Raw genomic sequence first — 122,685 nt, 5'->3', positions numbered from 1 at the left:
AATATAACCAACTATGCTACCGCATTGGTCAACTTTCAGCAGGTCTCAGGAATCCTGTATCTGAACTAGACTTGTCCACAGTAGTCCAGGGCACTTCTGATGACTGAAGAGCCCAACCAGGGGTTAGATGTGTGCACATTGGCCTGGAATTCCTCTCATTGGGCTAATGCTGCAAGTCTGATGGGTCGGGTGATCCCCTCTCATCGCTCATGTCAGAGAATAAAATAACCCTTAATTTCCAGGGAAACATCAGTAAAATGGAGACTTCCTATTTCTTCATTAACCGGGCAGGACCGGTTTTACTGAGGGTCACCAAGTGGCAGATTAAATAGGGGCAAACTGAACTGTGAGATTTTCTATAGTGAAGATCAATTCAAAGGTGTCCAAAGAGTCATAGTGTTATACAGCACAGAAACAGGCCCTTCAGCCCATCGTGTCCATGCCGGCCATCAAGCACCTATCTATTCTAATCCCGTTTTCTAGCACTTGGCCCGTAGCCCTGTATGCTACGGCGTTTCAAATGCACATCTAAATACTTTTAAAATGTTGTGAGGGTTCCTGCCTCTACCACCCCCTCAGGCCGTGTGTTCCAGATTCCAACCACCATCTGGGTGAAAAACCTTTTCCTCAAATCCCCTCTAAACCTCTTGCCCCTTACCTTAAATCTATGCCCCCTGGTTATTGTCACCTCCGCTAAGGGGAAAAGTTTCTTCCTATTTACCCTATCTATGCCCCTCATAATTTTGGATACCTCCAACAGGTCCCCCACCAGCCTTCTCTGCTCTAAGGAAAACAACCCTAGCCTATCCAGTCTCTATTCATATCTGAAACTCTCCAGCCCAGGCAACATCCTGGTGAATCTCTTCTGCACCCTCTCCAGTGCAATCACATCCTTCCTACAGTGTGGCAACCAGAATTGCACACAGTACTCCAGCTGTGGCCTAACTAGCGTTTTATACAGCTCCAACATAACCTCCCTGCTCTTATATTCTTTGCCTCGGCTAATAAAGGCAAGTATCCTAAGTCCAAAGTGACTGAGTGAATTTGTGTGTGTGTAGTGGGTAAGGGGGAGGGAGGAGCAGTACAACAAGTACTTCAACTTAAATCTCTGAACAGTTAAATACTCCATTTAACATTTAGGCTGGAGTTACGCAGTTGAAACATGTCCTATTGACTTACAGCTGCTAATAAAGGATAGCCAGAGATGAGGGGACGCATTAACCACACAAGACAGATGACGTTGTATGGTAGCTAGTTGTGTATTGAGGTTACTTGTACTGTTTCTATTGTTACGCTGGCTGAGGTTGTGTAACTGATGGTACCTTGCTTACCTGTGTGGCTCTACTTCAGAACAAGCAGTGAGTTCACCAAATCAGCCATGGGGCAATGTTGATAAACCAGTCAAAATATTCTGTTAAAAAATATTCATATGTAGTGTTTCTTCAATTGAATGAGCAATACACTAAAAGGCATGTCTGAATTCAACTAAATTTAATTTTGTATTGACAGCAATATAAATTAACAGATAGAAGAACTGAAAATACTCAATTAAAATCAAATAACAAAAGGGCAGTCAGAATCGATGACAGTCAGCACCTAGCTGGATACGTTACAGGCATCTTTAATTGGAAACATTCTTTAAATTATATCACAGCACTGTTTTATTACCGCACCAAGGATTAATACAGGGAGCAATGTATACTCTTAAAGATCATTCTGAAATAAGTAAGGTGCATTCAAATTACACTAAACATGATGAGGTTATATTTTATAAACACAAATAATTAATCAATCACGGTGATGCATGGATGCATATTCGGTGTAAACCTACAGCGTTCTCCACTGGTTACTCAGAGCCAAATCCCAGACAATTCTACAGATTGAGTCTCTCTCCCTGCACAAGACGTCCTTTGAAACTCCAGATATCCTAGAAAGATGAAACCAAAGAGGTATTGGTACTGGTTCCCTTCAGACCTGACTGCAAGACAACATGGTGCTTTGGGATTGTCATAGATGCCGTGCCATGAGGGGTGGGGAGAGTATGCATACTCATTCCTTAGTATTATTTTGTCTGAGATTCCTTCCCTCTCCTTCAGTCTTATGGGGTTACTATTGCTAGCTAAGTCCCCCGGTTCTCCCCTCCTGTCTCTGGAGAAGCAAGCTGCCTTCTCAGCACCTCCTTCAACGTCAGAGCTGAGATCCTGTAATGCAAGTGTGAACCCACATCAAGATACAGCAGCAGCACTTTGAAATGTAGGGAAAAGTCAATGAGAGCAAAAATCCAAAGCTGAGCAACCTCATTGTACAAGCAAAACAGTTTTGTTGGGGGGACATTTATTCAGGATCACTGTTACAGAAGGTTCAAAGAAGGTTGACTAGGCTGATTCCTGAGATGAAGGGTTGTCTTATGAGGAAAGGTTGAGCAGTTTGGGCCTATACTCATTGGAGTTTAGAAGAATGAGAGGTGATCTTATTGAAAGATATAAGGTTCTGGGGGGTGCTTGACAGGGTGGATGCTGAGGGGATGTTTCTCCTTGTGAGGGAATCTAGAACTAGTGGGGGCTGGTGGGGTACAGTTTCAAAATAAGAGGTCTCCCATTTAAGAAGGGGAGGAAGAGAAAATGTATTCTCTCAGGGGATCGTTAGTCTTTGGAATTCTCTTCCCCAGAGAGCAGTGGAGGCTGGGTCATTGAATATATTCAAGGCGAGTTAGACAAATATTTGATTGACAAGGGAGTCAAGGATTACAGGGACAGGCAGGAAAATGGAATAGAGGCCACAATCAGATCAGCCATGATCTAACTGAATGGTAAAGCCACATGGCCTAATCCTGCTCCTATTTCTTATGATCTTAGAGCCAGAGTTCTGGAATTTCACAAGTGGACTCCAGCAGTTAACACTGGGGAAAACACAGTAATTACATTCCGCCTATAGAGATCTTCAGTTTGATTTGTAAATATGATATAGCTCCTTCTATAGTCAATGTGGTAGTGCCATGTTCAGCAGTGTTGTCCAATAGGAATTGCTCACAAGTCACATGCATGGTTTTAGAACCTTGTTTTGCAAGTAATGCTTCAGGAGACACTGCATCTGTATTTGTTGACTTGCTAGCATGTTGCTTACGTGTATTAATATTCAACAAAGAACAAAGAAAAGTACAGCACAGGAACAGGCCCTTCAGCCCTCCAAGCCTGCGCCGATCATATTGCCTGTCAAACTAAAACATTTTGCACTTCCGGGGTCCGTATCCCTCTATTCCCATCCTGTTCATGTATTTGTCAAGCTGCCTCTTAAACACCACTATCGTACCTGCTTCCACCACCTCCTCTGGCAGCGAATTCCAGACACTCACTACCCTCTGCGTAAAAAACTTGCCCCGCACATCTCCTCTATAGTTTTCTCCTCTCACCTTAAATCTATGTCCCCTAGTAATTGACTCTTCCACCCTGGGAAAAAGCTTCTGACTATCTACTCTGTCCATGTCACTCATAATTTTGTAAACTTCTATCAAGTCGACCCTCAATCTCCGTCATTCTAGTGAGAACAATCCGAGTTTCTCCAACCTCTCCTCATAGCTAATAACCTCCGGACCAGGCAGCATCCTGGTAAACCTCCTCCGCACCCTCTCCAACGCCTCCATATCCTTCTGGTAATGTGGCGACCAGAATTGCATGCAATGATAGCAGCATTTTTCTCTGTGTAGGTGCAGGGAGAGAATCCTTACGAGTGTGCTAGAAGTGGCATCAGTCTTCAGGATTGCGTTAACATTTTCAGAGAGTCCCCCACATAGAAACTTTGAAAACTGATGCTTTCAAACCGTAGCTGCCCATGAGGTGAAAGCACAGGGTATATAACAATAGAAAGAACTTAAACTTGTAGCGACTGTTTTTGCTTGCAAGGTAGTATGTCAGTTTGACAAAAAAAACCTACCGACATAGTTATGTCTGCGTCAATGCCATACTTGTTATGTGCTATCTCAAGAACCTCTTGCTCAATATTTTCCTGGCTGGTGCCCTTTACATCAATGTAGTAGCACTCAGAACTTGCAAAGTGACAGGAGATTGCCTAAAAATAGGAATGCAAACACAGAGTGCAGTAATATCTAATAAATAAACTTACAACCACACAAACAATGACATGCAGGTGAAGATCCTCTAGTACATCCAGCCTGACGCACACAGTTCTGTTCCCTTGTGTAGAACAATATATATATACTTCCCACCCCACCCAAAACTGTGTGATCTCCTGGGAAAGACGGAAAACTGGAAACACCAAGGCCAACTTGGGAGGGAAAATTCTGGGAAATTCCCCTCTGAGCCATCAGAACTAGCCCAGGAGATCACTGGCCCTGAATTCTGTGTCATACCTACCATTTGTAAGAGGTGATCTCCGCCCCAGTCAGACACAGGTCCAGCTCGTGGTTGAATGATCTCAGCGTCCACTGGACGAGGTGCCAGCCTGTTCCAGAGGTTCGATATTCTGTGGGAGAAGGACCACGACCTGACATCTAACCTCAATCTTGCCCTAAAGGTTATCCTAAGATTAACAATCCCAATGGAAGTTATATGATCCACTGGCATTAAACTGCAAATGACGAGACTGGTGTTCGAAACCAGGCAGCCAATCCTATTTCTATCAGGCACATTCAAACACTTCCTGAATCACTGCCCATTCTCTTTCAGAGAAGAGGATTAACGGGCAACTTGCTACCAGGCTTCTGATGATGGCTGCTTGGAGGTGCTTAACAATGCTTCAATTAGCCTTTCAGCTATTATTTCATCTTTCTGTGCAAACACAGAATGGAGTAACTGCTGTAAAAAAAAAATCTTTTTCAGTTCCGTGGAACAATAGATGGAATTTCAGGATGCGATCCCTACAACGCGAATGAAAATTCCTGAAAGTCACATAAAAAGATGGAATATGACTTATTCAATTCCCTGTAAACCACTGGACCTGAACATTACACAGAAGACTTGACTTATAAACCAGAATTCTTTTTCATATATAAACATCAACTAACTCAGATAATCAAAAGTGGGAGAAATTCCAGCCCAATAGCCCTCCTGACAAATGTATTTGAGAGTTTGGCAGTCAGTCATAATAAATCAGCGAGGATCCAGGTACAAGTTGTGGGGTTAGCTGGTTTTGCACAAGACGGTGATGGAACTTCTTTCCATCTGCTACATGAAGTGTGAGAGAGATCTGATCTATGCACCCCCCCCCACTCCTCCCCCCCACCCCACCCCCCCATCACAAGTGGCCCCGTACCTTTCGGAAGCCTTCAGTATGATTTGTTCCCGATCCATGGATGAGCAGGGGATGGAAGAATACTGTGTCACCCTTCTCCATCAGGAGGTGAACCCTGGGATGATTGTGATCGTAATCACTTATGCCGTGATACATCTTATTGACACCATCCTGAAGATACAGTGGATGGGAAAACAAACATATTACACTTATAGGTAACAGGAAGCACTTATCTTCAGCTGGCATGATATGAAATTGGAGGAATCACAATTTTGGGTGTTTATAAGTTAAATTAGAAGATACTTTTTGTTGAAAGCCTGAGATGAAGCAACTGCAAGGAACAGCAATTTTTTGACGGTTGTAGAAACATTCATAATTCTTGCACCAAAAGTACAAGATTAACTTTTATTAGGCGAATGTAGAATACTAAACTTTTATTTAAAAATATAATTAATGAAAGAGATTTCATAATTAGCAGTGGGATCTTAAAGTAGAGTCAGGCTTTAAGCCAGGATATTAATTATCCTTCTTGAGACGGTTTTGTCAAAGGGCAACTAAAGCGGTATTTTATCTCAAGGAGGGAAATCTCCAATTAAGTGATGCCAGTAAAAGGAGAAAGGATCATTCAACAGAAACTATTCCATTATACAACCGAGGAAATCGCTGAAATGCTTTATTACTGCTGGGTGCCCGACAAACCTCCAAATTCAGTCTCAAATGAGGAGTTACTCAGGCTGCCGCGATAGGCTCTGTGACACACTGCTCAAACCTACCTCCTTCTGAACTAATTAAAAAGTTGTTCTGACAACATCTAGGGAGGGGTCACTATTGGACAGACTTCCAGATCTAAGGAGGAGTGCAAAAATACGGTAAAGAGTCCTTCACCCCATGACGTTATCCCCAGCTCCTCCCGTTGGCTCAGATGAAACTAGGAACGTATATTCCCGCAGAGATTAATGAGCGTGAATTGCAATTAAAACTGGGATTTAAAGACTCCGATAGTCTTTCAAAGCTCTGCCTGTATTTTTGATTTGCGCTGGCTGGACGACTAGCATGTTGTTCAGGTTAATGCCAACAGTACAGGGTTCGATCCCCATTCCAGCTGAGGTAGACTCTGGGCCCGCGTCCTCTCCCTACCCATTGTAAAAATCATGACACTTTGCTGCGGTTCGGTGAATAATCCCAAGGACCTGCCTTTGGGCAGGGAACTCAAGGAGAAGGAGGAGTGCAAAATCATTTTCACATGGTTCATCTCCGATACTTCCCTTCCCTTCCTTGACCTCTCTGTCTCAATTCCTGGTGGTAGACTGTCCACCAATATCCATTACAAGCCTACCGACTCCCACAGCTACCTCGACTACAGCTCCTCACACCCCGCTTCCTGTAAGGACTCCATCCCATTCTTTCAGTTCCTTCGCCTCCGTCGCATCTGTTCTGATGATGTCACTTTCCAAAACAGTTCCTCTGACATGTCTTCCTTCTTCCTTAACCGAGGTTTTCCACCCACGGTCGTTGACAGGGCCCTCAACCGTGTCCGGCCCATCTCCCGTGCATTCGCCCTCACACCTTCCTCTCCCTCCCAGAAACATGATAGGGTCCCCCTTGTCCTCACTTATCACCCCACCAGCCTCCGCATTCAAGGATCATCCTCCGCCATTTCCGCCAACTCCACCACCAAACACATCTTCCCTTCACCCCCTCTGGTGGCATTCCGCAGGGATCGTTCCCTCCGGGACACCCTGGTCCACTCCTCCATCACCTCCTACACCTCTACCCCCTCCCACGGCACCTTCCCATGCAACCGCAGAAGGTGCAACACCTGCCCCTTTACTTCCCCCCTCCTCACCGTCCAAGGGCCCAAACACTCCTTTCAAGTGAAGCAGCATTTCACTTGCACTTCCCTCAATTTAGTCTACTGCATTCGCTGCTCCCAATGCTGTTTCCTCTACATTGGAGAGACCAAACGCAGACTGGGTGACTGCTTTGCAGAACACCTTCGGTCTGTCCGCAAGCATGACCCAGACCTCCCTGTCGCTTGCCATTTCAACACTCCACCCTGCTCTCATGCCCACATGTCCGTCCTTGGCCTGCTGCAATGTTCCAGTGAAGCTCAACGCAAACTGGAGGAACAGCACCTCATCTTCCGAATAGGCACTTTACAGCCTTCCGGATTGAATATTGATTTCAACAACTTTAGATCATGAACTCTCTCCTCCATCCCCACCCCCTTTCTGATCCCCCTTTTTCCAATAATTAATATAGATTTTTCTTTTCCCACCTACTTCCATTATTTTTAAATGTATTTCCATCTATTGTTTTATCTCTACCTTTTAGCCTATTTCGATCCCTTCCCCCCACCCCACCCCCACTAGGACTATCTGTACCTTGCTCGTCCTGTTTTCTACCCTTAATGTCACCATTAGCATATTTCTTAGATAATATCACCACTGTCAACACTTCTTTGTCCTTTTGTCTATGACATCTTTTGGTTATCTCCACCTATCACTGGCCCTCTATACAGCTCTACCTGTCCCACCCCACCCCTTAAACCAGCTTATATTTCACCTCTTTTCTATTTTTCCTTAGTTCTGTTGAAGAGTCACACGGACTCGAAACGTTAACTGTGTTCCTCTCCGCAGATGCTGCCAGACCTGCTGAGTTTTTCCAGGTATTTTTGTTTGTGTTTTGGATTTCCAGCATCTGCAGTTTTTTGCTTTTATCAGGAAGAAGGAGAATGCTTATATCAGCCACTGCACATTCCTCAGGATTATGTGAACTGTTGTCCGAAAACCATGTTACAATGAGCAAAGAAGGAATACCGAGGTTTTAAAAATCAAACTATTATACAAGTAACCAAGTGCTGGGTTGCAAATTTAGCTACTGTTTCCTGAGTTATCACATCTATATTAGTTTTCTTAATCTGGGATTCAACTGAAATATTAACATGCAATCCTCAAAGACATAAGCTCCTACATTCATCGGTGACTTTTGTACTGAGGCTTATAAAGATTAAGTACATGAAGATGAGAGACATCAAAGCTGAGAAATGGTACATTTAATCTACTTCTTATACCTGGTCATTTACAGCCAGCACTGGCAGCAAAGGAGAGGTACAAAGTAAACCAATTTCCTATCACTCACGTTACTGTGGTCTTGCTGTGGGCACTAAAGAACTCCGCGCCCACCAAACTCAAATAAAGTTGCTAAAACCTAAAGAACATAAACCTTCACTAATTTGACTGATTGTGCTGCTCCTTATATCTTCTGTTATTCAATCCCCCTAATAGTTTCTTCTATTGCCTGAAATACATTTTGGTTTCCCCCTTTTCCTTGGGCCAGGATTTTCAGCTGGGTGTGTGGGCACGCGCCGACACACACGAGCGTGCCATAGCGCACGCTGACGTCGGGCGAGTATCCCACCATCTTCGCACACTTGCACGATATTTCGGACGGCGGGCAGGCACTCCCGGGAGTCAGCAAGGCGCCGGCCGGCAATTAACAAGAGCTGTTAAAGCCATTAATTCATTCATTAAATTGAATTTTTCCCCTGCCCATCCGACCTTGTGGTTGGCAGGTGGGCAAAATAGGCCAAAGCGGCCTTTGCATTTTTTTGCGAAGCCTCATCCACGGGCCGGGTGAGATCTCGGCCAGCGGTTAAAAAAATAAATAAAAACTTTTTAACACTCATTTTTGACATTGTCCCTGCTCATGTGAGAGAGTCACACGAGGGGGACATATGTTCACCTCAATTTTAAAATCTTTATTTTTAATGTTAGAAACCTTCACCTCCGTGAGACAAGCTCTGTGCCTTCGGGGAGCTTTCAGTGCGCGTACCCCCCCCGTGCATTGCGCTGACTTCCACGCTCACCCTGCCCCTCCCCACCCAGGCAGCGCTGAGAGCTTCAGCGCTGAATTCATGCTGGCTGCCCGTTAATTGGCCAGCGGGCATGAAATCGTGGTCGGGGCCTGATCACGGGAGGTGGATCCTTGCAGAACCGCACCCCCCCCCCAGACCCCCCGAGGGGGAAATCCTCCCCTTGGTGACCTTGGGACACGCAGGACTGGATTATACACTGAGGGTGGGCTCCCTTCACCCCCAATGTAAACGCTGGGGGCGAGCCCCACTTTAATTTTTCGGGTGACGGGGTTTTTAATCATCAGGCGAGACTTTGCCCCTTCTCCCGGAAGGAGCCCCCTCTCATAGAGCTGTCAGCCAATTGGAGGGCAGCAGCGCTGCGGGGCTCATAGCGCCATCGAGAAGGCTTTGAGCATTGTACCTGGGACACACAGGTAAGTCAGGAATCTTGCCGGGGCTGGGCTGGAAGAGAAGGGGGGGCGGGGGAGGTGGTGGTGTGGGGTCATGTTAGACAGGACAAGGGGGAGGAGGGTGGATGTGGGGAGGGGAAACTGTGGGGGTGGGGTGTTACGAATTGGCACTAACTCACTCACGACCCCAACACCCCCTCACCCATCACCGCAATTTTCAATGACCAGCATGCGCTAGGCCAAACATGCAGGGCTGCATGTTAGACAGGTTTCATTTGCTGCCTGTCAAATCTGAGCAGTAGCAGGATTCAGGCCCTTAAATGGACATTAATTGCTCATATAAGGGCTTCGAATGGGCCACAGACGAGCAGCCCAGCCGACACTTACCCCTGCCACTGGTAAAACCATGGTGGGGCCAGGCATACCGCCGATAACACAGCGCCCTACTCTACAGTTACATAAAAGTAAAATCCTGCAGGTACTGGAGATCCAACATGAAAACAAAGCGCAGGGAAAACTCACAGCAGGTCCAGCAGAATCTATGGTGAGAGAAAGTAAGTTAGCGTTTCGAGCCCAATGTGACTCTTTCTCAGAACAAGACGTTCTAAACACACCCACCATCCTGAAGAAGCCATGTTCAACTCGAAACGTGAACTCTGGCTCTCGTTCCACAGACGCTGCCTGACCTGCTGAGCATTCCCGGCAATTTCTGCTTCCATCCCCTGGTTCACCTGCCTCCTTTCCCATCTCCGGCTGACCCAACCTCTTCTCATCTGCCACTCTAATCCTCCACACCACAACAGCAGAGTGTTTCTGTGGAAGTGTCAGCATTCTGTACCTGACACTTCCACATCTGCTGGAACCTGTTTGTTTTTTAAGAATGAAGGCTTTAGACCAAAATAAATCATACTTGAAAAAAAAAAGTTTTGCAAAACACGAAAAAATGAATGCGTTTCTAACGATGTCTAATGTTTTGTTGCACTTTCTGCCTGCGTTTATTGTGCAATAACATGACGGTGTTATTATTAGTCTTCATGGTCAATGCCTGAATCACCACCAAATAGTGTATATCGTCTCAAAAACATTATTGTCAGGTTTTTTTTATTCTGCTTCCTCGACTTTGTATCATCGCCCCTTCGTTTTTCTACCCAGTGTGATTTTCTTTACGTGTCATGTATTTGCAGGACTTATTATTTTTTTAAAAAATAATAAAAGATTGGCATACGAGCAGCATTGTAGCCCAGTACATACGTTCCACTCAGGGTAGTCATGCGGTTTCATTGTGCCCTTGTGTGTCCCTGGCAGCACAACGAGGCACCCATTGCTGCGGTCCACTCTCTCCATAGCAGTCCAGGCACACACGATCTGGTCCACAGGCCTAAATGGGAAATAATGCAGGTCCTGGTGCAAAGGATGACGAGAGGTCTTCTTTCCTGAGAACGCACACACGTACCGACATCACTTTTACATCGTTGACAAACTTTTATTGTCCCTCCCGTATCCCAGTGAGTTATTGCCACAAGGTTTGAGATTCCTGGAATATGCCCTGAGATTAGCACAACTGCATGTTAACTACTGAGATCGACCACGTGTGGGGAAAAACAATTGAGAAAGTTTTTTATTTTTATTCGCTTCTCTCTTTATTCGTTCATGGGATGTGGAGGTCGCAGGGTGGGCCAGCATTTATTGCCCATCTCTAACTGCCCTTGGAAACTGAGTGGCTTGCTAGGCCATTTCAGAGGGCACCATTGCTGTGGGGCTGGAGTCACGTGTAGGCCAGACCGGGTAAAGACAGCAAATTTCCTTCCCTAAAGGGCATTAGAGAACCAGATGGGTTTTTATGACAATCCACAAGGGTTTCACGGTCAGCGTTAGACTTTTAATTCCATTTTTAAAAAAATCAAATTCAAAATTTCACCATCTGCTGTGGTGGGATTCGAACCTGGGTCCCCAGAGCATTACCCTGGGTATCTGGATTACTAGACCAGTGACAATACCACTATGCCACCACCTCCCTGTTTTAATAATTACTTACCCAGTGAGAGCTCACCGTAACATAATATTACAATTGGATTGCAGTTGTTATCAGAAAATTGAGAACAATTCTACAGGCAAAGGGGACAGTATTAAATTAAGGAATTAATTGTTTCAATTCCTCAAAGATTTGCAGTTGAAAAGTTTTCTGCTTATGACAGTGGAAGAACAAACGAATTACTTACTTAAGAAAATTACCCAAGGGCTGCAAACTGTCACTGCACTAATTTTAAATATCCATTTAGCAAACCTTCGCTTCTCTTACCTGTGTCAGGGGGCTTGTTGATCAGCATGGTGTGCATTGCCATGATGTTAGGGCCAGTAAAGCACTCCACATATTTCAAGATCTAAAAGCAGAACCAGACTAAATTGAGAAGGAACTTCATCTAAAAGACACATTGTACAGGTTACATTTTCTGCCGCTAAACTGGCTGTGAAGCGATTCAGTTGGTAATTTAAGGAACTAGATAAACACTTGAAGACAAAAAAATGAGGGTACAGCACGAGAGCAGTAAAATAGTGTTAGATCAGATTCTGCTGATATAGTTATCCCACACAACGGATTGACTGACAGAATCATTAGAAATTTCAGTTCTGTCATAGAGAAAATGGTAGAAGCTATTATTAAAAATGTTGCAGCAGGGCACTTAGAAAAATTCAAGGCAATCAGGCAGAGTCAACGTGGTTTTGTAAAAAGGAAATCATGTTTAACCAAGTGGAGTTCTTTGAAGGAGTCACATGTGCTGTGGGTAAAGGGGAACAGGTGGATGTACTGTACTTAGATTTCCAGGAGGCATTTGATAAGGCGTCATGTCAAAGTTTATTGCAGAAAATAAAATTTTAAGGTGTAGGGGGTATAATATTGACATGGATAGAAGATTGGCTAGCTAACAGGAAACAGAGAGTAGGCATGCACCGGTCTTTTTCGGGTTGCCAGGATGTAATAAGTGGTGTGCCACAGGCACAGTACTGGGACCTCAACCTTTTAAAATTCATACAAATGACTTGGATGAAGGGACTGAAGGTATGGTTGCTAAATTTGCTGATGATACAAAGATAGGTAAGAAATTAAGTTGTGAAGAGGACTTAAGGAGGCTGCTAAGAGAGGTAGATAGGTTGAGTGAGTCAGCAAAGATCTTGCAAATGGAGTATAATGTAGCATAATGTGAAATTGTCCATTTTGGCCGGAAGAATAAAACAGAAGCTTATTATCTAAGTGAAGAGAGATTGCGGAGCTCTGAGATTCGGAGGGATCTGGGTGCCCTAGTGCATGAATCACAAAAGGCTGGTACACGGGTACAGTAAGTAATTAGGAAAGCTAATAGAATGTTATAATTTATTGTGAGGAGAGTTGAATACAAAACTAGGGAGGTTATGCTTCAGTTATACAGGGCACTGGTGAGACCACATCTGGAGTACTGTGCACAGTATTGGTCTCCTTATTTAAGGATGGATGTAAATGCATTAGAAGCAGTTCAGAGAAGGTTTACTACACCAATACCAGGAATGGGTGGGTCGTCTTATGAGGAAAGGTTGGACAGGCTAGGCTTGTATCCACTGGAGTTTAGAAGAGTAAGAGGCAACTTGATGAAACATATAAGATCCTGAGGGGTCTTGACAGGGTGGATGTGGAGAGGGAGAATCTAGAACTAAGGATCACTGTTTAAAAATAAGAGATTGCCAATTTAAGACAGATGAGGGGAAACATTTTCTCTCAGAGGGTCATGAGTCTTTGGAACTCTGCTACCACCGCCTTTAGAGGAAGAGAGTCTTTGAATATTTTTAAGGCAGAGGTAGATGGGTTCTTGATAAGCAAGGGGGTGAAAGGTTATCGGGGTTAGGCAGGAGGTTACAATAAGATCAGCCATGATTTTGTTGAATGGTGGAGCAGGCTCGAGGGGCTGAGTGGCCTACTCCTGCTCCCAATTCATATGTTTGTATTCATATGTAAAATGTTATGTAAATGTTTCAGATTATTAACAAAACAAAGCTTAATGTTTCTATCCAGAATGGTCATATGTATACACACACAATAGATCCATATACACATACAGATATATGATATATATGCACACAGATATTCTAAGGTCTCTTTCATTTATTAATATTTTTAAACATATTAAACATATTCTTTATATTTAGCTTCGAATGCTTGTCTCTCACCTCTGGCAAGCAGCAGTATTTAAACAGTACTTCATCATTCTCAAAATTTTGGATCTTAGAAACAGCCTGTTGATCCTGAACATACTCCATTTTAGTAGCGCCTACGTCCCTCATTATCGTTAACATCGGAACCTCAACTTCCCTCCGGCAGATCCTCTCAAACTCATCTCTATAACAAAGGCAAAGAATTTTTATTCCAAGGCATAAAATGTGACAAGGTGTTATGTAAATGCAAGTTTTCTTTCTTTAAAGCTTAACAGCTTACCTGAAGAGTTTAATATCTTCATCAGAAACCAGCTTCTTAATAAGGAGGAATCCATTTTCCTCATAAAACTGCCTCTGCTCAGGGGTGAGAAATTGGCTTTCCAAAGTGTAGCTAGGAATAAAACATCATTTCAACTAACAAGACTTAATGCAATTTATTTTTAGAATACAAAATGCACAAAAAAACGACATTGTTTTCTGTTGGTGCCTATCACATGATATTGAATATTTTATCCAGTAGTTACTCTGGGATGATCAGGCCATTTTTCAGGGGTATTAGTTGACTAATCCAAGTACAAGAGTCCTTACGCTGCAGCAAGATGATATATTCTTATTTTACTCAAAGAGGGTAAACTTTCCAAAGACGTAGAGAGACAGAGGAGTAAAATATACACCTCTTCCCTCAAGATTCCCACGAAAAAAGTGGGTGGAATTCTTGTTGTTGACAAATTTGGTGAAAAAAAGTCAACTTGAACATCAACAGCAGGAATTAAAACTCCAAAAATCAGTTCAACACCTTGACATGCTCACTCAATGGGGTTGCTGGGAACTCTAGTTCACCATCTTCTGAGTTAGCAGCGGGGCCTTATTGAAACTGCTTAACACATCCTATAAAAACTCTTCAATCATTCTCTTCCACCCAATTAGACCAAAACTCAGCAGAAAACATTACATTCCTTTACTGGCTCATGAGCGTTCACCAGCAGCAGCGGTAAGACAAGACTGCACAAGAAAACAGAGTGCGTTGCAACGCAGAACCGGGACACAACACTTACACCAGAAGGTTTCAATCTGTTCTCATCAAGCTTACACTATTTTCTTTAGATTTCTACAATAATTTATACCATATAACAACAAATCAAAACATAAGCACTTCTTTTGTATGTTGCAAACCGTACTGGTTAAAATCAATAGGAACAAACCTTACCAGACCTTAGATAACATCACCACCTTCAACACCTCTTTGTCCATTTGTCTATGACATCTTTTGGCAATCTCCACCTATCACCGGCCCTCTATTCAGCTCTACCTGTCCCACCCCCCCTTAAACCAGCTTATATTTCACCTCTTTTCTATTTTTACTCAGTTCTGTTGAAGAGTCATGCGGACTCGAAACGTTAACTGTGTTCCTCTCCGCAGATGATGCCAGACCTGCTGAGTTTTTTCCAGGTATTTTTATTTTTGTTACCAGACCTTTAATGCCCAGCTAATGAAATGGAAAGTATAAAAACACTTTGCAGCTCTCATCAGCCTTTAAAACCGCATTTAAAACGACTGATTTTTGGCCAACCCAATCCCTACGTCATAATTGTTCATATCAATCTTTTAAAAAAGTTGTTCTTGGGATGTGAACACCGCTGGCAAAGTGTTGCCCGTCCCTGATTACCCTCGAAAAGGTGGGGGTGAGCCACCTTCTTGACCACTACAGTCCATGTGGGGCAGGTACAGTGCATTCTCTGTCAGGATTTGATACAGCTGAGTGCCTCGCTAGGCTATTTCAGAGGGCAGTTCAGAGTCAGTCAGGATGCTGTGGGTCTGGAGTCACGTGTAGGCCAGACTGGGTAGAAACAGCAGCTTCCCTTTCCCTAAAGGGCATTAGTGAATGCTGGGCTTTTATAATCCAGTAGTTTCACGACCATTATTAATGAAACCTAGTGTTTAATTCTAGATTAATTAATTAATTGGATTTAAATTCCCCCAGCTGCCATGGTGGGATTTGAACTCGTGTCTCTGGATCATTAGTCCAGTAACATTCGCACTGTGCTAGCACACCCCGACAGTGTTGTATTACTACATATTATAATTTTGTACATTATCTTTAATGGTGGCCGATTGGCTTGTATCTCTAATAAAATTACTATAAAGCAATGCAATGAACTTTAATACCATTTTGGATTCTTTTTTCACATTCCCTTATTTATTTTACAGAACGATCTTATTTAAAATGGTGAGAATTGATAACATTTTGGGGGAAATTACCTAGTGGAGTAGAGTGCAAGACAACTGAATTATGAATAGAAGCACTCTTTGGAAGCAATGTCTTTCAGTGACTGCCACTTCGATTGTGAACTACATAGAAACTGGCCATTCGGCCCAGTCTGTCCATGCTGGCAACCTTCAATCCAGCTTCCCCACACTGTTGTACATGATGACTTTCCCATGCCAAATCCCCCAGTTGCAACTTCAGCAGTTGCCTCTTTCAAAATAATGGTTAACAGAAAAAGCCAAACCAGTATTCTATTAATTACATTATACTAATCATATTATAATTTCTTGACTTTTTCTACTGTTTTAAGACAGTAAAGTCTGCATTTCTACGTCAAACTGATTTTTTTGGAGGCAGGCAACAATCAGGGAGTTTAAAGTCTATGTTGTTTGTGGCCCTGATTTGGAGAAGGCAGTATCTGGGCTAGAGTTCATGACCCTCCACATTTTGTGCAAACATCCATTCGAATTCAGGTGCTAAAAATCCAAAATGAGAGCAGAAAACGCTGCAAACACTCAGCAGATCAGTTAGCATCTGTTTAGAGAACACGTAGAAGTTAACATTTCAGAGGCAGACCCCTGATCAGAATAATTCTGAACTTGAAACATTCATTTATCTGTTCTCTCCACTGATGTTAAGTAACTTATTGAATGATTGCGGCATTTCCTGTTTCTGCTGAAGATCATTGTCATTGATAATTCTGCACCTCCTACCCCAACCTCATGCCCAAATGCTGTTGCACAACTGTAAAAATACAGTTGAGAGTGAAGTAAGGCACTGACGTACTGACTCAGAGTGGGACCTTACACAAGAGATGGAGTAGATCAGGTGACCCATCGAGCCTGCTCTGCCATTCTATATGGTCATGGCTGATCTTGGGCGTAAACTCCACTTTCCTGCCCATTCCCCGTATCCCTTGACTCTCTGAGAGGCCAACAATATATTCAATGATTGCTCCTTCAAAACCCTCTGGGGCAGACAATTCTAGAGGTTCTCAACCCATTGAGCGAAGAAATTGCTCCTCATCTTAGTCCTTAAATGATCCACCCCTTATCCTGGGACTGCGCTCCCTTGTTCAAGGTTCCGCAGCCAGGGGAAACAACCTCTCAGTGGTCCACCCTGTCAAGCCCCTGTACGTTTCAATGAGATCACCTCTCATTCTTCTGAACTCCAGAGAATATAGGTCCAATTTATTCAGCCTCTCATCACAGGATAACCCTCTCATCCCAGGGATCAATCTAGTGAACCTTTGCTGTACTACCTCCAGTGCAAGTAGATCCTCCCTTAAATATGCAACAGCAGTCCGGTTTGTACTAATCCTGAAGGAAGCAACTCCTACTCGGGCACAATTCCTTAGCTGCTGGGCCTCCTACACCTCAGCCAAGTATCAGTCCCTATTTGATCCTCACAACTGAGCCAAATCCTGTTCAAACTTTATAACATTAGATTGCAAATTTACAAAACATAGGTAATAATATTGAAATAAACTGGGCTATTGCACATGTAAGTATGATTATTATTCTGTAATGGAAGAAGTGGAAATCCTGGCTGATTCTTCACCTGAATGGCAAAGGAAAGCCGCTTTTCGCAGCTCACTGTCAAGCCAATTTTATTATTCATTCGTGGGATGTGAGCGTCGCTGGCTGGGCCAGCATTTATTGTCCATCCCTCGTTGTCCTTGAGAAGGTGGTGGTGAGCTGCTTTCTTGAACCACTGCAGTCCATGTGGTGTAGGTACACCCACAGTGCTGTTAGGGAGGGAGTTCCAGAACTTTGACCCAGTGAAGGAACAGTGATATATTTCCAAGTCAGGATGGTGAGTGGCTTGGAGGGGAACTTCCAGGTGGTGATGTTCCCATCTATCTGCTGTCCTTGACCTTCTAGATGGCAGCAATCGTGGGTTTGGAAGGCACTGCCTAAGGAGCCTTGTTGAGTTTCTGCAGTGCATCTTGTAGATGGTACACGGTGCTGCCACTGTCCATTGGTGGTGGAGGGAATGAATGTTTGTGGAATGGGTGCCAATCCCCCAAGGGGGCTGCTTTGTCCTGGATGATGTGAAGCCAAACTGTGTGTATGGCTCAGCATCGCATACATTTACCCGTTAATAATTACAGTATCAGGTTCAGCTGTAATAACCCGTGTGGTCAAATAGAGCAGAAGAAATGAGTACCTACACTCTTACATGAGGAATGGTTCATTTGGGCAACATGGTCAGCACCATGGAACTGTGCTCCGGCATCAGCCACCACCTTCAGCAGCAAGAAGATAATGGGAGAAGGCTGGAGGGGAATTTTAACCAGAGGGCCCAAGTCAAATTCTTCCCACAGGTAACAATCAAATACACATTTCCTCAAATGCTATAAATGTAACGCTTCTCGTGAAGACTACTTGTGCACTGTACAGAAATATACCAACTTTAGAGGAGTACAGTAAAGTAAACTGGCCCCAGCTCACAGAGATACATCCACCATCCCTCAAATTAAGCAAATTTGTTATCAGATGTACAGACATCCACAGCTGAGGAAAAAAGATAAAGCAAAACCTGCAGAGAATCAGAGTCTTTACTACACAGGAGGTGGTAATTTGGCCCATCATGTCTGCTGGCTCTCTGTAATACTCATCTAGTCTCAGCAACAGGAAATATTGAGGGGGCCATGGGAAAGAAGAATAAATACCGTGTCTTGTAAGAAAATATTTAACAAACTTCACTCTTAACATGTTATTACTTGCTTGTGTTCTCCACTAATACTTATGGAATTCATAAAGATATATATCTATATACAAATGCAATTTAGACACAGAAGGGGCCTGTGGTACCGTTGCTTTTTTTCTGCACCCTTCACCTTGAAAGATTCTCGTGCCGTAACTTGCTGAAGGGCAAGTTCGTAATGATGCAGGGAGGGCATCTGAGACCTTCATGAGTGGCACAACCAATTAATTAGATTTAAGAATTGAGAAAGCAACAGCGGAGTGATGGAGAAGGTGCATTAGAATTAAATCAGGTACAGATGAGAACTAAAGGGAGTAGATTGAGAGAGAGAGAGAAAGGCTGAAAGGAAAAATAAAACATAAAATGTAGAGTATAACATTTTTACAATCCCCAAGAAGAATTTACTGCGTTCCTGAGCTAGACTGAACATTTTAAATTGTTCCCTTTCTGGGCCAGAAAAATTCATCGGCATTACATTAACAATTATCTTGTCGTTTAAAAGGTACTTACACTATTAATTATAACCTTTATATTTTTGTGCGTGTTTAACAGCTAATTAATGAGCAAATCCAGCAAGTTCTTACAACAGAAAGACTTGAGGTTGAGATGTTGTTTGTGCAAAGTGAATGGCAAAGGAATGTAAATTGACCAGCAAGTTCTGGAAATTAGCAATTTAGAGCGCTATCTCTTACTCTCCTGAGTTTGCTGGCTAATTTGCGCATTAACAGTGGTCTGGATAAGAATCATGCTGACGCCAGCAAGATTTGGCCCATTACTTACCTGAATCTTTCAGGGGAAGTGTGTGTTGTGACTTCACCTGAGGTGGGGACGGCTGTCTGAAATATGGATGAAGGAAAATAAATCAGCTTGAGATTTGATGAGATTTTGTTTGTTTAGTGCAGTTTTTTTTGACACTTTAGGTGAATAAAATGTGATCATTCCTGGATGTAAGAAAGCAAATTTATTTCTTTTTTTTAACACAGCAAGCTGTGATCTGGAACGTGCTGCCTGAAAGGACGGTGGAAGCAGATTCAATAACAAAAGAGAATTGGATAAATATTTGAAGAAGAACATTCTGTAAGGCTCTGAGGAAAGATCAAGGGAGCAGGAATAGTTGGATGGCTCTTTCAAAGACCCAGCACTGACATGATAGGCCAAATGGCCTCCTTCTGTGCTGTATCATTCTGTCATGAGGTTTGGTATTTTTTACATAGCTTTACAGTGCCAACTGGATCAGTGACCAAGTAATTCAGGGTTAGGTAGATTCTAGCCACACGTTAATTTCCATCCTGAACTCGATGACACAACCTCCTTCCATCAAACAAGGAGAAAGAAGTTGGACTCTCCGTGAGCCTACCAGCAAGCTGCACTGGGTTATCCAACCAGCATCCACCTCTCACCACTTCACTGTAAACAAAGCCAAAGGTCCATTTCACTTTGGCTTCAGGTTCAGTGTCTTTGGGTGCATGTCGGGACTGCGCCAACCATTTTGTACCAACAACAGGTGGGGAAGAGCGAAACTGGTGGTGTAGTTGTGATGTCATTGGACTAGTAACCCAGAGGCCCGGGTGGGGACATGGGTCCAAATCCCACCACGGCAGCTGGTGGAATTTCGTTTCAATTAACCAATCTGGAATTGAAAGCTAGTGACCATGACAACCAGCATAAATTGTGAAAAGCCCATCTGGTTCATTAATGTCCATTCGGGAAGGAAACCTGCCATCCTTACCTGGGGTCTGGCCTACATGTGACTCCAGACCCACAGCAATGTGGTTGACTCTTAACTGCCCTCTGAAATATTCAGTTCAAGGGCAGTTAGGGATTAGCAACAAATGCTGTCCTTGCCAGTAAGAGCCACATTAGATGAAAGAATATAGAAAAAAAAATAGCCCAAGTTAAATTTCTCAGCCCAAGATCATTCCCATGACTATCAGAGGGTTGAAGTGAGTCTTGAGTCCAAAACTCTGTGAGGAGCAAGGCACAAAGCTGAAATATAATGCATAAAGAAGCAAACAAAAGTAATCAATTTATGTGTAATCAAATTTGTAGTATCAGAGCAAATTCTTTGGAAAGAAGTTGAACATTTATATATTACTTTTCAGGACTTCAGGATGTCTCAAAGCTCTTCATAGCCAAGGAAGTACTCCAGAAGTGAAGTCACTCTCCTAATATAGGAAACATGGCAGCAAACTTGCACACAGCAAGATCTCATAAACAGCGACAAGGTAATGGCCAGATTAAGAGTCCGCTGTAGCCCTGTTGGTTGGTAGCACCTCTGCTGAGTCAGAAGTTAATGGGTTCAAGTCTCACTCCAAGACTTGATCACAAGATCAAGGCTGACATTGCAGTACAGCGCTGAGGGAGTGCTGCACTGTTGGAGGTGCCATCTTACAGTCATATATGGCACAGGAGGAGGCCATTCCAGAGACGTTAAACCAAGACCCTGTCCGCTCTCTCAGGCGGGCATTATGATTGTTGTGGGAGCTTGCTGTGCACAAATGCTACTATGTTTCCACACTGCAACAGTGCTTTCCATCAAAGTATTAATTGGCTACAAAATTACTTCCTGTAGTCACGAAAGGTGCTATAGAAAGGCAATCTTTTTTTTTACTGATTTAGCTTGAGGATAACTGTTGGGAGAAATTGATCATTTTAAAACAATGTTTTAAAACAATTATCCAGAGGGCATTCGGTTTAATTGTTTGCTCAGAATGACAGCACCACCGACCGTGCAGCACTACTCCCACCCTCAGTGCACCGGGAACTGGAAACTTTCAGCTTTCTAACTCAGGGTGACAATGCTGCCCACCAGAGCCACAACCGGATCACAACAATCTCTCTGCGACCCGTGTACATCGCCAGGAGTCTGATTTTCAGGACGTGTCGTTTCAGGAAATGATGCCTAAAGGGCAGGAAGCCTCAGGAGGCGCTTAAAGTGCCAGCAGATCTCGCCTGCCAACCTCTGCCCCTGACACATCTGCCCCCTGACACCACATCTGCCCCCTGACACAACCTCCTCAGCGTTCAGACAACCGGTGAACGGTTTTTGGAGATGGCCCTCCCGGTGGAATATCTGCGCCAAAATTCCGCCGTAATCCTGGCGGAAGAGCCGCGGGGGGCGAGCGAGGAACAAACCTCGGGCCAAAATTCACCCCCCTCCTCCTCCTCCGTGGTGCTTAACTGATTAAAGACAAAAAGGATACAACTCCGGAGTCCAGATGTTGCAAAATCACTTTCAGCCGGGCAGCCATTGCGAAGCAGAGAGAGACGGGGAGAGAGAGAGGGGGAGATGCCCGAGTGCAGAGTGCAGCTCAGGCAGGGATCCACTCCAACAGGTCACACACACACAGGGACTGAGCCACCCCTGGAAGTTGCGTATAAAACGCCTTTCCTGCAAAAACGTAAACATTAACACAGGCCGCGCCCATTTGGCTTCGACCCTCTACTTATTAGCATGTTTTGAACGGCTCTGCTTTAATTGCAAAATGCAACTGACCCCCGCCAGGGCTTGTCGGAAAATCCTGCAAAAAAAAAATAATCTTTCACTTTAGTGGAATTCAGCATTATAAACTCACAGTGGAGGTTTCTAATGAAAAAGACTTGCATTTATATACCGCCTTTCACAACCTCAGGACGTTGCAAAGTGCTTTACGGCTACTGAAGTATTTTTTGAAGTGGTAGGCGCTGCTGTAATGCAGGAGATGCAGCAGCCGATTTGCGCACAGCAAGCTCCCCCACACAGCAACGTGATAATGACCAGATAATCTTTTCATGGTTACCTGGAAAAACTCAGCAGGTCTGGCAGCATCGGTGGAGAAGAAATCAGTTTAACTGATTTCTTCTCCACCGATGCTGCCAGACCTGCTGAGTTTTTCCAGGTAATTCTGTTTTTGTCTTGGATTTCCAGCATCCGCAGTAGCTTTTAGCTTTTTGTTTTAATCTTTTCATGGTGTTGAATGACCCCAGGACACTGGGGGCAACTCTCCTGATCTTCTTCAAAATAGTACCATGGGATCATTTACATCCACCTCAGCAGATACCTCCAAGAATTGGCACCTTTACCAATGCAGCCTTCCTTCATTCCTTAAATCAAAGCAAAGTACTGCGGATGCTGGAAATCCGAAATAAAAATAGAAACTGCTGGAAAAGCTCAGCAGGTCTGGCAGTGTCTGTGGAAAGAGAAACCGAGTTAACCTTTCAAGTCTGTCAAGCTAACCCTCTTTAGCTCCGAAGACGTCATATGGACTCAAAGCATCTTAACTCTGTTTCTTTCTCCACAGATGCTGCCAGACCACCTGAGTTTTACCAGCAGTTTCTGTTTTTATTCCTTCAGTCCTACATGAGGAGGTCAGTCTCAACTCCACGCTACACAGGAACACCCACAATCCTGGGGTGGGGCTTGAACCTGCAACCTTCTGATGGAGAGATTAGAGTGCTCCCAGCTGAGCCACAGCTGATGCTAACACAGAGATTTGAAAATGACTTCAGCTCAAGAAGGATTATTTGACCAGGAATAAACATAGATCAGTGAGATAACAGTGAACATCTTAGCATATTTACCTAAAATTCCCATATTTGCTATTTTGCCAAGTGTTAACTCACTTATTACAAAAAGGTAAACGTCTCTGCTGAAAACCCTTTATTAATACAATTACCCCACAGTGTAATTTCAAGGTTATTCACAGAAGATAGATACCAGCTATCGTTGGTGGCACTCTCGCCTGCCAGTCAGAAGGTTGTGGGTTCAAGTCCCCCTCCAGAGACTTGAGCACAAACTGCAGGCTGACATTCCGGTGCAGTGCTGAGGGAGTAGTGCATGGTTGAAGGTACCATCTTTCGGATGAGATGTTAAACCAAGGCCCTGTCCACTCTCTCAGGCAGATGTAAAAAAATCCTGTGGTGCTGCTTTGAAAAAGAGCATAAGTATTCTCCCTAGTATCCTGGCTAATTTCTATCCTTCAAATACTTTATCTTGCCTTTAACACACTGCTATTTGTGGGAGATGGTTGTGCATAAATTGGCTGCTAAGCTTCCTATATTACAACAATGACTACACTGCTAAAAGAAAGTACTTCATTGGCTGTAAAACATGTTGGGAAGTCCTGAAGTTATGCAATATGCTAATTTAATGCAAGTCTATTTCTTTTAGTGGTACTGAAGTTAATTCAAAAGTGTCATTGGCATAAATAGTGTCATAGACATGGTCCTATTTTCCATAAATCAATGACATTCTATTTGTTGAAGAAACCAATTACTCCAATGTTAAGTGAGCTGTTCAGAAAGTAATTTGCAGCACAGGAGGTGGTCATTTGGCCCATCGAGTCCATGCTGACTCCCCGTGGACCAATCTGGTCAGTCCCACTTACCCATTCGGTCCCCATAGCCCTTCGAGTTTATTTCCTTCAAGTGCTCATCCAGATTCCTTTAGAAGTCAATTTTTGTTTCCACATCCACCACCCTCATGTGCAACAAGTTCCAGGTCAATATCACTTGCTGCATAAAAAAATAAGTTCTTCCCCCTGCAGCTCTTGCCAAAAATCTTAAATCTGAGTCTCCTCACCCTTGTAGGATCAGCTAATGGGAAGTTTTTCCTCATCTACCTTATCTAGGCCTATCATAATCTTGTACACCTCTATCAAATCTCCCATCAATCTCCTTTGCTTCAAGGAGAATAGCCCCAGCCTTTCCAACCTAACCTTGTAACTAAAGCCCCCCCATCCCTGGAACCGTTCTGGGAAATCTCCTCTGCATTCTTTCAAGAGCCTTCACATTCTTCCTAAAGTGTAGTGACCAGAATAGGATGCAATACACCAGCTGGGGCCTAACCACAGCTTTATAGAGGTTCAGTGTAGTTTCCCTGCATGTTTTGCTGCACGTTTACTGGTTAGATGTAAAATGATACATTTTGAGAACTCAGGTTTTACTCTTGCCCAGATGGAGTATAATGTAGGAAAATGTGAACTTGTCCACTTTGGCAGAAAGAATAGAAAAGCAGTAAATTATTTGAATGGAAAGCGACTGCAGAACTCTATGGTACACAGGGATCTGGGTGTCCTGGTACATGAATCACAAAAAGTTAGCATGCAGGTTCAGCAAGTGATTAGGAAGGCAAATGGAATATGGGAATTTATTGCAAGGGGAATCAAGTATAAAAGTAGGGAAGTGTTGCTACGCCTGCATAGGGCCTTAGGTGGACAGCATCTGGGGTACTGTGCACAGTCCTGGTCTCCTTCCTTAAGGATATATTCACAACAGAAGCAATTTGGAAAAGTTTAACTGAAATGATTCCTGGGATGAATGGATTACTTATGAGGAAAGGTTGAGCAGAGTGGGCCTACACCCATTGGAGTCTAGGAGAATGAGCGGTGATTTTATTGAAACATATAAGATTCTGAGGAACTTGGTAGGTGGATGCTGAGAGGATCACAGAATCATTACAGTGCAGAAGGAGGCCATTCGGCCCATCGTGTCTGCATTGTCTCTCCGAATGGGCATTATGACTCAGTGCCATTCTCCTGTCTTTTCCCTAACCCTGTACATTATTTAAATAGAAACAATCATTCATTCAGTGCCCTCTTGAATGCCTTGATTGAACCCACCTCCACCACACTTCCAGGCAGTGCATTCCAGACCAAAAGTTTTTTCTCACATTTCATTAGCAAATCACTTTAAATCTGCGCCCTCTCATTCTCGATCCTTTTACGAGCAGGAACTGTTTCTCCCTATCAAATCAGCCACATCATGATTTTGAACACCTCTATCAAACCACCTCTTGGCTATCTCCTCTCCAAGAGAAACAATCCCAACTTCTCCAACCACCTCACACTTCTCTGCATTGAACTTTACCTGCCACCTATCTGCCCACTCCACCAACTTGTTTATGTCCTTTTGAAGTTCTACGCTATCCTCCTCACAATTTACCAGTTTTGTATCATCCGCAAACTTTGAAATTGTCCCCTGCACATCAAGATCTGGATCATTAATATATATCAGGAAAAGCAAAGGTCCCAATACCGACTCCTGGGGAACTCCACTACAATAAGATAAAACTGCGGATGCTGGAAATCCAAAACAAAAACAAAAATACCTGGAAAAACTCAGCAGGTCTGGCAGCATTTGTGGAGAGGAGCACAGTTAATGTTTCGAGTCCGAATTACCCTTCAACAGAACTAAGTAAAAATAGAATAGAGGTGAAATATAAGCTAGTTTAGGGGGGGTGGGGGTGGTGGGACAAGTAGTGCTGGATAGAGGGCCAGTGATAGGTGGAGATAACCAAAAGATGTCACAGCCCTCTATCCAGCTCTACTTGTCCCACCTCCCCCCCCCCTTAAACTAGCTTATATTTCACCTCTATTCTATTTTTATTTAGTTCTGTTGAAGGGTCATTCGGACTCGAAACGTTAACTGTGCTCCTCTCCACAGATGCTGCCAGACCTGCTGAGTTTTTCCAGGTACTTTTGTTTTTGTTTTGGAACTCCACTACAGACCTTCCTCCAGCCTGAAAAATATCCATGAACCATTACTCAGCCAATTTTGCATCCATGTTGCTACTGTCCCTTTTATTCCACAAGCAGGATGTTTCCCCTTATCGGGGAGTCTAGAACTAAGGGACACAGTTTAAGAATTCAGAGTCTCTCCCATTTAAGACTGAGATGAGGTGAAATGTTTTCTCTTGGAGGGTCTGTAATCTGTGGAACACTCTTTCCCAGAGAGCAGTGGAGGCTAGGTCATTGAACATATTCAAGGCTGAGTTAGACAGATTTTTGATCTACAAGAATTATGGGGAGCAGACAGGAAAGACAGTTGAAGCCACAATCAGATCCGTCATGATCTTATTGAATGGTGAAGTAGGTTCGAGGGGCCAAATGAGCTACTCCGAATTGTTGTATTCCAGTGTTTGTTTGGAGCTTGAAAAATAAGGCCACATAACAACAGGTAAATCTAAATGGTAACAGTATGCGGAATAAGTTTGAGAAACACTATAGGGTTTCTGTGGCCTACTAATTATGTTACTGGGCTTGTAATGCAGAGGTCGGGGCTAATCATCTGGTGACACGAGTTCAAACCCCACCATGGCAGCTGGAGAATTTAAATTAATAACTCTGGAATTAAAAAGGTACTGTCAGCAATAATGACTTCAAAACTGCTGGATTGTGGTAAAAATCCATCTGGTTCACTGAAATCCTCTAAAGAAGAAAACCTACCCTCTGAAATGGCCTAGCAAGCCGCTCAGTTGAGTTCAAGAATGCAGCTCAAGTACAATAAATGCTGGCCCTACCAGTGACACCCACATCCCATGAATGAACAAGAAACAGTAACTTCTAGTCTCCTGGCAGTACTAATTTTGCCTGTCAAACAGCTCCACTATTTGGCACCCTGTTGTATTGCATCTAAAAGATGGGTAGCTGTGGAGTGAGGGTGGGAGTGGGATGCACCCGAATTTTAGGAATAAATGTACCACCTATCATTAAACAATGTTCTCTTTAGCTCTGAAGAAGAGTCATACGGACTTGAAATGTTAACTCTGTTCCTCTCTCCACAGATGCTGCCAGACCTGCTGAGCGTTTCCAGCATTTTCTGTTTTTATTAAACTGTTATAGATGTTTTTAAAAACGCTTTTAGTTTGTCATTGCGGTTGACTGTACCTTTATCTATTGATCTTCAATTGTTTCTTGTCCAACTTTTCTAATTTTTTCCTTCACTCCAATTTTTCTCTCCCACTGTTCCCCTGTTGTGATCCACTTCATTAATCACCTGTATGTGCCTTTCTCTTGGCTTCACTCCTCTTCACCCATTGTTACTATCCTTATTTGCAATGATTGGGTAAGCTTCATTCTTCTTGTCACGTTATTTCCATCCTCAAATTTTTTTTCCAGAATGAATCCAAGATAGACATGTTTGTTTTAAAATGGGTGGGTTTCCCTGTTGCAGGGCTACAATACTTAACCTTCGCCCTGCAATATTTAACCTTCACCAAGAGTTGTGGACCCCAGCCTTTCCAAAATGTATAGGTCTCAACTGAGCTGCTTCAGTATTGCAAGGTCATTATAGCACAATTATTGTGATTGGCTGCTATTTTTATTTTATGCTAACTACATCTCACAGTTGATATTTAGGAATGCTGCATGCTCCTCAATTGAGTTTCTAAAATGTCTTTGTCACACTGCAAGCATTTCGCATCTGTGGTCACATTTGTGTATTTTCCATGCCTTTCTACTTGTCAGTTCTTCCTTACCCTTTCAAAGAGTCCCTCTCGTCCTCACATCCCTTTTCACTAGCCCCATCACTTGCTCAATCTTCCATTTCACAATGCAATTCCAATACCAAGTGCATTTTCCCCTCCCTTCTCTACTCTTTACAGACATTGGCCCCAGATCACCCCTGTCCACTTCTCTGTACTCTGTAAAATATTGCACTGCCTAAACTACTTATATTAATAACGTAAACTATGTCTATTTGCTTATTCCCATACCATGGATCAGCATTCACCTCATACACCCCCTGTCAGTACCCAGGTACCCCTGGGGAAACTAATGATCCTACCTCATAAAGTCATAGTCATAGAGGTCTACAGCACAGATAAAGGCCCTTCGGCCCATCGAGTCTGCGCCAGTCAAACAAGTACCTAACTACTCTAATCCCATTTTCCAGCACAAGACCCATGGCATCACAAGTGTACATCCAAATACTTCTAAAATGTTATGAGGATTTCTGCCTCTACCACCCTTTCAGGCAGTGAGTTCCAGATTCCCACCACCCTCTGGGTGAAAAAATTCTTCCTCACATCCCCTCTAAACCTCCTGCCCCTTACCTTAAATCAATGCCCCCTGGTTATTGATCCTTCCACCAAGGGGAAAAGTTCCTTCCTGTCTACCCTATCTACCCCTCTCATTTTATACACCTCAATCATGTCCCCCCTCAATCTCCTCTGCTCCAAGGAAAATAACCCCAATCTATCCAATCTCTCTTCATAACTAAAACTCTCCAGCCCAGACAATATCCTGGTAAATCTCCTCTGCACTCTCTCTAGTGCAATCACATCCTCCCTGTAATGCAGATTCAAGAACTGCACGCAATACTCTAGCTGTGGCCTAACCAGCGTTTTATACAGTTCCAGCATAACCTCCCTGCTCTTATATTCTATGCCTCGACTAATAAAGGCAAGAATCCCATATGCCTTCTTAACCACCTCATCTACCTGTCCCGCTCCCTTGAGGGACCAGTGGACATGCACATCAAGGTCCCTCTGATCCTCGGTACGTCCCAGGGTCCTACCATTCATTGTGTAATTCCCATGTCTTGTTTGTCCTGCCCAAGTACATCACCTCACACTTATCTGGATTAAATTCCATTTGCCACCTTTCAGCCCATCTGACCAGCCCGTTTATATCCTCTTGTAATATAAGGTTATCCTCCTCACTATTTACCACCCCACCAATTTTCGTGTCATCCACGAACTTACTGATCAACCCTCCAACATACAAGTCTAAGTCATTTATATATACCACAAACAGCAAGGGACCCAACACCGATCCCTGTGGAACCCCACTGGACACAGACATCCAGTCACAAAAACACCCCTTGACCATCACCCTCTGCTTCCTGCCACTCAGCCAATTCTGGATCCAATTTGTCAAATTGCTTTGGATCCCATGGGCTCTTATCTTCGTTATCAGTCTCCCATGCGGGACCTTATCAAAAGCCTTGCTGAAGTCCAAGTAGACGATGTCAAATGCATTGCCCTCCTCTACACACCTGGTCACCTCTTTGAAAAATTCAATCAAATTGGTCAGACATGACCTTCCCTTAACAAAACCATGCTGACTGTCCTTGATTAACCCCTGCCTCTCCAAATGTAAATAAATTCTGTCCCTCAGAATTGCTTCCAATAGTTTCCTCACCACTGAGGTTCGATTGACTGGCCTGTAGTACCCTGATTTATCCCTACTTGAATAACGGTCCCACATTGGCTATCCTCCTGTCCTCTGGCACTTCTCCTGTGGCCAAAGAGATATTGAAAATTATTGCCAGCGCCCCTGCTATCTCCTCCCTTGCCTCACTCAACAGCCTGGGATACATTTCATCCGGGCCTGGAGATTTATCTACTTTTAAGCCTGCCAGAACACTTAGAACCTCCTCCCTTTCTGTGCTAATTTCTTTAATTATGTCACAGTCCTTCTGCCTGATTTCCATACCCACGTTGCCCCTCTCACTTGTGAACACCAACACAAAGTTTTCACTTAGAAGCCTACCTATGTCTTCTGGCTCCACACACAAATTACCACTGTGGTCCTTAATGGGCCCTATTCTTTCTCTAGTTATCCTCTTACTCTTAATGTACTTTTAAAGGAAAATCCGAAGTTATTTTACTTTACCTGCCAATGTTTCTTCATGCCCCCTTTTTGCTCTCCTAATTTCCTTTTGAAGATCCCTCTACACATTCCATACTCCTCCAGGGCTTCAGCTGTTCTGAGCCCTCAGTATCTGCCATAAGCCTCCCTTTTTCTCTTTATCCAACCCTGTATATCCCTCGACATTCAGGGTTCCCTGGATTTGTTGGTCCCACCCTTTGTCTTTACTGGAATATGTTGGCCCTGTACTCTCCCTATTTCCTTCTTGAATGAGGCCCACTGCTCTGATGCAGATTTACCTAAAAGTAGCTGCTCCCAGTCCACTCTGGCCAAATCATATCTGATCTTATTAAAATTGGCCTTCACCCAATTTAGAACTCTGGGGCAGAATTTTCCGTTTGACGTGCAGGGGGCGGTGATGTGGGGAGACTCGCCCGACATCACTGTGCGCCATTGCGATATTTCACTGGGTGGGCGCACGATGAAGTCCGACGCGCGCCTGCCATTAATTAACAGGCCAGTTAAGGCCCTTTAGTCTTCAATGGAAGCCAATTATTCAGCGCCCGCGCAATAAGACCATAAGACCGTAAGAAATAGGAGCAGAAATTAGGCCATTCGGCCCATCGAGTCTGCTCCGCCATTCAATCATGGCTGATAAGTTTCTCAACCCCATTCTCCCACCTTCTCCACGTAACCTTTGATCCCCTTACCAATCAAGAACCTATCTATCTCAGTCTTAAATACACTCAATGACCTGGCCTCCACAGCCTTCTGTGGCAATGAATTCCATAGATTTACCACTCTCTGGCTAAAGAAGTTTCTCCTCATCTCTGTTCTAAAAGGTCTTCCCTTTACTCTGAGACTGTGCCCTCGGGTCCTAGTCTCTCTTACTATTGGAAACATCTACCCCACGTCCACTCTATCCAGGCCTTTCAGTATTCTGTAAGTTTCAATCAGAGCCCCCCTCATCCTTCTAAACTCCATCGAGTATAGACCCAGAGTCCTCAAACGTTCCTCATATGTTAAGCCTTTCATTCCTGGGATTGTTCTCATGAACCTCCTCTGGACCCTCTCCAGGGCCAGCACATCCTTCCTGAGATACGAGGCCCAAAATTGCTCACAATATTCTAAATGTGGTCTGACCAGAGCCTTATAAAGCCTCAGCAGCACATCCCTGCTTTTATATTCTAGTCCTCTCGAAATAAATGCCAACATTGCACTTGCCTTCCTAACTACTGACTCAACCTGCAAGTTAACATTAAGAGAATCCTGGACTAGGACTCCCAAGTCCCTTTGCACTCCAGATTTATGAATTCTCTCCCCATTTAGAAAATAGTCTATGCCTCTGTTCTTCCTACCAAAGTGCATGATCTCACACTTCCCCACGTTGTACTCCATCTGCCACTTCTTTGCCCATTCTCCTAACCTGTCCAAATCCTTCTGTGGCCTCCCCGCCTCCTCAATACTACCTGTCCCTCCACCTATCTTTGTATCATCTGCAAACTTAGCCAGAATGCCCTCAGTTCCTTCATCTAGATCATTAATGTATAAAGTTTAAAGTTGTGGTCCCAACACTGACCCCTGCGGAACTCCACTAGTCACCGGCCGCATCCTGAGAAGGACCCCCTTATCCCCACTCTCTGCCTCCTGCCAGACAGCCAATCTTCTATCCATGCTAGTACCTTGCCTCTAACACCATGGGCTCTTATCTTACGAAGCAGCCTCCTGTGCGGCACCTTGTCAAAGGCCTTCTGGAAGTCCAAATAGATAACATCCATTGGCTCTCCTTTGTCTAACCTGCTCGTTACCTCCTCAAAGAATTCTAACAGATTTGTCAGATATGACCTCCCCTTGATGAAACCATGCTGACTTTGCCCCATTTTACCATGCACTTCCAAGTATTCTGAAATCTCATCCTTAATAATGGATTCTAAAATCTTACCAACGACCGAGGTCAGGCTAATCGACCTGTAATTTCCCGTCTTTTGCCTCACTCCCTTCTTAAACAGGGGGGTTACATTAGCGATTTTCCAGTCCTCTGGGACCCTCCCTGACTCCAGTGATTCCTGAAAGATCACCACTAACGCCTCCACTATCTCTTCAGCTATCTCCTTCAGAATTCTGAGGTGTAATCCATCTGGTCCAGGTGATTTATCCACCTTCAGACCTTTCAGTTTTCCTAGCACCTTCTCCTTGGTAATGGCCACCATATTGACCTCTGCCCCCCGACTCTCTTGAACTTTGGGGATGTTACTCGTGTCTTCCACTGTGAAGACTGACGTAAAATACCTATTCAATTCCTCCGCCATTTCTTTGTTCCCCACTACTACTTCTCCAGTGTCATTTTCCAGCGGCCCAATGTCCACTTTTGCCTCTCTCTTACCCTTTATATATCTAAAAAAACTCTTGCAATCTTCTTTTATATTACTGGCTAGTTTACCCTCATATTTAATCTTTTCCCTCCTTATTTCTTCTTTAGTTGTCCTCTGTTGGTCTTTGTAGGCTTCCCAATCCCCTGGTTTCCCACTGCTCTTCGCCGCATTGTATGCTTTCTCTTTAGCTTTTATGCTGTCCCTGACTTCCCTTGTCAGCCATGGTTGCCTCGTCCTCCCTTTAGTATGCTTCTTCTTCCTAGGGATGAATTTTTGCTGTGTCTCCATGGATATTTAGCTCCCAGTCCTGATCCCCTTTCAGCCATGTCTCTGTGATGCCCACCACATCATACCTGCCAATTTCAATCTGCGCCACAACCTCATTTATCTTATTTCGTATACTGCGTGCATTCAGATACAACACCTTCAGTCCTGTATTTCCCGTCCCCCTTCTCATTGTCGTCCCTTTATCTGATGTGCTTGAAGTTAGAATCCTAGCCCTTTCCAAACACTCTGTCCTATTTTGTGTTCTGGAGACGTTAATAGCCTCTCCTAGGATCTCCTTTCTTTTCAGTTTTTGTATAATTTTCCATGAAGTTGAATCCACCCCCCAACACGCTAACCTGCTGCTTTATTTCCCATTAGTCATACTTCTTGGAGTTTTACCCTTCCCTCCCCCCCAATTTCTAGTTTAAAGTCCTGTTGACCACCCTATTTACCCTTTTCGCTAGAACATTGGTCCCAGATCGGTTCAGGTGGAGACCGTCCCAACGGTACAGATCCCTTCTGTTCCAATACTGATGCCAGTGCCCCACGAAATGGAACCCCTCTTTCCCACACCACATGTTAGCCACGTGTTTACTTCCCTTATTCTCGTGTCCCTATGCCAATTTGCACGTGGCTCGGGTAGTAATCCGGAGATTATAACCCTTGAGGACCTGTTCTTTAATTTAGTTCCTAGTTCCTGATAATCCCCAAACAGGTCCTCTTTCCTAGTCTTAACTATGTTATTTGTCCCGATGTGGACCACAACAACTGGATCCTCCCCCTCCCTCTCCAATATCCTTTCAAGCCGGTCAGAGATGTTCCTCACCCTGGCACCGGGCAGGCAACATACCATGCGGGACTCTCAATCCTGCTTACAAAGGATGCTATCAATTCCCCTAATTATAGAATCCCCTACAACTACCACGTGTCTTTTTGCTCCCCCCTCTTGAATGGCCTCCTGTGCCACGGTGCCGTGGTCAGCTGGCTCATCCTCCCTACAGCCCTGTTCCTCATCCACACAGGGAGCAAGTACCTCGTACCTGTTGGACAAGGTCAAGAGCTGAGGCTCCTCTGTTCCTGAACACAGGATTCCTCTACCTGCCTCACACGCAGTCACACCCTGCTGACCCTGACCACTGACTGAACTTGAGGTACTTAATCTACCGGGTGTGACCACCTCCTGAAGCAAAGCGACCAGGTAACTCTCCCCCTCCTGGATGTGCTGCAGCGTCTGGAGTTCAGACTCCAGCTCATCAATTCTGAGCCTCCGGCAACCAACACTTGCTGCAGCTGTGGTCACTGCGGCTCGCAATGGGATCTGCCAGCTCCCACATCATACAGCTACAGCACATCACCTGCCCAGCCATCTCGACTTAGATAATTAATTTATTTCGGGTCGGTGCACCGGCGCAACAGGCAGGCGGGTAAGAGACTTTTCTATTAACCTCATTCACGGGCGGGATAAGAGGCTCAGTGAGGTCGTCAATCTGCTTTGTGAAGTATTTATTGAAGAAAGTATTTTAAACTTGCCTGTGTGATCTGCAGTACTTCAGAACGCATCCCAGCAGCCTTTTCTGGACTTTAAACCTTCAGGTCAGCACTCTGCAGTCAGGAATCTTTATCGGGCCTGTAGCTTTCAGGAAGCCTCCCCTTAGCCTGGGGATGGGATCTGATCTGTCCACTGAAGGCAGCTCCTGTGAAGAGGATGGGAAGGCTAGAAGGGGGAGGAGGCCAGGAGTGCACAATCAGCCTCAAGGGGAGCCACCTTTAGCAGTACAGGCGCAGGCACAAGGGGTGCAGGGCCAAGAGGTAGTCCCAGGTGGAAGGGGCCGCAGAAGACGCCACTATCCTGCTGCCAGGGTTTACAGGCGGCGAAGCAATTACCTCAATATGACTGAGTGCAGTGCTGAAGGAGGCTCTGACTGTCAAGGGAGACAGTCAACTATATCTGTCAGATGATTGGGCCTGTGATCTCCCCTAAGTGTGTGGCTCTGAAGGTCACAGCTGCCCTCAACTTATATGCCTCTGGCTCATTCCAGGGCTCGGTGGGTAATCTTTCCCAATCAGCTGTCCACACTTGTGTCAAGCAGGTTACAGGTGCTCTGTTCAGACGGGCATTGACCTTCATCCACTTCCGCTGTGACCAGGCAAGTCAGACACAGCGAGCCAGAGGCTTCGCGGCCATTGCTGGCTTCCCCCGCGTCCAGGGTGCTATAGACTGTACACATGTGGTCATCAAGGCACCAGTGGGTGAGCCCGGTGCCTTCGTCAACAGGAAGGGCTTCCACTCCATGAACGTGCAGATAGTGTGTGATCACAGGATACTGATTCTACAAGTCTGTGCAAGGTACCCAGGCAGCTCCCACGACGCCTACATCCTCAGACACTCCCAGGTGCCGGGGCTCTTCAGTGCTCCAGCCCGGCTGGATGGATGGCTGGTGGGTGACAAGGGCTATCCCCTCAGAAGGTGGCTCATGACACCTCTCCGCCATCCAAGAACAGAGGCTGAGCAGCGGTACAATAGGAGCCAGGGCACCACAAGGGCTGTGGTGGAGAGAGCCATCGGTCTTCTAAAGATGCACTTCCAATGCCTGGACCGCTCAGGGGGCGCACTCCAGTACCCCCCCAGATCGTGTGTCGGTGATAGTGGTTGCATGCTGCACTCTCCACAATCTGGCGCTGGAAAGGGGGGGCACAGTGGACAATGAAGACATCGACGCAGCGTCTGCGGCTGCACACGATGAGTCCAGCACTGATTCCGAGGATGAGCACGCACAGGGAAATGTCGAGGGGGTAGACGCTAACCCGGGGCTACTCCAAGGAGGCAGGGACACCTGGGATGCTTTAATCCAACAAACTTTCAGCTAGCACAACACAGATGGATCACCAGGACCAGCCTTGCCTGGTGCCATGATACTCAACAACTAAGTGCAAAATCTGCCAGGTCATTAGCAGGAACTAAGGGCCTTGTACATAAAGTTGAATGTCCAAAGAAACACTCATGACACTTATCTTAAACGTACACATGCAGAAGAAACCAGTCAACCCCCACACATCTGGCATTTAATGTGTGAATCAGAAGTTCTCACAATTTTTAAACACTAGTGTAAACAATCAAAAATAAATCATAAGGACCCAATCTCGGGCCAACACAAAAGCACCAGTGAAAGACCCGTGGTGTGGCTAAGGTACCTTATGCTTTCGTTTCTGGGTGCTAAGTCTTGGTGCTGCCCCCTCACTCGGAGTGGCATCTGAGACTGCCTGCTGACTCTGCTGTCCTGTTGGCCTCGATGACTTTGGCGGTTGTCCTCTGGCCCGTGGATCCTGTGCTCACCCCGCCTGGGAGGGAGTGGCCAGTTCGACAGCTGGCATCTCCCGATCCATCGCAGCCTCACCGGATGATATGGTCACTGGGAGAGGGGCGGAGGAGCTGGAGCGCCCTGAGAGGAGCCCGCAGAGACGACAGGCAGCTGCTGCGCCAACATGAGGTCGCTTCGGACCTCCCTGCTCACCGTGGATGGATGGGCAACGAGCTGGGAAGCTTGTTGCCCACACCATCACCCACGCTGGCAGTGACCAGCTGAGGTCAATGCCGATGTGAGGGTTTGCTGGTCCGAGCGTATCCCCAGAAAGCCCTGGCGGGTCTCCTGGAGTACGCTCTCCACGAGAGTCACCACTCTCTCCATGGAGGACACATGGCGCACGGGCATGTGGCTCATTGTTTCAGCGAGCGTCCGCATAGACCCCTCCACCACGGGGACCAAGCCAACCATAGCCTCACGTATCTCCCCCAGATGCTCCCGCACACCTGGCCGCATTCCCTGCAGCTGCTGCATCACGGACGACTCCAGAGGCACATCATCAGGCACCGACTGAGCATGTGCCTGGTCCCCTGCAATCCTCTGACTGCTAGTGCCATGGGCACTCTCTGTCTCTGCCAGCTCCTCCAGCAAGTGTGAAGTGCCCTCACCACTGTGCCCTGGGACACTAGCCAATGTTCCAATTCCCAACGAGGTGCTAGTATCCGTGCAGGTGCCTGCCTCGCAGACATGGTGTGACGCTGGTGAGAATTCAGGGCCCTCAGGTGTGAGAGGGGGCATCTGCTGCTCCTCCTCCTGGCCATGCTCTGGTGATGTTGAAAGGAAGAACAAGAACAGTGGATCAGATAGCGTGCACACCCTGACAAACATCATCCCTGTCCCCCCGGCTCATTCTGTGCTCAACCTTCCAGAACCAATTGACGCGAAAATTGGTGGGGTGGTAAATAGTGTGGAGGATAGCCTTAGATTACAGGAGGATACAGACGAGCTGGTCAATGGCAAATAGAATTTAATCCTGTTAAGTGTGAGGTGATGCATTTGGGCAGGACAAACAAGGCACGGGAATACACGATGAATGGTAGGATCCTGGGAAGTAACAAGGATTAGAGGGACCTTGGTTTGCATGTCCACCCGTCCCTTAAGGTAGCGGGACAAGTAGATAAGGTGGTTAAGAAGGCATATGGGATACTTGCCTTTATTAGCCGAGGCATAGAATATAAGAACAGGGAGGTTATGCTGGGACAGTATAAAACGCTGGTTAGGCCACAGCTACAGTTTTGAGTGCAATTCTGGAATCTACATTATGGGAGGGATGTGATTGCACTGGAGAGTGCAGAGGAGATTTACCAGGATGTTGCCTGGGCTGGAGAGTTTTAGTTATGAAGAGATTGGATAGACTGGGGCTATTTTCCCTGGAGCAGAGAAGATTGAGGGGGGACATGATTGAGGTGCATAAAATTAAGGGGCATAGATAGGGTAAACAAGAAGGAACTTTTCCCCTTGGTGAAGGGATCAGTAACTAGGAGGCATAGATTTAAGATAAGGGGCAGGAGGCTTAGAGGGGATGTGAGGAAGAATTTTTTTACCCAGAGGGTGGTGGAAATCTGGAACTCAGTGCCTGAAAGGGTGGTAGAGGCAGAAACCCTCATAACATTTTAGAAGTATTTGGATGTGCACTTGCAATGCCATGGCATACAAGGCTCTGGGCTAGTGCTGGAAAATGGGGTTAGAATAGTTAGGTACTTGTTTGCCTGGCCCAGACGAGATGGGCCGAAGGGCTTTTTTCTGTGCTATAGACCTCCATGACTGTACGACTCTATGACCCAGCAATGTTGCAGCAATAATTTAACAATCATCAGTGCTACAGCTGTTGGGAGGACCATGTGGACCTCACTGTTGACCTTAAATACCTGGCCGTGCCACTCCAGCTTCACCGGCACCAATAGACCTGGGTGCATGCCGCCTCTCCGGCTCAAGAGCCTCCTGCTCGAACCGGGTTAATATGGAGAGGTGTGCCTGGCTGCCTCCGGTTCTCGCATGTTCGGAAGCATTATGAGCATTCTTCTCCTGAGAAAGAGACCATTCCTTAGGGCAAATTGCACATGGACTCTGCACGTGCATGCCACATCCCAACCAGAGTGCAGCATATCAGGCCTTCAGTGCCTCCTCTCCCCGCTGTTGCTGATCACTCAAAGATGCTAGGCCTGCTCCCCAACCCCCCCTTGAACACATGCTGCATACGTCACATTAGGAACCACACAGTATTTCCTCCCACAGCAAGGAGGTGCAACTACGTGCAGATGGTTCTTTGCCACGACACCTTGAGGCTCCCCGTCCACCATCTCATCACCATGAATAGGACATGTGTTGGAGTTCTCAGTATGCGCCTGGCTGCATCTCCTGCAGGTTGCCCCCAAACTAGTCATGTGCGACTAAGAGCAACACATGGTGTGGGGGAGAACTCATCTTCTCTTGACCCACTCAGGATGACCTCAGCATGGGCACCATCTGCTTGGCCACCCAGCGAAGGAAAAATGCCCTACATGATTCAATGCAGTCGCGACAGTAAGGCTTGGGGAGGGTGGGGGGCCGCGGTGGCCTCAGGGGGCAAGGTTAAATGCCCGATGCCAACATGGTACTCACCTGCCACAGCGCAACAAATCATTGAAGTGCTTACAGCACTGGATCCAGGTGCATCACACGATGTCGCGGGAGCGCACCACCTCTGCCACCTCCTCCCAGGCACGTTTGGTCATGTGGGGGGGCCTCCTCCTCCCATCTGGGGGGGACCAACACCTGCCATGCTGCCACCTCCTCGAGGAGGGCAGCAAGGCATTCATCAGAAAAATGAGGGGCGCATTGGTCCCTCGCTGGCCTACCCTGCAGCCTGGCCTGCTCCTCTGCCCTTCCCTCCAGCCTGGCCTGCTCACCCGAATCCCTCTGGTGCGCCCTGGAACTGGCCATTGTGAGCAGCCTACAAAAAGGCTGCCAGGCCTTCTTTTAAACAAACTGTTGGGTCGCAATTGGAGCCGGCGGTTTGTGCACGCCCGCCACCACCCGCACACTTCCGCTATCCACGGGAGTCAGCAAATACGCTGGATGGGCCTTAATTGGCCCGCCTGTGTAAAATGGTGGCGCGGACCCGATCGTAGGCAGTGATCGGGTCAGTGCCCGCCCCCTCCCCCCCACCCCACCAGGGAAACAGAAATTCTGCCACCGATTTCTGGCCCACCCTTGTCCTTTTCCATAACAACCTTGAAACTAACGGAGTTATCACTATCCACAAAATGCTCCCCCACTGATACCTCTACCACTTGGCCGGCTTCATTCCCTAACATTAAGTCCAGAGTCACCCCCTCTCAGTTCTATGCACAGGCTTAAAAAGCTCTCCTGGATGCATTTTAAAAATTCCACTCCCTCTAAACCTATCACACTATGACTACCCCAGTTAATGTTGGGTAAGTTGAAATCCCCCGCTATTACTACCCTATTATTTTTACACTTCTCTGAAATTTGCCTACATATCTGCTCTTCTATTTCTCTCTGTTTGGGGACCAATAGTACACTCCCAGCAATGTGATTGTTCTTTTTTTATTTTTATGTTCTACCCATATGGCTTCATTGGAGGAGCCTTCTATGATGTCATCCCTTCTTACTGCTGTAATTGATTCCTTGATCAATATTGCAATACCCCGTCCTCTTTTACCTCTTCCCTGTCTCGCCTGAAGACTCTATCCTGGAATATTGAGCTGCCAATCCTGCCCCTCTCTCAACCGTGTCTCTGTGACAGCAATGACATCATACTTCCATGTGTTAATTTGTGCCCTCAACTCATCTGCCTTATTCGTTAGACTCCTTGCATTAAAATAAACACCATCCAACCGTGCCAAACTCCCTTGTGCCTTAACTGGCCTTTCCTATGCCTTCCAGACTCACTTGCTATCTCTTCTAATTTTGTCTGTGCATCTCCCCCTGCTGAACCTCCTCTCAGGATCCCATCCCCCTGCAGACTAAATTCCAAGGGAAAATTAAAGGGCCTAAAAAGAGCTCCTTTGCAGAATCCCAGTCCCCCACCCCAGAACCACCAGTCTCAACATTGAGCAGTCCTCTGGCTTTATGGCAATAGGGCATGCTCTCCAAATCTTACAACTTAATGTTGAGGGCCTGTCAGCTTCCAAGTGAAACCTCATTGGCTGTCTTGCCACCCAACACTCCATTGATATCGCTTGCCTATAAGAGACCCATATTGAAACTAAAGAAGCTGGTCACTATTACATTAAAGCTTTGCCCTACTGTGCTACTCCCCTCATGCCAAACACAGTCCTCTAAAACATATCCGATCCGATATTGCCTATGCAGCCACCCTGCCATCAGCCACGTTCTGGGACAATTTGGGTCAGCGGTTTCCATTATGCAAATGTATACATCCCATACCATTCTATCAATCAGTCCCCAGAACTCAGAAGACTTGTGCAAATGCTTCCCATAATCTACTTAAACATGTTTACTAGACAGGACAGCCTTCTCTCTATTAAGGCGGCCAAACACAGATTAAACAAGTGAACAGGACGCTCAGTAGAGTGCATACTGCCACCACGCTGTGTTAACTCAACATTATTACAATTACCCAGCCCTTCTTGGAGGCTTTTCCCAGCCTGGTTGATGCTCTAACTGCAAAGCTGAAAAAATAAATCTTTTTATTAAGAGCTTCCATCTCACTGAGGACGCTTCTGAAAACTCTGCTCACATTTTGACAGCTGTGACAAATTCCTGACTACAGCAGCTGAGTCAATCCACAACATTCTAAATAAACCTTCAACATTCTAAAAAATAAACAATTTGCCCCATCTCCCAATGTTAAAGGGTGCCTTAAGAAATTCCAGGATCCAGATCTGCATCTTCACCAAAAATTAGCCAGTTCTTCCCTGGGCCATATCCTATCAGTGTACCAAGTTTTGTTGGAATCTATCCATTAATGTTTGAGATATATTGTTTACAAACAAGACTAACAAATGGGTGAAAACATTACCTTCGTCCATCTTCAGTGGCGGAGATAATGACTGCTCTGCTGAACAGCCTCATTGGGTATGCTCCTTTATATAAAAAAAAATTCAATCATGGGGTTTGGGCATTATTGGCAAGGCCAGCATTTATTGCCGATCCCAAAATGCCCTTGAGGAAGCAGTGGTGAGCTGCCTTAGTGGCTTGCTTGGCAGGTAAGAGTCAAACACATAGATCTGGAGTCACATATAGATCAGACCAGGTAAGGATGACAAGTTTCTTTCCCTAAAGGACATTAATGAACCAGTTAGGTTTTTGCAGCAATTCAATAGCTTCTTGTTCACCATCACTGATACCATCTTTTTATTTCAGATTTATTTAACTAAATGAATTTAATTTACAAACTGCTACAGTGAGCTTTGAACTCACATCTCCACAAATTTGTCCAGGTCCTCCATTGCTAGATCATAACATAATCACAATGCCATCATACCCACCACTTCCACTCCTCTTCCCGTCACTCCAACCTATTTTTGTCTTTCTACTAATCGCACTATGACATTTGTGTAACAACTCTTCAAATTTTTATAAAGAACCTGTTCATAGGTTAATAAATCCATTAGCCACCTCTTTTATTAGTTATTTGCATATTTCTACTCATCTTTCATTCACTATTCACTCCCCTCTTTTATTTAGTTCTATTAAGTTACAACTACAGAGAACTGTGGGTGCTCAGTCGTTGAATATATTCAAGACAGTTTGATAGATTTTTGGGGACTAAGGGAGTTTCCTAACAGCATTGTGGGTTTACCTACATCACATGGGCTGCAGCGGTTCAAGAAGGCAGCTCACCACCACCTTCTCAAGGGCAACCAAGGATGGGCAATAAATGCCGGTCCAGCCAGCGAAGCCCAAATCCCGTGAATTAAAAAAAAGTTGAGAAAGATCAGCCATGATGGTACTGAACGGCGGAGAAGTCTCAACAGTCCTGCCCCTATTTCTTATGTTATTCCATTTACTTTAATCAGTTTGATGCTAGCTCATTCAAAACATTAGCCACTTTTTTCAGTTACTCTCAAACCTCTTGGTTCTTAGATTTCCAGAAATTGTATTTTTCTTCAAATCTCAGTAATTTACCTATAAGGAACACACAAAAAAACTCAGAATCTAAACTAAGTGTGCTGATCTCGATTGTAATAGTGCTGATGTCCATTCCTCCAGCACAAAATTCAAACCCCTTAGGTCATAACTAAGACGAAACTTACCATTTATCTTACAGACTAGAGGGACTTTAAAGCAAAAGCTTCTATGGCCCAGGACCAAAATTTCTATAGCAAGAAGATTTTAAAATCTGTTCTGAGAAAATCATTCCTTTGAATGAGATGAATAGAACAACCTCAGTAGTATTTCTCACTGACCTATTTAAGACATATCAAATGTTAAATGCAATCTTCCATTTATAAGGAGGTCAGTAGAGGATGGTGATCAATCTGATATCTACAAACGTGTCATTGCTGTGTGTGTGTCAGGCTTAAGGGCATTAAAATGGCTGCAAGCATGGGTAAAAGAAAAAATTAAATTATGATTGTACACTTGCATTTGTGACCACAATTTTCAGATTTTATTTGAGATCAGAATTAGTGATAAGTACAATCTTTTCCACTGTTTATTTGGTCTCTTGATTTACAAAGGTGCTTGAAGCTCAACGTGGAGCAAACTGCCAGCATTTGGTTTTTCAAAATCTTCAACAAAATACTGGTCTATTAAGCAGCTTATTTCAGACAAAAAACCTTTCAAACATTTGGCTTGCCAGAACTCCTATGCAGGTTGCTGCAGTCCTTTGTCCAGCTGGTCCTAAGCTTACAAAGGAGGCTGACTTATTTGTAAATTGAAACAAATTGCTAAGAACAATTCCGTATTTATTCTCAATAGATGCTTACATCCAGATGGTGTAGATTCACTGCCAATAGACGGCTTCTGGATCATCCACTTTAAATGTGGTTCTCTTCAAACAGGAGGTAGGATTCAGTCTTAATGCTTTGTATAGACTCTTTTTATCTTTAAAACTTTACCTTTTTCAGAAAACAAGTAGATCTGAATCCACTAGATTACCTTTAACAGATTCTATTTGAGAAACTTCAAAGAAAGGTTAGGTTGATTTTTAAAAGGTAATTTTACTATTAGATTCAATAACTGCAGTATTAATAGCAAGCAAAATTATACAATGGAGAATCTACTGGATTACCCTTCTCAAAAAAACCTACCCAGAATTTAAGATCTCTAAGGCACAGCCATTTTAAAAAAAAACCAAACATCATACCAACTTTTTCCTATAGCTTTTACGCTATTTAGATGAACATGGATAGCATTCCCTAGAATGCTCTTGGGCAATTTTTCCCAGCACTGATGTTAAGGCAAATGGTCTCTACAATTCCCAGGTTTCATGCTTCATTCCTTTTAAAAAAAAATTGAGGCAGCATTCAGTCTGCTGCAGTCCTCAGTTATTTTGGAAGATCAAAAAAATAAATCAAGCTGCACCAACTTCTTTTCAACTTTGCTTAAAAATTATGGTACATATAATTTCATTCCTCAGGTTTTCTCAAACTTTAAGTGACTTTAAGTGTCTGGCTTAGTTGACAGATATTAAAAGGCATAGCCATCAGCACCTGTAAAGAACAAAGTTGAATTCCTTGGACAAGGTGTGCTGAAAGATATTGACTGGTACCTTGCGAGCAGCAAACTGGCACTAACTTGAGAATTACAAGATTCAAAAAATTAAAATTTGAAAACAGTTCCAACCCATGGGTGTCAACCAGAAAAACACCAGTTGCATCAATGCACAAGTTTAAAAAAAACAAACTATGAATAAAATCAATGTAATGATCCATAAAAGTTTAAAATAATACTCAAGAGATTTGTATCATGATTAACTCACTAAATGGGCTATGCTAGGAGCATACAGCATTATTCCTTAAAAGCAAAACACTTCAGATGGTGGAAATTGGAAACAAAGGGAAAGTAACATCTGTGGAGAAATAAGAAAAATGTTAACCATTCAGGAATAACACTTTGACAGAACAGGTGATGGGCTGTACCTGAAATATTACCACTTTACCTAACTGAGGAAATGCAAACTCTCTCCCACAAATGGGTTGTGTCATCTGACATCAGTGCTTAGTGACATCAAAAAACAAATCACATTTGCCACCACGTGTGCTTTCCCAGAGGTATGGTACACCTGAAAATCCCAGAAAGGTGCAGAGGATGTTGAATAAACAACTAGATCCTAAATTTGTTAATACCTCGTGCAAAAACTGATGTAAGCATCTAGTTTCACATTTGCCATGTGTTGATCCTGTATTATTTCTTTTCCACTTGGCTATCTGTTTGCTTACATTTTGTTAATTCTGGAGAGCTTGAAAAGTCCTTAATGGGTGCCTATTGTTGCTATCATAGGGCAGGTTTATCACTGTTTTTTAGGGAAATAATAATGGTAGAGCAAATAGTCGGAGTAACCTTGTGCTATTACAGAGACACCCTTCAGTTGTTCATGGCAGGACATTAACAGATGTCATAGAAAACTTCAGAGCACATAGACAGCAATACCCTTCTATTTGAAGAGAACTGTTTTTTAAAAAGAACTTAAAATATTCAATTCCTTAAGGACTCAAGTTCTCAAATATGGATGTACAAACACAGACACAATACATACTTCACCATGAAGTTAGCACACATTAGAACAAATAAATCTGTTCTGCTCAAAAAGCTCTACATGGAATTCTGAACCAGCCCAAGTCACAGCTATTTTATTGCATTACTGCGTTGCTGAAAATTGCCATAATGAACAAATTAATCAAAATAACTTAATGCGAGAGTGGTAGGGAGATAGGAAAAATAAAATCAACAACCATTTCAACAAATCTCCAATTTAATGAACTGGGTTATTGTGCTATGTGAAATTTCTATTGGGAAGGGGAGGTGGTGAAGCAGCAAATAAAAGGCCCCAAGTAACAAAATCCCAGTCTTAATACACTTTTAACATATACAATACAGAAACAAAGGCATGTGCTTACAAATAAAGTAACATACAAGAAGGCAGGAGGAGGGTGGGGAGAAGTGGAAAAACTTCAAATATTCATCAGAATATTACGTTAAACTTCAAGATGTGACACCGGCAATATAAATCAAGTTCAACAGAATAGCAGGGAATCAATAGAGCATAATTAAAAAAATAAAAGCTAAGCAGCATTATGCTAAAGATTATTTGTATTTATAGAAAAGCAGATGCAGATATCACTTTACAAAATATAAAATGTATTAAACACTAATAACCACAGCACATAATGTCAACATAATTGATTATTATATTTTAAAAAAGTCATAGTGTAGTTCAATCTGAGCTTCAATCTTAGAGTATTTTACAGTAGCCTTTCGTTTGGTCTGCAACATTTTCTGCATGATAAAACAGTGAACCACAGTGTAAACTAGCACATACATCTGTGTTTGCTACAAAATAATAGAAAACATACCATGATAACATTTTTGTTTAAGATTTACCATATTGGAAAGAAATATTTCTCTTCCAGGTGAAGTGCTGGCCATGCGAATATAGCACAGAGGACCTACTCGTTTTTACAGACAGATCAACTGAGTAAAGTCAACACTAACATTACATCTTAACTGTGTGTGAAAAAACATTACAAACCAAAGACCAAATGAAATCATGCAAACTGCTGCATTCCATTAATCGTTATAACAACTGTAACTCTTTCTGAAAAGCTTTCAAGGCAACAAATTTGCTGACAAGTAGTTTTCATCTAATATAGTGACCAGACAAATGAAATGCTGCTGCACTGCCGTTGGTAAGATGTGCTCTACATGAAGCACTTTAAGAGAGCCTATGCGGCACAGACAGTAAGTGTCTAAAGATTCAAAATGAATCAACAGTATTGGATATTAAGTTCTCAACTTAGAAGCTGCCTTAGTATTAGGTGCATCTTCAGTTAATGTAACAGAAAAACAAGGCAATGGATTTATTTTTATATCCACGCATGATCTGCCAAAAGGCCGACACTAGGCAGACAAGTTAAATTTACAAAGTTGCTTGGGATGGCATCAGAACTGCAATAAATGTCATCTTTTTTATGTGCATTTTTTCTTTTAAGATGTGGCACCAGGAGTTGGATTGACATTTTGTGTTGCAACTGTTGGAGCTACTTCGATGATCCGTGGTTTGTCTATGATCCTGGCACTACGATTGCCCTTCTCCACTATCCCAATTATCCATGCCTGATAACCTTCGCCATATTTTGGTGATTTTATTTCTGCACAAAACCGAGCGGCTTGTTCCCTTGGAAGACAGATCAAAAGGCCTCCTGCAAATAAACATGTTTTACAAGTCAGCATCTTATGCCACCATCAGAACATGGTGATAGCTAAAGCTGAAGGAGTATCTGCTCATGCAATTATAGTCATTATAAGTGGGCTCTCTGTATCTACCCATTGGTTATGGGATGCCAAGAAACAGAGAGAGTTCCTGCTCCCACTCACCATTTAGGGATCCCTATCAGGAAGCTTGCAAGTGCAAACATGAAGGAAGACAGTGTTGGGCTCAGTTGCAAACCCTAAAATTGAAAGAGTACTCATGTTTCTCCGGGCTTACATGTAAACAGTGCCCCTTTAGGGCACTAGAGGATGGTCAGCACCGACAAAATTATAATTCAGCAAGTGCTCCACCTTCAATTGAGCAGTTGGAGAGTCAGGAAAAGATTAAAATGTGACTCATTAAAATGAGCCCGTACCACTGATTCAGGTACCACACCAAAGGTCCAATAATTACACAAGTATCACAAAGGCAAACTCTATGAGTTAAATAACCAGGCAATGTACTATCAGATAAATTTCCCTATAAAAATGCAGTGATACTGTTGGAAGAAGTGTGAAGCTAAAAAATTAAAATCAACACAACTTTCAATTTTTTCAAGTCTATAGAAATAAGATACTGGCATTTAAATAGCTCTATCAAATTGTTAAAACTTCAGTGTGCTTTATATTAATTATTTTTTGGAGTACGGTGACTATGTAGACAAATGTGACGGGCAATCTGTACCTTTAAGATCAAACAAAAATAAGTTGAATGACCATTTATTCTGTTTTTGACAAAGGGACTTTTGGCCAAGGCACCAGAATTCCGTTCTTCAAACAGAGGGATGTTAAAGCCATGGCTCAGTTGGTAGCCCTCGCACCTGAGTCTCAATTCTCACTCCAGGACTTGAGCACCAAAATCAAGGCTGACAGTCCAGTCCAGTGTTGAGGGAGTGCTGATTACCTGGTCATTTTCACATTGCTGTTCATAGGAGTTTGCTGTGTACTACTAGCTGCAGCATTTCTTATATTACAACTATGGCTACAATTCAAAAGTATTCATTGACTAAAGCGCTTTGAAACGTCGGTGGTCATGAAAAGTGCTATATAAACTCAAGTCTCTCCTTTACAGGCAGACAGGACCTCAAACAAATTCGTCAGGAGTGCCCTGGGAGAAGAGTGGGGTGGGTGGGGGGACACGGCTAGATTATGAACTTAAATCCTGTTATATGGCCAGAGTCAACTAAGCCAAGCTGACACTCAATTACCGCACATTGCAGAAACGTACATGCCAGTCTACCCAGCTGTGTATGACGTGCTTCGTAGTTTCCAGGAATATAGTATGAATATTAAAAGTCACACATTTTCAAAAATAATATTCATAAAAATTACCTGAGGTTTCAGGGCAAGTGCCATGCATCAACCCAAACATATTCCCACATGCCTTGCTCACAGCTGCCATTTTAGCAAGGACAGGCAGGTTATGGATAACAAATGACACTTCATTTCTTTGCTGTTTTGCCAGGTTCTGAGCATGCCCAAGAATCCCAAAGCCTGTAATATCTGTGGCTGCATGTGCATTGAAGGTGTGCATAAGGCCAGCAGCTGCAAAACAGAAAATGATGTCAGAAATACTGCTGCATTACCAGGCATATATTGTAACCTGTTTGCAGATATGTTGCAGACTTGAGTATATATAATATACTTGAACATTTAAGCAAATAAATCATAAATTGACTTTAGATAGGACTGCCAGTATAGGTTTATAAACATCACATGGGAGATCCTATTGCAATGCTGAGTGCCTTTGCAACTCACACCTATCCTGGGTGGCTAAAATTCTATGGCTAAGTAAAGGATCAAGAATAAGGACATTAAACAGCATATAGTTAAAAACAAACCCCCTAAAGTCATTATGTTTTTTAAATTTTAGAAACGCTCAATTTATTAAAAACTTATTAATTGAATAATTTGAGAAGGGGTTGTTACTGTTGTGATTGTGCTAAAAACTTCAATTTAACCAAGCTGCTAAGCTATAGCAAAATCTCCACATTCACAGAAAAAGCAACATTCAAGATTTTTTTCTAAACTAAAACATCCATTGTTCCTGCAATTTGATTAAATTGGTGGCTGGGCTAGTTTCTCAGATGGATCAGCAGATAAATGTAGTACTGAACTACACAAATCAAGAAAAGTGACAAGTTCGATAGCTGTTCTGTGTCAATTCAGTTAACCTCAGGCAGAATGGCAGTTGCCTGCAACATGCTTATGCTACAAAAAAAGTCCTCATTTTAGGTGAACACAAAGGAAAATTGTGGGGAATTTCCTCGTTTCTTGCAGAGAAACTGTAGACTATATTGTGTATCTATCTTCTGAGTGCTCACTTGGGATAACTAATTGTTAAAATATTCTAGATTAATTATTCCCTTTTCCTCCTGTTCACACTGACACGCCACTGCTCTTTTTTCTCCCCTTCCCCAAGTTCAAAGAAGCAGCCTGATTCACTGCTCTTGACACTAACTTTATGCTAACTGCTTTCTCTGGGGACCAAACAGTGCTGCTCCTGGGAACTGATGATCTTACAAAACTACAAGATCAACAGGCATTCTAGTTCACAGGACATACCAGTGTGCATATCCCTAAAGTAGTATCAGTAAGCAGCTGGAAGCAGTAACAGAGGTCAATACAGGGAATGGAGCAGAATTAATTTCATTAGGAATCACGATTTTTTTTAAGATTCTGCAATAAAAATGCAAACTGCACTAAATCCTAACTGAATTATGATCACTACCACCAAAATAGCCTCCCCCATTGATTCCCTTCTACTTGCCCAGCTTCACTCCTTGAACCTAAGTCCAGAACTACTCCATCGCTAGTTGGACTTGCTATACGCTACATTGAGTAGTAATCAGTTTTGGCGAAGAAGTAGGAGGCCTGATGGTGGATGATGCAGACCAGCCAGTTTTGCTGATAGATGGCTGAACTTGTTGTGTGCCAGACATGCTCAAATTAGCACTCCTTCAATCTGAGGATATGATATGGTAGTGTATCAGTTATGTGACTGGACCAGTAATCCAAAAGCCTGCACTAACAGAAACATAGAAACAAAGAAAATAGGAGCAGGAGTATGTCATTCGGCCCATCGAGCCTGCTCCGCCATTCAATACGGTCATGGCTGGTCATCTATCTCAATGTCGTACTCGTGCGCTCTCCCCAATAGAAACATCCAAAGAATAATCCATTAAATGTGATTACATATAGTCACACCTGTTTTGGCAATTGTATTTTAAGTGAATATTAACTTGCACTTCAACTTCAACAGTTCTTCACTGATCTATTTTCAGGAAGGAGAAGCATTTGATTGTTCTGGGTGGACATAGGACAGTGTTTCAATTCTAACAATGATTGGCCAGTGTTTAGCGATACTGCCTATTGTGGCAGAAAGGAGATAAAAAATCAAAGAGGTATGGCCTACAATTTCAGCAGGCTAAACAGGTTGCTAATATGTTTAAGATTGCCTTGTCACTTCAGCAAGTCTACATACGGGGGGTGATTAGCTGTTTGACCAAACTCAGTGATGATATTAATAACCAAGCTGCAGCTGAAGTTAAATAACCTTCCTACATTCTCACATTACTTATAAAATTGGGGGCGGGAGGGGGGGAATGTTCTTTATTCTGCAAAGACGATGGCAGAGAATTAGGCAACAAGTTCTGTTTTCACATACAATATAACAGAAGTCACCTATTTATTAATGAAGAGACCAGCAATAACAGCGTACATACAATTGATCTGAAATTTTAGACTCTAGCACGCATTCTCAAGTAGGATGAAGCTTATTTTCTTAAAGGACAAATTATTTGATATTCTTATTGTATCTTTTATCAACAATGGAACAAATCACTCAAGCATACCGGTTCTGTTCAAACGCGCCATATTCATCATTGCTTCCTGGTAAGCCAACTCCACATCCTCTTGAGTGACAACAAGCTTAATCTTATTCCATTTTTCGGGCTGTTTGTAAAAAACCATGGGGCAGTTATCATAAAACTATACTGAAAATTCCTACTTCATATTAGGAATAATTTTACAAATGCACATTCCCAAAACAAAACCTTAAAATAAAATGTATTTTTTTAAAAAGTGATAAACAAGTGTACACATGTAGAACTATTTAATTTAACAAAAACAAGCTAATAATGTGAAAGATCATCTTGTTGCGTCCATGGCAATGCCAGTAATTTTTCATCAACACAATTGCAAAAAGAATCAAGTATTCTGACTTGAACATAGTTTCAAATTGAATTTTGAAAATTAACAGTGTGTACTTATTTTTTAGTGGAAGGAGGGCATAAATAATTGTTACCTATATCAAATAACTTAAAAGCAAAAACCTGCACAATATTGGTGTCCAAGTACTCACAATATCAAGCCACTGGTGCACAGCAACTGCTACTTGAGTCCCAAGTGGTTTCGTTAGTACCAAAACATCGCCTGGTACTGCATTGTCTGGCCTGCAAAATATTTAAAACCAGTTTAACGCGTCATGAAGAAACATGCAATAAATAAGTTGACAAATGGAGTAGCAAGTTATCAGCTAAGTTACATACCTATAACTACTGAATTACATACAACTTTGACAAGTTAGTTAGCTTAAAAAAGAAAGCTTGACCAACCAATTTTGGACGACCAATTTATCTGCCCAGCATGGTATATATTTGTAAGTTCTCTAGAAAAGCTTTAGAATAACATGTTAAAGACTAAACTATGTGAATTCCACGATTGTTCTCAATTTCACACATTAGTTTTTTTTTAAAAAAAGCTTAGTCAAATAAAACAAGATACCCTGCATGCAACTAAAAATCATATACTGTTTTTACTTCTACCCATCTAAAGTCACGGGGCAGAATTTTACGTCCCATGGACAGGAACATGCCTGACCCGATCAGGCATAATCGTGTGAGAAGATGTCGGGCAAGTGCCCCAACATTATCGCGCACTCGTGCAATATTTCGCTCCGCGGGCGTGTGCAAAAATTGGAAGCACGCCCGCTGACAATTGAGGGTAACTAAGCCCATTAATGGCGCATTGACTCAGATTTTTCATTGTCCGTCCAACCTTACGGCTTGCGGACGGGCGAATCGGCCAGGCGGACTTTGCATTTTTCATCAAACCTCATCCAGGTGCAGGATGAAATTTCCGTGATGAAATAAAATAAAAATAAGTTTCTGTGGACAGAATTTTAACAGCTATATTTTCAGGTGATTGATTATGATGCATGGACACTTTTCTCAGCTTTTTAAACCTTTATTTCAGCCTTTTCAGGTCTCCAGCTCCAAGACAGCTTACTCATAGCACTCATCTGTGCCCACGGAAACGTCATCGCCCACCCTCTGCCCACCCCCACCCCAGCAGCGCTGAGCATTTCAGCGCACGTTTCACGCTGGCTGGGCATTAATTGGGGGCCAATTGCAGTCAGCGATCCGTTTCCTGACCGCGCCCACCAAAGGTAAAATTCAGGCCATGCAAAATTAATATTTTTATCCATTTGTTTAAAGAGTGAAGTCAATAAAATGCAACATTTTATTATATCAAAGTCTTCAATCGTGAGCCTGGCTCTAATTCATTTGCACAGAGTTACTTAATCAGCTACAATAAAGACATTTACTACAAATTGTATAACAGCTGACAATAACACATCCTCTTTGTGCCCCTCTATGTACCCAAAATCGACTGAATTGCTTTGAGTACAAGACATAACAGCATCCAAAGGACTTGTCTTGAAAACACAATGCAAAAGTTCATGCAAAAATTACCCCAGTCTCATCAATTTTACTGCTTTTTCTCATTAAGATAATAGAAGGATGGCAGACTTTTTTTTGCTTGCATTGAAAAACATACACAAATTCGAATGGAAAACATCACTGAATAAATTTTTTTAAAGAGTGAAAAGAGATTGGTCTGAATACTGTGGAGAAAAACAGACTCACCAATTATGTTTCTTAATGGTGCATACTCAATTGGAGTACAAGTTACATTAGAAAATATTATTGCTATGTTGTTGTATTAAGTCATCGGTTTTCCATTTTTCATGTCAATCACAGATCATAAAACATTCACTTTCTTTCACTCAAGGAAGCAACAGTTCACCAACAGTTCTTAAGTTACTTCTATTTTGGAAAAATGGACACAATGGACATGGTTTTCCACTGCAATTCCCCAACTATTCACTTTAATGGATGGAAAAGCAAGGCCTGGCAAGTGCAGAAGCAGATACACAAGCTAATGACTTCTCTAAGTAGTAACTGAAGGAAGTAGCTGCCAAATGAAAGCAATCTCCCAGAATAGGAAATTGAAAAATTAATCATAAAATTCAGTTGTATCAACATACTGTGAAGTACATTCAGCTGCACAAAAATTAATTATCAAAACGCTGCTATATGCACTAAATAGTGTAAACCAAAGAGGTAAGATCAAACTGTGACCTTTCAGACACACATATGTAGTACTTATCACAAGACTAATAATTCTCACAATGAATAAATGCATTGTGAACAATAGGGGGTATGTTCTGTATTAGGTTTGAGGATGTAAATCTCGGGATCCACGAACCCTGCACGCAAAGACTCACCAGCAGCATGCAATATTTCAAAACTTATCCTTGGACTGATACAGTGCTCCTCCAGGTTGAACACCACTTGGAGGAAGCACTGAGGGCAGCAAGGGCGCAGAATGTACTCTGGGTGGGGGATTTCAATGTCCATCACCAAGAGAGGCTCAGAAGCACCACCACAGACCGAGCTGGCCAAGTCCTAAAGGACAGCTGCTAGACTGGATCTGCAGCAGGTGGTGAGGGAACCAAGAGGGAAAAAAATAGTTGACTTCATCCTCACCAACTTGCGTGCCGCAGATGCATCTGTCCTTGACAGTATCGGTTAGAGTGACCACCATGAAGTCCTTGTGGAGGCAAAGTCTGGTCTTGACATTGAGGATACCCTCCATTGTGTTGTGTGGCACTACCATCATGCTAAAGGGGATAGATTTCGAACAGATCTAGCAACTCAAGACTGGGGATCCGTGAGGCGCTGTGGGCCAGAACTATACTCAACCACAATCTGTAACCTCATGGCCTGGCACATTCCCCATGTTACCATTATCACCTAGCCAGGGGATCAACCATGGTTCAATGAAGAATGAAGGAGGGTATGCCAGGAGCAGCACCAGGCATTCTAAAAAATGAGGGGTTAACCTAGTGAAGCTACAACACAGGACTACTTGCGTGTTAAACAGCTTAAGCAGCAAGTGATAGACAGGCCTAAGCGATCCCACAACCAACGGATCAGATCTAAGCTCTGCAGTCCTGCTACATCCAGTTGTGAATGATGGTGGGCAATTAAACAACTCACTACAGGAGGAGGAGGCTCCACAAATATTCCCATCCTCAATGATGGAGGAGCCCAGCACATTAGCGCAAAAGATAAGGCTGAAGCATTCACAATAATCTTCAGCCAGAAGTGCCGAGTGGATGTTTCGCCTCAGCTTGCTCCGGAGGTCCCCAGCATCACAGATGCCACTCTTCAGCCAATTCGATTCACTCCACTTGATATCAAGAAACAGTTGAAGGCACGGGATATTGCAAAGGCTATGGGCCCTGACAATATTCTGGCAATAGTACTGAAAACTTGTGCTCCAGAAAGTGCCACATCCCTAGCCAAGCTGTTCCAGTACAGCTACAACATTGGCATCTACCTGGCAATGTGGAAAATTGCCCAGGTATGGCCTAAATGCAAACAGCAGGACAAATCCAACTCAGCCAATTACCGCCCGATGAGTCTACTCTTGATAATCAGTAGTAATGGAAGGGGTCATCAACAGTGCTATCAAACGGCACTTGTTTTGCAATGACCTGCTCACTGACGTTCAGTTTGAGTTCCACCAGGGTCACTCAGCTTCTGACCTCATTACAGCCTTGATTCAAGCATGAACAAAAGACTGAACTCCAGAAGTGAGGTGAGAGTGACTGCCCTTGACAGCAAGGCAGCATTTGACCGAGTATGGCATCAAGGAGCCTGAGCAAAACTGGAGTCAATGGGAATCAGGGGGAAAACTCTCAGCTGGCTGGAGACGTACCTAGCACAAAGGATGATGGTTGTGGTTGTTGGAGATCAATCATCTCAGTTCCAGGACACCACATCAGGAGTTCCTCAGGGTAGTGTCCGAGGCCCAACCATCTTCAGCTGCTTCATCAATGGCCTTCCTTCCATCATAAGGTCAAAAGTGAGGATGTTCACTGATAACTGCACAATGTTCAGTGCCATTCGCGACTCCTTAAATACTGTAGCAGTCTATGCCCAAATGCAGCAACACCTGGACGATATCCAGGCTTGGGCTGACGAGTGGCAAGTAACATTTGCACCACACAAGTGCCAGGCAATGACCGTCTCCAACAAGAGCGAGCACGAATCTAACCATTACCCCTTGACATTCAATGTCATTATTATCGCTGAATACCCCACTATCAACATCCTGGGAGTTACCATTGACCAGAAATACTGAACTCGATCAGCCATCTAAACACTGTGGCTACAAGAGCAGATCAGAGGCTATGAATCCTGCGGTGAGTAACTCACCTCCTGACTCCCCAGAGCCGGTCCACCATCCACAAGGCACTCCACTTGCCTGGATGAGTGCAACTCTAACAACGCTCAAGAAGCTTGACACCATCCAGGACAAAGCAGCCCGCTTTATTGGCACCCCTTCCACAAACATTCATTCCCTCCACCACTAATGGACAGTGGCAGCAGTGTGTACCATCTACAAGATGCACTGCAGAAACTCACCAAGGCTCCTTAGGCAGCACCTTCCAAACCCACGACTGCTACCATCTGGAAGGACAAGGGCAGTAGATGCATGGGTACACCACCACTTGGAAGTTCCCCTCCAAGTCACTCACCATCCTGACTTGGAAATATATTGCTGTTCTTTCACTGTCGCTGGGTCAAAATCCTGGAACTCTCTGCCTAACAGCACTGTGGGTGTACCTACACCACATGGACTGCAGCGGTTCAAAATGGCAGCTCACCACCACCTTCTCAAGGGCAATTAGGGATGGGTAATAAATGTTAGCCTAGCGATGCCCACATTCTATAAATGAATTTTAAAAAAGTAAAATATCCTGTTGCACAAATTCTTAACGATGGGAGGATGCCATATCCATACAAGAAAAATAAACACAGCTGATAGGATTATTATTTCCTCCCCACAAATTTCTTTCTATTCCTCTGACGGCACTGTTTCCTTTCATTGTCTTGGTTTCATAGCTATCTAGGCTTTTCCCAACTAGCCATTATTTATATGCAAGCCTCGAAAGTGTGGTAAGGTAGTTTACCCCAGAATGCACAACAGTCAAGCTTGGTATACCCTCAGAAGATATCTAGATCCACGTACTTTCAACAAGCCATTGGCTAATTTTTCTTCTTTTTACTCTCTTGGGCTCTGATGTCAATTGTAGCATCACAACTGCTGTTTTGGCTGAAATGGGGTGAGATTAAATTTAGGACCCTTTTGTTCTTTATGGCTCAATTACTCATGGAATCACAAAGAATCCAAATTAAATTTTTCACATTTTTATTAAAATATTAACATTAGATAGTCAATGACTATATAAGCGAAAAATAGCAAAATTACAGCAGCAGAGGGCGACAAAATACTCTGGTGCCAAGACTGTATATCAAGAATGAGGGTGCAACTTCTTGCCTGTAATTTCCTAAAAGACAAGGCTATCATTTCTCCTGTGCCGGAGAGAGACCAGACACTTTCTAGGAAGGGAAGAGGAGACCAACATAAGTAAGCAGCATTCTATTATTTCAGATTTCTTTCAGGGCTTGCCCAAATGGAAACTCATTTGTACTTATTACTTATAATTCGATCTAAATGATCAAATGGCAATTATCTACATTTGATGACTAGTTTAAGTCTGTGCTATGTTAAAGCCTAAAGTCCCAAAGTAGAGTGTATGAAAAGACTAGGTCTAATGCTGCACATATAACTACAGGCAGCCACTTAGTAGTACAAAAAACCACAAAGTATTTGAATTGACCACAAAATTGCCACCCTACTATATGGAGGCTTATCAACGAAATCAATTGTTGTTTTGGAAGTGCAAAATATACACAATTTTTCAACAATACAAACATGAGCCATCTCATGATATCAGTGTACGTGAAGCAGTCATGCAAACATGAGGTCTTTCCGGTCAGTGGACTTGAGTGGGGATGCGTATATTGACATCAAACAGGTGTCCTACAACGGTCTTCAGAAGCATGCAAATTTGAATCAGGAGTGTTTACTTTCATTAACATTAATTTAAATCCAAACCAAGCACAATCGAAAGTGCTACCTAGATAACCATCATGTCAACATTTTCAATAATAATTCTCTAAAGAAAAATATAATTACTTACAAATGGGATGTGCACAAACATTTTTCTATTCCATTTTGGGTGCATTACTATTGTGTCAAATTCCCAATTAAAAAAGTATTGCAACTTGAGGCATGAAAAAGGGGTGTTAAGTACACAAATGTGCAGCAAACTGTGACTCTCGCCAGAGTGCAATTTTAAGATTCAAAAGTCAAAGCTTTGTTCTGTGAAAATTTTGAATATTCAACCTGTCAAAACTACAACAATAAAGTTCTGCAAAAAGTTTATTTTTCTCCATAAGACTAGAGATTTTTTAAAAATGCAAACTAGTTATAAAGTGATCAGTTTCCTCTGTTAGTTGTATTTTTGGAAAATTACACAAGCCAAAAGTAAGTTTATGATTCTCAATACACATTCCTAATTAAGATTATAAATAACTTAAAAAAAATAAAAATAACTTGGGCAGCCAGTACTCAAAAAAAAGCTGTGGCATGACACAGGGTCATGCTCATAAAAGCTAAATGGTGAGCCTTCCATCTTGACCATAATTACTGAAGGAGACGCTGAATGAAGATCTATGCTTCAAAAAGCCAATTCAGAAAAAACAATATACACAAGGAATGAGATGGTAAAGTTTTTTGAATTTTATGTTTTATAAACAAAATTTAAACAAATCACATCAGTAACTTAAAATTGCCAAGGAATCATCTTATTTTCAGATTATTGTTCTTCTAATACACGAAATACAATACTTACAGAAGTCAAACAAACTAGTCAAGAGCATCTCATGATACTGGATGTGCAAAATGTATGATTCTTATTCAAACAGGACTCTGTCCCCTTATTAACAAATCAGTTGCACTTTTTGGGATAAACAATACCTATAAATTGCAGTGGGAAGAATGAAATGCTTCTAGTTTTGTCCATTTATGTATGTCTAATTAATACAATGCAAGGAAGAAAGCCATTAGCTGATTTTCCAAGATTATTTTTCTTCTTTATTGAGGACTTGAATACTGATTGTGTGGGATACAAGGTTAGGATCCATTTTGACAATTTTTTTAGTGCTGGATTGTCTGACATCTTGTGTCAATTGGAGTATAACCCTTATAGTGATTGGAAAAGTCCTCTACACTGATTTGTAATGAGTTACACAGCTTAGTAGATCCACTAGGAGTGGAAACAACAGTGCAAACTGTAATCCACAGACATCAGTTTCAACCCTTTTCAGTTTATAGTCAACTCCTCATCAACCTATGACTAAATTCAAAAGAAACTTCAAGTAAAGAAACACCGAATAATAAGTAAATACAAGCTTTTCCTTTGAATAACAAAAAATGCTCATAATCTTTGATCCATTATACATTCAAATCATATTCATGTTACAATAATTGTACACACCAAGGATTAAACTTACATGATGAATTCATTCGGTTGACAGACTGTAGTGGCCACACCTCCTAAAATGATCCATGGGTTTAATACCGTTTGTCCACCAGTAACTGATGTACCTGCCTCATCTGCTGCATCTTTAAAACCCTGTATTATTAGTGGCATTACTTTGTCCCGCTCCTGTATGTGAAACACAATTAAACTTTGAAATTATTTGAATATTTTTAAAAGCCCGTTTTAGCTATTAAAAATTTTATAAATTGATGTACAAGTCATGATGTAAAATTTATGCTGCATACCTATCAACTGCAACTTATTAAAACTTCTTGAGATGCAAGTGACACTAGAAAGCCAATATTTATTGTCCATCCCTAGTTGCCCAGAAGGCATTAAGAATCAACCATAGTGTGGGACTGGAGTCAGGAACAAGTTACACTGGGTAGGGTTGCTAGAGTCCCTTCCCTGAAGGACATTAGTGAATCCATTGAGTTTACAATGCACAGGAACTTTCTGCTGCCATCAGCTGGTGATAGCCTGCAAATTAACAGATTTATTGAATTGAATATCACAACTTGCTGTGGTGGAATCTGAACTCACCATCTCTGGATTACTTGTCCACTATGATATTAATTAGGCTCCTGTACCCAAATCTCACATCAAACACCTTAACCAAACACTTTAAAAAGTCAAACCGAGATTACTTTCGTTTATTAACTCATTACTTCAGATCATAGGATCAGCTCGTGTCAGATCTCCTGCCAACCACACGCAATAACCCCAACCTCTCTAAAGCGCTTCTCATTGCTGATATAGGCAGCAGCCAACATATAACCAGTGGGTTCTGATAATCCAACCTATGAAACCAAGGTAACTCAGTTCTATTTCTTATTCATTATTTTATTCTATTTGAATTCCAGGAGTCTGAAGATTTGAAAAATGCTGTTCATGGTAGCACTGCGTCATTAGTTAGTTAATCCTTAGTTAGAATACCATTATCTGTAGATGGCTGCAGTTTCAGATATTTGCAAAAGGAATGTTGATGTAACCCTTTGTATTTAGTCTGCTTGACTCCATGGTGGCATGAGATTGGAACGCAGGAGAGATTTACAAAAATGGTTCCAGGGACGAAAAACTTCAGTTATGAAGAGAGATTGGAGAAGTTGGGACTGTTGTCCTTGGAGAGAAGGCTAAGAGGAGATTTGATACAGGTGTTCAAAATCTTGAGGGGGCTGGACGGAGTAGATAGGGAGAAATTGTTCCCATTTGTAAAAGGTTTGAGAACGAGACGTCACAGATTTAAAGCGATTTGGAAAAGAAGCAAATGCGATGTGAGAGAAAACTTTTTCACACAGCAAGTGGTTCGGGTCTGGAATGCACTGCCCGGAAGTGTGGTGGAGGCAGGTTCAATCGAGGCATTCAAGAGGGCATTAGATGATTATTTAAATAGAAACAATGTGCAGGGTTACAGGGAAAAGGCAGGGAGGGGGAGAGTTACCTGGACGCTTTGTTTCAAGAGGCGGTCACACCCGGTAGATTAAGTACCTCAAGTCCGGTCAGTGGTCAAGGTCAGCAGGGTGTGACTGCATGTGAGGCAGGTAGAGGGATCCTGTGTTCAGGAACAGAGGAGCCTCAGCTCTTGACCTTGTCCAACAGGTACGAGGTACTTGCTCCCTACGTGGATGAGGAACAGGACTGTAGGCAAGATGATCCAGCTGACCACGGCACCGTGACACAAAAGGCCATTCAAGAGAGGGGAGCAAAAAGACAAGTGGTAGTTTTAGGGGATTCTATAATTAAGGGAATTGATAGCTTCCTTTGTACGCAGGATCGAGAGTCCCGCATGGTATGTTGCCTGCCTGGTGCCAGGGTGAGGGAAATCTCTTACAGTCTTGAAAGGATATTGGAGAGGGAGGGGGAGGATCCAATTGTTGTGGTCCACATCGGGACAAATAACATAGGTAAGACTAGAAAAGAGGACCTGTTTGGGGATTATCAGGAACTAGGAACTAAATTAAAGAACAGGTCCTCAAGGGTTATAATCTCCAGATTACTACCCGAGCCACGTGCAAATTGGCATAGGGACGCGAGAATAAGGGAAGTAAACACGTGGCTAAAGGAGTGGTGTGGGAAAGAGGGGTTCCATTTCGTGGGGCACTGGCATCAGTATTGGAACAGGAGGGATCTGTACTGTTGGGACGGTCTCCACCTGAACCGATCTGGGACCAATGTTCTAGCGAAAAGGGTAAATAGGGTGGTCAACAGGACTTTAAACTAGAAAGTGGGGGGGGGGGGGGGGGGGGGGAGGGTAAAACTCCAATAAGTATGACTAATGGGAAACAAAGCAGCAGGTTAGTGTGTGCGGGGGGTGGATTCAACTTCATGGAAAATTATACAAAAACTGAAAAGAAAGGAGAGCCCAGGAGAGGCTATTAAAGTCTCCAGAACACAAAATAGGACAAAGTGTTTGGAAAGGGCTAGGAATCTAACTTCAAGCACATCAGATAAAGGGACGACAATGAGAAAGGGGACGGGAAATACAGGACTGAAGGTGTTGTATCTGAATGCACGCAGTATACAAAATAAGGTAAATGAGCTTGTGACGCAGATTGAAATTGGCAGGTATGATGTGGTGGGCATCAGAGACATGGCTGCAAGGGGATCAGGACTGGGAGTTGAATATCCAAGGATATACATCCTATCAAAAAGATAGGCAGGTTGGCAGAGGGGGTGGGGTTGCTTTGTTAGTAAGAAATGAAATTAAATCGATAGCAAGAAATGATGTAGGGTCAGATGATGTAGAATCTGTGTGGGTAGTGTTGAGGAACCGCAAAGGTAAAAAAACTATAATGGGAGTTATGTACAGGCCTCCGACAGTCGTCAGGATGTGGGGCACAAGATACACCAGGAGATAGGAAAGGTGTGTAAGAAAGGCAAGGTTACAGAGATCATGGGGGATTTCAATATGCAGGTAGACTGGGAAAATCAGGTTGGTAGTGGATCCCAAGAAAAAGAATTTGTGGAATGTCTATGAGATGGCTTTTTTGGAGCAGCTTGTGGTGGAGCCCACTAGGGAACAGGCAATTCTAGATTTAGTGACGTGTAATGAGGCAGATTTGAAAGGGAGCTTAAGGTGAAGGAACCTTTAGAAGGAAGTGACCATAATATGATAGAATTTACCCTGCAAATTGAGAGGATAAAGCTGGAATCAGATGTAACGGTATTACAGTTGAATAAAGGCAACTACAGACGCACGAGGGAGGAGCTGGCCAGAATTGACTGGGAGATGAGTCTAGCAGGAAAGACAGTGGAACAGCAATGGCAGGAGTTTCTGGGAGTAATTTGGGGGAGACAGCAAAAATTCATCCCTAGGAAGAAGAAGCATACTAAAGGGAGGACGAGGCAACCATGGCTGACAAGGGAAGTCAGGGGCAGCATAAAAGCTAAAGAGAAAGCATACAATGCGGCGAAGAGCAGTGGGAAACCAGGGGTTTGGGAAGCCTACAAACACCAACAGAGGACAACTAAAAAAGAAATAAGGAGGGAGAAGATTAAAAATGATGGTAAACTAGCCAGTAATATAAAAGAAGATTGCAAGAGTATTTTTTTTAGATATATAAAGGGTAAGAGAGAAGCAAAAGTGGACATTGGGCCGCTGGAAAATGATGCTGGAGTAGTAGTGGGGAACAAAGAAATGGCGGAGGAACTGAATAGGTACTTTGCGTCAGTCTTCACAGTGGAAGATACGAGTGACATCCCCAAAGTTCAAGAGAGTCGGGGGGCAGAGGTGAGTATGGTGGCCATTACCAAGGAGAAGGTGCTAGGAAAACTGAAAGGTCTGAAGGTGGATAAATCACCTGGACCAGATGGATTACACCCCAGAGTTCTGAAGGAGATAGCTGAAGAGATAGTGGAGGCATTAGTGGTGATCTTTCAGGAATCACTGGAGTCAGGGAGGGTCCCACAGGACTGGAAAATCGCTAATGTAACCCCCCTGTTTAAGAAGGGAGTGAGGCAAAAGACGGGAAATTATAGGCCGATTAGCCTGACCTCGGTCGTTGGTAAGATTTTAGAGTCCATTATTAAGGATGAGATTTCAGAATACTTGGAAGTGCATGGTAAAATCGGGCAAAGTCAGCATGGTTTCATCAAGGGGAGGTCATGCCTGACAAATCTGTTAGAATTCTTTGAGGAGGTAACGAGTAGGTTAGACAAAGGAGAGCCAATGGATGTTATCTACTTGGACTTCCAGAAGGCCTTTGACAAGGCGCCGCACAGGAGGCTGCTCAGTAAGATAAGAGCCCATGGTGTTAGAGGCAAGGTACTAGCATGGATAGAAGATTGGCTGTCTGGCAGGAGGCAGAGAGTGGGGATAAGGCGGATGGCGGCCGGTGACTAGTGGAGTTCTGCAGGGGTCAGTGTTGGGTCCACAACTTTTCACTTTGTACATTAATGATCTAGATGAAATAACTGAGGGCATCCTGGCTAAGTTTGCAGATGATACAAAGATAGGTGGAGGGACAGGTAGTATTGAGGAGGCGGGGAGGCTGCAGAAGGATTTGGAAAGGTTAGGAGAATGGGCAAAGAAGTGGCAGATGGAATACAACGTGGGGATGTGTGAGGTCATGCACTTCGGTAGGAAGAATAGAGGCATAGACTATTTTCTAAATGGGGAGAGAATTCATAAATCTGGAGTGCAAAGGGACTTGGGAGTCCTAGTCCAGGATTCTCTTAAGGTTAACTTGCAGGTTGACGCGGTAGTTAGGAAAGCAAATGCAATGTTGGCATTTATTTCGAGAGGACTAGAATATAAAAGCAGGGATGTGCTGCTGAGGCTTTATAAGGCTCTGGTCAGACCACATTTAGAATATTGTGAGCAATTTTGGGCCCCGTATCTCAGGAAGGATGTGCTGGCCCTGGAGAGGGTCCAGAGGAGGTTCACGAGAATGATCCCAGGAATGAAAGGCTTAACATATGAGGAACGTTTGAGGACTCTGGGTCTATACTCAATGGAGTTTAGAAGAATGAGGGGGGATCTGATTGAAACTTACAGAATACTGAAAGGCCTGGATAGAGTGGACGTGGGGAAAATATTTCCATTAGTAGGAGAGACTAGGACCCGAGGGCACAGCCTCAGAGTAAAGGGAAGACCTTTTAGAACAGAGATGAGGAGAAACTTCTTTAGCCAGAGAGTGGTGAATCTATGGAATTCATTGCCACAGAGGGCTGTGGAGGCCAGGTCATTGAGTGTACTTAAGACCGAGATAGATAGGTTCTTGATTGGTAAGGGGATCAAAGGTTACGGGGAGAAGGCGGGAGAATGGGGTTGAGAAACTTATCAGCCATGATTGAATGGCGGAGCAGACTCGATGGGCCGATTGGCCTAATTTCTGCTCTTATGTCTTATGGTCTTATGGAATGGCAGTCATAATGCTCATTCGGAGAGCTGGTGCAGACACGATGGGCCAAATGGCCTCCTTCTGCACTATAACAATTCTGTGATTCTGTGTAGTGGTTTTACACTCCTGATCAGTATAAATAGTTTTTATTTCTCAATCAAGGCATACACTTGGCCTCTAAATGAGTATGCTATTTGTAGCCTTGCCAATGGTAGCGGTTTAGTGCTGTGCATAATAATTAAAACCTGGGCTCAAGTTACCCAAATAAATCTCAGATAGTATCCCTCGCAGTGAGAAGAAATTTTTAAGCAGCAGTTTGGATTGGACTTGAATCTGGTGGAAAGGGTAACGAAGTAACCACCAGCATGTCTTATCGCTGCTAAAGTTTTATAACCAGCATCCAAATTATATTGCTTTGGTGCTGACCTAAACCAATCCACGCCAACACAAAAATGCAGATAGACCCAGTCCACAATCCCTCCAATTAGCAACTGCATTCCATTTTTGGAGTGCTTGCCAGATGGATGCTGGCAGGGGAGCCCAAGGAAAGACAAACTATCAATAGATACAACCAATAATTCCAAGACTGAAGAACACAAGAGTCAATTGTAGAATCCTACTAAGAGAGGTCATTATTGATACACAGTTCTACATCATAAACTGACTTGAAGTTTGTACTCTTGTTAAGTGATAAAAATTTTCTGCTAAGCATTTTCAGTGTGTAGTTTTATAGGGGCTAATCTTAAATTTCTTTTCACTTTAATCGAAAAGGAATGATTGTTGTGTTCAAAAGAGCATAAGATTATTCATTATTCATGGGAATACACTGCAAGGAACAACAGAATATCCACTTTATCTACAAGCAGAGACATGGCTCACTTAAGTGTTACAACTGTTTTTCACATGCTCAAAATGAACCAGACATTAAACTAGACCACATTATGAACAGAATCAATAAATTTCAATCTGTTTTTAATGGCAATTTCTACAGTTCAATACTCCATCATAAGAATAAGTGCAGTTAAGAGTTGTATTCAGAACTCCAGTATCATCCTTCCATTCAAGTTAGTGTTCCAAACATCCCAGCATACAAATCCATTTTGAATGAGACCAGAATCTTATGTCTTCACTACTTTACCTGGATGCCAAGGTGTCAAGGCTCTAGCAAGATGCCAACTCAAGCTTGGTGTAAAGGTGAGTTATAATCTCTTCAAGAGAGCCATTTCTTTATTCAAGTGTATTGGCACCATCTTGAAAAAAGTTCAGCAGGACAGTTCTTATAAATTAGTACTGAGTCAGTCAATTGGACCAGGAAAGTGCCAAATTTGATCTCTAGCCTACACTGAAATAGGTGATTGAAGCACACACAATGTGGGTGGAGGGGGCAAACAAACAAAGTAACAGATACTAGACCTCCTACTCCCAAGTGCTGTTTTTTTGTCGTATACTAATAAGCATGTGTATCTGAACATTGTCGGAGACCAATACCTGATTGGCAGCTGGGACATTTAACTAGTCTTGCCAGTATTCAGCGTCCATGCTTTCATTAAAAAAAAGACAGCAAATTACCAAGAACTGCTAGCCTTTGTGGAACTGTGCACTTAATATAAATGGATGCAGCATTAAATTCACATAGCCGCTTTTCCATGTACTAATTTTTTATCTTGCCCTGCAGCTTTTGACATCCAAACTCTGGTTAAGAAAATTGAGGAATGGCAGTGACAGTGATCTGTTTCAAGGATTCTGGCAAATTTACCCTGAAACGTGTTTATATGTGTACAAGAGTAGCCTGGGATAGATTCTCTCTCATGGAGAAGAACCCACCTCCACTCATTATCCCCTCATATAAGCATAAATCAACTCTACAACCTACAACACCTGGAAACCGCAATGTTTTACATCTGTCCTGAATGACTATTATGAATAATAGTTATATAATTCTGTGCTAACTCTGTAATTACATATTTTTAAAGATTTAAAGAAAAATCACCAAACTGCTCTACCAACTTAGCCAGCACTCTTTCCTCTTCAACTGCATGTAACACACTCGCCAAAGTGGCACTAATGTCAAAGATGCTGTAGTATTGTAAATTGACAGTTGGAGCCTGGAGAAACTAATTCTGGTCTCATTCGCATTCTATGATAAACTTTGTATTATATTGAAGTCTGGGAACACTTTAACTGGACTCAGCAAAACACTGGTTATGTCAGCAGGAAATACTGGAAATGCACAGCACGCAAGTCAGCATCTGCTGAGCGAACAATTGATATCTTGGACTTGTATCCTTCTTCAGAACTAAAAAGTAAGATGTGCACAAGTCTAAAATGTTAATCATCTGTTTGCTTCACAGATGCCAATGGAGCTGTATCCCCAGCATTTTGGTTTACTGTTCTTTTTACTTTTACCATAAAAAGGTTAGTTTAGCAGCTCAGAATTGTATTCATGTTTTTACTTTGAAGAAAAGTTAAACTTTGGAAGCAAAAATAAATTTAGTAATAGCCTTTTTCTTAATAAAATCCAAAATTATCATGGATTCTGAACTGTGGTGTTTTTAAGATACGTTACTAGCATTATTTAGATGCCTTTGTCAATATTGTAGCTTACCTTGTCTGTCATTTTATTGCTGACTCCAAGCAGCATCAACATATTGTCACACTCTGTGACACCCATGGCATAAAGATCACTTAGAACATTGGCACAAGCAATACGACCCTGTAAAAATGGAGGGGAGGAGGGAAAAACAAGGGTCAGAACACAGGTTGGGTAAGGAATGCGAAATCAAAGGGATTCTCCGAAAGGAAAATCCAAATACAAAAATAGATTATTCCTTATCCAAAAGTTAAATGATGATTTATGAATTAAAAATTATGAATTTGAGCAAAATATGGAGAATGTGGATCCCAGTCAAAATTCATGTAAATGTATATTTACTAACTTGCGCTAGTTAATGGTTATCTATGCTAAAGTTGGACTAGAATGTGGTCAAAGTCTTTTACTCATCCTTGCTTTTTTAAATGGCGCCATTTAATTATTATGGCTAATTTAATCACAAGTACTTTTTACACAGCGTCAGTTAAAAAAACCCATAGTGCAAAGAGTACACATGAAAAGCAGCCAACACAACTAAACACTACAAACATCTACTGTCCTTAGCAGGTACCACTAAAGAATTCAGTTCGAATAATATACTAAGCAATTACATTTAAAAATAATAACAACATTAGATTTAACAGCCAGACATCAATAGGTATCTGAAACATGAGCACACTTACTCCCATGAGATTCATAAATTTTCAAAATGCTGGTGGCCATATCATATAAAATGATGGGAAATGGTGTTCACCCTGTGCAGAAATGCATCCAAACTATGGGACTTGACTTTTACTAATGAGCATGTCATAGAATCATAGAGCAGAAATTTCCCTGTCAGGGGGGTTGTGCCGGGGCAGCTGCGAACCCGATCAGCACCCCTGATCGAGTCTGCGCTGCCATTTTACATGGTTGGGCCAATTAAGGCCCACCCAGCGTGATGCACGCCTGGAAGTGCTGAGTGCTCCTTCTGCGGGTGGGGGGGGGGGGGGGATTCCCTGAGTCGGGGCCTGCACTTTTCAGCGCGCAAATCACAAAGGTGCCTCAGGGAGATTAGTTTATGGTTTAAACATTTAAATAAAGAAAAGAAAATATTTTAAGACATGTCCCCATTCATGTGACAGTGTCACATGGGCTGAGAAATGTCAATGAATTTTTTCAAAAATTTTTATTTAATTAATAAACCCTTCATGAAACCTTATCCCACCTGTGGATAAGGTTTCATGAAAAATGTGAAGGCCGCCTGGGCTCTTTGCCTGCCTGCCAACCTTAACCTGGACGGGCAGTATTCTTAACCACTTTAATTACTTTCTTAATGGCCTTAATAGGCCTTTCACAGTTTGGTGGGTGCGCAGCCGACACGGCTGCGCACCCGCCGAACTGAAAACCTAAATGACGCGCGGTGATGTCATGGGGGAAGGAGGAAGAGCAGGCCTATCGCGCATCCACGTCACTTTACACGTCAGCGAGTGGGTCCCACCATAGGGCAGAATATTATGCTCGGCACGTGGGTGTGCACCCGACACGCTCGAGCGTAAAATGACGCATGGTGATGTCGGGTGTGCGTACCAACAACATTGCGCTATCTCGTGATATTTTGTTCGGCGGGCACGCACTGGAGTTGGTTGTGCGCCCGCTGATAATTAAAAGGCCTATTAAGGCCATTAACAATCTAATTAAATTCAAATTTACACTGCCCGTCCACCTTACGGTAGGCAGGCAGGCGAAAAGGCCAAGCAGCCTTTGCATTTTTTAGGAAATCTCATCCACAAGCAGGATGAAGTTTCCTAAAGCAAATAAACATTAAATAAAAGCTTTTACTTTTTAATTAAAAACATGTCCCAGCTCATGTGACAGAGTCACATGAGGGGGCGTTTTATTAAATTTTTACTGTCTTTATTAATTTTTTTTTAAAAAGCGCTTCAATCTCCGAGGCAGCTCCGTGCATCAGGGAGGTTGAAGTGCTCTTTCGCGCGGATGCGTGCTAGGCCTGCTCTTCCTCCTTCCCTCCCCTGCACAACTAGCGCTGAGCACTGCCACTCGCGATCCACGCAGGGCGTGCCTTAATTGGCCCACCCGCATGAAATCGCAATGCAGAGCCGATCGCGGGCGGCTTCCTAACTGCCCCCGCCGAGCCTGCCCAATGAGGGAAAAGTTCTGGCCATAGAATGATTACATCGCACAAGGACAGCATTTGGCCTGTCACGTTTACACCAGCTCTCTGCAACAGCAACTCAACTTGTCGCACCACCACAAACTCCCGGACCACCCTTTCCCTGTAGCTCTGTAATTTCTTTCTCTTTAGATTTATTGGCACCCCTTCCACAAACATTCACTCCTTTCACCACCGACGAACGGTGGCAGCAAAATGCACCATCTACAAAATGCACTGCAGACACTCATCGAGGCTCCTGAGGCAGCACCTTCCAAACCCACGACCACTACCATCTAGAAGGACAAGGGCAGCAGATACACGGGAACACCACCACCTGGAAGCTCCCCTCCAAGTCACTCACTATCCTGACTTGGAAATATATCACCATTCCTTTAGTGTCACTAGGTCAAAATCCTGGAACTCCCTCCCTAACAGCACTGTGGGTGCACCTACACCATATGGACAGCCCAGTTCATGAAGGCAGCTCACCCCCACCTTCTCAAGGGTAATTAGGGATGGACAATAAATGTTGGCCTAGCCAGCGACGTCAGCATCTCGTAAATGAATAAAAAAGTGTTTATCCAATTCCCTGTTGAAAACCACAATTGTGCCTGCCTCCACTATCCTCAAGTAGTGCATTCCAGATCCTAAACAATTGTTGCACCAAAATGTTTTTCCTCATATCGCCTTTGGTTCTTTTGCCAATCACCTTATATCGCTGTCCTCTGGTTCTTGACCCTTCGTCAATGGAACAGTTTCTTTCTATCTACTCTGTCTGGACTCCTCATGATTTTGAACTCCTCTATCGGATGTTCTCTCAGCCTTCTCTTCTCCAAGAACAACCTCAGCTTCTCCAATAACATAGAAGAAAAATATTCTCATCCAAACCTGAGTCATATTGGACTTGAAATGTTAGCTCTTCTTCTCACTCCATGGATGCTGCCAGACCTGCTGAGTTTTTCCAGCATTCTGTTTTTAGTCCCAACTTCGCCAATCTATTTAAGTAACTGGAAGTCCTTCATCCTTGAAATCATTCTCCACAAATCTTTTCTCCACCTTCTCTAAAGCCTTTACATCCTTCCAGTTAAGGTCAAATCAAAGTTTTATAGAGGTTCATCATAACCTCCTTACTTTTGTACTCTATGCCACTATTTAAAAAGCCCAGGATCCCATATGTCTTTCTAACCACTTTCTCAACCAGCCCTGTCATCTTCAACAATTTGTGTATTTTTACCCCCAGACTTCTTCATTCCTGCACTCTCTTTAGAATTGTACCCTTATTTTATATTGTCTCTCTTTATTCTTCTTATCAAAATGTGCCACTTCACATTTATCTGCATTAAATTTCACCTGCCACATGTCTGCCCATTCCACTAGCCTGTCTACCTCCTCTTGAAGTGTGTCACTATCCTCCTTACAGTTCATAATACTTCCAAGTTCTGTGTCAACTTCAAACTTTAAAATGGGGCCCCGTACACCCAAGTCTAGGTCATTAATATATATCAAGAAAAGCAGTGGTTCTCATACCAGCCTGTGAGAAATCCCACTTATACTCTAATCCAAAAAGCATCTGTTATGCTTTGTGATGGTCAGCCTTTGGGCAGGAAGAGGAGAAATACACAAAGAAGTATAGAAGCAGCTAGAAGAGGAGGAAACAATACTTAGGAGGCCATATTCACAGCTTTTCAGGGAGACTTCTCAAACCTCAACTTCACTGAGCAAAACTCTGAGATGCCTGTAAAGCCACAAAACAGGGCATGAACAGCATTGCCCGTGGCTGCCAAGGTCACCATGGCTCATAGCTTTTAAGCCATGCAGTCATTCCAGGCTGCTGCCGACAAAATCTCAAGAGTTTTCTGTGCACTATCCTATTAGGGATGGCACTCTACACAGAAGGGTAATTCTGGTCTCATTCACATTCTATCATAAATGTTGTATCGTATTGGAGTCTGAGAACACTTTAACTGAACTCAGCAAAACACTGGTATGCAGGAAATACTGGAAATGCACAGCAGGCGAGTCAGCATCTGCTAAGCAAACAATTAATATTGTGGTCCCGTGTCCTTCTTCAGAAATAAGAAAGATATGTATGAGTCTAAAATGTTGACTGCCTGTTTGCTTCACAGATGCTAACTGACCTGTGGCTGAACTTGACCAACCATATCAATACTGTGGCTACAAGAGCAGGTCAGGAGCTGGGAATTCTGTGGAGAGAAACTCACCTCCTGACTCCCCAAAGCCTGTCCACCAGCTACAAGGCACAAGTCAGGAGTGCGATGGAATACTCTCCACTTGCCTGGATGAGTGTAACTCCAATAACACTGAAGAAGCTCAACACCATCCAGGACAAAGCAGCCCGTTTGATTTACACCCCATCCACAAACATTCACTCCCTCCACCACCGATGCACAGGGACAGCAGTGTGTACCACACAAGATGCACTGCAGCAACTCACCAAGGCTCCTTCGACAGCACCTTCCAAACCTGCGACCTCTGCCACCTAGAAAGACAAGGGCAGCAGATGCATGGGAACACCACCAGCTGCAAGATCCCCTCCAAATCACACACTGTCCTACCTTGGAACTATATTCCACCCCTTTACTATCACTTGGTCAAAATCCTGGAACTCCCTAACAGCACTGTTGGTGTTCCTACACCACATGGACTGCAGCAGCACACCACCACCTTCTCAAGGGAAGTCATGGATGGGCAATAAATATTGGTCTAGCCATCGACGCCCACACCCCATGAACAAATATATGAAAAAAAGAGGCACGTAAGTCACATCATGAGTCAGGACAGAAGGGCAGCTGGCTTTCCCTTAATTGTAAGCTTTTCCTGAAGTGCAGGCTTCATTAGGGTCTGTCAAGATGTGACCTGTGTATCAATGATATCAGTCTAATTTTATTGGGTGATCACACATACATTGAACTGTTTAAAAAGGACTTTTTAAAAGAAAGAAAAGACACTGACTTAAGCTGCCACAGATCACCTGACATCTGGGCTTGAATCTTCTGGTCAGCATGCGCAGGCGGGCCCCTCTTGCCGACGCATAAAATGATGCATGGCGACGTTGGGCGTATGTCCCAATGTCACCGCGCACCATTCCGATCTTCAGTTCGGCAGGCATGCACCAGAGTTGGCTGCGCGCCCGCCAAACTGTCAAAGGCCTATTAAGGCTGTTAATAATCTAATTAAGCTGGTTGTCTGGGCTACCCATCCAATCTTAAGGTTGGCGGGCAGGCAAAGAGCCTAGGTGGCCTTCGCACTTATCATGAAACCTCATCCACGGGTGGGGTGAGGTTTCATGAAGACTTTATAAATTGAATAAAAATTTAATTAAAATTCATTGACATGTCCCAGCTCATGTCACATGAGGGGACATGTCTGAATATTTTTTTTTTCTTTATTTCAATTCATAATAATCAAACTAATCTCCCTGAGGCAGCTCTGTGGCTCAGGGAGATTTCTGTGTTCTTTCGCGCGCATGTGCGAAACAGCGCAGGCCCTGACTCTCCCTCCTCCCCCGCCCGCAAAGGGAGCGCTCGGCGCTTCCGGGTGTGCATCATGTAAAATGGTGGCGCACAGCTGATCATAGGAGGTGATCGGCTGCACGCCCACCCGCGCCCGCTCCGCCCAACCGACGGGGAGAAAATTCTCTCCCTGGAATTGCAAGTCGCCTAGTTTCTGGAACGTTCCAACGTGAATTACAATTCGGACATGCCATGACATCCTCATGGATTTTCACACCTGCTGACGTCAAGAGCTACTTCAAAAAGACTTACTGAAAATTGTTGTTATGGACAGGAGTGAGCTTAAATTTTAAACAGCCCCGATTTCTCCTCTTAACATCCATCCACAAAGAGAAGCGTGTTTTTGATTTTGATTTTTCCATTATAAGTGGTGGCGTATTTTGCCCAATCCCTCAGTTTTGGAGTGATCTATTATTCTATTAATAACCCCACAGCAAATTTAAGATAGGGTAAAACCAGAGAGTTACTTTATTTTACACACACTCAAAATGTGGGTAGGGGGTGTCACGACATAATCCCTGGTATATTCACACGATAAAAGAGGGATAAGGGAAAGAAAGAGGTACAGGGCAAAGACCACACACACAAACAAAAAGAATTACTGCTTCTTGTGAGTCCAGAGTCCAGTTAGTCACTGTCCAAGGAAGGTTCTTTCAGTTGGCTTCGTCTGGCAGGAGTCCTGGTCTTTTCCTGGGAGCTCAGTTGAAGAGTGAGGCAGGTGAAGATGCAGCAAAGCATTCTTGTAGTCTAGGAATTAGTTCACTTTGTAGGCGAAACATAGGATTCTTTCTGGAGACCAGGCTTTGAGAGAGACGGAGGTCAGAGGCAAACTGGTGTCTGTTATCTCTTCTAATGTTAAACAGCAACTGAAGGTGGAATCTGAAAGCTGTATAATTAAAGTAATTCAAACAGCTCAAGTCTTGGTCATGTTACAGGGTAGTTCCAGGTCAAGCCATTCAGTTAAGAAAGCCTCTCGTTAAAACCCATTGCATGTTGAGCAGGTAACATGGAACCATTAGCACAACATTGGAGAAGAGGAGTCGTAATAACTTTGCCTTGTCCAGAGCTGACTGGTGCAAACGTCTCGTCACTTGTCTTTTGTGTTGGCTTGGCTAGAAAGTTTATACAATGCAAGGAGCACAATATTGAGCTCGGCAGGCGGGTGCGCGTCCGACCCAGCTGAGCGCAAAATGACACGCAATGACATCAGGCAAGCACCCTGACATCATTGCGTAGTCCTGCGATATTTCGTTCAGCGGCACGCGCTGGAGTCAGCAGCGCACCCACCGACAATTAAAAGACCTACTAAGGCCACTAAAAAGGTAATTAAATTCAAATTTATGCTGCCCTTCTGACCTTGCAGTTGGCGGAAGGCGAAAACATCAAGTAGCCTTTGCACTTTTTAGGAAGCCTCAGCCATAGCGGGATGAGGTTTCCTAAAGCAAATAAAAATTTTACACTTGAATTAAAAACATGTCCCTGTTCATGTGACAGGGTCACATTTTCATTTAAGTTTTTCAAAGAGCGCTTCATCTCCCTGAGGCAGCTCCATGCCTCAGGGAGATTGAAGCGCCTTTTCGGGTGCATGCACCCGCTCCTCCTCTTCCCGCTAGCATAGGCAGTGCTGAGCGTTACCGCTCACGTTCTGCGCTGGGTGGGACTTAATTGGCCCGAGCCCCCTGCCAAGGGCAAAATCCTGCCCCAGAAGTTTGATGGCTTAGCCATTGTCCATTTTTAAACTTCCGGAACTATCATCATGTGGTCATAGCTGCGCCATTTTATCAGTCCAGGCATTTGTCCTTTTTTTTTAGAAAACAGAATTTAAGAGAATATGGAAGGGAAAAAATCTCTTAGATTTCTTTTCTTTGTGCCTTCTTGGCCTTATACTGAACTGGATCTCACATTTGCACCTTCTATAAGGCTACATTTCAAGTAGAGACAGGAAGTCTGCTAGGATAATAGTTACATGGAAAGGTTGTTTTATCTCATCAAGATGGATAATGAATCATTCAGAAGCTAATGGTTGGGACATTGTCGACACCAGCTCTATGCAGTTTAAAAATCCAGCACAGAGATAGAGAACTTTTCATCAAAAGATACAAAGGTACAAAAACCATTGGCTTCTGGAAGACGGATTACGTTTTAAAAAAGAAATTGTCTCCAGAAATTGCGGTTTTACATGGATTTCCAATCCTGGAGGTTCAAGATCACCATGGTGAAAAGTCTGCTACAGTCACAAATACTACCAGCAAAGGACACATAAGCAGTGAATTCTCAATTTTTTTTACCTTTCAGCATTGAACATCAATTTCTCTAAGAGAGTAACTACCTACTGTACAGCTTGTAACTCCGGATGCTTGTGCGTGTGTGTTGCGAAGGTCAAGATGTGCAGGTTTACCTTTTTAAATTTTTTCAGATCTTTACCTGGGTGGATTTTCACCTCAATAAAAACTAACCCCATTTTGTTTTAAACTCAAGGAAGCCTGCCAGACTGGTTTCTTTGCAATCAACCTGACAATATTCCAGCAATAATACTGAAGACTTGTACTCCAGAACTTGCTGCACCCCATGCCAAGCTGTTCTAGTACAGCTACAACACTGGCATCTACCCGACTATGTGGAAAATTGCCCAGGTATGTCTTGTATACAAAAAGCAGGACAAATCCAACCCGGCCAATTACCGCCCCATCAGTCTACTCTCCATCATCAGTAAAGTATTGGAAGGGGTCATCAACAGTGGTATCAAGTGGCACTTGCTTAGCAGTAACCTGCTCAGTAACGCCCAGTTTGGGATCCGCCAAGGCCATTCAGCTCTTGACCTCATTACAACCTTGGCTCAAACATGGACAAAAGAGCTGAACTCCAGAGGTAAGGTGAGAGTGACTGCCCTTGACATCAAGCCAGCAATTGACTGAGTGTGGCATCAAGGAGCCCTAGCAAAACTGGAGTCAATGGGAATCAGGGGGAAAACTCTCCCTGGGGTCATACCTACCTTGCACAAAGGAAGATGGTTGTGGTTGTTGGAGGTCAGTCATCTCAGCTCCAGGACATCACCACAGGAGTTCCTCAGGGTAGTGTCCTCGACCCAACTATCTTCAGCTGCTTCATCAATGACCTTCCTTCCATCATAAGGTCAGAAGTGGGGATGTTCACTGATGATTGCACAATGTTCAGCACCATTCGCAACTCTTCATATACTGAAGCAGTCCATGTCCAAATGCAGCAAGACTCAGACAATATCCAGGCTTGGGCTGACTAGTGGCAAGTAACATTCGTGCCACACAAGTGTCAGGCAATGACCATCTCCAACAAGAGAGAATCCAACCATCGTCCCTTGATGTTCAATGGCATTACCATCACTGAATCCCCCACTATCAACATCCTGGGCATTACCATTGATCAGAAACTGAATTGGACTGGCCATATAAATACTGCGGCTACAAGAACGGATCAGATGCTAGGAATCGTGCGATGAGTAACCCACCTTCTGACTCCCCCAAAGCCTGTCCACTATCTACAAGGCACAAGTCAGGAGTGTGATGGAATACTCCCCACTTGCCTGGATGAGTGCTGCTCCCAAAACATTCAGGAAGCTTGACACCATCCTGGACAAAGCAGCCTGCTTGATGGCACCATATCCACAACATTCACTCACTCCACCACCGATGCACAGTAGCCGCAGTGTGTACCATCTACAAGATGCACTGCAGGAATTCACCGAGGCTCCTTAGACAGCACCTTCCAAACCCACGACCACTACCATCTAGAAGGACATGGGCAACAGACAGATGGGAACACCAACACCTGGAATTTCCCCTCCAAGTCACTCACCATCCTGACTTGGAAATATATCGCCGTTCCTTCACTGTCACTGGGTCAAAATCCTGGAACTCCCTACCTAACAGCACTGTGGGTGTACCTACACCACATGGACTGCAGCGGTTCAAGAAGGCAGCTCACCACCACCTTCTCAAGGGCAACTAGGGATGGGCAATAAATGCTGGCCCAGCCAACATGCCATGAATGAATTTTAAAAAATCAGCATGTAAATGGTTACGCATAGGCATCGAGTAAATGCCTTCATCCTTCTACATTCACAAAAAACACTGTTACAGCCAGACTTGGAGTGGTATGATAGGGGAGTCATATTTCACCCCATCTCACATGTGAGTAACAGGTTCAAAGTGCCATAGGCTGCACCCACAGTACCCTGTGCGCTCACCACCTCTAGCCTAGCATCTTTCTCAATAGAAAAAAGGTGCCAGGCCATAAATGTGCAGCTTGTTTACAAACACAGGTATTGCATTACATGTGTTTGTGCCTGGTTTTCTGGCAGCAGTTATACTTAATCCATCCTGTATCATTTTTATTCCAAAAAGTCACGTCAAAGGCTGACTGCTTGGTGATATGGCTCACGAGTCCTGTCAGGAACCGGAGTACAGATTCAGAGCACGTCTACAAAGAGGTGAGGTGTACTCAAGCAATGTTTCTTCTGCCTGGAGACTTCAGAAGGTGGTCTGCAATACATCTGCAACTGTGTAGAGAGAGTTTAAGTAAGTTATATTTGTATTTTGTGGGTGTTAGAAATGAGTTTTAGCTTTAAAGTTTAAGTATTTCTGTATCTGTGTGTTAAGAAAGGTCAAATTGAGTTTTAGTTCCACTTTAAAAAGGTGCCTGCATTTCTAATGAGGGTTTTTATGACTGTAAATTAAGGTAAACAAACAAGGGTCGAAGAATTGGACTGTTGCCTAGCAACAGGGGGCCAGAGAGGCACGTCCCTTCCACAGAAGAAAGACAGCAGTTTGTTTTGGAAGCTGTTGGAGCGCAGTTGGTCTTGAAAGTAGCAGCCAGGAGAGACTAGAGCAAAGGGGACAGACAGTCAGTCCCAAGCTAAAGAAAATACCCCAAAATCCAGGCGTGGAATAAGATAAAGTCCCAAGCAGACCTTTCAATCAAAGGAAAAACAGGAGCTTTTTCAGGTTCCTGTCAAGTGAAGTTAAGAGTGAGGGGCAGAGAAACACCCCATGCTTCAAGTTTAAAGCTTCAAGCTGCAAAAAGCAGGTTTAAACCAAGAACAGCTCTCAAGAGGCAAGAAGGTCCAAAGAGACAACTGAAGGTCTGTAACTCTTTGCTATGGGCCATGTGAAGCAGTAGTGGTACTGCTGATGGCTGAGTTGGTGAGAGCGAGAGAGAGAGAGAGCGCGAGAGAGAGCGAGAGCGAGAGCAAAAGCGGCAGGCAGCTTGAATGCATGTGGCAACCCAGGGAAGAGGAACAGCGGAGTTCAAAACCCTGGAGGTGAACCCTTGCGGAAGGGGTTTGGGAGAAAGCATCAGCGTTGGAGAAGATTCCAAGGCGAGTTCTTGGAAAGTGGAGACCGGAGGCCCTTGTGTGAAAGACGGGATGCAGTGAGACCGGTTAGCTCTTGGTCTAACAAGCATCCGGGTGGGGGGTGGATGCGGAGTTGAGGAGAGATCCGTAGCATGTGGTTGAGGGGGCATCTGTCACTTGGTTTCAGGTGTGTCTGACCACAGGGTGCCTATTGGTACATGGACTGTGTACTTACTGTGCACATTAGAGTACAAGACAGCTTTTATAACTTGTGATATCCTTACAAATCTGTATATATCTGTAAAAGTATAGTTGTGGGTGAAGGGGTATTGTAATATAGTTAACTTTTCTTGTTTAATAAATGTTTTACTCTTTCGTTAAAAGTTCATCAGCTGACTCCTGTGACTGTTAAGTAGCTACTCTCCATGTACGTAAACAAACAAATTAAAAGTTAGGATCTATCAAGCTGGGTTCCACTCTGGGGTCAGGCCTGTCCAGGGGTAACCTCAGCTGGGGAGCATAACAGTTTCCAGACTTATGATAGTGTCTATCATACCTTCACTTTACCTAGGGACCTGCCCATACCAATTTCTGGGCAGCAAGAAGTGAAAAAGGGCAGGAGCGGCATTACCACCATGGATCGTTTTTTTCCTCCTTTATTATGCATCTTCAAGCATTCATTAAAAGGTGTTAAGTATAAGTTATTTTGTTTATAGTTATGAACAGGTTGTACAATTTTACAAGTAGATGCTGTTAAAGCATCATCGTCTTTGTTACAAAAATTAACCTATCCATCATAAGTAATTTGTCATTTGGTAGCACATCTTATACCAGGTGTGAATGTATTAATATACAGTTATGCTTTACTAGATTCAGGACAAATATATGTCATTACAAAAAGATGGCTTTTACACCAAATGAGTTCATTATAAGGGGGAAATCATATGAGTTATAATATGTTGGTGTTGCCCAGCTATCTAACCAGGAAACAAGAACTATGCATAAAAGATCAGTGGTACAGTAGGCTAACGAGGTGCCCATATTGAAGGGTATGAGCAACTGCACATAACTGGTCTTCAATTCTATGTAAAATAATGAAATTGATCATCAGAATTAAATTTAAGGATTATCGGTTAATATGGACAATGGTCTGCCTGACCATTTTCTGAATGTCCCTGAGGAACTGCACTGTGAAAAGCCTTACCTGGATTTATCTACCTATTGTACCTAGGCTTTTAAGACATATTTGACAAAGAATGACTATTGATTAAGCTCCAAGCTATTTGAATCCAGAAATGGGTGGGTAAGTAGCTGACCAAAGGTGTTTGTTCGAGGAATTTTAGGTAGTCCAGAGTTGACATCAAGGCACCATTTGACCGAATGCGGCATTCAAAGAGCCCTAGCAAAACTCGAGGCAATGGGGATCGGGGGAAAATTCTCTGCTGGCTGGAGTCAAACCGAGCACAAAGGAAGATGGTTGAGGTTGTTGGAGGTCAATCATCTCAGTTCCAGGGCATCCCTGCAGGAGTTCCAGGGCATCCCTGCAGGAGTTCCAGGGCATCCCTGCAGGAGTTCCTCGGGTAGTGTCCTCGGCCCAACCATCTTCTGCTGCTTCATCAATGATCTTCCTTCCATCATAAGGTCAGAAGTGGGGACGTTCACAGATCATTGTACAATGTTTAGCACCATACTGAAGCAGTCCATGTCCAAATGTAGCAAGACCTGGACACTATTCAAGCTTGGGCTGACAAGTGGAAAGTAATATTTGCACCATACAAGTGCCAGGCAATGACCATCTCCAACAAGAGAGAATCTAACCATCGCCCCATGGCATTCAATGGCTTTACTATCGCTGAATCCCCCACTATCAAAATCCTGGGGGTTACCATTGACCAGAACTAGATCAGCCATCTTAAATACTGTGGCTACAAGAGCAGGTCAGAGGCTAGGAATCCTGCGGTAACTCACCTCCTGACTCCCCAAAGCCTGTCAACCATCTACAAGGCACAAATCAGATTGTGATGGACTACTCTCCACTTGCCTAGATGAGTGCAGCTCCTACAACACACAAGAAGCTTGACACCATCCAGGACAAAGCAACCCACTTGGTTGGCACCTCATCCACAAATATTCACTCCCTCTACCACTGACGCACAGTAGCAGCAATATGTACCATCTACACGATGTACTGCAGGAACTCACCAAGGCTCCTTGGGCAGAACCTTCCAAAGCCACAACTACTACCATCAAGAAGGACAAGGGCAGCAGATGCATGAGAACACCCCCACCTGGAAGTTCGCAAGCCACACACCATCCTGACTTGGAAAATATATCGCCATTCCTTCACTGTCACTGGGTTAAAATCCTGAAACTCCTTCCCTAACAGCACTGTGGGTGTACCTATGCCACATGGATTGCAGCAGTTCAAGAATGCAGCTCACCCCCACCTTCTCAAGGGCAATAAATCTTGGCCTAGCCAGTGATGCCCACATCCCATGAATAAAAAAAATGTTAGGATCGGGTAAGTATCTGCAGATTGGTGTTTCAAATTTGTAATGACTTCTATTCAAATTCATTGAAAATTTGTCACATTTTTCAAAAGATGCTAAACTAGAGGAGCCATAGGACTGAAAGAGGCAGCTCAGAAATTGCAAAATGCATGTGAGCAAATGTACAGTATTGTACACAGAAGGGAAAATTGTGTGACAAGCACACCATGAACTTTATTGAAATTGCTAAACTTAAGGGAAATCTAGGAGCCTTGGTACACTTATCATGCGCAACCAACATAACAATCCCAAAGCCAATAGAATGCTGAACTATATAACCAAAACAAAAAAAGTCCAAATCAAATGTAATCATTAATCTACATCATGCACAGGTCAGGCCACAGTTTAAGTATTGTGCCCAGTTTTGGTCAGAGACAAAGGAGGCAGAGTGCTGGAGGCAGTGCAGAAAACATCTTTAGACAGTGATCCTTCAAGGCAGAAGTATGAGTTATGAGAAAGTCTAAAATTTGGATGTTCGCAAATTCAAATTGTCTCCAATTGAATATAGAACCTCCAATCTGGAGTTGATAATGCACTAAAGTCAATCAATAATTCTTTTTTGATTTATTACAGCCTAATAAAATCATAAAGGTTGAACAATATCAGGCGGTTTCACATGAACCTTAACATTCTAATATTTTTCAGATAATTGTTTCAAAGTTTTTGGCTACCGCAACCCATTCCTTGTAGAATTAAAATAATTCTGCACTTGGTGAGATTTTACAGCACAGAAGATAATATAGATGTCAAGCTTACTTCATCAGCATTGTCAAATTAATTTGAAGAAAGCTAGATGTGACGAACAATATTGTAGCATTCTTACTAAATGTGTTTGTTGCCTACATTATTTTAGTCAAAGTACTTAAAATACTGCCATTCAAATAAGTCTTCCTCAAGGTAAAAAAGGTGAAAAGCAACCGCAAATGATTTTTTATGGTCAGAATTAAAACTGTATTTATAATCATAAAATAGTGGGTTTAATGAATATATCTATCTTATACAGACCCTGGCCAACCACAGTCCCATCAGTCCACTCTCAAACATTAGTAAAAGAATGGAAGGTGTCGTCAAAAGTGTTATCAAGTGGCACTTGGTGTTCATTGTATCAACTGAAGTTAATTATATACAGTTGAAGGTCATTGTTTGGATGGTTACTTGAGCGCAAATAAAGAAACACTTACTGACACAGGAATGGAGTGGAGTCAGGAGATATATACCTGTAAGGTTTCACTCTGCGAATAAATCTATTACAAGTTAAGACTGGCTCTGGTTTCTTCCTTCACCAACTGAGTATAACACTTCCTCACCATTAACCTGTTCACCAATGCTCAGTTTGGGTTCCATCAGGACCACTCGGCTCCAGATCTTATTGCAGGCTCGATTCAAATGCAGACATAGGAGCTGAATTCCAGAGATGAGGTGAAAGTGACTGCCCTTGGCTTCAAAGCAGCATTATCTGAGTAGGACATCAAGGTGCCTGAGTAAAACTAAGTCAATGGGAATCAGGAGGAAAACTTCCCACCATCTCGAGTCATACCTACTATGAAGGAAAATAGTTGTGATTGTTGGAGGTCAATCATCTCAGTCCCTGGACATTGCTGCAGCAGCTCTTCAGGGTAGTGTCCTAGGCCTAATTGTTTACAGTTGCTTCATCAATGACATTCCCTCCATCACAAGGTCAGAAATAGGACTGTTCACTGATGATTACAATGTTCAGTTCCATTCATAACTCCTTAGATGATGATGAGGTCTGTGCCCACATACAGCAAGATCTGGACAACATTCAGGCTTGGGCTGATGGCATGAATATTACTTGCCACTTAAGTGCCAGGCAATGATCAGCATTACCATTAACTTTCTGGGGGTTACCACTGACCAGGAGCTGTACTGGGCCAGACACGTTAATACTGTGGCTACAAGAGCAGGTCAGATGTTGGGTATTCTGGGGCAAGTAACTCCTGAACTCCCAAGGCCTTTTAACTGTTTACAAGGTACAAGTCAGGAGTGTGATGGAATAACTCTCCACTTGCCTGGATGAGTGCAATTTTAACAATACTCAAGGGCAGCATCCCCCCCCACCGATTTGGGGTGGGGGGGGAGTTGTGCAGGTGTGGGTGGGCGAATTCCTGATTGGGGGCGCGCCGCCATTTTACATGGGTGGGCCAATTAAGGCCCACCCAGCGTGATGTCCACCCGGACATCCGCTGTGCGCTCCTGTGTGGGCGGAGGGGGACTCCCTGAGCCGGGAGTGCGCTCTTTTGCGCACGTGCACAAAAGAGCGCACAGATCTCCCTGAGGCAAAGAGCTGCATCAGGGAGCTCAGCTCAAGTTTGAAAATTCTATTAAAAGGGAGAAAAAAATATTCCTGACATGTCCCCTCGTGTGACACTGTCACATGAGCAGGGATATGTCAATTACTTTTGTTTAAAAATTTTATACACATTTTAAATCCCTCATGACACCTCATCCCGCCCGTGGATGAGGTTTCATGTTTTTTTCTGAAGACTGCCTGGGCTCTTCGCCTGCCTGCCAACCTTAAGTTGGATGGGCAGTTCCATTAATTGGGATAATTACTTTTATAAAGGCCTTAAGTGGCCGTTGACAGTTCAGTGGGCACACAGCCAGCTCCGGTATGCGCCCGCCAAACTAAAGATCGGATTGAGGCGCGGTGACGTCGGGACACATGCCCAACGTTGCCCCGCGTCATTTTACGCGTCGGCCCCGTCCCTGCTCACTGACCGGAAAATGTAGACAAGAGCCTTAACACCATCCAAGACAAAGCAGCTCACTTGATTAGCATCCATCCATCATCTTAAATGCTCACTCCTTCCATTACCACTGAACCATAAAGTATCTGAAGCATGTACCATCTACAAGATGTGCTGCAGCAACTCATCATGGTTCCTTCTACAGCACCTATCAAAACTGGGACCTCTACCACCTGGAAGGACAAGAAAAGCAGGCAATTGGGAACAGCATCACCTCCAGGTAACATACCATCCTTATTTATATAATTGCCATTCTTTATTGTTTTTGGGTCAAAATCCTTGAACTCCCTATCTAAAGGTACTTTTGGACTACCTGCACCACAAGGCCTGCAAGTGATTCACCTCCACACTTTCTCAAAGACAACAAGGAATAGGCAATAGATGTTAGTCATGCCAGCGATACCCACATCCCCTGACTGAGAAAAATCTAATGGATTTCCTGCAGCATTGTCAACACAGTTTGGGTTTTTGAGCGCGGTCGTGATTTTTAGCTGCTAATCTAGAGGTAAATGAGGGGCAAGTAAATTGCTTCAGTTCAATGGCAGACTCCCTTAAAAAATATCATTTTGCATCCATCATAAGAGGAGACAGGCAGGGAGAATTATAGCTTTATTACTGTATTACTCACTGTGAAACTTTACAAATCTCTTGAAAAGTAGTGCCATATTCACTTCTAGAAGAAACTAAATATATTTTTAAGCTAATAGAATTCTTACAACCACCTTTACAACCTAAAATGCTAAAAATTGTCATATAGCTTTAGTTGCATTCTCAGTGCCTCCTTCCTGACAAAACAGAAAGTAGTTAAATGCTGCTTGCTAAGATGGAAGTAACTGTACTTCACAACAGAGCTACATTATACTAATAAAAACAGAGAGATCATATGCCAGACACCTCATTTTACGTAACTCTTCAGAATTCATAGTATTAAGCTAAACAATTTGAAAAAAACTCAACTCTGAACAGACCAGTACATGTCTAGCGATTTTTCTAGTTACACATAATCCTCAAATCATCAAAAGCAAATAACAGATGACCAGAAGTGCAGGTTGAATGTACTGGATTGTATTTACTACCCTTTCTATATAGTGTCATAGATAAAATTAATTGTTGTATAAAATGTGGGGCACTTGACAGCTAGTTAAAATTGGCATATTTGATTACAAGGAACACAGATTAGAAATATTGTTTTAAAAAATCACCTATTAATAGTTTACAGCACCAATAATAGCAGGTATAAACAAAACATGGCTGGTCATAATAATCATGGTGGTTAAAATGTTAAAACATAAGCACAAAACAAGTATGTGGTTTTAAGCTTAATTTGTTTTTGTGACGTGACAGATTATTTTCTATCACAGTTACTATAACTGATAATTTTCTATCACTATTTACTATAACAGTAAATTAGTGGAGGTAGGTAGTAAATGCCTATGTTTTGTTCAATGAGTTATGTAAATCATTTTAATGTTACTCATTACATACAAATACATTAAAATTTTCTCACCATCATATAAGGATCATCAACAATGGGATAAAAATAATCTGTTGTCTGAACCAGAGAAAGTCCACCATGTCTTAAGGGAATAACACATGTGTCCATCCCAATACCTACAAAATTAACAAAGGTATGTTAGAAAGAACAAAAACATCTTAAAGGTCTTGAACACAATATTCACTTTTGAAGTAAAACAAACATTTGTGGAAATTAGGTTATATCACAACTGCCTGAAACTACCATGAAACATTGCATTTTACCTGGCAAAATATACGTCCTTAGGCCATGAATTTTCAACTTCTTGTATTCACAATAACTTGGAATTTTAGGAAAATGTTTTTGGAAAGTTTACTTTGTGGTTGAGTTTTAGCATTTTTTAAATGAAGCAAAATAGAAGTGGAAATGCCTTACACAACTTGCTTTATATGGTAAAAACACATAAACACACCTCAAACAGGATGATGACAGGGCAGATATTTAGTTATATATACTTGCACATGTATATAATATTGTTCACTTCTTTAAATCCAAAAATGCATTATAGCCAAAGCATTATTCATGTTGTTTATGTAGGCAAATGAGAGACAATTTGCACTCAAAGCTCCACAAAGATAAATGATTAGTTGATTGATATAAAGAGCAGTACATAAGCTCAAAAAAGATTCAATATTTGTTTTATTTACATACCAATAACATTTTGAAATTACATACAAATAGAACCCAGAAATTCTTTGGGTTGGGATAAGAGTTGCAAAATATTTAAAATGTACAATTCAGATCTTCATGGAAAAATTAAGATTTATATGCAACAGGACAGCAGTAGATGTGGTTACTGAGTAGCAGTTGTATAATAAATTCACGACACTGTCACTTAACTGGTAGCATTGATATAAGGTCTGCAACATGGAACAGTATAGAAAAAGTCACAAAGCACCACGCCACAAAATGCCAGTGATTTAATCCCATAAAGTAGCAAGATGCAGTGGCATGACTACATTCTTCTTGGTAAACTCTAGGTCTTGGTCATATCATCTGTGCAAAGTAAACCAAAAAATGGAACGTGCTGGGGAAAGAGGGTAACCTATAAACTGGTAATGAATTTAAGAGTGACACTGCTAGGATTAGGACCTGGCTGTTCTCCCACCACCCCCAGGCCAAGAAATTAGTCAACTGAGTGGGAAAACCATAACAGAGGGATAAAATAATTTGTAATAACGAAAACGAAAATTGTTGCAATTTTGTACATTTCAGTTAAACACTGTGAGCCCATAAACCATTTCTAATAGTACTTAAATGGCCTAAATTTTACATCAATATGTTACCTGCTGCTTCATTAATTTTAAAAAAGATCTCATTATGGTAAGAAATTAACATCAGACAAAAGTAAGGAGGTCTCTATCCAATGAAAGCTAAAATTAAAACTTTCAATTCATCAAGATTTTTTAGGTAGTCTGCTACCATCTTGTTCGCTGGTAATGTAGTAAATCGTGAACCAGGGTAGTAACAGGCTGCAGGAGGACATAGGCTGATGAACAAACATTCAGATGCAATTTGATGCAGATAAATGTGAAGTACATTCTTCTTCACTTTGGGAGAAACAACATGAGGCAGCATAATCTAAATTGTAATATTTTGAGGGGAAGGGAAGATTTCAAGAGCAAAGGGACCTAGGGTTACATATTCATAAATCCTTGAAGGTGGCAGGGCAAGTTGATAAGTTAAGAGAGTGTAGGGATATATGACTTTGTAAATGGGGACACTGAATACAAAAACAAGGAAGCCATCCTAAACCTTCACATAGCACTGGCTAAGCCTAAGGTTTTAAGGAGCATCTTAAAGGAGAAAAAGAGAGGTAAAGCAGCAGAGAAATTTAGGGTGGGAATTCTGGAGCTTAGAGCCTCAGCAGCTGAAGACCTGGTCGCCAAAGGTGGTGTGAATAAAATTCGGGATGCACAGGAGACCAGAATTGGAGTAGCACAGATATCTTGGAAGGTTATTGGGCAGGAGGAGATGACAGAGGTAGGGATGAACAAGGCAATGGGATGGATTTGAAAACAAGGATGAGGATTTTAAAATTTAAGTGTCGTTTCACCAGAATGTCAACGTAGGCCTGTGAGAACAGAGGTATTGGGCGACTGGGTCTTGGCGCAAGGCACAGCTCTATTGGGTACAGAGAAAATTCACCTGGATGAGGAAATTATGTGAAGAGTGGAGAAGCTGAGATTGCTCACCTCAGAGCAGAGTAGGTTAAGGGGGGACTGAATAGAGGCATTCAAAATTATGAGGGGTTTTGATAGACCAATTAGGGAGAAACAATTTCCTCTGGCAAATGGGCCTGTGAAAGAAGTCATAGATATAAAATATTTGGCAAAAAGCTGGAGGAGGGGAAATTTCTTTACACAAAGGATTGTTAAGATCTGGAATGCATCACCTGAAAGTGGTAGAAGCAGGAGCGGAAGCAGCATGTGATAGCAGCAAAGCAATTTCACAACCAACGGATCAGATCCAAGCTTTATAGTCCTCCCACATCCAGTCGTGAATGGTGGTGGACAATTACTAACTGGAGGAGAGGGCTCCACAAATATCCCATCCTCAATAATGGGGGAGCCCCGCACATCACTGCAAAAGACAAGGCTGAAGAATTTGTAACCATCTTCAGCCAGAAATGCCGAGTGGATGATCCATTGTGGCCCCCTCCTGAGGCCCCCAGCATCACAGATGCCAGTCTTCAGCCAATTCTATTCACTCCATGTGTTATCAAGAAACGGATGAAGGCACTAGATACTGAAAAGGCAACTAACTCTGACAATATTCAAGCAACAGTACTGAGGACTTGTGCTCCAGGCCTAGCTGCGCCCTTAGCCAAGCTGTTTAAGTACAGCTACAATACTGGCAACTACCTGGCAATGTGGAAAATTGCTCAGGTATGTCCTTCCACAAAAAGCAGGACAAATCCAACCCAGCCAATTACCACTCCATCAGTCTACTCTCAGTCATCAGCAAAGTGATGCAAGGTATCAGTGACAGTGCTGTGAAGTGACACTTACTCAGCAATAACCTGCTCACTGACGCTCAGTTTGGGTTCCACCAGGGCCACTCAGCTTCTGACCTCATTACAGCCTTGATCCAAACATGAAGCTGAACTCAGGTGAGGTGAGTGACTGCCTTTGACATCATGGCAGCATTAGACCCAGTGTGGCATTAGGGAGCCCTAGCAAAATTGGTGTCAATGGAAATCGGGGGAAAACTCTCCGTTGATTAGAGTCATACCGAGCATAAAGGAAGATGGTTGTGTTTGATGGAGGTTAATTGTCTAAGTCCTGGGGCATCGCTGCAGGAGTTCCTAAGGGTACTGTCCTATGCCCAATCATCTTCAGCTGCTTCATCAATGGCCTTCCCTCCATCATAATGTCAGAAGCGGGGATGTTCACGGGTGATTGCACAATGTTCAGCATCATTCATGACTCATGAGATACCGAAGCAGACTGAGTCCATATGCAGCAAGACCTGGACAATATTCAGGTTTGGGCTGATAAGTGGCAAGTAACATTTGCGTCACACAAATGCCAGGCAATGACCATCTCCAATAGGAGAGAATCTAACCACTGCCCCATGATATTCAATGACATTACCATCGCTGAATCTCCCACTACCAACATCCTAGGGGGTAACCATTGACCAGAAACTGAACTGGACTAGCCATATAAATACTGTGGCTACAAGAGTAGGTCAGACGTTGGGAATCCTGAGGCGAGTAACCCACCTCTCGACTCCCCAAAGCCCGTCCAGCGTCTACATGGCACAAGTCAGGAGTGTGATGGAATACTCTCCACTTGCCTGGGTGAGTACAGCACCAACAACCCTCAAGGAGCTCGACACCATCCAGGACAAAGCAGCCTGCTTGATCTTTCAAAAGGCAATTGGATATGTACTTCAAGAGGTCAGAGTTGAAGGAAAAAGCTGGGATATACAACTAACTTGAATAGCTCTTTCAAAGAGCTGGCAGAAGCATGTCAAGCCAAACGTTTATGCAATGATTCTCAAGCAAAAGTTAAAGATAGAATTCAGAAGCTGGTACAAACAATATAAAATCACCCACTTTAAAAGGGGACATTGTTTATTTTCTGATTAATAGATACATATACTTTGAAATCAATATACTGGAGGTAAAAATATCTAGCACATATTTTGTCTGCCATGCGTCAGGCATCATATTTAATATGCAAAGTACAAACTCACACCTAATTGGTCTACTCCTGTTCTTATAATCCTGAGTATTATATAAATTAGTATGATGTGATAGCCATTACAGAGACATGGCTTCAAAGTGATCAAGACTGGGACCTGAATATTCAAGTAAAAGACACAAAAAGCATCCCAAGAATAGTAGAAAAGCAGGGGGCAAAAGGAAGAGAGGAATTGAAAACAATCACGATCATGAGAGAAAAAGTACTAGGAAGACCGCAAGGCTGACAATCCTCTGGACCTAATGGCTTGCATCCTAGGATCTTAAAGGAAATGGCTGCAGAGATAGTGGATGCATGGGTTGTCGTCTTCCAAAATTCCCTAGATCCTGGAAAGGACCCAGCAGATTGGAAAACCGCAGATGTTGACACCTCTATTCAAGCAAGGAGGTAGACAGAATGCAAGAAATTATAAGCCAGTTTACTTAATATGTATTATTAGGAAAATGCTAGAATCCATTACTAAGGAGGTGGTAGCAGGACATTTAGAAAATCACACTGTGACCAGGCAGAATCTACACAGGTTTGTGAAAGGGGAAATCGTGTTTGACAAATTTATTAGAGCTCTTTAAGGATATAACAAGCAGGGTGGATAAAGAATAACCCTTAAACGTAGTGCATCTGGTTTTGCAAAAGGCATTTGATAAGGTGCCACATAGAAGATTACTACACAAGATAAGAGTTCATGGTGTTGGGGTAATAAGTGGATAGAAGATTGGCTAATGAACAGGAAACAGTGTCGGGATGAATGGGTCATTTTCAGGTTGGCAAACTGTAACCAGTGGAATGCCACAGGAATCAGAACTGGGGACTTAAATATTTACAATCTATATTTATGATTTGGGTGAAGGGACTGACAGTGTTATAGCCAAATTGAATGGTGCAAAGTTAGGTAGGAAAGCAAGTTAGAAGGAGGATACAAAAAGAGTCCGCAAAGGGATATAGATAGGTTAGGTGAGTGGTCAAAAATTTGGCAGATGGAGTATAATGTAGGAAAATGTGATCTTGCCACATTGCCAGGAAGAACAGAAAAACAGAATATTATTTAAATGGAGAGAGATTGCAGAATGCAGCAGTATAGAGAGGTCTGGTGTCCTTGTACATGAATTACCAAGCGAGCACTCAGGTACAGCAAATAAGAAGAAAAATGGAATGTTCGCCTTTATTTCAAGGAGGATGGAGTATAAAAGTCTTGCTACAATTGTATGGGGGGGGTTGGTGAGACCCCACCTGCAGTACGTTGTATCGTTTTGGTCTCCTTACATAGGGAAGGAGATACCTGCATTGGAAGAAGTTCACTGGACTGATTCCTGGGATGAAGGGTTGTCTTAGGAGGGAGGTTGAGTGGGTTGCGCCTATACTGAATGCAGTTTAAAAGAATGAGAGGTAATCTTATTGAAACATAGGCTTGATTGAATAGATGCATTTTTTAATTCATTCTTGGGAAGTGGGCATCGCTGGCTAGGTTAGCATTTATTGCCCATCCCTAAATGTCCTTGTTCAGAGGGCATTTTAAGAGCCAACCACATTGCTGTGGGTCTGGAGTCTGAATACTGGGTCTGAAGTCACATGTAGGCAGATTTCCTTCCCTAAAGGACATTAGTTTTTAAAACAATGGGTTTTGAAACAATGGTTTCATGGTCATCATTAGACTTTTAATTCCAAATTTTTATTTAATTCAAATTCCACCATCTGGAATTTGAACCCAGCTCCCCAGAGCATTACCCTGGGTCTCTGGATTATTAGTCCAGCGACAATACCACTATGCCATTGCCTCCCCTCACAGGCAATTCCTCTCACAGGGGAAACTAGGGGGCACAGTTTAAAAATGAGGGGTCTCTCATTTAAGATGGGGATGAGGAAGAATTTCTTCTCTCAGAGGGTCATTAGTCTATGGAATTCTCCTCCACAGAGAAGATTGAATGCTGGGTCATTGACTGACAAGGGAGTCAAGGATTATTGGGGACAGGCAGGAAAGTGGAGTTGAGAACAGGCGGAGCAGGCTCAATGGGCTGAATGGCCTACTCCTAATTCTTATTATCTCAGCACATATTGCCATTTAATTGGGTCATATACTACAATTAATTTAATCATCTTTTGATATCTAGAGATATTCCTTTCTAATAAAAATATACCCTTACTTAAAAAAGGCTCAAATTTCATATAAAACAAATCATAACTGAAATTTGTGGTCTTCAGACACCCTAAACCAAAGGATAGTTATGGAAAGCATAAATTTGAATTATGTAAGTACATGTGTTAATAACTAACTATTGCAAGTATTTACAGTGGGCAAGAGACACTATGGCCCAGAATTTCCTGGAAAATTGTAGTAATGCCAATGCTATAGTAATGTTAGTAAATTAGTAATAGTGCATCCAAGTTGAAGGGACCTCTTTATGGTGCAGGAGTCCCAGGAAATTACACGCCACATTATAATTTCCTGCGATCTGTGTGCCACCCTGCTATTTCTGCCACTGAAACAGTTAATGATCATAGTCCAACCCATCTTAAAATTAATGGTAATCATGAATTTGTTGAATTAATACTATTATAATAACCACTGCCACTTAGACTATTATATAGTGGTGCCACTAGACTCAATGTTTGGTATCACAGAAATTACATGTTTGTGCAAAATGTGCAGTTTTTTTAAAAGTTGGGATTATTTTAAACAAACTTCTTTCAGTGATAATGTTAAAAGTAAGTTATGTGATTACTGTTTGCAAATACTACTACTGTGATTTATTTCTGAATATTTAGAAAGTTTGGGAAACCAAAGTTTATTTATATAAATTTTAAAGCTAGCAATGATGGTTATTGGCATACCTTTTGCAACATTTTCTTTACCATTATTCAAAGTACCATGACCAATTTGACTAAATGAAATACAACTTCCATTCACTGACTTATTCATTAATTGCTTTTAGACCACAACTTGTGACTGTATATAAAGTAATACAGGTGGATTAATAAAATCTGTTGGCTACGGTTCCAATTTAGGAATGCCTATTTGTAAGAATTTAATGTTATTCATATCGGATCATTTTATTAAATGCACCATTTATCTTGCATTATGGATGATAGCTGACTAAATTTTTAAAATTAAATTCTAAATGAAATATACTCCAGCACATGAACTATCAAAATCCAGGTCAGGCTGCAGTAATGAAACTAAATTATTTGTTGGTTGCAAGAAACAAAAATGAATATTACTGGGCATACCCAGTTCCAACAAATCAAAGCCATGACAGTAAAACTGTCCAGATTTTGACAATCAATAAGAATGACTGATGTTGAAACTGAAATGTATACACATCAATGTAGTAAAGAGATGCTCTGAAGAGCTTGTGGCTTTATCACGCATATAGTTATGAATAGCTGAACTTCAAAAGAACTTGATACTGACACTAAGGTAGAAACATATACCCTATTCCTCAGCACTCATATTCCTACACAGGTAAGTTAATTTTCTGCTTCCCAAATTTATATTTCGCCAAAATACAAAACACCGAGCCATTCTTAATTCAAGGAAATAATTTGCTGACTTTGGTCCAAAATAAAATAATTATTATGATGCCTATCAGGGATAAATAAAGTGTTCAAGAATCCAAAGATTGACTGAGCTTCATGCTGATGTAGTTCATCTCTAATGCACAACAAACACTTCAAAGAGCTATATATGGCAGACAAATATAATTAGCAGCACATTTAAGATACATCTTAGCTTCATTAGTAAATAAATAGCACTGATCACAAAGCTAATTATTTAACTTCTCAGATTTTACAATCTTCACTTTCTCACTTCATCTCACTTCTGTTCATCAATAATATATTTTTGTTGCACTTATAAATAATTTCATTGGGCTCAATAGCTGAACAGGCACATTGGTATTACTTAGTTATATACAAAAAAATTGTTTATGTCATTCAACATAAGAGAAATTACTGAGCTCTTCCCACTTAATGCAATTACAAAACTGAATTTTATCAACAGAGAAACCAATATTGCAACAAAATTGGAGATCATGGGCCTAAAGGAAGTATGAATTTTAGCAGCAACTTTGCAATTGTAATTGCATCATATAACTGGAGCATAATGTTATCTGCAGTTTCCAAGAAAAAAAGCCAAGATCAGAAACTCACGATGTGAACATTTCTGGCTACAAAATGCTTCAATTTATGCAAATTCACCAGTGTCTTGTACCAGACTGCGTTAAAGATACAGTCCCTGTTTTTATTTAGCAAGTTAAGATTTTGTGTAAGGCAGTTAAGTTCACAATAACACAACACTTGCAGGCACAAAAAATACAGAGCTAAAGTTTATCCAATAATCAAAAGTAACCCAGAGGATAACAGGCGCTCACCACTAGTTAAAGTTAGCATGAATCCCAAATTATGTTATTTTGACAATACTGTATTTGATGATATGGAATCAGGTCAATTTCCAAAAGGAACCCATTATAATAAAGAGAAAACATCACAAAATGTGGAAAAATATTTTCTGACTGTAGTTAGCGAAGTCTGCTTTAGCAACTCAGAGGGAAATAAATGACATCACAAACCTAAAGACATAGGATGAAGCAACAGCTAAACAGGATCAAAGTGAAGCAAAGTTATACTGGGTTCCAAAAAAAGTGGCTCGAGCATTCTTAAAGTTAGCACTATGCACAGTTAAAATCAATACATGAAAATGAGGTGGTATACTTCATTGGATCAGCTTTATAAAGGGCAGAAGCCAAGAAATCATTAGTTGTGCAAAATGGGACATCAATAATTAAGAAAACAAAAGTTCCAACATGAAAGACTGCAATTAATTATCGCAACCATTCAACAGAATTGGTTTCTTTTGCTGAAGATTTTCAATACGAAAAGCTTGGATTCCTGATAAATAATAGTTCTCTGGGGGAGTGGTAGCTTTCTAGCATCTAAAAGCCTTTTTTTTAAAAAAAAGTGATTGCCCCTGTTTATAAACAACTGTGTAACTTCTTCAGTCGAATGCAATGCTAGAGGAAAGGAAGAACAACATGCATTTATATAGCTCCTTTCGTGTAGTAAAAGATTTGAAGGTGCCTCACAGCGATGTTATGAAATCAAATTTGATACTGAGCCACATAAGGAGATATTAGGGGAGGTGACCAAAAGGTTGCTTTTTAAGAGGTATCTGAAAGAACAAGAGAGGTAGAAAGGCAGAGCCATCAAAAATGGGGCAATTAAAAAAGGGGATGCATAAGAGACCAGAATTAGATGGGCATGAGGGAGAATTTTCTCCCCGTTGCGGAGGTTGGGCGGGCTGCGCACCGCCATTTTACGTGGGCGGGCAATTAAGGCCCGCCCAGCGTGACGCGTACCCAGAAGTGCTGAGCGCTCCCTGTGCGGGCGGGGGGGGGAGTAGGCTGAGTTGGGGCATGGGCGCGAAAGAGTACGGAAATCTCCCTGAGGCTCAGAGCTGCCTCAGGGAGATTAGTTTGAGTTTCAAGAATTTTAATAAAGAAAAAACATTTTTAGGACATGTCTCCTCATGTGAAAGTGTCACATGAGCTGGGACATGTCTATGAATTTTAAGGAAAATCTTTATTTCACTTATAAATCATTCATGAAACCTCGTCCTGCTCGTGGATGAGGTTTCCTGAAAAATGCGAAGGCCGCCTGGGCTCTTCGCCTGCCCGCCAACCTTAAGGTTGGACGGGCAGCTATGTTAAGTGGTTTAATTAGCTTTTAAATGGCCTTAAGGGGCCTTTGACAGTTCAGCTGGCACACAGCTGACTCTGGTGTGCGCCCACCGAACTGAAAATCAGAATGACGTGCAGTGATGTTGGGACGCATGCACGACGTCACCGCGCATCATTTTAAACGTCGGCTAGCGAGTCCTGCCCCTGCTCGCCAAGCCGAAGGTTCTGGCCATAGGGTTGTAACTGGTGGGCTGTAAAAGGTTACAGAGATAGGGAAGGGCGAAGCCGTGGAGGGACTCAAAAACAAGGATAAGAATTTTAACATTTTAAAATCTAGATGGTGCCAGAAAGGGAGCCAGTGTAGGTCAGCGACCAAAGCGGTGATGGGTGAACAGGACTGCAAATACAGATACAAACAGGAGGTTTTTGGATGAGTTCATGCTTACAAAAAGTGGAAGGTCACCAGAGGAGCACTGGAAGGATCAAGTCCAGCGGCAACAAAGGCATGGATGTGAGCGCCAGCAGATGATCTGAGGCAGAGATGGACGATACTATGATGTGGAAGTGGGCAGTCTTGTTGATGGGGTCAGAGCTGTCTCATTGAACCAGAGATAGTTGGCAGGGAAAGAAATGAAGTTGCTGGCCAGGGAATGGAATTGTGGTGCACAACTAAGTTACTGTTCAGCCAAGTACTAAGTCACTGGTAAACAAGGCTTTTGTTAAGAGCCGAAAAAACTATTTTTTTCTTTAATACTTTACGGTATCTTCCATTAAGAAGGTAGCCAAGGCTTGAAACTTCTCACATATGCACAGCACTGCTTTGCATCACAGAAATCTATTATTTCAAAACAGTTTCAGGTCTCTCCAGTAATTTAACAGAAGCTGTATATGATACTGGCAAAGAATCACATGCAAGCAATGGACCAGGATTTTACAGCCCTGCTGTGGCGTCGCTCCCCATTGGATGTGGTGAGCCATTTACATCTCCATTCGGTTCAGCGGGACCGTAATATCTCACAGGGCAGGAGGGGCCGTAAAATCCTGGCCATGGTTATTAATAACTACAATGCTGTCCAAATGGTTATAGGGATAACCAATAAACATTTGAAGTCAAAGGGTAGCAGGGGTGTAAATACTTGGAAAACCTATTTACTTCTTAAATACTGTGCAAATTACATATAAAACAATTAAATCACTAAAATGTCCTTATGAAATGATTAATTTACAGTGCAACCCTTTTATCACCACTTTCTGTTTAGCACCCAAAAAACTCAATAGAGCTTCACTCCAATCCACAACACTACATAAAAACAAAATACCGCAGATGCTGGAAATCTGAAGCAAAAATAGAAAATGCTGGAAACGTTCAGGAGATTAGGCATCATCTGTGGAGAGAAATACAGTTAACTTTTCAGGTCAATTCTGATGGAAGGTAATGAAGCTGAAAAGTTAACTCTGTTTCTCTCTCCACAGATGATTGCCTGACCTGCTGAGTATTTCCAACATTTTCTGTTTTATTTCACTCCAATCTAGTTCGCAATGATGCATAAACAAGATGCTAATCTAACATCTTTCTGGCCGAACTAAATAAGGCCTTTTCTAATTAAAATGGTACTACATGCTTCCAAGCCAATCATTTTCACAACATTGAATGTGCTTCAACTTAAGAATGTCCTGAATTTACCACATTAACGATGCCCTTCAAAGTATAACTTAAGTGAAATGACTGATCTCTAATCACAACTGCAGTAACACCTCCAAAAGATCCTGTAATACTAATAGCTCATTAGAAAAATAATCTGTGTCCTTAGTTAAAGATCAGGACTAAATTTTCAGTGCAGCCCAGATCTAAAGAAACAGTCAAAAGCAGAGAAAGACCTTTCAAATAGACCGAAGAAGTTCTTTTAAAAAAAATTAAAATATTATATAGCCCTAAAAAGAGTGTTAATGACAACTCATTCCAAATATAAGTGGCATCCTGCAGCCTATAACAGTGGTTGAGTAATGTTCAACTTCTGAAAAAAAAATTGTTTTCCATCCACTTATAGACATATTTGGTTCCACACCTTATAATCGCTTTTGTGGCTGCAACAATATAAACAAACACTTTCAAGCAACAAAAGGGAAAGGTATAAACTAATTTATAAGTTTCTATAGACATGCTGACATTTAACTTCCCACATCACTACAAGGATGGATGGGGCTGCCATAAACAATTGCTAGACAACATTTTTCTTCCTATCTATCGCTCCCTCCATCTATTTTTGAAGGCAACAAGTTGTGTCAGATATATATATATATATATATAGTTCCATGAGAAGCAGCAGTTCTCGGAGCATACCCACATTCTTTATGCAAGGCTGAGCAGAGTGTGAGAGAAGGGGAGAGAGAACATGAAGAAACAGGAGTGAGAAAATGAGCAAAAGTGACTGAAAAAAAAGCAAGAGGAGAAGTCTTAATTACTTGGCTTTCTGGTTTTCAATTCTTTGTTGGTATTTCAACTTCAAGTGGTTACAATCAGCTGCTCATTTTTGGTGCTTTGTGTCCTATTATCAAAAAAGTAAAAGCCAGATTAAATATTTCAAGATTTACTCACCTTGCAGAATCAGCTGTGCTCAGTCCAAATATATATCGATTGGCAGCCATTAATTCTGGAGATTACAAGTGCTGGAATCAAAAGCAAAGAACGATTCCATGCCATAAATTCCTCTTGATGTGGAGGAAGTTCAAAAACATATTTCAACGTTATTAATAACAAAAATCATTAAAGGAAAGTGTACTCTGACGAAATGAAAGAATGCATTTTAGGACTTTTATTAGTGTTAACAAAAAAAAAAATCACCAATTTTTAAATACTTCATCAGTGGAGGTATTCTTAGGCTATACTGATATAAACCAAAAAGTCTAATATTTATAGTAAATTAATTACATATGTTTGCTTCTGCCATTTGAGTAACTAATGCTATAATTAAAGTTTGGCACAAAGCATGAGTTGAATTTTAAGAAAAGACTGGATGAGAGCATGGAATTTCCCCAAACCTGTCAGCAGTCTCAAGGTTACTGCTGACCCTGCACTACACAGTATTTGCACAAAAATTAGAGAGATGATGCACCACTGGAAACAAGATCAATGTAACTTCAGGTATGCACCTTGCAGGAAGTCTTGGTCTATGTTTAAGTTGTTTTTTGTTCATATTTGTAAAAACAGACCACAATCTTGTCTAGGCACTTTCATGAACAATTAAGAATGACTGAATTATAATTGCAAGTTAATAGTAATAACCATTAAATATTGAGCAGCTTTATTTGATTGAGCAAGAAATCAGGGAGGGGAATGCAGTTTTGTTGGAAGTTTGAGATGCAAAAAGGATGGCTTAAAGACTCTAATTGACTTTTGACAACTAGAGAACACTGAAAGGCAAATAGTCATCACCCAATTTTCTTAAACTAATGGACAAACAAAGCACCAAAGAACTAAAATTTGTATTCGTTTAACACTACAACTGTAGCATTGATGCAATGTAGTTTTTCCTTATTATAGCTAATGCTATAACCAAATTGAGAGAAATCTGGATCATGGACAAGAACGCCTTCACTCTGCTTCATCCCAGAGCAGTCAGTCCTACTCCAGGTTTATATTGCAGAAGTATTTTATTTTTGAACTATATTGTCTGTTCTTTGAATGTGGGCAATATGGCCAGGATAGCATTTATTGGGTATACTGAGCATAAGAGTAAACCACTGTGTAGAAGGAAGATCAGATGTAGGCCAGAAAAGATTGAAAGTTACCATCCCTGAAAACAATCCAGCAGTTTTTCATGACTATTTTCTAGTGTTAGTCCACAAGTTAACATATATATTTTGAATTCAGTTTCACAACTTGCCACCAACATTAAACTTGCAAAGCAAATGCATCCTTGGACTTTGATTCTGTACTATGGTTGTCAGCCTTGGTTCAAGGGTAGCATTTTCCAAAGTCACGTTGTGGGTCAAGTCCCATTCCAGGGACATGCTGACATTTCAGCGCAGTACTAAGGGAGTGCTGCACCAATAATGCTGTCTTTTAGACCTGACAATAAAATGAATCATCACATACTCATTCTATCAGTGCAGCAACAAAGTGAATCCACATTAGGCTACTGGAGCTCGCTCCAACATGTTGGGTCAATGAACAATTCAGTCAATTCTCCTTTAGATCAGATGAAATTTACTTTTGAGAATAGTGGGGAATTGCGAGTGGAATACTTTCCAACTTCAAGATAATGAATACAGATTATGAATTAGTTAGAACATGTGATCGAAACTACTTGCAGGTGTTAAAAAGAAAAACCACAGCCTGAATTTTAAGGGTGGTGGTTCTCAGCGAACACATCCCCGCCGACTCTGGCTGCCCCGCAGCCACTTTACGCTCAAATGGGCATTGATTGGCAGTAGACAACACTTTGCCCCTCACTCAGGAGGAAGTCTCGCCTTGGACAGCTGCCGGCCGATCGCATTGACCGGCAGCTCTCCAGCCACTGCAGGAACAGCGCTGCAGTGGCCAGAAGAGGAACTGCATGGAGCTGCCTGAGACTAATATCCGGGAAGCGGGGGCCCAGGTAAGTGTCAGGGGTCCCAGTGTGAGGAGGGTAGGGAAGGCCTGGGGGGGTTTGCGAGGGGGGCGATCGGGCTCTCGGGGAATAGGCTTGGTGGGGGGCGGGGGGGGGGGGGGGAAGAGTCTGGAGGTCACCAAGCCTTTAGTGGAGGGTGCCCAGAGTCAAGAGGGGGCTTCTGATGGAGGTGCCCCCACCCCCTCCCACCACCCCTCCACCCAAGATCTAACTCTCTTTATTTTCAGGTTTGCCCCATGGGGCTTCAATCTGCCCGCTAGCCTAAAAATTGAGGCTGGACAGGAAACGGCCCTTAAGTGGCCACTTAAGGGCTCAACTGGGGCAAGGGCAGGTTTCCTGTCCAAGGCCTTGCCCGCCCCAGCATAAAATCACTGCGAGGTCGGGGTGGGAGGGAACCTGAGGGAATCCTGTCCACGCAATTTCACACTCTGCCCCAACCTAAAAACCTGCCATGGAGGGGTGTTGTGGAGGGAAAGAGCCTAAAATTCTGGCCCACATCTTAGGTCAATTTATGAAATTACCACTCAAAAGCTAGTATTTCATAAGCAGTATTTCTGCAAGGAACATTGGAGCACTGCTTAAAAAACACAGACACACACAATCAATCTCAAGCCTTGAAAAGCAGTTACAGCTTCAATATAAAAATGTAATGTTATATTAGATTGCCCTGCTAGCAGTTGGTTTTCAATAATTAATTTTGCTTCCTTTCAAATTTTAATTTCAAAGATAATCACAGGATATCTGTAAGACCAGAACAAGCAGAAAAATTAATGGCGGAAGAAGTTGAGAAAAACAAAGTTATAATAGATGGGAAGCAAGTATAAAAGTAATAGATCATAAAAAAATGCAATCTGAATTATTTGCATAGAATGAAGTAGTACTGTAGCAGTTACGTTAACAGGAATACACAAACTGACCAATTTTCCCCAAACTAAAATAAAGCTGTCAATGTTTTTTCGCTCTGCCCCAAACCTCCGCAACTATGCATATTTATTTTTAAGGTAAGGTATCAAAGAGTTATGTTTCAATTCTTAGCAAGTTTATCACTCTGGTTACATAGGACACAGCAATTTGCTACATAAATGCCATATAAGCATCGCAACCTTTTGCTAAGAATACAGCTGAAATCTAAGAGTTTCACCAGGTTGCTAATGGGAATAAAGCTTTATAACAATGGACACTTCAGGAACTAGCAGAGTCTTGATGGTTAATCAGTTCCAGTTGCACTTGTACAATTCCGAGCAATCAGCTACTGAGTAGCAATGGTAAAAAGCTGGAAGTAGGTAACCAACCATCCTCAAGAGCAAAAGGTGTAAGATCATGGGAAAGAGAGCACCAAAAGTGCATCAAGAATTAGCCCACAGACCAAAGCCAACAGAAAACTCATTCTGGCATCTTTGATGTCATCAAGGTGTCCTGCACATTTCTCCATGCCTCACGGTCTTGTGCTTTCCTGCTTATAGCAGCCTCCCATTTTCTAACATCATCATCATCATCATTCTCTTTCTCCCTATTAGTCTACGTCCCCCTAATATTCCTTCACTCACCTCCTGCAGCAAGTTCTCATAATTTAGAGTATGGCCAATCCAACCTTGTTGACTTTTCTTGATGATATTCACTAACGATCTTTCCTCCTCCACCTTCCTGAGAACTTCTTCATTGCTCTTGTGTCCTCTCCAACTTACCCGTTCTATCCTTCTCCAGAACCTCATTTCGCAACTTTCTAGTCTTTGGGTGTCTGCTTTTCTTCAGTTCCACGTTTCAGCCCCATACAATAAGACGCTCCAAATCACAGTCTTGATAATCCTTAAGATCTCATTTTATGCTGAACAATTCTTTATGTTTTCAGAATGCATTCTTTACCATTGCTATTCTAGTTGTGATTTCTTTCTGGCTGTAACCATCTTCTGACAAGAAGATTCCCAGGTACTTAAATTGTGATTCCAGCTGTTGATCATTTATCTTGACCTTGGCTTTTCCATCATTATTTTGCCCAATTTTCATTTTTTTTTATATCAATTTTCATTCCTTCAACTTTCACCACTTCATTCATTTTATCCATTAGATCTTCTGCTGTGCAGCCACTAGGGCCTGGTCATCTGCAAATCTCACAACCTTCACCAATTGACCTTCTACTTTAGTACCTTTCTGTACTTTATCTGGGGCTTCTTTTAATCATGGCTTCTGCATTGATGTTAAAGAACAACTATGACTGTAGACAGCCTTGTCTCACCTGCACCCGATTACAAAATACTCTCCAGATTGTAGCAATGTGTTCCACGTACCGAGCTACACTCAGTCTTTTATTTCTCCAATTAATTGTCTTTGTCACTTTCAAGAGCTTTTGCCAGTTCATCCATCCTTTCCAAATCCAAAAAGCAAGTGTATACTTCTTACTGGTATTAAAAGCTTCTTTTGTTGAACATTCTCATCACTGCTATAGCCCCTCTAGTTCACAATCCTTCTGAATTGATCACAGCCAATGTAAGGGTTTGCTTTGGTTTCCAATCTATTTCCTAGGATCTTTAACAGTATCTTGAATGCATGATAATCAAAGTTTTGGAGCAATGTTCTTGATATTCACAGCAGAATTTAAGGGTAGCAAGGCAATTTGAAACCTCCGGGGTGGTCATCCCTGCCTTTTAGCGAGTCGCCCCAGGCCCAGTTAAGGGTCCCATGCTCAGAGTTATGCGCCATGGCCAATGGTGGAACCAGAAAATTTTCAGCGATGATGGCAGAAAAGCTGGAACCTCAAGGGACAACGGCTGTTTAAAGGCAGTAGATCTTTCAGGAAGAGGATTTGTATTTCCTTTAAGCACATGAGAATGGCAACAGGAAATCACCTCATCCATTCTTTTCCCTAGTCATATTGCTCAATCCTGACACAACTCAAGGTTAGAAGGCAAATGATGTAAACGACTCAAGCAAAGCACTTGGTGCAGTGTTCAGCAGGGTAGCGAATAAGGCTTCCCAGGTTGCCAATATGCAAAATCCTTACTGAAAATTGGTGAGAATGGGAGCTTGAAATGTGAGGACAGTGATGCAAAAGGGGAAGCAGGAATATGTCAGGAAAGAAATGGGAAGATACTGTCTGACAGAAGTGAGATGGAGAAATTATGATTTCAAAAAAGTGACAATAAACAGTCATTTATGCAGGTGATGAAGAGAGCCAAAGAGGCATTGCTCTCGGGTTGGATAATGAAATGGCAAAATATGTGATGAGAATTGATTAACACAGTGACAGACAGCTGAAGGTGGTGCTCCATGCTGATCCAGTGGATGTTTTTACTAAAGCAGAGTACATGCCGACATCAGTCATTTTGTACTTTTCTGGAAAAAAAAGTTCAGAAACCTGACTTGGTTGCTATGACCTGACTGGATCAAGTTTCAATGGTATAGATCCAAAGGCTTACAACAGGTTTATAGAAACACTAAAAACAGGTTAAGTTTACCAATTAAAAACATGATAAACAAAATGTAAAACAAGGGTATAAGTTAAAAAGAATGAGACAAAAAAGAGAGATTGGCAAATAAATCATGTCTTGAAGTTATTTATCTTTTAAACATTTTCTCAACTGTAAAAGCCAATGCAGACAATTCAAATAGCATTTTTGAAGTTATTAAATGTTTCTTCAGAGTTTCAATATGCAAGCTGATCCTTTTTAAATGAGCAACCCAGGAGCACCAAATTCCTAGACAATACCAATACTGTATAAATAACAGCAGCACATGGTGCTTGCTATTTACTTCAAACGCAGAACAAAAATACTTAATTTCTCCAATATCAAAATTTTAACCAAAAAAGGTTCAGAAACCTGACTAGTTTAATCCAATAAAATGTGAAAATGCTCGAACACTAAGCAGATCTGGCGTGGAGGGAGAAACAAAGTTAACGTTTCAAGTCCATGACCTTTCATCAGAATTCCAACCTGAAACATTAGCTCTGTTTCTTTCTCTACAGATACTGTCAGGCCTGCTGAAAATTTCCAGCATTTTCAATTTTTATTTCAGATTTCCAACATCTGCAGCCTTTTGCTTTTGTTCAATTAGCAAAATAACTTTGGAAAGGGGCAACACTGCTCTTGGAACAGGGGGAGGCCACTTAGCCCCTAGAGCCTGTTCTAACATTAAATGACTTTGTGGCTAATTTGCAACCTAACTCCATATACACTTCATTTGTCCCATATCCCTTAATACCTTTGGATAACAAAAGCCTATCAATCTCAGATTTAAAATGAACAATTGACCTAGCATCAACTGTCATCTGCAGAAGTTCCACACTTTCAACACTCTTTGCTTGTAGTACTTCCGAACATCAAAACTGAAAGGTCTGCCTCTAATTTTTTAGGCACAGTCCTACACTGCCCAATCAGTGGAAATAGTTTCTACCAGTGATGTTTCCCCTAATAGCCTAAAAACATTAAATCACCCCTTAACCTTCTAAATTCCAGGGAATAAAACCTCAGTTTGCGCAATCTTGCCTCATAATTTAACCCTTGGAGTACAGGTATCATTCTGGTAAATCTACGCTGTATTCCCTCCAAGGCCAATATATCCTTCCAAAGGGGTGTTGCCCAGAACTGAACACTGTACTCCAGGTATGGTATAATCAGAGCTTTGCATAGTTAAAATAACATAGGAGTTATCCCTAAGATAAAAACAAAAAGCTAAAAGCTACTGCGGATGCTGGAAATCCAAAACAAAAACAGAATTACCTGGAAAAACTCAGCAGGTCTGGCAGCATCGGCGGAGAAGAAATCAGTTAACGTTTCGAGCCTTCATGGCCCTTCGGCAGAACTGAAGCATAGTTAGGAGAAGGGAGAAATATAAACTGGTTTAAGGTGGGGGGGGGGGGGGAGGAGAGACGTTGAGGGTGTGGTGATTGTGGAGATGAGCAGATAATCAAAAGATGTCACAGACAAAAGGGTCAAAGAAGTGTTGAAGGTGGTGATATTTGTCTAAGAAAAGTGCTAAAAGCGCACTAGAGCTGTACTTTGAATATCCTGTCTTCCATTCTTAATTAGCACTTTTCTTAGACAAATATCACCACCTTCAACACCTCTTTGACCCTTTTGTCTGTGACATCTTTTGATTATCTGCTCATCTCCACAATCACAACGTCTCTCTCCCCCTACCCCGCGCGCCCCCCCGCCCCCCCCCCCCCCCCAACCTTAAACCAGTTTATATTTCTCCCTTCTCCTAACTATGCTTCAGTTCTGCCGAAGGGCCATGAAGGCTCGAAACGTTAACTGATTTCTTCTCCGCCGATGCTGCCAGACCTGCTGAGTTTTTCCAGGTAATTCTGTTTTTGTTTAGGAGTTATCCCTGGTGTTCTGGCCAATATTTATCCTTCAATCGGCATTACAAAAACAGATCATCCCATCACGAGCACATTTCTGTTAGTAGGAGCTTGCTGTGTGCAAATTGGCTGTTGCGTTTCCTACATTACAACAGTGACCACACTTCAAAAGTACTTCATTGGCTGTAAAGCACATCGGGATGCCCTGTGGTCATGAAAGGCGCTATATAAATACCATACTTTTCCCTAACCCCTTGCATTCCAGTCCTCTAGACATGAAGGCCGGCATTCCATTAACCTTTTTTTAAAAATTCTTTTTTGTACCTGTCCATGATATTTTAACATGGTACATGGGCCCCTAAGTCTCTCTGGAGCTCGGCCATTTCCAGTCCTCCACCATGCAAACATTAGTTTTTAAAGCTCCCATTTTTTTTAATGCAAACATACAGTGAAACAACTGCCATTGGAGCGATAGAGAAATGTTTGTATCACACAGTACGTTCATTTCTCAAACATGCGAAGGGTTAACAATTGTATCCTTTAATCGCGTTTTGTCAAACCAAATTCAGAGTTCCAAAATTGTAAAACCTACAATAAGTTATTCTAAATATATACACATTAGGCTTAGTTGCTGCAAAGGGTTAACAAATTCTACTGCTGTACAACTTTTAAAAAAAAAGGCATACACACATTAAACAGCGAGAGACAAAAGTTTTGATTACCATCATTTGGAAACCCCTAATGTAGTCCAAAGTGTGGAAGGAGGGGTAAAGAAGGGCAAAACAATGGAATTTTAAAAAAAATAATTAAAAACTTGGCTGGTCTCTTTAATTAAAGCGAGATGGGGAGGGGGGAGGAGGAGATGGGATAATGAGGGGGGAAGAGTTGGCGTTCACTTATCGCCTCATTTTTAGTTTTATTATTATTATTGTTTGCAAACCCCTGAGCCTGCTGGTGGGGTGATAGTTAAAGTAAAGCATGGGGGGGGGGGTGGTAAAGAAGGAGTATATACAATGTGCGGAGGGCAAAGCAGAACAGTGCAAGTTGCAGTGCAGATTGTTTTTAAATATATATATATATATATATAGATAGATGTAGGTGTAAAATGTTCTGCACAGACTCACCCAGACGGGGCATGACTGCCCCCAGGAACTGCTCGTCCTCCTGGTAGTGGTTCTCCTGCAGGGCCTCCAGCAGCTTGAGCAGGACATCCTGCGGCACTTTGCACCCCGTCCCCTTCAGCTCGGCGAAGCGGGTCAGGCGGAAATTTTTATCCAACTCGTAGTGCTCCGGATTGAACGTTTCCCTCACCGACATGGTTCGTTCACAATTCAGGTACGTCGGGCGTGCATGTAGAGGTTAATAAAAAAAAATAATTTTTAAAAAAAAAAACCCAGAAACAATAATGGCAGGGACGTGTAGGTGTATATGTGTGTGTATATATATATATGTATGTATATATATATATATATATGTTGCATATAGGTTCACTCTCAACGCTTTAAAAAAGATGTCTCTTCTGTCGCCCTCCTCCTGCTCTCCGCCGAACCTGTGGGGTGAGAGAGACATTGAGATGGTTAAGGACAGGCTCCTGTGGGCGCTACAGGGTTAAAATGCCGCTTCTTTTATATTTTGCCGGCGGCTCGGAGGATTTTTTTTTTTTGGTTAACGGTCGCGGTTTAAATTTTTTAACCCTCGATGGTTCCACTCGGTGCCTTACCTTCGATCCGCGCGCGCCTCGGCGGGCAACCCGGGCACCCACAATCCCACGCGCGGGCTGTGTGTGTGTGTGTGTGTGTTTGGGGGGGGGTGGTGGTGGGGGGTGTGTGTGTGTTGGGGGAGGGAGGTTCGTGCACGCGCGACGCGGCGGCGCGCGCTTCTCCCCCCCCCCCCCGCCCCCGCCCCCGCCCCGTGCACGCCCCAACCCACCGTCGCTTTGAGTTGGAGAGGGAAGGGAAGGGGGGAGGGGAATGTTGGTGAAGGGAGAGCTGGTGCGCACGCGCGCTAAGCCCCTCCCCCCCAATCGGCCGGCTGACTGTCTGATTGCGCGACGGTGTGTTCCCCCCCCTTTCAGCTAACTTGACTGAGGCGCAGGCGCAGTAAGTGGCAGCCGTCGACTGACTGCCGGAGTTCATGCAGGCGCACAGGCCATTGGTTGACCCCGGGGCCGGGGGGGGGGGGGGGAGGGGAGGGGAGCGCTAGACCTCGGCGGACGCGTGTGCGTGCGTGCGCGCGGTAGGCCAGCGGCAGCGGCGACCGTTGGTTGTCGGAGCGAGCCCCTGTCACGCGCCTGCTGGGTCCGTTTGCATTTCAAAAAGCAAAGCTCATTCGGCGCCCGGTCGCCGACCGGAGAGGAGGGGTAGGTGTTGTCGCTGCAATCCGTTTCCTTTCTAAATATATATATATTTTTTCCCTCCTGCTCTATTTCATCTTGATATTTGTTGGGGGAGTAGCGGGAAAAGCATGCGGCGGGCAGTAATTTTTTTTTGGGAGGCCTTGGGTGACGGTACCTTTAAATTGGCCAAATGGCGCCTTTTATTCCCGTCCCCTTTAAGAAGCCATGGCAGGGAAAAATTAAAGGGATTGGCGCAGCTCAGTGGAAAGCAACCCGCCTTTCAATAGGGCGCGATTGTAGGGCAATGGGACCGTTGCTACATCTCTCCTTTTTAATTAAAATACCATAGCTCAGATGTGGGCGCCAGGCGCCACTTTTTTTTTTACTCAACATCTCTAGATGGTGCCTGCACTCTTAAAGGGAATGTCCCTTCGTTCTTGCGGAGAAAATGGTTTATTGTCGGCCCACTATTTTTTGGACTGAAAGCTCCACTACAGTTTCTTATACCAAGGCACCCTCAAAAAAAGCTTTATAGGCTCTGTCGATAAAAGTTAGCTGATTAAACTCACTTTGTTTGAAATTTTGCTGTGTTCCAGTCTATGATGTTTTAATTGGAGCGTTGTTTGCTGACAATTGCTTCAAAATTGTTGAGAAACTGCGCAATTTCAAATGCACCTGTCAGGTTAAATGGAAAATTATGCATTGAGATTTATTGTTTGTGGTTCCCATAGTACTGCTTATTGTGTAATAAGTACCTTTAATACATAAGTAACTAAATATAAATTTGATTTGGTGATTTAATTCAGTTATTATTTCAAAGGATCACCGAAATTGCGATGAGTCAAACTCGGATGACCTGAAATTCTGGTATGTCGAAGTCGTCAACCAATCCAGCGGAATAGCAGATCTCATAGAATGATGCCCATGATAAACCGAAATTCCGCACTGCTAACTTTGGATTTGTTGAACTTGTCTAAGCTTGTCAGATGACCGTGCCGCCCAATCAGAGCGGAGTAAGACAAAATGAGTGCAAAATCATGGACTGCTGGGCAAGCCATCATTTGATCTTGCGATTTCCCTGTGAAAGGACGTGCAAAACCTGCAAGTATGGAAAAACCCGTCAGAAAGTTAAGTGTTGTTGATCGGAGAGAAGGTGAAGTTGATACAGCAAGTGGAAAACCGTGGCGCGAAGTGGAAATTGGACATCGCAAAGGAGTGGGAGATTCCACCATCGTTTGTCCACTATTATGAAACACAAGGCGAACATCTTGGAACAGTTCAACCAGCAGACATTCTATCCAGCAAGGAAGAGGATGAGAATGGCTGCCTATCCCGACATTGAAGAAATTCTGCTAACGTGGTTCAAGGCAGCCCAAGCAGAGAATGTTCCCATCTCCGGTCCAATCCTGCAGGAAAAGGGAGTTGCTCTGGCAAAGAAGCTGGGCTACATGGAGTTTACCTGCAACGACGGATGGCTGGACCATTTTGAGACCGGGCACGGCATAGTCTCCTGTGCAGTGAGAGGTGAGGGTGCGGAGGTTACAATAGCAATGACAGATGATTGGCTCCAAAGAGGTCGCGTCCACGTTCTGAATGAGCGTGCACCAAGAGACATTTTTAATCCGGATGAAACCGGACTGTTTTATTCTCTTTTGCCAGACTGCTCTTTGATATTTAAAGGTGAGACATAGAATGGTGAAAAGCAGAGCAGGGAATGCGTCACTGCTATGGTCTCTGCCAACATGGATGGCACTGAAAAGCTGCCACTACTTGTGATTGGAAAGTCCAAGTAGCCACATTGCTTTTGGAATGTCAAGACACGACCCACACAGTACGAAGCTAATAAAACCGCCTGGCTGACCTCCAGAATTTTTGAGGTGTGGATCAGGAAAGTGGATAAAACTTATCAGTGAAAGAAAAGGAAGATTGTCATCATTACAATTGCTTCACACAACCTGACATTGCTAGCCTCAAGAGTGTCAAGCTGATATTCTTGCCTCCCAAAACCACAGCCAAGCTCCAGCCAATGGATCAGAGGGTGATTAGGAACCTGAAAACTGACAGCAGCTGATCTTACAGGTTATCGAGGCCATCGATAAGAAGCAGGAGTTCAATCCAACTGTACTAGAGGCCATCTTCATGATGAAGAAGGCATCACGCAGAAGATGGTTACAGAAGCCACATTGCGAACTGCTTCCGCCACACTGGATTCAAACAGGTTACGACTGCACAAGGTGAGAAAAACGAGGAGGAGCAGGGTGAGGCCAAACAACCGATGACGAGGCACTTTTCGCTCGCCCCGCAGGAGGCCGGTATGGAAATTCCAGCAGAGACAACCATAGAAACTTGCGTGGACTTAGATGGAATTGATGGATGATGCCATCAGAGATTTAGTGCATTCTTCAACCAAGGAGTCCGAAAATGTGAACAATTTGAATAAAAACTTTTTGATCCACTTACTAGTTTTGTGTGTTTTTATTTGGCATTTGAATGTGTTGTTTTTGACATGGACCATGTGTATAGGCATATCGGGTTACATAGAGACGCACTCACATGGGAATGAAGTCTCCTCAGCTATCATGAAGCTCCACTTAACACACATTTGGGGGTTAATGCTCTAGGATTCGACATTGGGATTTTACTGTATTTGACCGATTAAGACAACGTTAATACTACACTAAGTATTTAATTCACAATTGTACATGAAAATTGTTTTCTACATTTAACTTTGTGCTGAAAGGCTTTTATATTTTACCGAGTACTTATTTACATCATGCAGTTAATAACATCCCAAGGTGCTTCACCAGAGCAATAACTATAATAACCATTTTTGTCTTTTTTTTTGTTACACAGGCTATAGAAGGAGAATAAGGAAAGATGACCATAGTGATCAGGCAGAAGTTTGGATAAGCAAAAATTTAGGTTGGAAGTTGGGAGGAGCCAGAATAGTAGTAGAATGGTCAAGTTTCAAGGTAATAATGAGATTTTAAGCAGCACTTGGACTGAGGAAAGAGGGGAAAATGGTTTGATTTAGGAGGTTAAGTGACTTACCTTGGCTCTCAGACCAGTGATGCCTCAATTTTTAAATTTGCACCTTAGTTTCAAATTCCTTACTGGTTTCGCACATCCATTTCTCTAACTTCCTCCAGACCCACAACCCTCCAAGATCCCTCTGCTGCTTCAATTCTGGCCTCTTGCATATCCCCAATTTTAATTGCTCCACCATTGGTGGCTATGCTTTCAGCTGCCTGGACCCTATACTCTGGAATTCCCTCCAGAAACCTCTCTGCCTTTCTACCTCTCTTTCTTGAATACGCCCTTCAAAACTTACCTTTTAGACCAAGTTTTTGTTCCTCTTCTTTAATATGGCCGTATGTGGCTTGACATCAATTTTGTTTGATAATGCTCCTGTGAAGACCCTTTTGAACATTTCACCATATTAAAGATGCTATACAACTGCAAGTTGTTCATATCTTGCTGACATGCTGGATGTGTTTGAAGGAAGTGGAACACTGATCAATCATGTAGTGTCCTGGGGGAGAGAGAGAGAGACTGTGCTTTTCTCAGTGAAGAAAATGGCTAAGTAGCTACCTCCCCCTTTCTGCTTTTGTGGAAGTTTACCAACACAATTCTTCAGTGCTGTGTCCTACCTAGAAACAAGGATGTTCAAAAAGGCAGAGGTAAAACACACAAATAATGGCAATCTGAAAAACTGTGCTGAAGGAGGACCATAGGTCAAACATTATCGACAGAGAAAATAGTTTAATGTTTGGATGGGATTCTTGATCAGACTGATTCTGTTTTTGAAAGATGGCTTGTTCAATGACAACTCCAAATGAACAACTAGAATTGTAATGTTTTACATGACTTTTTTACTTGGGATAAAATATAAAACGGTCAACAAATGAGAGAGGGTTGACTGTTACTTTGTCTGTCGGTCAGTATTTGAACCATGTACTGATAACCTATAAAGTGTGTAGTATAATAAATAATCTTTAAAAAGTCATCTTGAGCTCACTTGTCTTAACATATGCCTCCTTTATATAAAAATGTAGAGGTGATCTTGGATCACAAATGAATGTCTCTGTCCCCTTCCTTCAATTAACAGCAGCTGTAAGTTGGTCATTTACCCAGCTCAACAATAAATGCTGCACAACGAACAAAAAAAATACTTTCCGTTTTTCAGGAGTTGTGTTTCTGTACTATCCAAAAATACTCGGTATTCAGGGATAATATAATACTATGAAATCTTAAATAGTCAGGGAAGTGTTCAAATATTTCCTAAAATCAAAACTGGGAAAATGTTGGTGCTGATGGACGATTGGAAGCAACATTTCATTTCATTCCTTGGAATGCTACTGTCTTTGCTCTGTTTGTACATAAATATGTATGTAGAGACCTATCTGTGATCAATAATGTAGTTAAGATAATACTTTCCATCCATATATTTTTCACCTGAAAACATGTCACAGAAACTTATGTCTCAGAACTGTGACCCTCTAATTAGTGTACGCCAGATGACACTGTGATGTGTGTTCGAAAATAAATAAATGGAGCAATGCTTTCACTTGCCACTTTGCTATTTAAGTGGTAGACACACAAACGGAAAGGCTTCATTGCTTTCACTCAGCAGCGTGAACTACATTGTGAACTTTAAACAGTCACTGTTGATCACACTTAAGAGCGATTGACATCTGCAAAAATAATTTGGTGGACCGTTTCTTGGGGAGGGAGATGCAAAATTACATTACACAAGTTATTTTATGGTGCAATTTGATGTGTTTTACATGAATCCATTTTTCTTGATTTTCTCTTTGGAATTTGCTGCCTACGAGGATGATGGAAACGGAGATGATGAATGAATTCAAAAGGAAATTGGATGGTCACTTGAGGGAAATTAAACTTGCTGGAATGTTGGGATAGAGCAGGGAGTAACTGAATTGCTCCACAGAGAGATGGCATGGACTCGAAGGGCTAAATGGCAGCCTCCTGTGTCGTAATGACTCCGGCTGTATTGTAACAATCTGGGAATGGTAGCTTCAAACTACATGATGTAAATAGATACTGTTTCAAAAAATAGTGATCAATTCCTTTAATGATGCAGTACCATGTAGCAGAGTGGAACAACTATGATTCTTTACAAAAATAAAAATACCTGGAAAAAGTCGCAGGTCTGGCAGCATCTGCGGAGAGGAGCACAGTTAACATTTCGAGTCCATATGACTCTTCGACAGAACTAAGTAAAAGTAGAAAAGAGGTGAAATATAAGCTGGTTTAAGAGGTGGGGTGGGACAGGTAGAGCTAGATAGAGGGCCAGTGATAGGTGGAGATAGCCAAAAGATGTCATAGACAAAATGACAAAGAGGTGTTGAAGGTGGTGATATTATCTAAGGAATGTGCTAATTAAGGGTAGAAAGCAGGACAAGCAAGGTACAGATAGCCCTAGTGGGGGTGGGGTGGGATGAAGGGAAGGGATCGAAATAGGCTAAAAAGTAGAGATAAAACAATGGATGGAAATACATTTAAAAATAATGGAAATAAGTGGGAAAAGAAAAATCTATATAAATTATTGGGGGAAAAAAGGGGGATTGGAAAGGGGGTGGGGATGGAGGACAGAGTTCATGATCTAAAATTGTTGAACTCAATATTCAGTCCGGAAGGCTGTAAAGTGCCTAGTCGGAAGATGAGGTGCTGTTCCTCCAGTTTGCGTTGAGCTTCACTGGAACAATGCAGCAGGTCAAGGACGGACATGTGGGCATGAGAGCAGGGTGGAGTGTTGAAATGGCAAGTGACAGGGAGGTCTGGGTCATGCTTGCGGACAGACCGAAGGTATTCTGCAAAGCGGTCACCCAGTCTGCGTTTGGTCTCTCCAATATAGAGGAAACCACTGGGAGCAGCGAATGCAGTAGACTAAATTGAGGGAAGTGCAAGTGAAATGCTGCTTCACTTGAAAGGAGTGTTTGGGCCCTTGGATGGTGAGGAGAGGGGAAGTAAAGGGGCAGGTGTTGCACCTTCTGCGGTTGCATGGGAAAGTGTCATGGGAGGGGGTTGAGGTGTAGGGGGTGATGGAGGAGTGGACCAGGGTGTCCCGGAGGGAACGATCCCTGCGGAATGCCGCTGCGGGGGGGGGGGGGGGGGGGGGGTGAAGGGAAGATGTGTTTGGTAGTGGCATCATGCTGGAGTTGGTGGAAATGGCGGAGGATGATCCTTTGAATGCAGAGGCTGGTGGGGTGATAAGTGAGGACAAGGGGGCCCCTATCATGTTTCTGGGAGGGAGAGGAAGGTGTGAGGGCGGATGCGCGGGAGATGGGCCGGTCACGGTTGAGAGCACTGTCAACCGCTGTGGGTGGAAAACCTCGGTTAAGGAAGAAGGAAGACATGTCAGAGGAACTGTTTTTGAAAGTGGCATCATCAGAACAGATGCAACAGACGTGAAGGAACTGAGAGAATGGGATGGAGTCCTTACAGGAAGCGGGGTGTGAGGAGCTGTTGTCAAGGTAGCTGTGGGAGTCGGTAGGCTTGTAATGGATATTGGTGGACAGTCTATCACCAGAAATTGAGACAGGGAGGTCAAGGAAGGGAAGAGTCAGAGATGGACCATGTGAAAATGATGGAGGGGTAGAAATTGGAAGCAAAATTAATAAATTTTTCCAGGCCCAGACGAGAGCATGAAGCAGCACTGAAGTAATCATCGATGTACCGGAGAACGAGTTGTGGGAGGGGGCCGGAGTAGGACTGGAACAAGGAATGTTCCACATACCCCATAAAGAGACAGGCATAACTGGGGCCCATGCGGGTACCTATAGCCACACCTTTTATTTGGAGGAAGTGAGAGGAGTTTAAGGAGAAATTGTTCAGTGTGAGAACAAGTTCAGCCAGACGGAGGAGAGTCGTGGTGGATGGGGATTGTTCGCGCCTCTGTTCGAGGAGGAAGCGGAGAGCCATCAGACCATCCCAGTGGGGGATGAAGGTGTAGAGGGATTGGACGTCCATGGTGAAGAGGAGGCCGTTGGGGCCAGGGAACTGGAAATTGTTGATATGATGTGTCAGAGGAATCACGGATGTAGGTGGGAAGGGACTGGACAAGGGGAGAGAGAATGGAGTCAAGATAGCAAGAAATGAGTTCCGTGGGGCAGGAACAGGCTGACACGATCGGTCTGCCGGGACAGTCCTGTTTGTGGATTTTGGTTAGCAGGTAGAAGCGGGCCGTCCAAGGTTGGGAGAGTATGAGGTTGGAAGCTGTGGAAGGAAGATCTCCAGAGGAAATGAGGTCAGTAACAGTCCTGGAAACAATGGCTTGATGTTCAGTGGTGGTGTCATGGTCCAGGGGGAGGTAGGAGGAAGTGTCTGCGAGTTGACGCTCAGCCTTTGCGAGGTAGAGGTCAGTGCGCCAGACAACAACAGCACCACCCTTGTCAGCAGGTTTGATGACAATGTCAGGGTTGGACCTGAGAGAACTATGATTCTTTCTTGATTGAAAGGTTTTGTGTGGGGTGTGGTTGGTGGGGTGGGATTTCCTCTCATTGTGACATGGTCAGTGACACCACAAACACAGTGAAAGATTCCGTCTGATTATTTCTCCCACTAGAAACTTCATGCCCCACACACCAAGTCTAACTCCCATTCCCGCTGGTCACAAACTTAACCTGACGTTTGCAACTCTCAGGTGTCGTTAGCTCTGTTTTCACTAAGATCAAATCATTCAGAACTCTGCAGCCCGTATTTAACTCTCAAAGTTTAGCACACCTATCATCTCTGTCCTTGTTAATCTCCATCAACCCCCTGTCCCCCAAAACATCAATTTAAAACTTATTATCCTCACCTTTAATTCTGCCCATTGCCTTGAGGGTGGATATGGTATGCACATTGCCATATTTCCCTTCATCGTGACTAAAATCTTTGAAGTGCTTTGTAATTTCCTGACCTTATGAAAGGTGTTATGCAAGGTGTACATTTGTTCTTCTAAATGATTTTGCAGTGCTAGCTGGGAATGAGGGTAGTTGGAACCTTGCCTGTCAATGCTGCCAAGTATCCTTGGAGAGGATGTCAATGTTGCTTACCCAGAGAAATAAGTTGTCTTGGAAGGTAGGTGTGCCTAAGTTGAAAGGGGTGGTTGGACAATTGTAATTATTTTGGCTCGTGAATTTCAGGTCTGCAAGGCTGCTCAATGCAATTAATGTTCACGATCACTGGTCATCTTAAAGCCATTTACAGCCAATGAAGTACTTTTTTGACGTGTAGTCACTGTTGTAATGTAGGAAACATGGCACCCAATTTGCACACAGCCAACTCCTACATACAATGGTGCCATTAAAACCAACAAGCCTGTCCTTAGGAGGTCAATATTGTTTAGGAAATCCAGTGCCATGTTATTGATCTACTGCAAAAATCACTCCATTTCAACATGTAGCATTCAAAACAAAACACATGAACTGATAATGCAAATAGAAATAAATAAGTACGATCTGATAGACATTACAGAGACATAGCTACAGGATGACATCGATTGGGACCTGAATATTGACAGGTATGTGACATTTAGGAAAAGGTGGAAGGGTGGCTCTGTTAATTAATGATGGTGTTAGTACATTACAGAGGGATGACCTAAGTTCAGGAAAGCAGAAGTTGTTTGGGTTGAGATGAGGAATGATAAAGGCAAGAAGTCACATGTGGGAGTGGTGTTCAGGCCCCCTAATTGTAATTACATGGTCAGACAGAGTATAAAAGAAGAGATAATGGGAGCTTGCCAGGAAGGTACTGCAATAATCATGGGGGATTTTAATCTACATATAGATTGGAAGAATCAGATGGGCAAAGGTAGCGTAGATGAGTTCATAGAAGTTTTCAGGATAGTTTCTTAGAACAGCACATTCTGGAGCCAATCAGAGAGCAGGCTACACTAGACCTGGTATTAAGCAACGAGATAGGATTAATTGATAACCTCCTGGTGAAGGCACCCTAGGTAGCAGCGATGGTAATATGATTGAATTTTACATTCATTTGGAGGGAGAAAAGAATGTGTCCAAGACTAGTATTTTAAACTTATATAAGGGCGATTATGAGGACATGAAAATAAAGCTAGCTAAAGTGAACTGGCAAATGAGGTTAAAGTATATGTCAATATATCACTGTTGCTGGGTCAAAATCCTGGAACTCCCTTCCTAACAGCACTGTGGGTGTACCTACACCACATGGACTGCAGGGGTTCAAGAAGGCAGCTGACCACTATCTTCTCGAGGGCAACTAGGGATGGGCAATAAATGCTGGCCCAGCCAGGGAAGCCCACATCCCATGAATGAATAAAAAAACAAGTTCAGTGGCAGACATTTAAAGGGATATTTCAGAATACACAGAATAGATACATTCCAATGAGAAAGAAAAATCCCGGGGGCAGGGCCCATCATCTGGTTAACTAAAAAATTTAAAGACAATATCAAACCTAAAGAAAAAGCATATAATTACGCAAAGATGGGTGGCTGATCAGAAGATTGGAAAGAATATAAAGAACAGCAAAGAATGACAAAAAGATTAATGAGGGAAAAATTAGACTATGAGAGAAAGCTGGATTGTAATATAAAGACAGATAATAAGAGTTGCTATAGATATTTAAATAAAAGAGTTAACAAAGTGAGTGTTGATCCTATAGAAAGTGCACCTGGGGGATTGGTAATGGAAAGAAGGGAGACAGCAGATGAATTAAACAGGTATTTTGCTTTGGTCTTCACTATGGAGGACACAAGTAACCTCCAGGAAATAGCTGTATATCAGGAAATGGAAGGGAGGGAGGAACTTGGGAAAAGTAAAATCACCAAGGAAGTGGTATTGAGCAAATTATCGGGGCTGCGGGCTGACAAATCAGATGGAATTCACCCTAAGGTCTTGAAAGAAGTGGCTAGTGAGATGGTTGATACGCTGGTTTTAATTTTCCAAAATTCCCTAGATTCAGGGAAGCTTCCATTAGATTGGAAAATAGAAAACATAACTCCTTTATTCAAAAAGGGAGGGAGACAGAAAGCAGGAAACTATAGGCCAGTTAGCCTAACATCTGTCATAGGGAAAATATTAGAAGATATTATTAAAGTTGTTAAAGCAGGGCACTTAGAAAAATTCAAGGCAATTAGGCAGAATCAACATGGTTTTGTAAAAGGGAAATCATGTTTAACCAATTTATTGAAGTTCTTTGAGGGAGGAAATTGATAAGGAGGAAGTGTTGGATAAACTGTCATTACTTAAGGTTGACAAGGCACCGGGACCAGATGAAATGCATCCAAGGATCTTGAAGGAAGTAAGAGTGGAAATTTCAGGGGCACTGTCCATAATCTTTCAGTCTTCCCTAGACTCCGGGGGGTGGTGGTAGGTGGGGGGGGTGTGTGCGCAGACCAGTCAGTTTAACTTCAGTGTCGGGGAAGCTTCTAGAGAAAATTATTTGGGATAGAATTAGTAGTCACATGGTAAAATGTGGGTTGACTAGGAAGAGCCAGCATTATTTTATAAGGGGGAAATTGTGTTCAACTAACTTGCTGGAGTTTTTTGAGGAGGTAACAGATGAGGGTAATGTTGTTGATGTGTCATTTATAGGACTTCCAAAAGGCATTTGATACAGTATCACACAGACTTATGAGAAAAGTTATAGCTCATGGAATAAAAGAGACAGTAGCAACGTGGATACAAAATTGGCTGAGTAATAGGAAACAGAGGGTAATGGTCAATGGATTTTTTTTGGGCTGGAGGAAGATTTGTAGTGGAATTCCCCAGGGGTTGGTATTAGGACCCATACTTTTCCTGATATATATTGATGATCTTGATCTTGATGTGTGGAGGACAATTTCAAAGTTTGTGGATGATACAAAGCTTGGAAGCACTGCAAACTGTGGGGAGGACAGTATAGAAATTCAAAAGAACAAAGACAAGTTGGTGGAGTGGGCAGAGAGGTGGCAGATGAAATTCGATGCAGAGAAGTGTAAGGCGATTCATTTTGGTAGGAAGAACATGGAGAGACAATACAAAATAAAGGATACAATAGTTAAGAATGTGCAGGAGCAGAGAGACCTGGGTGTATATGTGGATAGATCATTGAAGGTGGCAGGACAGGTGGAGAGAGCAGTTAATAAAGCATATAGTATCCTGGGCTTTATTAATAGGGGCATAGAGTACAAGAGCAGGGAGGTTATGCTGAGCTTGTATAAGACACTAGTTAGACCTGAGCTGGAATATTGTGTACAGTTCTGGGCACTGTAAAAAAAAAAAAATAGGAAGGATGTGATCATGTTGGAGAGAATGCAGAAGTGGTTTACAAGAAATGTTCCAGGGATGAGAAACTTGAGTTATGAAGATAGATTGGAGAGGTTGGGACTGTTTCCTTGGAAGAGGGGAGGCTAAAAGGAGATTTGATAGATTTGTTCAGGGAATGTGGGCTTCCCTGGCTGGGCCAGCATTTATTGCCCATCCCTAGTTGCCTTTGAGAAGGTGGTGGTGAGCTGCCTTCTTGAACCACTGCAGTTTATGTGGTGTAGGTACAACCACAGTGCTGTTAGGAAGAGAGTTCCAGGATTTTGACCCAGTGACAGTAAAGGAACACCGATATGTTTCCATTGGTGAACTACATCTGGAATATTGTGTACAGAACTGGTTTCCTTATTTAAAGAAAGTACATGTGTTAGAAGCAGTTCAGAGAAGGTTTACCAGACTAATACCAGGAATGGGTGGGTTGTCTTATGAGGAAAGGCTGGACAGGTTAGGTTTCTATCCACTGGAATTTAGAAGAGTAAGAGGCCTGAATTGAAACCTTTAAGAACTCAGCAGATCTGGCAGCATCTGCGGAGAGTAACACAGTTAACGTTTCGAGTCCATATGACTCTTCAAAGAACTAAGTAAAAATAGAAAAGAGGTGAAATATAAGCTGGTTTAAGGGGGTGGGGGGACAGGTAGAACCTCCCACCCCCGTCCCCTCCCAAACCAGCTTATATTTCACCTCTTTTCTATTTTTACTTAGTTCTGTTGAAGAGTCATACGGACTCGAAACGTCAACTGTGTTCCTCTCCGCAGATGCTGCCAGACCTGCTGAGTTTTTCCAGGTATTTTTATTTTTGTTTTGGATTTCCAGCATTGGCAGTTTTTTGCTTTTAGCTGAAACCTTTAAGATCCTGAGTGGTCTTGACAGGGTAGATGTGGAGAGGATGTTTCCTCTTGTGGGAGAATCTAGAATTAGGGGCCACTGTTTAAAAATAAGGGGTCGCTCATTTAAGACAGAGATGAGGAGAATTTTTTTCTCTGAGGGCTGTAAGTCTTTGGAACTCTCTTCCTCAAACGGCAGTGGAAGCAGAGTCTTTGAATATTTTTAAGGCAGAGCTAGATCGATTCTTGATTAACAAGGGGGTGAAAGGTTATTAGGGGTGGGCAGGAATGTGGGGCTGAGCTTACATTCAGATCAGCCATGATCTTATTGAATGGCAGAGCAGGCTTGAGGGGCCGAGGGGCCAAGGGGCCTACTCCTGCTCCTAATTTGTATGTTCCTATGTATCTATTGGTGGCCTCACAATACCCTTCATTCTCTTTCCAAGAGCACAAGTGAATTAACCATAGAAATCATTTATACTGTCCATTTCAAACGGTTTCCTGTTAGTTTATTTCATTCATGTTTTACCCTTTAGGTGAAAAAGTTCTGCCGAACTTCACTTCTTACTCCTAACGTAGTTATTGTCCTTCTAGCATTTGAGTCCTTTGCCAGGATCAGCTTCATCAGTTCTCTTCCTAAGATGGAAAACTTCATAAGCTCCAAAGCTGCCAATTCTTCTCCAAAAGAAAATGTCAACTTCCTTTATCCTTCCAAAAAACTTGGAGTTTTTGATTTGAAATAATCTTGATTGGCACTCTGTCTACCCTCTCAAGGAAAGGCCATTCTTTAACCATTGTCAATTACCTTTAATCAACACCCTGTTTATCATCTCAGCTTGATTTCTTTTTTGGTCAGGCTAACATCAACAATGAAATAAGCTCAAACAACAACAGAAAATGCTGGAAATTCTCAGCAGGGCATGCTGCACCTGTGGTGAGAGAAACATTTAACATTTCAGGTCTTTCAGATTTCCAGCATTGCAGTTTCTCACTTTTGTACAAAATTAAGTTCATCCTGTTAATAACACACCTTAAAAACTTGCTAAAGGTATGTGAAGTAATTTTTGATTATTTTATTCTGCCTTTTTGGCACAGATAGAAATACTTTTTTTTCAATAATGATTCTAAGGTAACTTTATTAATTTTTTTTTGCTGCTCAATAATTGTTTTCTAGGAAGTACACCGGAACAGCTCAAGTTGTTTTCTTCCTACCTTCAGAGGAAGGTAGGAAGGGAACAACTTGCTTGATATGTCAGTGCTTGGCCTTCCCTTAGCAGCTCCTCATAATGACACTCCTGAGATGTGCTGTTCCCACGTGAAGCTCATCTGGCACAAAACCCATGACCTAGCTCTTAGACCATAAGACCATAAGACATAGGAGCAGAAATTAGGCCATTCGGCCCATCGAGTCTGCTCCGCCATTCAATCATGACTGATAAGTTTCTCAATCCCATTCTCCCGCCTTCTCCCCGTAATCTTTGATCCCCTTACCAATCAAGAACCTATCTATCTCGGTCTTAAATACACTCAATGACCTGGCCTCCATAGCCTTCTGTGGCAATGAATTCCATAGATTCACCACTCTCTGGCTAAAGAAGTTTCTTCTCATCTCTGTTCTAAAAGGTCTTCCCTTTACTCTGAGGCTGTGCCCTCGGGTCCTAGTCTCTCCTACTAATGGAAACATCTTCCCCACGTCCACTCTATCCAGGCCTTTCAGTATTCTGTAAGTTTCAATCAGATTCCCCCCTCATCCTTCTAAACTCCATTGAGTATAGACCCAGAGTCCTCAAACGTTCCTCATATGTTAAGCTTTTCATTCCTGGGATCATTCTCGTGAACTTCCTCTGGACCCTCTCCAGGGCCAGAACATCCTTCCTGAGATACGCGGCCCAAAATTGCTCACAATATTCTAAATGTGGTCTGACCAGAGCCTTATAAAGCCTCAGCAGCACATCCCTGCTTTTATATTCCAGTCCTCTCGAAATAAATGCCAACATTGCATTTGCCTTCCTAACTACCAACTCAACCTGCAAGTTAACCTTAAGAGAATCCTGGAAGGACTCCCAAGTCCCTTTGCACTCCAGATTTCTGAATTCTCTCCCCATTTAGAAAATAATCTATGCCTCTATTCTTCCTACCAAAGTGCATGACCTCACACTTGCCCACGTTGTATTCCATCTGCCACTTCTTTGCCCATTCTCCTAACCTGTCCAAATCCTTCTGCGACCTCCCCGCCTCCTCAATACTACCTGTCCCTCCACCTATCTTTGTATCATCTGCAAACTTAGCCAGGATGCCCTCAGTTCCTTCATCTAGATCATTAATGTATAAAGTGAAAAGTTGTGGTCCCAACACTGACCCCTGCGGAACTCCACTAGTCACTGGCCGCCATCCTGAGAAGGACCCCCTTATGCCCACTCTCTGCCTCCTGCCAGACAGCCAATCTTCTATCCATGCTAGTACCTTGCCTCTAACACCATGGGATCTTATCTTACTGAGCAGCCTCCTGTGCGGCACCTTGTCGAAGGCCTTCTGGAAGTCCAAGTAGATAACATCCATTGGCTCTCCTTTGTCTAACCTACTCGTTACCTCCTCAAAGAATTCTAACAGATTTGTCTTGCTTCCATCACAGCCCATTATTATTAATCAGGAAACACAGTGTGCAGGGGCGGGGGGAAATAAACATTCACCCATCAAACACAATCCTACTGAAACATTGTTTTTTTAAAAAATCATCTACTGTTCATTACAGCCTTCAATCTCTTTCAGAACCATGGGGGATAAAAGTTATGACAATGAGGGAAAACAACCAGAGTAAAATTTGGTAATACATGACAGAACGCAAGTTGTTGTCATGCAGTATTACATAAATATACATTTGCATCTTGAGCTGTGCCTGTTAGCTTTGACTCAGTATTAATTTCTCATATTTAGGCAAGAGGTATGAGATCAGCTGCATGATGGAATCTTACACTCTTTGCACATAGCAGCTAGTGTGCAGCCCAGTGAAAAGTTATGTTTAAAAAGTTCCCAGGTGGTTCTTTTAAAAACATCATTGTAGTTGGCAGCTAACCATCACTTTTAACCACCAGTTGCTGGTGGTGACAAGTGATCATATCCAAATTACACACGGTTTGCATCAATGCAAAGCCAAAAGCATTTTGCCTGAATGGAAACTAGTATAAATGGCCTATAGCCATCAATTGTAATGATGACACTCACTCTTGTGGCAGCAATTGTCACGCAAAATATGATACTCATTTCATGTTGCAGAAAATAGTCAAGCATCATTCAGTCAAAGACTAGATAAGCAGGTCCTCTCAGATAGTTAAAAAGATAAGTTTGGTTATGAGCTCCTCTCCATTAAGTGATATCTCGAAACTATTTGTTGAAGGACAGAAGCCAACTGCAAATTTAAATAAGAGTCCAAATTCAATAATAAGGGCCTTCAATAATATCTTCAACATTGTGTATTGCTGAAAAAAGAGACATGTCTAAGCTTTTTGTCTTGCACGCATCAGGACACTTCGCAAGAATACCAACATAGGGGGAAACAACAATTTATACTGTATGAGAAGAGAGTGCTGATTGTTTGGCAAGTGGACTCTGATTGGTAGAGGCATTGCCATGGAAAATGCACCAGTGATGGTGACTGACAGTTAACTGGCAAGCATTGTTTGAAATTTAAACCAGGCAGCTTGACCCTGATTGATCAAGGCATTGCCCTGAGGAATGAGTCAGTGAATGGCTGTCAATTATTTTGTTTAGCTGAAACAGGCACAAGGAATGAGGCACTGAGTGGGAACCTAATTAATAAATGCAATCCAGGTTCCATGATTTGCAAAGGCCGCCAGTTGTCATTCAACTCACTCCGGAGAGGGGCACCTGTCAAGAAGTCAGTTACAAAAGACTTTCCTTAGTAGCCTCAGAAGGAATGGGAGTACTCTTCTGGAAAAGCCTGCGCCTCTGCTGTCCCAGGCACAACACACTGTCCCACGACCCCCATTCCACCCAACCCCAAGACTCTTGGAGCACCTGAGCTCTCCAATGTACTTTAGTCAGCCGCCTACTGATGCTGCTGGGCAGTCCTTGGGCTGCACAATTTTCATCTCCCTGCCTAGGCAGCTGCCATCCGCTACTAGAAATGGGTGAGCAGCTGACTGATGGAATTCAAATGAGGCCCAGGAGTTAAAATCTGCAAGGCCTGTAATTCTGCCAGTTCCCTCAGACTGTTGGTAATGGAATCTATTTCTCCCATCTGAATCCCCCACCTTGGCTGTGGTGCTTGGGAAGGACCAAGGAACAAAGTTGACAAGTGAAGTAGTAACTCTTAAGTTATATTTAGTTTGATATAACATGTCCTGGCATTCCAATGTCCTGGTTATGTACAGGGCTGTGTCATGTACACTTGCTGTGGAGTGTGGGTCATTTTCATG

At 42.7% G+C, this 122,685-nt stretch overlaps 2 protein-coding genes and 2 long non-coding RNA genes across 5 annotated transcripts; 2 read left to right on the top strand and 2 right to left on the bottom strand.

Moving 5' to 3' along the window:
• Positions 1-1,476: 1,476 nt before the first annotated feature.
• phyh (phytanoyl-CoA 2-hydroxylase) lies at positions 1,477-22,025 on the bottom strand. The gene is made up of 9 exons (XM_078552952.1): positions 21,874-22,025; positions 19,451-19,506; positions 13,976-14,086; positions 13,711-13,879; positions 11,813-11,894; positions 10,765-10,946; positions 5,269-5,418; positions 3,931-4,065; positions 1,477-1,927 (listed from the first exon to the last, which is right to left on the bottom strand). The coding sequence occupies exons 1-9, from the start codon at positions 21,919-21,921 to the stop codon at positions 1,874-1,876; spliced, it is 987 nt and encodes a 328-aa protein (XP_078409078.1). The 5' UTR covers positions 21,922-22,025; the 3' UTR covers positions 1,477-1,873.
• Positions 22,026-42,908: 20,883 nt separating this feature from the next.
• Positions 42,909-66,085, top strand: LOC144687191 (uncharacterized). The gene is made up of 3 exons (XR_013578093.1): positions 42,909-42,999; positions 51,662-51,854; positions 65,229-66,085. It is a non-coding gene; the product is annotated as an uncharacterized LOC144687191 (long non-coding RNA).
• sephs1 (selenophosphate synthetase 1) lies at positions 44,892-105,157 on the bottom strand. 2 transcript variants are annotated; one of them, XM_078552946.1, is made up of 8 exons: positions 104,925-105,150; positions 83,985-84,088; positions 66,159-66,266; positions 58,183-58,337; positions 50,769-50,859; positions 50,260-50,359; positions 47,738-47,950; positions 44,892-46,356 (listed from the first exon to the last, which is right to left on the bottom strand). In XM_078552946.1, the coding sequence occupies exons 1-8, from the start codon at positions 105,115-105,117 to the stop codon at positions 46,142-46,144; spliced, it is 1,179 nt and encodes a 392-aa protein (XP_078409072.1). In that variant the 5' UTR covers positions 105,118-105,150; the 3' UTR covers positions 44,892-46,141. The 2 variants fall into 2 exon arrangements, with proteins under 2 accessions (XP_078409072.1, XP_078409073.1); XM_078552947.1 differs by lacking the exon at positions 47,738-47,950 and having other exon boundaries at positions 104,925-105,157.
• Positions 105,158-106,019: 862 nt separating this feature from the next.
• On the top strand, positions 106,020-110,304 carry LOC144687179 (uncharacterized). Its single transcript, XR_013578090.1, has 2 exons — positions 106,020-106,159; positions 108,989-110,304. It is a non-coding gene; the product is annotated as an uncharacterized LOC144687179 (long non-coding RNA).
• Positions 110,305-122,685: the final 12,381 nt, after the last annotated feature.

This window comes from Cetorhinus maximus, chromosome 12, assembly GCF_964194155.1.
Source record: "Cetorhinus maximus chromosome 12, sCetMax3.hap1.1, whole genome shotgun sequence".
NCBI classification, from domain to species: Eukaryota; Metazoa; Chordata; class Chondrichthyes; order Lamniformes; family Cetorhinidae; genus Cetorhinus; species Cetorhinus maximus.
The sequence above is the reverse complement of the archived record's forward strand: the minus strand, read 5'-3'. Positions and strand labels throughout refer to the sequence as shown.

What these genes read in the sequence shown, in the direction of transcription:
- sephs1 (XM_078552946.1), bottom strand. Translation starts at nt 105,117, where the DNA reads ATGTCGGTGAGGGAAACGTTCAATCCGGAGCACTACGAGTTGGATAAA. An exon ending in CAACCGAATGAATTCATCAT is followed by an intron (nt 50,860 to 58,182) that starts GTAAGTTTAATC and finishes AATATTTTGCAG; the next exon opens with GCCAGACAATGCAGTACCAG. An exon ending in CACTTGCCCTGAAACCTCAG is followed by an intron (nt 46,357 to 47,737) that starts GTAATTTTTATG and finishes GTTTATTTGCAG; the next exon opens with GAGGCCTTTTGATCTGTCTT.
- phyh (XM_078552952.1), bottom strand. Translation starts at nt 21,921, where the DNA reads ATGGCTGCCCGGCTGAAAGTGATTTTGCAACATCTGGACTCCGGAGTT. An exon ending in AATACTGCTGCTTGCCAGAG is followed by an intron (nt 11,895 to 13,710) that starts GTGAGAGACAAG and finishes TTCTGCTTTTAG; the next exon opens with ATCTTGAAATATGTGGAGTG. An exon ending in ATGACTACCCTGAGTGGAAC is followed by an intron (nt 5,419 to 10,764) that starts GTATGTACTGGG and finishes CTGTATCTTCAG; the next exon opens with GATGGTGTCAATAAGATGTA.